This window comes from Rhodnius prolixus, unplaced genomic scaffold (assembly GCF_049639745.1).
Source record: "Rhodnius prolixus isolate KJV_2025 unplaced genomic scaffold, Rpr scaffold_12, whole genome shotgun sequence".
NCBI classification, from domain to species: domain Eukaryota; kingdom Metazoa; phylum Arthropoda; class Insecta; order Hemiptera; family Reduviidae; genus Rhodnius; species Rhodnius prolixus.
In genome coordinates, this window is record NW_027411635.1 from 7018277 (window position 1) to 7162455 (window position 144179).

General features: G+C 33.7%; 4 protein-coding genes across 6 annotated transcripts; 2 read left to right on the plus strand and 2 right to left on the minus strand.

The window, feature by feature from the left end:
- Window positions 1-16911: 16911 nt before the first annotated feature.
- Window positions 16912-50730, minus strand: Myo81F (unconventional myosin 81F). Its single transcript, XM_074142738.1, has 35 exons — window positions 50503-50730; window positions 48202-48308; window positions 46414-46476; window positions 45443-45695; window positions 44468-44658; window positions 43714-43932; window positions 42422-42586; window positions 40878-41120; window positions 40660-40785; window positions 38747-38986; window positions 38515-38663; window positions 37622-37834; window positions 37214-37383; window positions 36084-36220; window positions 35726-35871; window positions 34515-34725; window positions 33070-33390; window positions 31517-31709; window positions 31277-31431; window positions 30100-30318; window positions 29874-30008; window positions 29468-29697; window positions 27651-27843; window positions 27404-27568; window positions 26481-26628; window positions 26299-26380; window positions 25575-25773; window positions 25275-25411; window positions 24945-25156; window positions 22269-22567; window positions 21982-22189; window positions 20879-21180; window positions 20079-20318; window positions 17341-17544; window positions 16912-17214 (listed from the first exon to the last, which is right to left on the minus strand). Exons 1-35 carry the CDS (start codon window positions 50513-50515, stop codon window positions 17050-17052), a joined length of 6453 nt encoding a protein of 2150 aa, XP_073998839.1. The 5' UTR covers window positions 50516-50730; the 3' UTR covers window positions 16912-17049.
- A 4095-nt stretch (window positions 50731-54825) lies between these two features.
- Window positions 54826-59688, plus strand: Ppa (F-box and leucine rich repeat protein partner of paired). Its single transcript, XM_074143680.1, has one exon. The coding sequence runs from the start codon at window positions 54945-54947 to the stop codon at window positions 56217-56219; it is 1275 nt and encodes a 424-aa protein (XP_073999781.1). The 5' UTR covers window positions 54826-54944; the 3' UTR covers window positions 56220-59688.
- Window positions 59689-66027: 6339 nt separating this feature from the next.
- Window positions 66028-85548, plus strand: LOC141462089 (uncharacterized). Of its 2 annotated transcripts, none has more exons than XM_074143687.1 (20): window positions 66028-66347; window positions 68529-68786; window positions 70390-70537; window positions 71690-71916; window positions 72935-73139; window positions 73241-73449; window positions 73561-73746; window positions 74411-74650; window positions 75357-75635; window positions 75802-76030; window positions 76888-77120; window positions 78403-78693; window positions 78783-79117; window positions 79447-79733; window positions 80276-80532; window positions 81113-81230; window positions 81642-81868; window positions 82122-82300; window positions 83150-83503; window positions 84452-85548. In XM_074143687.1, the coding sequence occupies exons 1-20, from the start codon at window positions 66240-66242 to the stop codon at window positions 84690-84692; spliced, it is 4611 nt and encodes a 1536-aa protein (XP_073999788.1). In that variant the 5' UTR covers window positions 66028-66239; the 3' UTR covers window positions 84693-85548. The 2 variants fall into 2 exon arrangements, with proteins under 2 accessions (XP_073999788.1, XP_073999789.1); XM_074143688.1 differs by having other exon boundaries at window positions 81645-81868.
- Window positions 85549-92336: 6788 nt separating this feature from the next.
- Window positions 92337-109545, minus strand: LOC141462090 (homeobox protein not2-like). 2 transcript variants are annotated; one of them, XM_074143690.1, is made up of 4 exons: window positions 109412-109545; window positions 109035-109278; window positions 93204-93370; window positions 92337-92647 (listed from the first exon to the last, which is right to left on the minus strand). In XM_074143690.1, the coding sequence occupies exons 2-4, from the start codon at window positions 109213-109215 to the stop codon at window positions 92483-92485; spliced, it is 513 nt and encodes a 170-aa protein (XP_073999791.1). In that variant the 5' UTR covers window positions 109216-109278; window positions 109412-109545; the 3' UTR covers window positions 92337-92482. The 2 variants fall into 2 exon arrangements, with proteins under 2 accessions (XP_073999791.1, XP_073999790.1); XM_074143689.1 differs by having other exon boundaries at window positions 92337-92650.
- Window positions 109546-144179: the final 34634 nt, after the last annotated feature.

The following is a 144179-nucleotide window of genomic DNA, read 5'->3' on the forward strand; positions in this document are numbered from 1 at the left end:
TATTTGATTAATTCATTCTATAAAGGCAATTTATTATAAATGAAAAAGAAAGCGCATTCAAATTTTGTTCTTACTAAAGCAGTAACTTCTTTTATAATGTGCAATATTTTTTTTTTTAGCTGGCTATGGAATTTCTGACCTCTCAGCAGTGTTCTTGGCACATTCACAATTGCGTGAAAACTAAAATTCAAAACATACGTTTTTCATTACTTTGTTAACACTATAAGGTACAGAACTATGTTTGTATTGCAAATTTTGAAGTATGTAAGTTTTTTTCAGGCGCATCGACGTCTATGATCATAGCGCCTAAGTACGTATGTTATTTATTTTTTTACTTTATTTAAAAAAACAAAAATCACTAGTGTGGATCACTCACACGCTTTTTTTTATTGCTATTAGAATTCCGAAGTTACAAATTTTCTTAAAACTATACGTTAAAGTGTATGCCATGTAAGGAGTGGCGATTGGAGATGAGGGTTTTTAAAAATTCATAATCGCTTGAGAACTTGCGAGTTCGCAGGCAATATTAATGTCCTAACTTCTCCCTCCATCAACCAAACTCAGTTTTCAAATTCCTCCAATTAAAAAAAAAAAAAAAGAAAAAGTTTTTCATAAAAGTGTTCCCAATAAAAGATATACATACGTTCTTTGTGAAACAATATCATTCCAATTTAAAAAAATCAATGCAGTCCTCGAGTAAAAATCTCATAAATTAAAGATCGTACACTTGGCATAAATACAATTGACAATCATATATTTTTCCTTTTCAAAATGGAATACATTTTTCTAAGACGATTGACGGTAAAAAAAAAAGATCGCCCAAAAATTCAAAAATTGATTCAGGTAAGTGGCACTCCAGCTGATTTGATTTTTTACCAAAACCTAATTACAGCCCTACTGGCAGCAGTTAAATAAATTGCTAAACTTCATGTTTAGTGTAATTAACTAGAGCTCACCTTTCAGCTCCTATTTCCCTAGGAAATTCAAGGATCTGGTGAAGGTTTTGGAGCGTTTTCTGCTCCAACACTGATAAAGTAGCCAGACTTTAAAAAATCCGAATTATAGAGTTCTTCAAAAGACACACCAGAGTCTTCAATTTCTTTGCTTAGAACCTGCACGACCCAATTATCTTATCAATCCAGTAGCACATACCCCCTTCTTCCCAAATTAGCTTAACTCAGTATGGGTTGGAGCTCAGAGACCAGAGACTTATTTTAGAAGCTGTCTGAAATAGAGCTGGACAAAAAAAAACTGATTTCTGAAGTAAAGCTTAGATATCTGGCAGTAGAAAAGATAAAAGTTGTGTAGCCTAGACCAGGGGTCGGCAACCCGCGGCTCGCGAGCCGCATGCGGCTCTTTTATCCAAATTTTGTGGCTCTTCAGCCTGTCCAAAATAAATTGTATATTTCAATTTTATTGAAACAAATGAAAATTCCAGTTATTAAAGGTATTTTTTCGAAAATAATTTTAAATGTGATAGGTTCGAAATTGAATAGAATTTATACAATATCAAAATAAAGTACTTGATTTATATTGTAAGACTGCCACCTTTTCATTCGTTAAGTTATTATTTATTTGTTTATTTACTTTGCAATATGTGAAAATAAATATATAAAACAATTAAATGTTATTGAATATCATAAAATAATAATTTGCGAATACAAATGATCTACAGAGTTCTTTGCAATATCATCCTTGCGGTTCTTGGTAAGATTTATTAAAATTATTTAAGGAGATATGGTTCTCTACTTAAAATAGGTTGCCGACTCCTGGCCTAGACGGATATAAATGACTGCATATTTATACTGATGGCAAAAGTGCAAGTGGCTCTGGATAAATTTTAACAGAGTTTAAAAGTTATAAAGCAATCTGTCAAAAAATAGTCATTCATTCACTTTAAATAAAAAAAATTTGGTCTGAACAGTCACACGACTTTGCCTTACTACAATTTTCTAACTTAAACATTTTCTTGAACATGGAATTAAAACATTTGTTATAATATACCGTTCAGCAAAAAATCTAGCAGACTAGCTGGTAACTCTAGTCTGGGTTCCTCAACCTGAAACATGCAAAATGACCATGCCGAGTTAACTTACCCTCTTGCGTATTCATATAAAGCACGGAAGGTCGGCAGACGGGAGAATGTTCTGCTGTAGGAGAGTTTACATTCTGTGGAGATACTACGATAGGAAGAGAGACACTTTTCTTATACCTTATCAGACTGGGCTGTAATTAAAGGTTAACGTTATGAGACTTCTGGCACTTGGAGACTGGAAGGCGATATGCTAAAACGGCTTTAGGGAAAACCTGATCCTTGTAAAAAGAAAAGGCGAAATTTCCCTTACTAAAAGTACAAGGGATTGTCACAGTGAACCACTTTTCTTTAAAGTACAGGAATGATTAACCTAGAACTCTAATTCAGACTGTGTCAGTAACAGGAAGAAACGGCCTAGTTTCACGGCGTAGTAATCACTAAGAAGTGGTATAAGGATATGATATATACAAAAAAAAAAAAAAAAGTTTATATTGACTCAAATTATAGATTGGAGTAAAATATAGATTGGAAATTCAGTGAACTAAATTTCTGCTTAATTTGGAAGAAGACTACAAACAAGTTCTTCTTTAAATATTTTTTATCCGTTTTATGCAAATGCATGATGCAAACAACCTTATTTTCACGCTTGACAAAACCCTTATCAGAAAGCGGACTACTTGAAATAATTCAACGTAATGCAATGAAGGAATTCAGGACTCTCCTTCCTCTGATCCTTAAACACAATTAGGGAACTGGAAATCATTCTTTGCAAATTAGAAAAAAGATAATGTCATCAAGAAATGAGGAACCTCCGTAGAAGCATAGAAGCCAGACGTAGCATATAGTTAATTTCATTATAAGTTGGGTATGCCTTCAGATGGGGCATATTCGGAGTATATATCCCAATCTCAACAACTCCTTGTTCTGATAGTGGCAAAAAAAAAAAAAAAAAAGGAATAAACAACGTACTTCGAGTAATCATCAATCGGGAAACGACGAATCCGGTTGAGTTTAGATGGACCAAACTCGAGCCGGCCTAGATTGTCCAGATCACCTTCAGAATGAGGAGTTCGAATTGATATTACAGATATTCTGGAGTGGTAATGTTTGATAAATATGCTAGTCTGAAAACTTTTTTGGGCATGATGGACGAAGTGTAGATTGAAGACTTTACAAAATAAGTGCAGCTTTTTCAAATGCTTAAAATGTTTAAAATAATTAAAGTAACGTTCTGCTAAATTTGTACACATACATCAACTAATGAAGTATCTAAAGAGTGGTATTCTTTTATTGGATTTTTATCAACCTACATACATCATTCTGAAGACTATTGTAAATTTTAGTTTTCTTATTACGAAAAACAAGGAAGTGGAGCATTTAATAGAGACTGGCGATAGTAATCCTCTGAAACAAATATGTTATCCTGTTTTCCCAGCGATTCAAGCAATCATCATTGAAGAGTTGGACAAAATGCTGCAAGATGGAATAATTGAACCATTCACCAATTCTTGGTCTTCACGAATCGTGATTGTCAAGATGCCTGAGGTGGCCATCGATTCTGCATGGACTTCCGGAAACTAAATGCAGTAACTAAAAAATACGCCTATCCCCTATTAAGGGACGCGAAATGTCATTTATCTCTTGATCTTAAATCCGCATATTGGCAGGTAAAACTGGCAGAGGAAGATATTTTGACAGTAATTACACAACCACCTATATTAGATGGCTTCTTTTTTTTCTGCGCATCGTTTGCAATGGTCATTAGCGCTATTGTTATTATCATTATTATTAAATATAATTTTAAGCACTTATAAATACTTCATATCACAAAATAAAAAAATGTAAAAAAAGAAATAATAATTTAACAACAACAGAAAAAATTGATTTTTTTTTTTAAATAGTTGAAACTTTTTTTTTCTGATATAATAATTTGACTAGTTCACAATATTAACATTATGTCGAGGTGAGTAAAAAGTTGGTTCAATAACTTTGTACTCTGAAACAAAAAAAAAAAATTAGAGAAAGTAAAAATTATGTACAAACTTGAAATACAAAATGTCGATCATTCTAAAAAGACATTATGCAAATTGAGATTATCAGCTACAATTAATAAACCTTATATTTAATTTTTCCTTACAAAAAGCTTCAATATTTTTTTAATTTTGTTGGGGGCTCCAATAATAAATTTGTTTAATAAGATTGGCACTTCGTACAATTTTTTTTTTGTTACTTTTTAGTTATTTACGAATAGCATTTATAAGTTATAAATTGTAATATAGTGCAATCATGCATACAATATTTATTGATTATAAAACATGAAAAAGAAAAATAATAGCAATAATAAACGGTACCTACAGGTTATTTTGGATTTTATTATTTGGATACTAATAATTTTTAATTTTATCTGTGGGCAGCAAAGGCTTTGATTTCTTTGATTCTGACTGTTTTTAAATCCATCTTCAGGAATTGGTTTCATTCACTTTATAAAGTATTTATCACACACACAAACAGTACTCATTTTAATACTCATTCCTTTTCCTTACTACTGGCAAAACATCTTTGAAGTAAAAAAACGGCTTACAATTAGAAGATGCTGTTACTTTTTTTAAATTGACGCTTGAGAAGGGGTGCGTGATGCCAGGATTTAAACAGATGGCACAATATTTAACTTAACGTACGACTAGTACTAGTAATATTGTAGTGTCTCAGTGCAGATCTCAGAGGGTCTTTAAGAAGCATTTTTGGAATTAACGACTGCTGCTAAAACAACAGGACTGAAAATAAATCCGTGTAAGACCAAAAACATAGGAGCCCGTTCCACAGAGATTTCCTTGGGGGCTAACTGAAGCAAGGTTTGCTCAAAGCTTTCATAATTTAGTTCATAATCAAGCAGTGTAATAAGTGTTAGACTCTACTCTTTATCAATCTGATAAAGCAAAAATTTAAAAACGAAGTCAGAATGAAAGAAAATAAGTAACGCTACATGAGGGATACAATTTTATTGAATAGAATTCTACTCATTTAATTTGAATGAGATAATATAGCTCTATAATTCTGGTAAAGTCCTCTCTCAGAGATTGCCATATGGAAAGTTGATGTAGCAAAAGAAAGATTCCATTAACCCTGCTTAGTAAATTAAGCTTCATGAAGTGGCTTTAAATTAGAATGATAGGTGTTTTTGTAAGAGGATATTATTACAGAGATATTAATTGTCTGTAAAGTGTATGTATAATCTGGAAGTATAGCGCCTTTGTTTTAGGTTTATTGCTGAGAAAGATAATTATGTATACATTTCAAAAATAATTAATTTGTAAACATTTTTTATATTTTCTTTAAAAGAAAAGATAGTTTTATGGTTTTTATATACTTGAAAATTGAAATTTCGTCAAAACTGAGTAAAATATATTTTACACAATAGAAATGAATTGAGGCATTTTTTGTTATAGTAAACGAATGCGCTCTCGGTAAACTCTCAAGAGCTTGAAACCTACGTTTGTTAAGGCAAACAATAATACGATATTGTATATATCATCAATTTTCATTAAGGCTGGTTAATAGATGTGTATCAGATTGCAAACGAAGCTTAAACACCTCATGAATTTTTCGCAATATATTTATGTAAGAGGCGTTTCGTCTCTAGAGATTTATATTCAATGTAATTTATTTCCCTAAGAGGAGAAGCATAGAAAAAAAAGAAGTCAAAGAACGAGAACCAGACACAATTTATCAAATAAGACTCGAGTAGACTAAGTTCGTATCGTAACGGGTGAGTTCTGTGTTGGTGGCAGAACTACTGATCTCGCTCTCTCACACTCTCTCTCTCTGCGTTCGTCTTAAATTCTGTGGACATTTAAAAACTAAAAACTATTCTGAATTTTGTGGTTGTAATTAATAAGTGTAAATAAATTTTGTACGTAACCCTAGTTTGTAAGTTTAGCTATAGAGTCTGTATGTATGTGCGTATGTATGGAAGTGTGTCTGTCAGTCGTAAATTTAAGTAAGTAGTTTATTGAAAGGTTGTATTTTTTTAGCGTTTTATCAGAACAAAATATTATGTTATTTTCAGTTCCTAAATCAGTTGTATTTCAGTTCATAGAAAAGATATCAAGTATGTGTGTGAATTTATTCACTACCTCCGAGCAAGAATCTCAGTGGGCAAAGGGGCATTTTGACAGGGTCATTATGTCGGCTTTTGTTCGAGGTCTGCAAATTGAAATTAGATTGCAATTAAAATTTGATCCTCCCCAAACTTTTCAAGAAGCTATAAGGAAGGCTTCAAGTATCGGCCAGGCTTGGGCTGACGATCCACTCGTTCAAGAAGTATGCACAGTTAACCAAGCAAAAGGGGCTCCAATAATCCACCGACAAGCACAACAGAGGTGAGTGTGCTACCGTTGCCAAAAGAGTGGACATCTTATACGAGAGTGTCCGCAAACTCGGAACTCCCAAAGGCGTGAAGAGGGTGGAATTAGGAGACAATCCAATAAAGGGTATTGTTTCGTCTGCGGTTCAAAGGAACATTTTGCTCGAATGTGTCCCAAACGTGCAACTAGAGCTGTGAATGAATGCCATCAGGACCAGCTCGTAGACCCAAAAGGGAAGGTCTCGGCGGGGGCCCCACCGTCGTAGGCTCGAAAACAGGGGCTTCGGTTTGTATTCCCTGTGTAGCAACTAGCAACATCCACGGACTGCTGCAAGCAGTGGAAATTGAGGGGAGACTAGCTGGACAAGGCTAGACTTACTGATTGACAGTGGATCCGAAATTTCAATACTGAAGAAACCCATTCCAGGATTTCCCTTACAACCACCTCGGGTTCTTGCATCTGGAGTTATTGGGGCGGCGCTTCGGATACTAGGGGAACGGGATCTTCAGGGTCGAATCCAATCAAGACCTTTCCGCCATCGTTTTGTTGTTATCGAAGTATCCTCTCGCGCGGATGGGATCATGGATTAGGATCTCATGCGCAAACTGGGATTGGTAATCGATGCGGCAAAGGGACAAGCCGAAATCAAAACTGAGAATGTAAGGGTAAGCACTCAAGTTGCCCCGGATTCAAGCGACGTCCAATCAATAGTTCGGGTGCAATCAGTAACAAAGTTGAGGATCCCTCCATATTGTGAATTTATGGTTCAAGGAAAAATTAAAGAGCACTGGGGATGTGCTGGTGGAACTGGTAGAGTAAGTTCAACAGGGACTGAGAGTAGCGCGGAGTACTAACCGATTGGAGGGGCGCAAACTGTGGATTAAGGTTGCTAATTTGACGGGAAAAGAGGTCCGTAGCCAAAGGACAATGCCTCGCATTAGCAGAACCAATAGTACCTTCCGACATATACCTTCCAAGATATTCGACAATATAGATCCTAAGTTCATAGAAACTCAAGTTCGGGTTTGAGTTTCTACTCACAATTAGTATGTGAGAAACCACCTGCCAGATAAGATCCGTAAACGCGAGCAAAATAGCTAAAAGTGGGATCGTAAAAGAATTCCGGGATAAGTTAACCCACCTGTCCATCTCGGACAGGGACAAAATTTTTAGGGTGCTGGAACAGTATCTTGGAGTTTTTGAACCACTAGGAAAGGAGGGCGGCCGCCTACAAGTATTTCACCGAATCCGAAAAACGGAGGACGGTCCTATTACGAAGCGGCCGTATCGTGTCCCTTATCACCAACGACCAGTCGTCGCAGAACATATTAAAGATATGCTGGAAAAGGACATCATTAATAAATCAAGCAGGTATTATAGGAATTAAATGGAATTTATATATAAAAAAAAATATATTTAATATACTGGAATAGGAAAGATTGGTTATTTAGAACAGTAGTTCATAGTATTTGTTTATTAGGTATTGTCTGAAAAGAGGTGGGGTCTAGGCGTAGACGGCTGAGAGTAGCAGAGAGCGCGAGAGACAGAAGGGCGGAAACGGCCTGATGTGTAAGAGCTCGAAGCTGTGTGACGTGTAGCTGTGTTACTGTGTGCAGACTGGGACTCGAGTAGACTGAGTTTGTATCGTAACGGGTGAGTTCTGTGTTGGTGGCAGAACTACTGATCTCGCTCTCTCACACACTCACTCTCTCTCTGCCGTTCGTCTTAAATTCTGTGGACATTTAGAAACTAAAAACTATTCTGAATTCTGTGGTTGTAATTAATAAGTGAAAATAAATTTTGTACGTAACCCTAGTCTGTAAGTTTAGCTATAGAGTCTGAATGTATGTGCGTATGTATGGAAGTGTGTCTGTCAGTCGTAAATTTAAGTAAGTAGTTTATTGAAAAGTTGTATTTTTTTAGCGTTTTATCAGAACAAAATATTATGTTATTTTCAGTTCCTAAATCAGTTGTATTTCAGTTCATAGAAAAGATATCAAGTATGTTTGTGATTTTTTTGGTTTACTTTTAACAATCGAGAAATAAATGTATAAATTTAATTTGGTGAATTCCTATTGAAAACCCGCTTCTCTCCCCTATCCCCGTTCTATTACAACGTTATAGATCATATATACAAAGTTTAAACAAATAGGGGTGGGATTAACTATGCGGATTGGATTTCCTCGCGGATGACCCGGGTTCGAATCCAGCTGCTGACCCTTAGATTTTCTCTTCCTAGGAGCTTCTTATAGCTCACTGTCCTGTGATGGACAGTGTTGTCTGTAACGAGAGAACACTGTCCGGAGGCCAGCAGTGTACTGAAAAAAGCTCCGGGCGCCAATAACCTCAGATGTTGATGCGCCTTAAATCATTAAATATATATATAAGGTAGGGTATATATATATATACGAATATTGAATAGTGGTCATTTTTTTCAGGCGTAGCTTAGCGTCCAACTACCAAATTAGTGTCGTGGAGGGGGCGGAAGCTCATACTTTAGGATAAACTATTTTTTGTAACAAATAAAAATATATATATAACTATATACCCTTTATATATAACTATATACCTATATACCCTTTGGATATTGTATATCCATATACACACCCCTTAAACATATATACATAATAAAAAAAATCGCTGTTGTGTTTTGTTTAATTTGCAATCTGATATACAATAACACGATATTTTGTGACCCACGTTAGATAATTTTCGTCTCATACTTATTAATTGCGAAGAAAGCTCGGTTCCTAGCTTTGTACATACAGAACATCAGTTCCGCGTTAACGACAGTTATGGCTGTATATTATAGGGCTGTGCGTTATTAAATTGCTCAAATACCCTCAGTGATGTAGAAAAAATAATATAATAAACAATTAACTAACAGATAAAGTTCAACCATCCAATGCCTTAAGTAATATTAATTGTTGCTGACAGGCTGTCGCTGAGAGAAGCTTTACTTTCCCCCTTCTTTAAGAGAAAAATAAAAGTTTCATCTTTAAGTGGAAGCCTAATATCCTGTAGGAACCTTCGCCAATATTAGATCAACTCTGTTCAATCCTTCAGCGGCAAGCTCACACAATAATTTAAGTTATACCACATTCAAGAAATATGGGGACTTTATTCATTATTGTAATTATTATTCCATAAAAATGTCAAATAAAAATTTGACGATTAAAAAAATGAAAATATACATTCTTTAAAAGAAATTCTTCACGTCTGATTTGTTTTTGTACACATTTCACCTAACATTTACAATTCCAAGTTATTTCAGCTTGTCTATAAACATTAATAATTTTGCCTTGTATACCTACCTACTCAAAATAGACATCTGAGGCACGATTTATTTTTTAGTTAAATAAAGTGATTAAAGTATTGTGCGAGTTAAATTAATGCATTAAAATTTTATTATAAATAAGTAAATATTTAGCTCATTGCGGTTATAATTGAAAATAATAATATGATAAGGAATATGAAAATATAAAATGGCTCTCAGAGGGGTTCTGTTGAGTGGATAGTGGATATCACAATAGTATGAATTTCCTTTAATTTAAACATAATAACTATGTCGTTAATGGAAAATTACTGATTGATCTTGCATTTATTAAAAATAAATAAATTTTGGTGTGAAATCTCATAAAACATGATCTCACTAGATACCAAAAGTTAAAACTTTAATAAAAACTTGTTTACTTCTTCTTTTAGTGAACTGCAACAAACAGGTCTATTAGGCCTTCTCATTGGTGCCAGTGAGACCACATAACCAGGTTTTCTAGTATTCTATCAAGCGCAAGAAAGCTGATTGTCAGGGATAACCTTACCCGTTGCCAACACCCCTCCTCATCAATGCTTTCTTAAGAAATTCCAAAAGTTGCTCTCCAGAACTATCAGGATTCTAAGGGGGCATATCCTAGCCCAACACATAGGGACCATACAGGGGAGCCCTAAGACCGAGGAGACGGAATCAAAGATAATTATACCTTCGTGCCCTTTCACTTTCTCGTCAACATATCTACCTAAGAAGTCAACGCTCTCCTTCATCTTCTGGGAACTACCCTCGCTATCTAGGGCTGGGGAGCTTTATATTGCTTGAATGAATTTAATGCTATGTGGGCTCCCTATAGTAGAACATATTTTAAATATATTTTTAACGCGGCTACCCATCTCATCCAGAAGCACCCAAAAATTTAATTACTTTGGAAAAAGTTACAGACCAAAATTGTAGGCCAACACACTTATAGTCACAATACCAACTTCAAAGGATACTATTGTCTAACAAACCAAACGAAACCGGTCCAGTGAATTCACTTTCAGTCAACCATTTTCATTGATTTCAGAATTTCATATACAAATTTTTTCCTCATTACACTATAGGGTGGCCAGAAAACTAACGAAGTGCTAAAATGGTACTTTTTTGGAAAATGTAACATCGCTGCTTGATTTTTTTTTTTTTTAATGTTTCAATCAAAGCAATGTTTGTTATTTATGCACACATTGAAAGAATATCATTGGAATTATTTTCGAGAAAATCGCTTTTAAAAAAAATTGCAAAAATGTTTAGTAATTTGCACTTCTGGTGCACTGGTATTCTTAAAGTTGGAAATTTTGGTTACCTATTTAATTGTCAACAATGTACAGCTGTTTGAACCGAATCATGATCATAAAAGTACAATTCGTATTACATGACAGTTTGAAAGACCTCCTAATAGAAGTTGCATATCTAACTAGATATACAGGGTGTCCCAAGCTATATGGATAACGACTTTTTCTCGGAAACTAAGATAGCTAGAAAAAAACTAAAAAATACGTGTTCCCTTAGTTTTTTGTTAGAAATCCAAATTTACTTTGTAAATTTTTTTCGGTGCTTCCGGAAGCGAGATACAGGCACCAACTTCATTTTTTCAAATGGGAAGGTGCGGTTTTTAGTTCAGAAATAGATTCCTCTATTTTTTTAAAGAAAAATTTACTTGAACGGTTTTTTTCTGTGAGCGATATTTTACATGTTATGAATGAAAACATGATTCTTATAAGAAATTTCAAAATAATAATATTATAACGGTTTTTTTGATTGAATATTAAGAAAAGTATTGTAACGAAGTTGACCTGGGCGAGAAGAAAGGCCTAGATTGTTCTAGGGGTTGAGCGACCAAAGTCGGTAACAGGCCACCACTGTGTAAACAAAAAGGGCCGGTCTCACCTGAGCTGGAAAAACAGAGCCTAGATTGTTCTAGGGGTTAAGCGACCAAAGTCGGTAACAGGCCAACACTGTGTAAACCAAAGGCCGGTCTCTACCTGAGCCAGAGGAGAAAGGGCTAGATTGTTGTAGGAGTTTAGTGATCGTAGCCTGTAACGGACCTGTGTAAAAGCCAGCTAAGAGAAAGGCTCCAGTTGGGGTGGTGGCAGTATGTGTTTTCCAGCCAATGAGCGGCAGGTGGGAGCAAGACAGACGGAGTTGGAGTGTGATAGAAGGTTAGAGGAGGGCGGCCCCAGTTGGGGTGGTGGCAGCATGTGTTTTCCTCAGCCAATGAGCGGCCGGTGGGCGTTAGACAGACGGAGTGGGGCAGTCGCAGTTAAAAAGAGGCAGACACAGCTGGAGAAGTCAGTTTTTAGTCAAGTTTTTGAGTGAGTCTTGAGTTAGTTTTGGGAGACACTTTGGAAGTGACAGTTTTGAGAGAGTCAGTGTTGCGGAGTGCTTCAAAGTTAGCCAGTTAGTGAGAAGAGCTTTGTTTGTGTAGCAGAGACTAGTGCAATTCGGTGCAGTGCGGACCAGTGGTCAGTCGTGGAACAGTTTTGTGGCGTTACGTAGTGAGTAACAGTAAACTATTGACTGTTGTAAATGGTAACTGTAATGAATAGCTTTAGTTGTTAGTAAATGTTAATGTGAGTAATGTTAATGTGTTAATAAATCAGGTTATTACTTACAAATTTAGCGAGTTTTATTATTTAATCAAACCCACATATTAAAATAACTAGTGGCAGGCATTAGTTGTGTTGTTAAAGTTTTTAGTAAAAGGACAAAAACTTTACAGTATTATAAATTTTACTCCTCATTAATATTACAGATCATGCTTGAAATGGCCTCCACCATTAGAGATGCATAGACATGCTCTTTCCTGCCTATTGTCCCTTACTGCCAAAGAAATAGATTCGAATTTAACCGAGTTACAGGCATCTATTATTGTTTGCTTTAGTTCATCTACAGATGCAATTCCGGCTTGATTCTGATCGCCCCCTGTGTCGATATAACACGCCCATCAAATTTCCTATCGAGGTAATACATTAACATCGAGGTATCTCTATGGTGGAGGCCATTTCGAGCATGATCTGTAATATTAATGAGGAGTAAAATTTGTAATACTTTTCTTCATATTCAATCAAAAAAACCGTTATAAAATTATTATTTTGAAATTTCTTATAAGAATCATGTTTTCATTCATAACTTGTAAAATATCGCTCACAGAAAAAAACCGTTCAAGTAAATTTTTCTTTAAAAAAATAGAGGAATCTATATCTGAAATAAAATCCACACCTTCCTATTTGAAAAAATGAAGTTGGTGCCTGTATCTCGCTTCTGGAAGCACCGAAAAAAAAATACAAATTAAATTTGGATTTCTAACAAAAAACTAAGGGAACACGTATTTTTTAGTTTTTTTCTAGCTATCTTAGTTTCCGAGAAAAAGTCGTTATCCATATAGCTTGGGACACCCTGTAGTTTATTAATTTTCTGTTGTTATGAAACATATTTAGTGTAGAGAGTATTCGAAGTTGAAAATCATTGGAGCCGATTTAGCACAAAAAATAAACATCTAATCTGATCAAAAAATTAGATGGAAAGTCCCATCTGAATGAAAACTACTCGTATATTTTAAAGTTCAGTAATTTTCCGTTATTATGAAACATAGATAAAATTATAAACCGCTAATTTTGACGATTTCCTTTAAAAAGTTTTCCTTAAAACGCATATTATAAATCTGTACAAACGCAATAATTCCTTTTTCGAAGGATAGGAAAAAATAACAAGTCAAACGATCAATCAGTTATTGATTCGGGATTTCGTGATTTATTTCAACAGGACATAATATATTTGATAATTTCACGAAATTAACAGTTAGTATGTTACTGTAGGTGGATGTTGGATGGGAAGTACTAAAATTAACGAAGCCAAAAAATGGTTGTTTAAGATATAAACGTAAAAAAATGTAATATCAATTGTTTCAATACTAAGGGGTGGATCTTTCCAGAGACTAGACTCGACCTACAACCACCCAACTTCCGAGCTATAGTAACATATTTTACTAAGTTTAATCACAATTTTATTATAAACTTACAATAAATTACTAAGTACAAAATCAATGAAAAACTTATTTGTCATGACATTATTATCTTTTATTACTCTAGCGTTTATGAAATGTTACAACTATAAAATAGTCATAACCTTTAAGAAAATCAGTTGTTTCAAGTGCAGTGCTTCAGGCAAAGAGTTCTTTGAGTCATAAGAAAGACCTTGATACGTGCGAATTCATAGAAATGGAAATGCATTTTTTTTTAGAAAGTTATACATTACTTCTCAAAGTTAATTTTTACAAACTTCATCCAGGCTGTCCAACTTTTACTGAAAATTAGTTTTATTATTATTTACTGTAGGGAAACGACACTTAAAAAAAATATACGTATAGTCAAGACGTACTTCCAGTCTCATGATATTCTCTAAACTCGCATTTTTGGAACAAATTAAATTCTTGTTTCTGAATTAACTATTTAGGATTTAGAGGTAGTCTATCCCCTGTAATCTTCTAAATAAAATGAATTTTTAAAAACAAAACAAAAAAATTCAAATATGGCATAACCAGGAATGTGATTAAACTGTGAAATTTCAAGGAAAAAATATTTTCTCAACATTATCATTTACAAAGTTATAGTTTCGACAGAAACATTCTTTAAATTTTCCAAACGAACTTTATTCATATTAATATACTTTTCGACCTATTATACAGGAGTTCTGGCAGACGGCTAGTGGGCCAATGACGACTATGTATGCTTAAGTTTTGGTCATACAAATTTTATTTTGTAAGAATTATTTGTATAAATAAAACAATATTCTATACAGGTATTAAAACCGGTCAATGTACTATACAGCACTTTTAAAAAACGTTTTATCATTCTAAATCCTGCAAAAATTAATTTCACAAAAATGTGTTCAAATAAATGTGATGGACCTACACAAATTTACTAACTTTACAAATTTTAAGAACATTTTAGGGAGTCATTAACGGAAAATTATCAAAAAACATAACGATTAAACTTTATCATAATTGATAAATTAAAACGATTATAAATAAATTAAAATTATTACAACAATAAAAGGATACTTGCCTGTTGAACTGATTTTTTGCCTAAACCTAGTCAGTCTAATTGGCATCTAAACTAAAAGTCAAGCTTTTTTGTGATTTTACGCTTTAAAGGTTGCTAGTGACCCTCACATTTTCTGAAGACACAGTTGCAATTAAATTTATGATTCAAATTACAAAATGGAAATGGAATACTACTTAAAAATGGATAAACAACTGACAGACTGGGTGAGTAAACGTTACTTTATTTACTCACTAATAGAAATAAATAACTATATTTTGCAGCGAAACAAATAAAATTTGCTCTGAAATGTCTGTTCCTCAAATGACCCAAGCTAAGCTCTTGCTGAAGTTCTGCCAACCTACATGCTGCGTTTTAAAGAAGCAAAAAGGCTTCATAGATTATCTAGTTAAATATGCTTCGCAGCAAACTAGAACTATTTTCAAGCAAACGAAAATCTAAAAATCTAACAAAATACTGTTTTTTAAATGTCTGATAAAATGAAATAAAAAACTGTGCACCAATAAAGAAATTTAAAAACATAAAAAAAGCTGTTAATTATTAGTTTTTAATTTTCACGAAGGTTTGTAGAGGAGGTATTTAAAAAACTTTTTTTTTATTTTTTTTTATTAGACTATTAGACAATAGGAATACACCCACATACAAAATATAAAAAAAAACATTGTGTGGCTTTCCCTTACAGCAATTTACGAACTGTTACATAATGAGAACGTTGAACTTGCATTTTCACTAAATGTTGGTACATAGTTTCAGTCAAGTAACTGTATGTACTACTAATACGGAAAGCGTGACTTTTAAGTTTAGCTAGCTCTAAAAATAATGTTTAGATTTTTTCAGAGGGGAGTCTTGTATTTATTAGAATGAAAGTGATTTTTAATTTCACCAATAGGTATACTGTGACTAGAAACTGTTGGAAAGCTTAAGATGGACATTAAAATAATATTGCTGATAAGATCAAAATTAATTTAGTGGCTGTGACCTTAGATGCTGTCAAAAAAAAAAAAAAAAAAAAAAATACTATAATTTCCGCAATCAAGATCTCAAATTCCTTTTAGGCAGATCTAATATTTTAGACGGCTACAAAACGCTGCATATTTAAAAAAAAAAAGGAAGTTAATAATCCGTAAATCTCATGAAAGTATATTCCTTTAAAAATTCTATCAAAAATTAATCAAAATCACGTACTTTTACAGCCATCCTTTTGAAAAACGATATCCTCATGTTTTTTTCAAAAGGGATCTAATGTCATGTTAAATTGGAAATTATAAAATTGCTAAAGTCATACAACGCCTAATTGAGAAGAGTAATGCATTAAAAATAAATATATAAACAGTTCAATATAATAATATTGAACAGATGAGTATTCGCAATGTCATAATATCATTGGCACAATCCATTCACATAGCACTTTATAGTTCTTCATTCTGCCCAGTTTCTGATTTTCACCCAAATTGTGTTCATAAGGCTTGTTAGAATGTCTTCCATTTAACAAAGCTACTGGCAGACACACACACACACTCCTTCCCTCAGTTTGAATTCTCAGGTTTTTGCAGAGTAATTTTCCTTAACAAAGCTTCTACAATACATTTGAATAAGATATCAAAACTAGACGAGAATTTGAAGAATATACACTTGCTCTATGATGGTAACTATAATAAAATCGTGATTTATAACCCAAAATTATTTAATCATACGTACAAATGTACACAGTTTTTTATTTCAATTCTCGCGTTTAATGAAACTTAAATTATTAATTATAATTTTTGATCAATTCTCTAAACAAATCGAGCACCAGAAAGGTCAATTATTAGCATTTCCGATTTTTGAAAACTCATTGACAATAAATCCCAAAGAACCTAACTCAGTTTATTTTCATTTTATACATTGCTTATATACATGGTTATAATACACAAATGGATGCATCGTTCACTGGTGTCCTCAAGCTAGGGACAAATTACCTGAGACTTGAAATAAATTTTTAAAAAAATAATAAAATAGGTTAAAATTATGTATAATTTTTAGTTTAAAACTTATAAAATAAATATATACTTAAAGTGTATTAATATATGAGAGATATAAATTGTAATCTCTAATTTTTGGTATCTCTAAATCCTTTGGGAGTCCAATAGAGAAAAACTCGTCTCTGTTTAAATAAAAAAAAAAAAGCTTGCAGCGTAACAAGCTATTATATAAAATTATATATAATAAGAAATTATATGCTACTTATCAGTTATATAAATAATGTATAATATATAATACAAAATACTCCCTGCAAAACAATTAACTCGGCTGTGGTTCGATGACTGGTGCAGGTTTGTGCAATATACTGATTGGACGATTCAAATGCCCTGCCCTACGTTTACCGTTAATTTCGTACTTTCTTAGTTCATTGGAAGACTGGAGTACTTCTGTGTATTCTTTAATAAGGTTGGCTACTTGGAATGCCTGAAAATATTTAATTTTTTTGTGTTATATTGTATTTGTTGTTGTCGTTGTCAAAAATGATATTTACACTGACCTCACTCAATTAATGATATTAAGTGTGCACTACATGCAATGAAAAGATTTTACCTGAGAAGTGGTTAGTATAACTTTGCTCTGTTTCTTATCGCTGCCAGTGATTATCATTAGACAGTTCACAGCCGGGCTGTAGGTGAGAATGCTGTCGTATTCATAAGTGACAAGAGCATTGCGAGATCTATGCTCCAACAAGTGCAAGCCAACCTGATCTACAGCCAACCACAGTACTCGAGGCCAGTTGGATGTAAAGGATTGCTGCGAAAGAAAGGAATACATTGTAATAAATAAATTTCTCTGCCTAAACGACTCTGCCTTCTTTTAGCAGATTTCAGATTGCCCATAGATCCAAATATTGGGTACAAGAGGTACTTCGGATATCATTTATTTAATATAGGGCCAATTTGCGCAGCTTGTGTGTCTAATGAAATAGCCCACCTTGTAATAAATAGATGAATATTGCACTTGTAGTAGAACTAAATCTACTGTTATCAGCGAGGTGAGGGTTTCCCTTCGTGAATTTATAGTGCCTGACAAGTTAAACGACTTTTTAAGTTCATAAAATACTGGGAGTCCTCTTTCCTAATCTGCTACTACTAGTTCGACTATTCAGCGTTTTGGTTGGAATATCTCTGTGTAACGCTCTGAAATCCCCACTGTGGTTGCAATTCGAACGGGGAACAATGAGCATTCTTTTTTTCTGCTTGCGTTCCTTTCTTAGATGGAACCTTCCGTCGAACAATCATAGTCATTATACAGGGTGTTCAGCATAAGACTACGGTAACTTCAGGAGGCGATTTTGGGCATCATTCGCAACAAAAAATTCCATATAAACTATGGCTCGATTCGGCTCCGTTTTATAGATATTTTTAATTTTATATTTTTTCAAGGTGTTACTACTTTTTAGCAAACAGTTGTCTATATTTCTCAAACTATTATAGCTGCAACAATTTCAATAAGCTCATTAGAAAGAAGGTTAAATTTTCTTTTAAATAAACTAATTTGTATTCCAAAATAATAATATTAAGTATTTTACTTTGTGGCCCAAACATAAGAAATAGCAAGTTTCTAATTTTTTCCAAAAACGTTTGACTTCATTTTTTTCAAAAACATTTTATATGAAAAAACCGTGCACTATTCAGGAAAAACATCTACATACGATCACCTTTCGAACGGTATACAATAATTAGGGTTATGTTAAAAATTGATGCAGAAATCTGCGATTAATTGCAAAAAAGTAGGCCTCAAAACAGCGTCGGCATTATGAAAGGAATTCACCTACCATAAGAATATAACTGATCAGAATCATCAAATCCAGTACGATTTTTTGCAAACGTGTAATTTAATAATTAATTAATTTAAGAACTATTTTCAAAAATATAAAATTTACATTATAAATAATAAAATAAAATAAAAAGAAGAAAAATGAGTATGATGTTAAATGAGTGTTAGGTACCAATTTCAAAAGAAAGGATTTTCGTTTAACGAGTTTAAATCTGTGTGTTATTCTTTAGTTAATTAAAGAAATATGCCAAATAATGTGAATAAATCACAGATTTTCTTGAACTACTCAATAAACTTTTGGAATTAACAGGTTGTGAAGAGCTAACGAATAAGCCGAGAACTTACTTATCGCTCTAATCTCCAAGTTAAAAACTGACATGTTTTATCCTAATACGGCTTAATAAAAACAAATTAATACAACAAGCAGAAAAGATAATTTAAAGTCTACATTTTCATTAGATATTTAGTTGTCATTTTGCTATCATTATGCCAACGTATTCGAATATTGATTATCGCTATATGTTATACATCTACGGTTTCGTAGATTGGAATAGTGGAGAAGCTAGGCGGGAATATTCTAGATGTTTTTCTGATAGGGTCTTCCGAACGCTTATTAAATTACACGTTTGCAAAAAATCGTACTGAATTTGATAATTCTGATCAATTATATTCTTATGGTAGGTGAATTGCTTTCTTAATGCCGACGCTGTTTTGAGGCCTACTTTTTTGCAATTAATAACAGATTTCTGCGTCAATTTTTAACATAACCCCAATTATTGTATACCGTTCGAAAGGTGATCGTATGTAGATGCTTTTCCTGAATAGTGCACAGTTTTTTCATATAAAATGTTTTTGAGAAAAATGAAGTCAAAGTTTTTGGAAAAAATTAGAAACTTGCTATTTCTTATGTTTGGGCCACAAAGTAAAATACTTAATATTATTATTTTGAAATACAAATTAGCTTATTTAAAAGGAAATTTAACCTTCTTTCTAATGAGCCTATTAAAATAGCTGTAGCTTTAATAGTTTGAGAAATATAGACAACTTTTTGCTAAAAAGTAGTAACACCTTGAAAAAATATAAAATTAAAAATATCTATAAAACGGAGCCGAATCGAGCCATAGTTTATATGGAATTTTTTGTTGCAAATGATGCCCAGAATCGCCTCCCATAGTTACCGTAGTCTTATGCTGAACACCCTGTATAGATTAAGCGAGTTCCTACAACCTGGAAATTTTAACGTCACTTTTAATTTCCACTCTTAAAAAAAAAAAGTAGCGGAAAAGCAGAACGAAACTAAGACACTGAGTAAATATAAACGTCATTCCATCCTAATTAGCTTCCATCATTTTTGTTTTCATTTGCCAAAAAATGTTTATTTGAAAGTAATATACATACTTACCTGTACCTGCAAACGAAGTGTAAAGAAAATGGTACGAGATAAAATTTGCAACTTTATTTTTTAAATTGACCAGTTTACTTCTAAAGAGATGACGTTTAAATCTTACCATAACATCAAATATTGTTGCCCTATGGAATGGCCAACTGCGAATCAGATTTAAGAAAGCTTTTTTAGCTTCTGGCGAAGTCATGCCTCGTAGACTCTGATAGTGAAGCATTATGCCCTCTTGTGGTAAATTTGGCACCAGTCTGGATGGTAGGCAATGGGAGGCGATTGTACGGTAGTCAACATCAAAAGAACCACAGTCGCCAAGCTCTAATTGGGCTTGTAAAGCTGTCAGCATTACCTGCAAGACAAATAAGTCTAGAGAAAACACTCATACAACTTTCTCTAATTGCAATTATTACAATTCTAACAAACAAATTTTCTTAAAAATATACATCACAATAACCCAAAAATTATTTTGAAAAAAAAAATTGTTTAAAATTAAAATAACCGGTTCATACCCAGTTCAACTAAGAATCACATTTTATAGAATCGCGGTAGAACGATTTTACAGAAAATTATTATTTTATTTATATGTTTATTTTTTTAAAAAAAATGCACAGCTGGTTAAATGTTTTTCTTATTAACCCCCAGAAATTGATTTCAATTATATAAATCATTACAACAGTATTCTTCTAATACTTTTAATGTTCTTGAAATTATATAAGGAGAAGGAGCACTTCGATGAGAAGCTCAACGTAATAGTTCCCCCCAAAATCAATTTTCCTATAAAAATGTTCCAAATCAAAATAATAGCTTTAATGAGTTACACATAGTTTCAGAGAAGATCTCGACAAATTTGCATTTCTGATGAAAATGTAATTACTATAAACTAACACAAATGGAAAAATGACAACTTACAGCTTCTTTTTCAGTGACCGGAAAACGGTCAGCTCTAAGTGAATGGAGTAATTGATGGTATAACAATTCCTTTTCTACTGAGTCATCCAAGTCCATGAAATGATCCAAAAATAGGTGTTTTTTAAACAGGAACAGATGATGTGATTTTCTTGTACATTTGGGTGGATTTTGATTGTTAGCCTGTGCATTAGATTGGGCTTGTGAGTTCCTGTACCTTTCCCATTTGGACATGACATCAGCTACTTTCTCATCAGCAACTAGACTTCGTTCAGAACTGCCAAGTACTTCGTATATCGCGTAACCTGAAATATATATATATATATATATATATATATATATATATATATATATATATATACATATATATATATATATATATATATATATATATATATATATAATTATAGAATGATAGAATTAATTGAAAATGTTCAGTTATGTTTAAATTTGCACGCGCATAAAGGTGTATTAGGCAGTGTTGATATTAGGACGCTATGTCACTATTATTTTAGATTTAATACATGTTTCTGCTAACAGGAGAAGTCTTTCTGTAAATCATAATCAGAGCTTTTACGATGTGGGTACTTTGGATTAGCAAATTGTTGGAAGTATATCTACGTTTATGGTAACAGCGAATTAAACTGTAAGAATATTTTAAGACCTAGCTCGAAGCTAGTAACGGAGGACTGCAGGTAAAAATTAAGGAACGTCCCAAGATGATGCTTCTGGATGCATTTTATGGCAATATGGTAGGTAAATTAACCTGCTATTTGGCGTATTCTTTACTTGGCTTATTCCATCGGATCAAGCCAACTGCTGTAACTTGTTTGTAATCCTACCGCTCTTTGATATGAAAAACCAGAAAATGAAAGCCTGTCGTATACAAAAATAAACAGTTTTTTGTTTCGTTTTGAATACGTCAGGAATATCCTGACTGATGACTGTTTCAACAGTTTGACTGATGATTCGAGAACACAGCTAGTAGTTCTGGAAGTGCGGAGCAATGTTGCTGTGAACGATAGGTGATTTAGGTAAACGTCTGAATCGTTAGCCAAGAATCGGATTGTTCTTTTCAAAAACAATAATTTTAGGAACAAGCTTACCCATGGCTGATTTCCTTAAGCCTATTTTTTCTTTGATAATATCAACGACATCTCTTGCGGTAGCAGACGGATGAAATTCGACTGCATGATACTGCCCATCCATGAAGTGAAACCTAGCGTATATCGGTCGTCGATTAATTGTACACATAATTTCTTCTCTTGACGGAGGCCACTGCCTACGACGGGTACCCTGTGTTTTGTAAAGACACTAGAAACCCGAACATAATTATATTAAAACTGAAAAAACATATTACCTGAGACATTGGATGGAATAAACCAATACCTACCTTTTCGGCAAATCTAGCGTACTTCCCTTCTTCTGAGATACAGTCACCTGAACATTTTTTCAAATGTGCAATGAGATATTTACGAATCAACCTTTGAGGTGGAAGTACAACTGAACATGCTAAAGATAGTAGAGCCCAATGTCTTAGATTAACCCTTGAATTCGGATCTGGATGGTCGGTGGTTTGTTTTATAAGTTGGAGATAAAGTTCACCGAGTAGTGAATCTTTCAGCATGGCTCGCTCCGTGATAGTTTGCAGCAGATGAATGTGTTCATCCTCCGCACGACACACAGTGTCACCTATGATGAAATAAATTTGGTGTGAAACACTCAAACGATTTACTGTTACAAAAATTTTCAAGGATGAACGAAATAAATTATCACATATAAAATCGATTGGTCCTAATCTCCTTTATAGAAAACACCACTTCGTCAGCCTCCAAGCAATTTTTTTTTCTTCAAATTTTATTACTTCAAATACATTTGCTCAAGACGTTTCGAACGACCATTCTCAATCAATAAATCATAAATTCCATAGAGATTTATACCCAAATAAAATCTAAAAATGTTTACATATATTTCATTTTTTCTTTATTTAGTTCCCTAAGCATACAACATAAGCGTACAACTTTGAAAAAATCATAAAAATAATTTGTAATTATTTACTACATATACGAGGGTCGTTTGAAAAGTCCGTGCAAAAATAAAAACTACTTAATTTTTTGGGGTAAACCTTTTTTATTTTTCAACATAGTCTCCTTTTAGGCTTATACACTTCGTCCAACGCTGCTCTAGTTTGTTGATCCCTTCCGAATAATAGGATTTGTCCAAGTCTGAAAAATAGCCATTCGTTTCTGCAATCACCTCCTCGTTTGAATAAAATCTTTTTCCCGCCAGCCATTTCTTCATATTGGGGAACAAATAGTAGTCCGAGGGAGCCAAGTCTGGAGAATAGGGGGGTTGTGAAACGAGTTGGAACCCTATTTCCATTAATTTTGCGACCACAACTGCTGAGGTGTGAGCTGGTGCGTTGTCGTGATGGAAAAGGACTTTTTTGTGGGCCAATCGTGGGCGTTTTTCTTGCAGCTCGGTTTTCAAACGGTCCAATAACGATGAATAATATGCACCTGTAATAGTTTTACCCTTTTCCAGATAGTCGATGAGGATTATTCCTTGCGAATCCCAAAAGACAGTCGCCATAATCTTTCCGGCCGAAGGAACGGTCTTCGCCTTTTTTGGCGCAGATTCCCCCTTGGTAACCCATTGTTTAGATTGTTCTTTGGTCTCAGGAGTGTAGTGGTGTATCCATGTTTCATCCACAGTGACGAAACGACGCTTAAAGTCCTGCGGATTCTTCTGGAACAGCTGCAAACCGTCCTTGCAACACTTCACACGATTTCGTTTTTGGTCAAGCGTGAGCAATCGCGGCACCCATCTTGCGGATAGCTTTGTCATGTCCAAATGTTGTTGCAAAATATTACGTACCCGTTCATTCGAGATGCCCACAGCACTAGCAATCTCACGCACCTTCACTCTTCTGTCATCCATCACCATATCATGGATTTTATCAATGATTTCTGGAGTAGTAACCTCAACAGGGCGTCCAGAACGTTCAGCGTCACTTGTGCCCATATGGCCACTCCGAAAATTTTGAAACCACTTATAAACTGTTATAATCGAAGGTGCAGAGTCACCATAATGTTTATCAAGCTTCTCTTTAGTCTCCTGAGGCGTTTTGCCTTTCATAAAGTAGTGTTTAATCAACACACAAAATTCTTTTTCGTCCATTTTTTGAAAATCACTCGACTTCCTCGATTCAAACGAATGCCAAACACAAAGAAATAGACCGATCTGGCTGAAACTTGGTGTGTGTTCTTCCAAGAGATGCTACTAACTAAACATAACCTCGATACGCGCCAGTGGTGCTATCTCTCTGACTTTGCACGGACTTTTCAAACGACCCTCGTAATACAGCCATATATACATATATATATAACTATAACATTTATAATGAGCAATACTTTCAATATCATTTAATATTGCAGGCGGCAGAACTTTAAAAACCTCTGGAGAAATATTTTAAAAGAATGCTGTCTCCAAAGAACTCAAAAACTGTCTCCAAAGAACTCAAAAACAATTTGCTTAAGAAACACATTTCGAATAACAGTGGAAAGTTTTTTGTAGGTAAATAAATTTTTTAGATTGATAACTATTAGGTATGATACAACTGTCAAAAGCTAAAATGGTACCATGATTATAGGAAGAAGCTGCCTAGTGTGAGAAAAGTTCTTAAAGTTATGGGAGAGTAGTTTTAGAATTGGGAGTTAGAATGTTGCTGAAAGAAAAATTTAATATTACGCTCATTGCCGGGAATGATTTTAATAAATGGAAAGAAGTAAAAAGCATTCTGTCTGAAGTTAACGTGAGTGGAACTGAGCTACCCGCGAGCCAATTGCGGTCATGTTTCGCATTACGACTGTAATTTTATCAATGATTGCCTTTGTTTTTGTTTTTAAAAAACTCAAGTTAAAAATTACCCTGGAAAGAAGCGCGATTTTGACCAAAAATTTATTGCAGGGTTCCTATCTGGCCCGAACGAAAATTTGAAAGTAGTTCGAAATTTGCTCCTTACCAGAAAGTAATGTTTAAAGAATTCAAAATTAAAGTGACTACTCACCATTCTGGCCAAGTCCGGCATAATTAAGAATTATGTGAAATATCTGAACAGCAACGTGTTCATCTTGTTCGGGAAGTTTGGTAAGACTCTGGACTAGCGGTTGTCTGGTGAACGCCCAGTAAGTGCCAGAGAAACCCTTGTATGTCTCACCTGTGTCACAGCTAGCTGTATTGTGATCTAAGCGAAATTTTTCTAAACGGTGTTTACTCAACCTAGAAAAAATAGACAGAACTTTAAATATCTGTAAAACATCTTAAAGATTTTTTTAAAAATGTCATTTAAAGCGACAAATCTTACTAGAATAACAAAAAATTTAATGTTAAAACCAACCTCCGGAGAGTATTTCTGATAAAGCCACCACCGGAATCGTGTGGCTTTCGAAGTATCTCACAGTCTACCAGTAATCGCCGACATGTCAGCACGTTCTGATATAGTCTTAATCTATCTTCATTTGTAATCGCTTTTACCTGCACATTAAAAATATCAATTTAATTGAAACACTTGTCCTACAAATTCTCATTTTTGATATGATCTAACCTAATTTCTTAAACTTGAACGAATACAATATACTTCCTGCTAAGAGAAAGTAAAAATCGGGTTTTAACTCCCAGCACTTGCAATGATACTCACAGGTACTTCGTCCACAGTAATCCACGTTGACAAGGCAGGGTAGTAGCTGACAATAAGCGATGCAACCTCAGTCTTCTGTTGAGTTTCGAATACAAAACATCTATGCTGTTGAGCATGATCGTGATTTTCATGTCTCATCAATGTTAAAGTAATAAATGAATCACTCGGGTCCAAAAAGATTGATTCAATTTCAGAAAATCTGCAAAAGTTTAATTAATATCAGTCTTTGGCACGATTTTCGGCATGCATTGTTGGCTTGCAGCATAATTTCCAAGCTCCTATCCTAGGGAATTCTAGAAGATGCTAGGGTACATCTTCCACTAACATCTGGTATAATCTAGGCTTCTAGATCTATTCCGAATAAAGGCAGTACATCAGCACATGTCCCAGACTCCCTCCATATCTCCCTAACAGTCTGCAAAGCCCACACATTCTGTGTCAACTGCTTCAATTGCATGTACATTCTACTTTTCCAAATCAGTAACTGCCATTTAGACAAAATAATTGACTGTTCTGTTGGAGTACCCTAGAACAGTACTTTCTTAACTCCCTCACGAGGTTGATTAGATGACCTCGCTAGGGGATCCATTATTAAGGTCGTTAACATGCCCCGAGCTCCAGAATTGGCTAACTTTATCATTCTTGATCAAAAAATTCACCTTCTCAGTTGCGGCGAAGCTGTTTATAAAATAATTTAATGCTATAAAATGTACTTAACAGGTACCTGAATTCAAAGAGAATGAATTTATCATCAGTCTTGATCAGCATAATACCATTGCAGTTCACGCCAAGAATAACGCTGTTACCTTATAATAAACAAACAACGAATCATTAAAAACAGTGATTATTAAAAAATAATAATAATACATACCACAAAGAAAAAAAAAATAGGTTAAAGAAATTTACCATAAGACCAATATCCACGATAGGTGACAGTAAACATAGTGGTTCCGTAAAGCGGATACTGCATTACACATGACAGATACAGAACTTTGGCCATCATATCTGTCTTACCCGCACCATATTGGCGATGTGCTTGTGCCAAGATAGGAACCTAGGAAATTATACTTCTTACAATTCTAGTATAACTTTCTTCTAGCACAGCATTCAGAATTAAAATAAATTGTTAAAGCTTTTGCCACAAGTTATTTCAGAAACTCAATTAAAAAAAAATATATATCATTACTAGTCAACCAATTTGCTTCGGATTTTTGGAAGCAATGATGTTCTTACTAAGACTATATAAGTGTAAACCCGTAAAATTTAGCAAAGGTACTTTTGAGAAAAGACCACTCCCCCCTTTCATAATACTCGTAAAATATATTTTCACAGAAAAATATTACATAAAGAAATTAAGCTTACTCGTTAGTATTTTTTTTAGACAAGGCTTAACGTCTAACTAACCAATTAAGTTTCAAGAATGGGGGACGGAAGCACTACTTCAACATTTTGCGAAAGCTTTAAAAATTGCTTTACGCGGATCACGAACTGGTTCTCCCACTTGAAGTCCACGATCGTATTCCCTACCATTGTATTGATAAGTCCATAATGACGTATGTGGTACATGAATACATGGATGTAATTTAACAGCACTTACAATAATTTTGCTAATAATTAAATATCAAATGCTAAAAGTTAAATATTGTGAATTTTGTTTCACAAATTTGGAACATACATAGGTTATATTAAGTTATAGTAGATGCAATTTAATAACTAATTTCTTTCATACCAGCTAATTAATGAAAATTAAGAAAGTTGCAGAGTACAACTTAAAATATAGTATAAATTCTATACCCCTAATTTAATTACAACAATAGCGCTAAACTCACCCACACATCATCGCCACGTATCCTGGAAATACGGTAAGGAAGATAAGTTTCAACGTCTGTATAGTACTCAAGGTGACCATGTTCTTTAGGGTTTCCCAAGGCCACTTGAGCTTGCAGACCAGCTAGCTGGACTGCCACCTTCTCACTCACTGGGAAATCATCACTCTACGAAGAATATTTAATTATTTCTATCAGCAAGCATGGACTTGCAGTTAAAAAAATTGAGTATTCCAAACCAGACACGTACCTTGACAACTGAATAAACAGCTTGAGCATACAACATGTTTACTTCCACTGGATCTTGTGAAATTTCCCTCGTGTTGCGGAACAGCCTTTTCTTGAAGATGAATCTATTTTCACCACAACCAAGCGTAGTGCTGTTATTCCTTTTGTTCACTATCATGAACGATGAATTACTAGATCCTTGGTAGTTTTGTTTGCTAGAAAATGAAAATAATTGCAAATGAATACTGCAAATTTTATCCAATTTTTTTTTAAAAAAGGTATTTTACTCTGCATCATTAAATACAATATAATTGGTAGCTATTAAAGTAGGTCTAATGACTAGCCTAGGTGGATCTATATTGTAGCAGCATCTTCTACTTTCTTCAACACACGCAGTAGTAACAATTAAAAGATTAACTAAAATTTTACATACAAAACCATTATTAGGTATGTGGATGCGATAATTAATATAATACCACGTTTTGTTTTTTGTTTTTGTTTTTTTTGAGATATTTTACGAACACGCAACATTTATTTGCTTAAACATTTTTTTGATGCATGCCCAAAAGACCTTGGCAAGGTGTTCCCAAGTCTACTTTTTCTAGGATTAGGCCAACAGAGTCAGCTTAGAATTCGTTCCACTCCGGCTTTGAAATATACCTTAAATGTTATACCTCTTTATCTAATGGTTGTGAGTTGAGCAAAAGGAGCTAACTTATGAACATCTCTAAGAAGGCATTGGAAAAGTGGGATGGGAGTGGCACTAGAAGTGGTTATTGTGACTAGTGGCTCCCAGCTTTGGAACTTCCTTATAGAGTCTGAGTAAATACCAGATGTTGGAATAGGATTTACTCGATCTTGAACCTTATTAGCTTCAGAGATACGAAATTTCTCAGAAATCTAAATTCGTTGGAATCGCTGCAGAGTGATTGGTCTCATCTAGCATCTGTAGGTAGACCTAAGAAGGACGCAATGCATGATGCCCCGTGTCTTGACAAAAAATCTTGACATTCAAATCTTTAACACGAGAGAAAGCTGCATTGATATACCTTCCACTTAAGGGACTTTATATTATTCAATTCTACTATCTATGGAATTACATAAAAAATAAAATACTTATAAAATAACAATTTTTTTGAACATTTGAAATGAACTGTTTTCTTCTTATGCCGTTACAATAGGAAACAAGAATAGTGGAGCAATCAGCAGCCTCGCAATTTAGAAATCATAAGTCAATTGATCAAAAAACAACTTACGCTCCGTAAAACTTAGAAGGAACTTTGATATTCTGTGATAACACACGGGTTTTCATCGTATGTTTTCAGGGCAATAACCTTGACGACTTAACTAGGAAAAACGACGGAACTTCTTCCACACATTCAAACTATAGTTTTCTAAAATATTTTTGTGGCAACAGTACGATCTAGCCCGGTCCTTAGCTCTATGATTTCTAAATAGCAAAGTAGTTTAGAGTTCCGCAGTTTTTCTACATGTTGCACATGGAGGCTACAACATAGTTCTAAAATTCTCGTTTTATGTGTGACAGCCTATATTTAAGGGATATTAAGTGTTTTGAAAATTCCAAGTTTGTAGAAAATCTATCAGCCAGAAGTGCATTTTATAGCTTTCTCAGCTTTTGGAATTTTCTCGAAAACAGCTACGAAAAACTACCATTAAACTAGGCTATTATATAATAAGGTATCACTTTTATTTGAAACATTTTCCCGGAAAATTTATGTGAATATAGTAGTGAAAAGAAAACAATTAAATTATAGAAACAGTTAATAGAAATAATATTAACAGTTAATAAAAATGAAACAATGATACATTTTTACTAACATCTCCCATTGTGCTATCACATCGTAGAGAAAGTGATGTGCTCTAACATGTTCTTCACCATCCGGCCGACTCTGGTAAACTGCCCAACCATCAGTCTTACTTAATCCCAACTTGTCGGCCAATTTAGCTGTAGCATCGCCTCCAGTATCGGTTGGGTGTACGTCGATCGCTTTAGTCCTTCCATCAAGGAAAAAGAAGCGACACACTATAGTTCCCAAACGACGCATTGCCTGAAATAGTTACCGTTATTAACATTAATAAATCTACAAGTAACAAAAGTGGTCATTTCTGATTGAGCAACATTGGCTCAAAAAGTTACGTGAGAAAATAAAAACGTTCAGTACGAGCAAACCTATCTTATTCTGACTATCACGAAAACAAGCCTTATTAGAAATATAACACCTACAGCGATTTCTACAGAAGAAGGTGGATACTGGCGACAAGATGCTTTAGCATTGTTGCAATTATCGATGCACCACTGCACGTATTGTCTCAGTTTTCCTTCACACTGCAAGTTCTTTCTCAAAAAGCAAATAAAATACTGAAAAAATAATTAAATTATAAACAAAACATTAAAACGGTAAACCATAACAAACTTTAGCATAAAGTTGTCTATCTTCTGAACAAAATACCTTAAATAACATTTTACTTGGTTGAAAGGCTACAATTGTCAGACACAGCAGTAACCACAGCCTCTCTGTAGCCTCGGCACTCGGATTGTTCGTCGACTGTCGCATGCACTGTACAAATATCTCATCTCGCAACTCTTCTCTTTCTAAACCAGCACCTATTATAGATTGTATAACTTGAACTTCATTTTTATGTTCACCTTTCATGTATTTACATAAATCCTGTTTTAAAAAAAAGTTAGTTTGTAACTGTTTTTGTTGAATCTAACAAGAGTCACTCAGAAAGTTTTTGAGATATGAAAAAATGATGTAATATAATGCAATAGTTAAACTTTTAAAACAAAAGATAACGTTATAGATCTTATACACAAAGTTCAAACAAACAGGGAAGGGATTAAATTAAGGTAAGCGTATTGGATTCGCACGCGGAAGTCCCGGGTTCGAATCCAACTGCTGGCCCTTAGATTTTCTCTTCCTAGGAGCTTCTTACAGCTCACTGCTGTCCCGGTGGTGGACAGTGTTGTTTTAACGAGAGAACACTCTCTGGAGACCGGCAGGGCACTGAAAAAAGCCAATATCTTCAGATGCTGACGCACCTTAAATCATTGGAAAAAAAAAATGCGACAGTTCTAAAGACTGAAAAAAGTATCAATAAATACGCACTAGCGGTCAACTAATTTTCAATTAGTTTAGAATTCAGAAGTTTCGCAACAAATTTGATTCTTGTCAATACTGTACAAATGTTATTACCTTATAAAATACTAAATTGTAATGCATGGTGAACACGTGATTTCACTCCTCCCGCAGAATCACCCTTTAAAACGAATTTTCTTGGGAAATTTAGTCGGAAAAAGAGGAACGTTTGAAAAGTAGAAAGAAAATTGGTGAAGTGTTTATTGAGAAAAAAAGACTCAGTAAAGTGACTCCTTTAAGTTTGCAAATAATTTTTGGGATTCTTCTTAATATAAACAGGGTTATATTCGTACCGTAAATATTGTGATGGCGCTTTAGTGGAACGCCTAACAACATCTCTTGGCTATATATAGGCATTGATACGACAACTGAAAACAAATTTTGCGAAAAAACATGCCAAGTACTTTCTCATATCTCAAATCTTTCTCGAGTTATCCTCGTTATTTTGAGATAATAAAAGCAATAAAAAAAGGTTACAATAGATTACCCTAAAAATTGAGCAAGCCATATTAACATTATCTGGATCATACATCTGTATATGTGAAGTGGGTATTGTAGAACCTTTATAATAGGTTACCATTTCATATTTCGGCATCATCTCTGTAACCTTATTTTTACGTGTAAGAGTTGCTATAATGGTCCCTGAAAAATATTTCTACTATTAATCTGGCAATATAAGTTACAAATACAATAAAACCAACACAACAACAAGGTGAAAAAAGACTACCTTCTGGAGTTCTCTCGTGAGAGTTAAAGTAAGTCTGGGCGAATTCTACAATATCATGGTAGGTGTCATTTAAGGGCGCTGAAAATAGAGTATTGTCCTGTTCCATTTCCTGTATCTTCTTTTCGACACGATACTTCCGTCGCAGTCCTCGTTCCGCTCCATCCTGAGTTCCATTACACCTCCAATTGGCTACCTAATAATGATGCAGAAAATTCATAAAAAAATTAATAAATAAAAAATAAAAAAAATGGTTGGAACATACATGTAACTTTTCTTTACTACGATTCTCCTACTTCATACTCACCATAAAAAAAAAATACGAATGTTTATTAAATACTGTTTTTTTTTTTAAATCCGTATTAATAAGTAATAATTAATATGTATTAATTATTAATACGTATGTCTTCTGTTAGTATTGTGCTAATTTTATTTTACTTTTTACTCATAATTGTTGAACTTTGGGTTTCGTTTTGGCGGCACTAGACGTATTATTTGTAATTTTGATGGTGGCATAATTAGGTGTAATATTTAGATGACTGAATTTATGTAAGTTTAGAAACAATTGTAAAAGAAATGAAAAAGTTTAGGTTAATAAGCTGAATTACTGAATACTTGGTTGGATTCGTAATACGGAATAATATTAAAGATTAAATCTGTTCTAGCTTGCCTTTTTCTATGCTGACACTATTTAGCGTTGCAGGTCCAAACATTGTTTAACAATCCTATTAATGGCTTTGAAAATCGCAGAAAAAAGAGAATAAAATTCAGTAAAAATGCATTGTAAACAATAGGTATTCCTTAAACATCCTTCCAAGGCAGATTAGGAGGTCGCGCTCATCAAAATGCCTTCGAGTGTTGAAGTGGTTACGACATATTAACGTGGCAAATTTTCACACAGGGCGGTAATAATATTTATACCAATGCGCTAGAATTGATTAATACTAATGTCAATTAGTATTGTTTTATACTAATAGCAATTAGTATTGTTTTATACTAATAGCAATTAGTATTGTTTTATACTAATAGCAATTAGTATTGTTTTATACTAATAGCAATTAGTATTGTTTAAAACAATGTGAATTCCGCATCTCAACACCGCTTAATTACAATATATATATTTATATATAAGACATTAGGATGGCCGAATATACATATTATGCAATATCTAAATGTAATAGGTTTGAAAACATAAGCCAGAATACAAGTAGTTTAACCCGAAATTTATATACTTATATAAATATATTGTACATTTATATATACACATAATTGGCACATTCTTATGGCTGACCGAATCTTATTGTTAGCCTAGTGGCACTTATAACTTTAATCAAATTTGAACTTTCAAGTTAGTCCACTTTCGAGTCATTCTGATCTTTTATTTCCGATTAAACTAATAATTGAAAATCTGCGTTCAATTTTTTCAATTTTACGCTTGAGGTTAAAATTGCTCCAATACAATTTGGCAACAGTAGAGTACTTGCTGCAAGAATAAGGAACGATTTTAATAAACCAGTAAGAAAAGCAAAGGCGCCTCTTTATAAAGTTACACTAACATTAGGAGGTGGAAGGACAGGAGAGACGCCAGCGGCCACTGGAGGCGGCGGACTAATGGGTGTGGGCAGAGGAGTGGGTGAACCGCCATCCTCTCGCGGACGCACGCACTCGTAGATGGGCTCCTGTCCGTCCGATTCGCCTCTGGCTGCTGGCTGCTCTGACGGCGCCAGTAGAGGTGGTGAGTTGTGTGCGGGGGGTGGAGGCGGCGGCTCCGTGGGCTCGGGCAGTGAAGGCGCCTTCAACACCTTGGTGTTCCTCGGCCCTCCTAGTAGCTCGTCCTCCCGTAGTCCTGCCAGCTCTTGCTGAATTACAGTTTCTAACTGAAATAATAATCACAAAACAAAAAAAAAATTAAAAATAAAATAAAATACAATTAAATTTTGAGTTTCTGGTGACATCGTTTTTAAGATTTCTTTGTTCACACATTCACACAGCAAGAGAGAGTGAGGCCAATTTCTTAGGCTCAGAGCCTCAAAACGTATATTTTCGGTAAAATATAAAAATCTAAAAGTTGCACAATCTTAATACCTTACTTTTCTTACTAGAATAGAAGAAGAAAGTAAAAATCTGGTATGAACACTCACACGACTTTCTCTTACTCAAGATTTTTAACCCACAAATTTTGTTCGAAACCTTGAACATTTGAGTCATATTATATTCTTACCTACACTCTTCTTTTTTACCATACATTACATTGAAATGTAACCTTACGGGGAAGCCTACCACCACTCTTATCGACAACTATTCTAAAACGAATTTTTATAGAAAAGTAATCAAATTAAAGTCATAAGTCTATGTATATTTTATGAAGTTTGACTTCCGCAACACATAAAACTACCTTCACAGTAGACACCAAGATATGATTACAGAAAAATGGCATTTTAGAGAGAATCAACCCCTTTACGCAGAAGTACCCAAAATCAAATTTACAGGGAAAAGTACAAGTTGTACATTAACATGTTTATAATCAATCACTGAAGTACCCAAAATCAAATTTACAGGGAAAAGTACAAGTTGTACATTAACATGTTTATAATCAATCACTACACGAAGTATAAAGAAAATCTCAAAACCAGTGTACTGATCAGTAGACTGTCAGTACATTCCACTGATTAGACTGTTACACTATACCAATATCACTGCTTTTTTGGTACTCAGGGAAACTCAAAATGGATATTTCCGGCGAAATCTCAAAATTTAAAATCTGTACGCATACAATATATCCGGCCAGCTGTTTTTTGTTTTTTACAATTCAATTACAATACTTTTATTTCCCAAAAACCTTCTAAAAAATTAATTCTGACAAAAAAAAAGAAAGATCTACATGTAGTTAGTAAGGTACACGAATCTACAAATTTATGTGGTTTGGAGCCATTTTCATATTATATAAGATATATAAGATATCTTTCTCTTTAGAAGGAGTACGTAAAATAAAAAAAAATACCTCAACATCCAGATCAGATACTAGTTCATTCATTTTATGTCCGATTTCATCTATTATATGATTTTTTGGAGAATTGCTGGTCTGTACATCAGACAAAAACGCAAATAGATTGTCTAAGTCCACAGATTCTCCTCCGCTCAACGGTTCGACCAGGCGGTGATTTAAATGGGTGGCCATCTGCGACAAAGCCACTGTGTCCGCTTCCGTCACACTGCATAAAATCACAAATCATAAGTGATGGTTTAAAGTCAAATCTTTGAATAGAGTTAACAGTTTTACCTGCAGGTAATAGTATGTAGTTAAAAATCCTAAATTGTTTTCTTATTATTATTGAAATACGTGGGTCCGAAGTGAACCTGTGCTTTGGTTGATTTTATGATCGTTTACAGGATTCTTATATTTACTTCATTATTGAAATACGGTCTCAAAATCCTACGACTACGAAACTACAATTCTTCGACATTGTTCTGACCGCGAGTAAGAGAATCAAACTCAGAGCGGAAGATCGCAAAAATTTAAATTACAACTTCAATTCGCAGAATTATATTCATACAGAGAGAGCGGAAACGGGCGGTAGCGCCCGAGCGCCGAAAGGTGAGGCTCGCGGTTCTAGCCAGCAGTCAGTACGGCCTAGAGCGTGGGCAAGTAATAGTCTTGGGATCGTTACTCTGCGTCTGAACTCAACCCGCGAGCGAGAGGTGGCTTCGGAGGACCCCGGAGGGAGAGAGAGACCTTTTTATTTCCTTTATTATTTCCGTATGTTTGTCAAGAGATTTCTTTTTTGTTCTTCTAAATAAATTTCTGTTTTTTCGTTGAATCTTTGTTTCCTTACTTACATTCCCCCTCACAATACTATATATTTTTTTTTTGCAATGTACTGCCCAAATCCCGAGTGTGAAAAATAACGATCGAGCAAAACTGCTTAATTACTAATTTTATTTTCATTTTTGCTTATTATTTTTTTAATAAAATCACAATTAGTGTTTAAAAGGCCTCACATTTTTAATGAAATGTCAATAAAACTTTATTCTGCAAAGTTGTGTAGGTCACACAAACTTAAAATTACAGTAATATTTGCATACGGGGTCGCAAAATTCCTCTAACAAAGTAAAAGTAGTATAGCAGTAAAAAAATAAAAGAAGTGTAGAAGTAAGAATAAGTAAGAGTAGAAGTTTTCTTCCATTTTTTTAAATTTATATACATTAGATTACCTTCGTTCGTTCTCCTCAGTACTGGCACGTTCTAACCATTGCTCTTTAGCGACTTGCTCTTCTCTTAATCTTTTTTCTTCTTCAAGTTTCTCCCGTTTTCTCATCTCTTCCTCTACTCTACGCATTTCTCGCAATGCTAAAGCAACCTACAATAAGAAAAATGCTATAATTTCATAATTTTTAAAGCTCAACGTAACAGCACTGGATAGCACGAAACAATGCGTTCAAGTCCCAGTGGAACTGTTGAAATAGGGTGATTTGTTAGCTAGCTCTTATGAATACTATTCGTTTTAATTTCAAGCTTTGACAAAAATAAGGTAAATGACCTTGAAATTATTGTAACAATCAAAGCTCATACCTCACGTGCAAAGACACCTCTCAGATGAGACTGTATCACAATAGCTGCCCTTCTCTTTTTCAAGAAACAAAGGCGAAGTTTCCAGCCACGAAATGCATGCTGTATTTTCACTACTGCATTTCTCGTAACCACGTATTCTAAAAAATTCAGAGGAGATAAATATTTTCATGAAAATATGCAGACTTCTTTCTCTTATTGCAATGATTTATACAATTATAATTAAATAATTTTTAATTTTATGCTGATTACTGAACATTAATATATCGTTATATTCTAGCTAGTAAAAAATTTAGAAAATAAAATTAATTAAATCAATAAAAAACACAGCATTCGCTTCCATAAAGAGGTGGCCCCAACATTTAGAAGAACTGAAATTGTAGCGAAACTTTTAATTCCTCTCCTATGCATATCGGAGTAATAATGGAGGGGGAGGTTATTAATGGAGCACACTTAAGACTCCTCAATAAATAGGTGTTAGCATAGGATTCTCTAGGCTAATCATAGTGCTCTCACTTTGGCTTTTACAGAGATGCTTAAGGTTGCAATCTTCCTAACAATTACATTAGTAGTCTGTCTGTATATTGCACTCTCTGTAACACTTTAGGTGGCAGTTATTATTATCATAGCTAATATTGTGAAGGTATTTGATCCGCAGATATTTGTGTCACAATCTAAGGAAAAACTTATATAATCTTCAAAAGTTGACTGAGGAAAATCTTTCAAATTAAAATAAAAAGTCAGGATACGCTTGGATAATACAGCAAGTTCAAAAATAACCCGTTGCTTTTTTTTTTTTTTTTTACTGTGAAAATCTTGAGACACTTAGAAACAAAGTCGAGCAAAAGGGTACTTCCGAATATTAGAGCTTGACTAAAATCTTACTGTCAAACTTAGATTTTCTGCTATTTTCCGTGTTTCAGTTCAGCTAATCAGTCTAAAGCCCACTTGTTTAAGCCCAATAATCTCAATGTAGCCAAGCGGTTAGTGGCGAGGATCGCTAAGCTAATATGTAATGTGGTAAACTAGGCATTACATAACTTTTTCTATTTCTTTTTTTTATACCAATGTGAAAAAAAAATCAGATAAAACAGCAACAGAAAGTTCAAAGTAATGAATTTTTAGATTCTAACCCTTGTAACAATAATAGCCCTTCCATATTTTCTGTATTAGCAGTGCGCTAGCTTGGAGAACACTATTCCTCATGTCTTCCAAAGGCTCGTGGGCACATCCACGAAGAAATACTTTTGACTTGCCCAACTGCCATTCTTTGTTATTAATGGAATAACGCTTCATTAGGTCACTAAGCAAAAATATACTATTTGAATAATTATTCAATTAAACTCTTAACCTAAAAACTCTAAACTTTAGAGTTTAATTCAATTAAACTCTAAACTCTAAACCAGACAGAAATGTTATGTATAAAGAGTTTGAATCAAACTGTTACTACTCACACAAACCACAAACTTTTTAATTATAGTAACAAGCCTGATATGTAAGAAATAATGTTTCAGAGTACTGTAAAGTGCAATGTCCCTTACCTGATAGCAATTCTCAAATCAGAAGCACGCTTAACTTTTGAGAGGCATTTGTACCTTAGCCAAAACTGATCTATAGGCATATGGATTGGGTACCCTTCTTTCCGAATTCGGATTATGTCCAACATTCCTAGATATTTTAATTGATCTAAGACTAGTTTTTCATCATATTCATTGGCGCATTTTTTCATGTTTGGTTTTATACAACGAACATACCTAAAAATGTAAAGAAATACACGACTTATTAGCAATTAGCTACACTTATAACTGGCAAACGTTTACAGCTCTATCATCAATCCTGGAAATTCTTACTTCAATTTCACGTTAAAGTATTGCTAAACGTATTTCCATCCAAAAAATAAAAATAAAATAAAATAATAATTATTATTATAAAAATAAAATATAATTAGATTTACTTCACAAATGAGTAAGGCAGTGATTTTTTTTATATTCGCGTTCGTATTATAAATGATTGCCTCTTGTGTCAAACAAGAATTAAAAAACTCTTCCATCAAGAGACAATATCAAATTGCATAAAAAGAAAAAACATAAATTGTAGTGCACTGTGCAACTATTCTAGCGACTGATGAGTCCGAGAAGAGCAGAGAAGTTATTGTATTCAAGAAATGTATGGGTTTTCAAGCAATTATTGAAATTATTAAAAATATTTCAAGCATTTAGTTAACTATTTTTTATTAAAATGTGAGAGGACTTAATGGTAAATTGACAATATCCGAAGTGTCCAAATACTATCTTAGACTTGATATTATTGTCTAACCTGACGCCTGGATGTTTGATATTATTATACTTGATATTATTGCCTAACCTGTCTGAAGTTTTATCGTTCAGAAATTGGACTTATACTGTATAAGAAGACTAAGAAATTGAAGAATTACCATGGATTTGTGGCTTGCAAAACATCTACAAGAGCTTGTAGTTGGTGTCTGAAGGTGTCACTGACAGTAGGTTTGCCTTTACTGGTACCTCTCGCAGCCAGTGTCATTCCAGCGGTACCCATTCTGGTGGACGTTGCTCCAAGTAGATCCTAAAATACAAAGTTAATGAAATATTTACAATAAAAATTAAAACATTGGCATACTTTATACATTCAAACGTTTGTATTCAAACCTGGTATATCGTTAACTCCTGTACAAACACATTAGTGGATCTACTCATGAAATCAAAGAACACATCCTGTTGAACATCTCGATTCTTGTCCACAAAACCTTCCACAGAATATGTTACAGTTCCAGCGTAGTGGTCAATACCAAATTCTTTTTCCCATTTTCGTCGATCGTCACCTTTCACATACTGAGGATGAGATTCAAATTCTGCGTGCAAATTGACCAGATAAGCACCATCAGATCCCTGAAAAAAAAAATCAGGTATGAAGGATAGAAAATATGTACTAGAGGAACGAATGTAATAATTCCTTTTACTTTAGAAATAGAAGTAAAAAAGCTGATGAGACAACATTTTGAATTTTTTTTAGCAAGTTGAAAAATTTTGGTTACACTCCTAATATTATTAATAAATCACCAAGTACAAACAAACGCTGCCCAAACTCAGACCTAAACAATAACCCTTTGTATAAAATACGAAATATAACTTCTAATTTGCAATTCTATTGTAAAACATCACCTATGCATAAATCGTACAGAAACCTTAAGACGGACTGTGCTTCATTAATTGTATTTCACTATTTTTGCCAATATTTTAATGTTCATTAACATTATAACAGACAAGCACACCATGTAACCTTTCTCACTCAATCAGCAAATATGGTACGGTCCGGAAACATAATTGAAGTCAAATTGTTTACAACAAACTGATTTTCTCTAAAAATAGATGAAAGTCCGAAAAACCGATCAGTCAATAAATAAGCTGCTATGCTGGAAATATCAGTGATAAAAACGCCAAGGACTCTAACGGAATAGAGGAATTACGCAATGTTTTCGACAACAGATTTGCCGTAGACTATCCGATCTCAATTGATCCCTTAAACATTACAGCTTACAATTTATTTATTTAAATATGTGTGTTTTTTTGTTATGTCATTATTAACTTCTGAAAAATAGCCATTTATGGAAATTTCTTTTTCAATGCATAATATGGAAACTAAATTTAAATGTTCTTCGCATAACATAAATTTAAAAATTTCTATGCAGTTAAAAAATTAAGGAAATTTATTATAAGATCTTAACTTTTATTTAAAATATATTTCAATATGTCAGTACTTTATCAAATTTAAAAAAATATATTTTCTGGATTTAGTATTCGTTTACATACATGTTCATTACAATATTTTTAAAAATGCACTGATGGTTTTCCAGTTCATTTTTTCTATTTCTTGTTCAAAATCATGATTAATTTGAAAAATAATATTGGGAATATTAATTAAATATTAACATTAAAATACTAATTTGAAAATTAATATAATGTAAAATGTATTATGTGAATCGCAAGTGAATGTTTTAGGTATATTTTTAAATCCTTTATATTTTTTTATCCATCAATTAAAACGTTGAAATGTGACATCTAAATTCCTTTGCCAGGTTCTGTGTTAATTTCGTTCGTTAGTTTCAGCACCGTCTCACTCTTATTATTACAATCAACTGACTTGTAATTATCAATTTGAGGATCACGCAGGTTTAGGAATTCCTGAATCGAATTAGGAAAACTGAACGCTTGTACAATCTAGCGAAAATCGCAAGAATTACTTGTGAAGCAGTTAGGTGGAGGGATGTAAAGTGATAATTACATCATTGTAAATGCTGTAATCAATCTAAAAATTAGATAAAATAAAAAACACATTTTTCAAATTAAATTGAACGTTTGAAAACATAATAATTATTACATAAAATATATTATTTTAATACAAGCGTTATATTCAAAGTCGTCTCGATCGTAGGGCCGGGTACATAACACCCACCGCACTACACCCTTCCTTCCAGTTGACCGGTGATTAAAATGTGTAGATTCAAACCATGATTGAGAATGTAATCTTAAAAATTAAACAAAACTTAAATGAACAAACTTACTTTAGGCATGTGACATTGTTCAGTGAGCAGTTTCAGAATGCACCTGGGAGGCTTCTCTATCAGTTCTAGGCAACACGTGTTGTCAGTGAATTCAATATGCGAAAACTGTATACCTTCTTGGTGATACTTAAGACAGAAAGAAAACCTGTTCAATATTAATTTTAAGACAAATTGCCACTTTAGGCTGATTAAGATAAAGTTAAAGCAATTAGTCTTACAATGTCCTGCTCCAAAGCGAAAACATAATGGTTAAAAAACTTGTGGAGTTTTTCATTTGTATAATTGATACAGAGTTGTTCAAAAGAGTTCACAGCAAAATTTTCAAAACCAAAAATATCTAGTACTCCAAGGAAACGGGATGAATCGAGGCCTGGATTGGTACACGTGTTGATGTGATTTACCAGCCAAGCAAAAGTACGCGAGTATAGCGCTTTTGCCATTGCGTGTCGGTTTTCTTTAGCCTGCAACCAAGAAATTGAGTTTTAGTACATCAATCTTCACTTTTTATAACTATTCGTTAGTGGATATGTTGTTTTCACGGAACGTTTTAAACTTCGACAATGGAGATTCAGTCAAACAGAAGTTTCATTTAGACTGAATACACGCTACACATTTAAGGACGATCACTTTTACCTGCACTATTTTCATCAGAGAAAAATCATTTTAGAACAGTTCAAGCGAAGGCGTGTGATTTTTGGCATCCCTCTAAAATGCCATCCTAATTATTATTTTTTCTAATTAAGGACGCATGAACATCTGAAGTCATTTGCGACAGGAACTTCCTTGAAGTGCACCGCCAGCATCCAGACAATGTTCTCTCGTTACCGACAACACTGTCCATCACCGAACTGTGGACTATAAGAAGTTCTTAGAAAGACAAAATCTAAGATCCACTAGCTGGATTCAAACCCCGGATCTCCACGTGGGAAATCAGTTCGCTAACCACAGCGCAAATCCCTTTCCTCCATCCTAGTATTGCAATCGATATTAAACAAATGTAATGTTAATATCAATTAAAATTATAGTAATAACTCCTAAGTTGAAAAAAGTAATTGTAGGATATTCGCGTTCACTCAACTATTTTCGTAATTTTGAAAACCTAAACCAACAATTTTTGCAACCAATTTTATTCTTATTAATCAGTGAAAACAAGTGAAAAGGTTTACAGATGCCGACGTTTCAAAATATTTAATGTCTTTTCAAGAAATATAGATGTAATGCATTTTAAATACATTGTTACTTAGAACGTCTGTAAATGTAAACTTATTAATTTTGTACATTGCTACTGCCAACTTTACATATTGCGTTATTGACAAAAAACAACTTGCATAATAAATAAACAAGATAAAATCACAAAAAAATAAAATAAAAAATGAAGTAAAATTAAATAAATAAATAAATAAATATAAATCTTAAGTTTTGACAATATTTTATTCTTATTTAAATTATACCTGAATAATTAAATGAATTTTCTAATATTTTCTATTATTACAGCACAATGGGATTCCTCTTGTAAAATAATTTTTACAAAAACTTTTCTCGAATCTATCTTGTCTAAACTAATACGAAATTTGAACTTTAAATTATTTGCGAGTTTCCTTTTTAAATTTATGCTGGCTACACAGCGAATAATTAAAAAAAATAATAAATATAAAAAAAAAATTTGGGACCTCAAAGCTTTTTTCAGAGAAAATTCTATTTCAAAAATTTCACGTCTACTTTAAACTAGTGTTTTGTAAATTAATATAAAACTTTGACACACTTCCTGAAATTTGAGGGGTATTTCTGTAATGTTGCCTCTGACGTTGATCTGTCTGACAAGAGAAACTTGGATCACATCTTCCACCTGAAGTCCAAGTAGTTTGGAAACAGTGGCCAGAATAGACTTGTCATCCTCCGTTAACTGGCATTTTTCACCATCTATATCCTGGATGAAATACAAAAAAAGGTATAATGTGTGCTTACATAACTACCACAAGAGACATCCCTTTAATTAGTCCGATTCGGTCAGATTAAAAACAAAATGAATTTTAATAAATGTTTCAATAATTTCTCGCCTGCTATACATCTCTAAAATAGAATAACTTTTGTAGGAAGCAGTTCAAGCTTTTCTACAGTTCATACTAATCGGCATGAACTTAATCTTCCTGCAACTCAAACAATGTTATGTTATGAAAAAATTATTTTAGAAATAAAACCAGAAAGAGTATGTTAACTCTTCTCTTAATAACTTCTTTTTATGGCTAAAATTCAGTGAAAAATTTAGACAATTCTTTTGGTTTTTGAAAACAAAGTAACGACATCAGCTCTGTCCGCGTCTTTAATCGCCATTCTACGAGGATTGGCTGAAAAGTAATGCACACATGCAAGGAGAGGGGGAAAGAAGTGTTATCAAGTTCGGACAAAAAGTATATCAAAGTACAATTCTTAAGCTTCACAATTATGTATTACTTTTCAATGTAGTCACCATTAACGCTAATACATTCCTCCCAACGTGAAACAAGTTTCTTCATTCCGTCACTGAAGAATTCTTTTGATTTTTCTTGAATCTCTTATTGAAGCTCTTCGTTCGCGCTCTGCAAGCATGTGTGCATTACTTTTCAGCCAACCCTCGTAGCTAACCACAAAATCCACAGAGCTCATACCCTATGAATGAATGTGAGCGCATCACATGCCTGGAAACTAGGTCACATTAAAGGGTTAAAAGAGCCTGATTTGACAAACCTATTTTACACCTCATTTCCCGATACCTCGAAATGGCTTGAGAATAAACCAGAATAACATTATTGGTAAAAGATTAATCATCTAAAGAATGGGTCACGTTCTACCTTCCCAAAGCCTCTTTAGGCCGCTTCGGCAGAAGATAGGCTTCTAGAATAATCCAATACCAATTGAATCCAAAAGAACTTAATGCATACAGCTAAAGTTAATTTTGTTTTCACTCTAGCCGATCCTCACTTCAAAAAAAAAGCTTACTGCTAATGGAAGAACTATTCAAGAAAAATTTCTTCGTTTAATTTTCAACTTACATTAGAATAAATAATAAATATTTACCTCAAAAGATAAATTTCCAAGCCATAATATTGCAGACAGTACGCTAAAAATCCCATCACACATATTCAATGGAATCCTAAGTACATTAAATGCTAAACGAAGTCCATCGAACTTTCTCGCATCGTTCACTCCTTCAATTTTAATACATCCCGAGCGGTTCAGATACTGAAAAGTATCTGCAGAGTTCAACATAAACTGCTCCGCAAGATCCTTGTTACACTGGAAAACACATATTTTTTAATTTCCAATATGGAAAGAGGTTCTTGATAATTTTTATTATTAATAACAGATAGGAAGGGATTAGCTGAGTGGTTAGCGAATACTGCATTCCAACACGGTTCGAATTCAGCTGCTGCTGGTCCTCAGATTTATCTCTTCCTAGGAGCTTCTTACAGCTCACTGTCCAGTAATAGAAAGTGTTGTCTGTAACAAGGGAACACTGTTCGGAAGCCTGCAGTGCACTGAAAGAAGCTCCGGGCACCAATAAATAAAATAATAAAAAGTTTTGTGTTAAGGAAGAAATACTGCGATCAAGTCCAATTTTCCAAATTGGGTTTAAAGGACCCCTGAGGATTACCTTTCTGGTTACCTTGACAAATTTGACCGAGATCTGATGAAATAGAAGCTAGCACCCACACGGAATCCCGAATTTGAGACGCAGAAATTCAAACAACGTAATTTTGGGGTAAATTCGATTTGCGAAAAAATTGGCTCGATCGCAATACTAAAATTCTCGAAAACTAAATAAAACTACCTTAGAACCTTCGACGAGTTGGTAAAAAACATGATAATTTCGTTCTCCGACACTTTGGAATGTTATCCGAGATTGTTCTAAAAGATAATCTTGTATGATGCAGCCTTTTATCATCCATTTATTATCAAAACATACTTGCATAAATTTTCCAAATCTACTAGAATTATCATTTCTAACAGTCTTTGCGTTACCTTAAGAGAACATAAATGAAAATAATTATTAGTTACACTTTTTTAACTCAATTTAATTTACAACCGCCTGTTGGCAACAAGTAAATATGATCAAGAAGAAGAAGAAGAAGAAGAAGAAGAAGAAATAAATTTATTATTTTGGGACTTTTGCCCCAAATACTAAGAATAAACACATAACACTAGGAGGCCGTATTAGTTCGGCCAAACTTTTAAATGTTTATAAATAAAAATAAGTATTTACGAAAATAATAAATTAAAATTAATAAAATAAAAGAATACAATTATAATTTTGGAGATAGCTGGTTAGAAAGGAGATAACTGAACAGAAGGGATTTAAAGATGGAAAGGGTAAGAGAATGACGGACAGATGAAGGTAAGGAGTTCCAGAAAGAGTTAAAGACCACAACGCAATGGTGCCCGAAACTTTAAGATTTTTTTTTTTACATTAAGACTTTCTCTAGCTATTCCGGTTAATTTTTATGTTTTTATCAGCTGTTAGAAAATCACGTCGACAAGAAACGGTTAAATGTAATTTGTAATCGAATCGAAAATTAGAAACAAAATATTAGATTCGTATAAGTCAACATGGAGAAAATGTACATTATATAAAAAACCGCAAGTTTACAGAAAATTAAGTCGCAAAGTTGCGCGGGTGCACTCACTAATACTAGAGAGTTTTCTCTAAATTCAAAAGTTTTTAAAACCACTTTTACATAAAACAATACACCAAAAATAAATCCTCCATAATTTCCTAAGTACATTCCCCTTAAAACTTAACACAAACCGAATGCTTCCAGAATTGTATTGGCCTCTAGAATTTGCTGTTCCACCCATGTACTGACGTTGCTTGTAACCAGACACAAGTATTGCAGTATGAATTTAGTGGCCTCAGTCTTGCCTGCTCCACTCTCTCCAGAAATCACACATGATTGGTTTTTGTCCTCAGTCTGAAGGTTTTTATAAGCCGCTTCAGCCAATGCAAAGACGTGAGGCTCCAACGCTCCCATTTTACGATTGTGATATTCAAATACTTGTTCCTAAATCAATGGAAATCATTTTTAGTAAAATATTTAGTATTCAAGTTTTTAAGGAAAGATGCAGAAAAAGTCAGTATTTTTGGAGTTTTATTACAATAAGTATAAAAAAAATGTTAAAGGTAGAGTGAGACATTTTTAACCTTCCTGCAGGTTTTCTACAGCTTCTCTTAAAATAGATGGAGGGATCATGAATGCCCGACTTTGCATTATTATTGTGAAGACTCATTTCCTTTCTGTAACTATTAAACAATCTATCCAGCACGAATCGATAATGCATTGGCCTCCTTTATGAATTTTCAAGTAGCTCACGAAAGAAAAATACGCAAAAACGTTTGTTACACCTTTATAATTCATAAATGTTTTTAATTTATCAATTAGACTAATCGCATTATTTCAGAGGATTTAAAATAAATGAATTATAATTAGCAATTGAATGAACACAATTTTTATTTTGTATTTATTTATTTATTTTTACCGTTCTGAATGAACCGCCGATAACTTAAACGTTTAAAGTCACAACTTTATTGCAAATTTATTGTTATTCAAACAAAATAAAAAATTGTGATAGATTTTTACTTTAATTTCGGTCCGCGCTCATACACTCTACCGCATATGTCGGCGACAACAACTCTAGAATTATTGATTTAAAAAAATACATAAAATTTAATAGAGTATTTAATAATTTAAATAAACTACAATTTTATCAATTAATACTTACGGTGCCATATATCTCGAGATCTTTGTAAGGGTTCACAGACACAAGAATGGTGCCAGCATATGTCTGCTCTCTTCATTAAGGAAAACAAACCTTGAAAGAAAAACTTATACACTATTTCTTTATTAAAACTTCAATTTTTCACAAATGAAAGTGCCGATTTCACATTAAAAGTTTAGGATGTTAAGTTTATTAAATTACTTAAATAAATTTACTAATAACGGAAACTGTGTTGATTCTATAGTATTTAGAGGATTCACGTTGTGCCTTTTACATTATTGAAATCAACTTCACAAATTCTCTAAAATAACGAAAATTGTTTTTAAGCTGTTATTGAGAAAACTTCCATGCCTGAATAGAACTCTAGAGAGCTACACTAAAAAGACTACTTTTCCTCTTTTTTTGTAAGTGATAAAATTCCCAAATTTTAGCTTAATTTTATTAAATTCGGCAGGATTGCAATGGCATCAAATGTTCGTTATCTTATTGTAAACAACTTCAGCCTAGACGAGTGTACCGTTTTTTAAAGAAAATGTTATTTCATTCAAATTTTATGTAAATTTGTTATGTACCCGTAAATATCTTTTGATTTTATTATAAATGTTTTCCCAAGAAATGTTTTTTTAGGAGTTCTTTGGGGACAGCAACTCAAAACATCTCTTAAGAGATAATTCCGTCGCCCAAACAAATCAAGTTGTATTGAAAGCATAGCTTATACCAAATATAAAAAAATCTGTAAACCGGAAGCGAAAAATTACAAATAGAGTTTAGGTTTTAGCATTTTCTGGAAAACGACTTTATCGATTATTTCTAAACTTAGAATGATAATTTCCATAATGATAATTATTGAAATATTTATCTATTACTTTTATTTATAACATAAAAAAATAAATAAATTGGGTTAGTATCCTAAGAAATCTATGACATTAATGTCAGATGTATGTGTGCATGGGTGCCTGAACTGTAAGACAATGTCATGATGGACATCTTTCTCACAGACATCAAAATATGTAGATACTACTAATGAAAACTCCAAATCTAATATCTAAACGACTACAATATCTTCTCTTACATAGCAGAGTAAGAGAAAGTGAAAATCTTAGAAGAGATAGCAATTTATTACTTACCGCCAACCTTATAAAGAAGGTAGAATCGTACGTTTCACCGAAATGGCATTAAAGCTAAGACGAATTAACCCTTCGTAGAAAACCTCTTCAATCAATTTTCAGATAAAAAAAAAAAGTAACCAACAAAAATGATAGGTCTTTTTTATCTGATTAGTTTCAGAATGCTATGTTTCAAAAAGTCTTCTAGTATAGTTTTTGAAAAACATGAGAAAAATAAAATAAAAAAAAATTAAGAAATTCACACCAAGTCGTTTTCTTCCATTTTAAGATTTTAGCATAATGTTTCCTTTTCAATAACAGATAAACCAAGATCGATGAGATAAGAGGGAATGAGTGGAGAAGCTACTGGCAGACCTAGGACCTAAGACTCTGTCTTGCTGAGCAAGATATCGTGTGTGGAAGCCAGAAAATTCAGCGTGCCGACCCAGCTCGAGTGACCACAAGAAGAGAGAAGCATAAAATAATTAAGATAAATCAGCATAAGGTACATCCGTCCATTGCATGATAAATAGAACTTTAAAGCAAACTTACTTGATACCATTACAAAATTACTATCAGCCTTTTCCTACGAAGGAACCCAGAAAAACTAGAAGCACCCTTAAGAGATCTATTTGACGTAAACTATCACTCTTGACTTTTTCCCGTAAGTTATATTAAAGGATACGTAGATGAGATCACGTGTGTACCTGACGCGCAAGTTATTATTTATTCTCACTTCATCAATATCAGAGATCATAGTCATATCTGGCACCCCGATGCCATCTCCATCCACTGCGAACAGAAAACAAATTAAATTGAATAATGAAATAACCATGATTATACTACTATTTTTCGCAATCCCCTGAAGGGATGTGAGGAATCTTCATCAGGGATCGGACGTTCCCAGTTATCCTTATTGCATGCGCCAACTGCACTCACACTCATATAAGTTTAGCGTATTCACACACACACACACCATTACAAGTCACTCTAAAATAATTTAATGGATCAGAAGGAGCTTTGGTTATTGTGGTCCCTCCCCACCAACCAATAACATTTTCTACAAATGTATAAAAATAAATTCCATTTAAAGTAATTTTTAAAAATGAATTACTAGAAAATAGAGAATTATAAATTTCTATTTAAATTATAAAACCTCTCAGGAGTTGGAGAGAGGTGTTTTGGTTCCATGAAATGGTTATTTCTAACACTGTTTCTCCTGAGGTTTCCCTAAATAGCCTGGGTAGTTAACAGGGGTATATAAAAACGAAAATTAAATTTTTCACAAATATAACCGAGTTATAGCATATAAATTATTTCATTTTTTAACCTGAATTATGTCAATTGTGGTACAAGTAAAACTAAAAACAAAATTTGGCGCATTGTAGATTAGCTCCAAATAGTGTCCCCCTGGATAACGATACGAATCACATTCCGCACGGCTAGATTATGTACATCTGCCTACTTTGCAGACCGATGTTATATATAAAATGGACTACCGCCCTCGGACATTCTATTCCCTAATAGAATAAAACAATGATCATACCCATTGTTTAGAAAGGCAAAAAATCCCCAGAAATGAGAAGTTTTCATCCCACATAGTTCACTAGTGTTTGCTGAAAGTTGGTAAGATGATTAAATTGCCAACAGACATTTTGCATTGCCTTAAAACAAAAGGCTTTATCTTAAGCAGCAACCAGGCTAGTTACACGGAGCGAAGAAATACCATGGAAAAGCAGCTTAGACTAGCACTGGAAATTCTAGACGGCAATAAAAAAAGGAAGAGTTTCTAAGCAGGCTTCACAACTTTAGACCTCTTTCGATCGCGACTGGAGAGCTAAACTGTGACAAAGATTTATCAAGCTTAAATTTAAGCACCTAGAATCCAACCTTAAGCACCACCTGAGGATCTGTGGCTTTACAGCGAGTATTTTGTGTGGGTACGTTAGGAAGAAGGTCGTGGTGGCTAAGGCTTTCAAATTCTACGCATTCAAATATTGCCTTGGAAGCTACTTTAAAAGGAAAGTTGCTAATTTATTTTTTAACCTTCTCCCAAACCTTTCGCACCCATTTGCTGACTGAAGGTAGAAATAAGGAGTAATCTTTTAAAATGAACACCTTGTAGCGCTGGAATAACCATTCTCGTGTAGGTCAACTTGAACTTCAAGAAAGTCATAAAGATAGGAATGGTCTGACAGTAGTTTGTAAGCGGATAAGAAGAAATCCCAGCACTGAAGAACCTTCTTCTTTGGCATACTGTTTTTCATCTCTTATCTCCAATCACACTTTAAGCCCACTCTAATGGTTATAAAATGGACATCTACATTTAGTTTTTTTATCCCAAACAATTAAAGAGCATGTTTTGCATGAACAACGTAAACACTTCTCTGAATATTATTATAACCTTTATTTGAAAAAATACAATAATACAAGAGTGACAAACGCAAAAGGTATACAGCACTTCTCTGTATACAATTAGTGCAAAAGTTCATACACTGGTTTCCTTAATTGGAATTAAAGAACAAAATTATAAGTTCACCTTAATAGTGTGACACTATGAAGTACTTTAATGAACCTGGTAATAACTTAATAATATTACTAAAAAAAAAAAAATACAAATAATTTGACAACTAAAAATGGGTTTATTTAAAATAATTAATTAGATCCAGTTTTTTACAAGACAGATTTCATTTTAATAGGAAGTGTAATTGGAATTCAGTACACACTTATTAGAAGAGGTATGTGGCCTTGACAGATGTTGCACTTCCGATTATAAAAACAACTTTTTGTATGATTTTAAGCCCACCATAATGGATTCGCAAAATATAATTTTCTTTCTAGGTGGTTTTTCGTTTTTATTTGTATTTAAAGGTAAGATGTATTGTTCCTGGCTTATAAATAATTTAATTTAAGCCCATACTAGTAAAAGAAAATAAATATCGCCGGATAGTAGCGGAAGGTTCTAAATACATTACACCTGACTTACCTCTATAGGACATCGTCAAGCTTGGTAGATGTTTACCCTTAGTGGCCAGATGAACTACACGGCATTGCCGTAAAGATAAGTGATGTAAAGTAAAAGGAAGTCTTCCATTGAATTAGGTTTTAATACTTTTAAAATATCACTGACATGTACGGCAGACTAGGGCTGGACACACCTGCCCAACACAACTTGTGCCCCTCACCATCAGATCGGTTACCATGGCAACAATGCGCCGATTGCCAGCAGTCAACCAACTGCGCCCTGCCGGCTTCTTTGCCTACTACATTCATCAGTATCACCACAAAAAAAAAAAGGAATACTGGGGCAAAATAATCAGGCCGGATCCTCATACTGCTACTGTTACAGTTTCATTATTATTATTTTCTAACAATGCTGTCAACACCATATTTAGATACTGGCAGAAGGTGCCGCAACTATAGTTGCAAGTTCAGGACAAAAAATTGTTTGTACACTCTAATGTCAAGACAAGGTTTAGAATCAGACAATTTCGAGCCCCGAGTAAATTCATTCTTCGGCGCCCTTTTTTTAAATTATACGAAATAGTGTATTACCGATACTGTTGAAAAAAGGTACTGTCCCTTCCTAAGAGCTTCTTACAGCTCACGGCCCGTAGATTGTTGTCTGTAACGAGAGAACACTGTCCGAAAGCCGGCAGTGCACTGGAAAAAGCTGCGAGCGCCTATAACTTCTGATGTTGACGCGCCTTAAATACCAAAATTTAAAAAAAAATCTTGACTGGGAAAATGAAACTGAATTATTGGAGCTCATGGTTCGTACTATGTGAAATGGAGGTGACGCTGGAGTCAGAGTTAAAGGCTGGTACATATATACATTAGTTTTGTCAGAAATCTCTTTGAAGTAATTTTATTTAAATGTTTTGCGCTTTCCATTAAATCATTTATTTCCATTATCTGCCCTATGCCAACGTTCGCCGTCTCATGAATACTGTTCTTCTTCTACTGAAGAAAAGTTTATTTTCCATTCGTTCTACAAAATATACTGCACCTGTTGTTGAACTTACATAATCCATCGTGTTTACTTTGCAGTTATGAAATATCTATATGATAGATGTACAAGAAGTGAATACATTTTTTACAACTATTAGACAAAGTTACAGTTTAAAATTTTTTTGGGTAAGGGTTGATTAAACCACAAAAAGTACCCACATCAGCGTACTTAACATTTTATTCATTCTTCAGCTCATAATTTCTGCCATTAAGAAACGTTCGAAAAATCTTATGTTATATTCAAATTTTGTAATAATCGATATAATTTAAGTAATTTTACTGCATTAAATTTTCAGTAATAATGTCTAGAATTTAGTAAATATTACAGACCTTTATGCTGGGCATTTCATTACAGTAAATATTTGGTTAAAATAATGATAAAATGTATATTACATCTTCATAAATAGTTATAAATAGGCACTTTATTTTAACTCCATTTTTTTATTTACGCTCTTCATTCCGAATCAAGACGTAGTTAAAGTTGGTCTTTTTTTTTTGTCGTAATTCAACTCACGGAGTTTGAACCAAATTTCAGAATCGTATTCTTCACTAAGAAGACAACACAATTTACATACAGTTAATAAACAAATTAATAATTTCTTAGAATAATAATACGTTTCTAATTTATAATTAAATATAGTCTCTTTGATGAAGTACTTGTAGTTTTGTAATCAAATAATTAGTGATGAACTTCAATAATAATTGCCTATCCAAAGAAAAACATATCTTTATCTATTTTATATAAATTTGTGGGGAGAAGATCTAGATTAAGAATGTAATTGAAGAAAACTATGTTAAAATTTAATGTAAATAAACTACATTAATTAATTACCTATTGCTTTTAACGCTTAATTTCTAGATAAAGTGAAGTATCAATCAATTTAATCAAACAATGAACCGACGATGTTTATCTTCCTACTGCAGTACTAAACTTGTTCTTAAATCTTAAGAAAAAAATAATATTAAGTGTTCTATACAAAAATAATATATGTTGGTACATACATTTTTTTTTGTGAAGTGTTTTGGATTTTTTAGCGACATTTTTTTGTTATTGTTTACTACCGTTTTTTAAAAATGTTTTATTTAAATTTTATTTATTTATTTTAACCTGTGAATTATTAGCTTGATTCTTTTTATGACATTAAATCTACAATAAGTTAAATTCTGCTACGATTTACTGAACAAATATTTTTTAGTTGAAAATAGATCTATGACATCTATCAAATTCTTGCCAATATTAATGAAAATTTAATGAAGTAAAATTACTTAAATTACATCGATTATTACAAATTTGAATAAAACACACAAGCTTTTTCGAACGTTTCTAAATGTCTGAAATTATGAGGTGAAGTATGAATAAAATCTTGATTAGGTACTTGCTGATATTTGAACCTTTTGTCGATTAATCAACCATTATCCTTAACATTTTAAACTGTAACTTTTCGTTAAGGAGATATACATATGTACTCAACAGACCATTCACTCAAACTTTTCTAACTAGTACATGCCTACAAACACGCATGATCATGCACCCTCAAACTTATGTACTTTACACTGGGATACTCACAATCTCACATCTAAATAAATTTTCTCAGGTAACTTAAAGAACTCGTCGTGGAGTTGAGGTAATGTCAGCTGGTCAAGACTGGCCGGCCAGACGAGTTTGGCCCGAGTCACCTTCCTGATCAGTGGCTCGAGAAAGTTTTAGATCAAATGCTCCATAGTTTACTCAGTTACATCATCACTTGGGCAGGGACTGTCCTGTAAAACATGAACCTTTGTTATTAAAACCTTATATGACCGTGTCCTGTCAGAATCAGAATCTGTTTATAGTTTTGCTTCAATTTAATCTGCAATTTTGCGCTAACTGACGGGAAAAATTTTATGGACTCGGAACCCTGTCTGAGATTCCTGCCATACCAAATTCCAATTGTTGAATTTCTCTCTCTCAAGTTTTTTTTTTCAGATACGACTGCAGTATTTGAAATTATGCTACGTCGATGTTTTTCATTTTATGAAACTTTTCCTCTTCTTCATTTCCGTTGATTTTTGGTTGCCCTTTTACTTAGAATAATAAAACGTTAATTTTATGATTTTGCTTTAACCCAAGCAATATTTTCCTGTCGGGCTGTAAAAGAGCACTTTCTACAACCAGTGTTTCGGTTTGGTTGTTAGAGCAAAGCATGCCCTGTCTGATCTATTTCCTAGAACTACTATGTCGCTCTGGAGGGCTGCATACAGTCTGGTTGTACCCATCTTCATTATCATTGCATTCTAAGCAAATATTAGCTTCTCGCCGGATAAAGTAAATAAGTAAGTGACAGGAAGAACTAGATTATTAGAACCTATAGAATGATATTCTATAATCATTTTTCCACATAGTAGAGTTGATATCTTCTTCAACTAGAAATATATTGGGGATTCCTGAGATGGCAGCATAAAAAGAAATTGTTCTGTAGCCCATAATCATTCTAAGAATCATCAAACGCTGATCTCACAGCAATTTATCTTTATCATTGTTAAAGCCTTTTGCAGCCGGGAACCACATAGCTCAACATAGGAAGAACAGCTCCATGGTAGATCTTATCTCCAAAGTTTTTCTCTCTACGCCTTAATGCACCTACGCACCTCCTCAATCACTTGCAAACGTTTGGTGGTTTTATTTTCAATATGTTTGTCCTAATTAAATTTATTAGCCAGAGTCTCAGAATGTCTCTGTCAAGATAAATTTTGATTTTTTCTTTTACTCGTTTTGGTTACAAAAAAAAAAAATCATTTTTATTAAATTTTATTTCATTTCGATTTCATAATTATAACTGTTTACTTCCACAGAAATTTTGATGTATATGCATAAGTTAGTAGTGTGTATGTTATGAGTTACACTTTGACTTGGGATCACTAAACTCATCATCACATCTACTACCCCATTAAGTCCTATGACGGTTGTATGAATGTTGGAGATGCCTTTGTGAGCATTGTTTGTATTGTTGGTTTGAGATACCTCCATAAACACCACGTTTCCTGAAGAATTTTCTTTGATCTGAAAGCTTTATTATTTTAAGTGTGTGACAACCTGTAAAATAGGACGTTCGACTACCATAGTTATCACCTCCTCAAAAAAACACATAGATGGGGGCCCATGAAAATAAATTTTTAATTACTTTTCATACTGCCAGAATGATGAAAGTAAACCAGTCAGTTTTTAATTTTAATTCATCTATATTCTCTGTTTTTTTTTCTAATTACAGATATCTACTGTTTGTACTTCTGGTCAAGGGAAATTTCTGATAAAATGGCTGACCTGTAAAAGGGGCAGCTGGCATTGGCCAAGCCAAGCTAAGCAACCAAAAACAAGCAGTACATTAATGTGTTGATGATATTGTTGTGTCTAATTAGTTTTGATGTTACAATGTCAGAATGGAGGATACGCAGTCAATGTTTTCGGATATTCCAAGACTGAATTATAGTCTTCATCAGCCCCACCTCAATCTTGGATATTCAGTCGACAATAGAACTCACGTTTCATATCTCTACCCGGAAATATTGGCACTGATTTTCAGCTATTTGGAAGTTAAGGACAAAGGTAGAGCCGCCCAGGTATGTAGTTCTTGGAAAGAAGCATCTTATCAAAAATCTGTTTGGAGAGGAGTAGAGGCTAAATTACATTTAAGGAAAACAAATCCGTCGTTATTTTCTTCATTAGTTAAAAGAGGCATTCGTAAAGTGCAGGTATTGTCTTTGAGGAGAACGCTCAGAGATGTTGTGCAAGGAATACCCAATTTGGAATCTTTGAATCTTAGTGGTTGTTACAATGTCACAGATTCGGCTATTGCTAGCGCGTTTATCACTGAACTACCTTACTTAACCAAACTTGACTTGTCTCTATGCAAGCAGGTGACAGATGCTAGTCTCGGTCGTATATCACAGTACCTGAAGAATCTGGAAGTGTTGGAGCTTGGTGGTTGTTGCAATATCACAAACACTGGATTGTTACTAATTGCATGGGGATTAAAAAATCTCAAAAGTTTGAATTTAAGATCATGTTGGCACATATCAGATCAGGGTATTTCACATCTTGCCGGATTGAATCGTGCAACAGCCGATGGGAATCTAGCATTGGAACATCTTGGTTTACAAGATTGTCAACGATTATCCGATGAAGCTTTGAAACATGTATCAACTGGATTTTTGGGCTTAAAACGAATCAATCTCAGTTTTTGCGTTAACATCAGTGATTCTGGGCTAAAATATCTAGCCAAAATGCCAACACTCAAGGAATTGAATCTTAGATCTTGCGATAATATATCAGACATTGGTGTAGCATATTTAGCAGAAGGTGGCTCTAGAATAACCTCGTTGGATGTATCTTTTTGTGACAAGATTGGCGATCAAGCATTGGTACACATTTCTCAAGGTCTGTTCAATTTACGTGCACTATCCATGAGTGCATGTCTGATTTCAGATGAAGGCATCTGTAGACTGGCCAGAACTTTACACGAATTAGAAACATTAAATATTGGCCAGTGTTCGAAAATAACTGATAAAGGGCTGATACCTATTGCTGAATCCCTCCGTAATCTACGCTGCATTGATCTGTATGGTTGTACAGGTATCACGACAACTGGCCTGGAAAGAATCATGAAGCTGCCCCAATTAAGCACATTAAATCTTGGACTTTGGCATATCAGATGACGAATCTTGTGATATAAATGTATTTTTTACTTGGTATATATTTTAATATTTTATTTTATTTTTAATGTAACTTCTTAATTCGCTCAATATTTCATGTGTTCCATCGTTGATTTCTTTGTTAATTTTAGGTAGAGAGACTATTTATATTTTGTAAGGAAGTACATGAACTAGTTTCAGATGAATATAAAACGTGCCTCTAGCAAGTTTCTTTTCATTTTATTTTTAGTTGGTTTTGTTATAAATTTAGTTGTAGTTCAACTTTTATTTTTAGTTTAGAGTTTTTTTTTTTTTGTTTACTTAGCCAGAGTAAGTAATAAGGCATAATTAAGTCTTAATTTTTAGAGAGGAAGTTTTCATTTTTTGAAGGGCATGTTACTCGAGTATTCACAGTTTTTTATTTGAGATTTCTGTTTTCGGAATAATTGACGTGATAGTGGGGTTTCATTAGACTTTCTCTTGCTGCGGAGAAAAGGAAGTATTAGCACTTTATTTTATTTTTTTTATATTTATTCAGCTTTCACTAGAAATAGTTTTAGTATTCCCTGAGTTTTGAATTTCTAAATTATTTAATTATTACATTAGTTCTCTCCCCTTTATTTGGTACATTTTCCTGAGAATATTCATTTTAAAGAGAGAAATCAAAACTTTTTATAAAAAAGATAAATTGTGTTTTCATTTGGTCTTAAAACCTGTTCAATGTCAAAAACTATTAACTCTCAACAAGGAAAGTTCGAATCTGCGATACCAGGCATTAACGATAATTTTACCTCTAACAGCGTACTTTTTTTCTTTCATTCCAATCGGTTTAGGATTCCATCTTTTGAGAATAGTTGTATTTTAAATTTGATTATTGCTTCAACAACCAGAGTAAAATAAATTGCTCTTCATAAAATAAATCATTGTTAATGAATGTACTTTCAAAATTCTGAGTTTGAACTAAATCAGTTTACCAAACTTGCTTTTTCTGACGTTTTCCCATACCTGTTTAACAAAATCATTTTTACGGTTGAAAATATAAATATTTCTTTTGAACTTTAGCTATTAACTATACACATTTGTGCGTATTTTAACTTTCTTATTGAGGAGAACATTGGGTTCTTTTAGCGAAGCCTGTTCATTGTAGTGAACCTGTATGATATTAAAACCAACTAACATTGACTAAGACTGGGAATTTCGGGATAAATTTTGTAAGCTAGAAAGTGGTACGGCAGCCAGAGGAAGTCATGAGACGGTTTCACATCAGATTTGTTTTTATTTTGAAATTTTGTTATATTAGTATGAAATTGAGGATATATAAATTATTTTTAGAAATAAGTGCTTGATTGATGCAAAATAAAATGTTATGACCATCAGAATATTAAGTTTTATAGAAAATTTCAGGATTATATATATATTATATATATATATTTCTTTTTTAGTTTAGCAGTGGACATAATCTGTAATTATCGTTAATTTTTATATTATTTTGTTTTTATTTTGAAACAAATGTGAATTAGTACAGAATTTTGCTTTAAGTTTTACATGTTTGTATGAATATTTTGTAAGTGTAGTAAATGAAATTGTTATGTGACAGATGTACGGGACATAAAGGGGTAATGACGGTGTGACTAAAGCAATTTTTGGTTATTAATTTCACTATGCAACAAAACAGGTATGTCTCTGTATCACTGATTTTGTTTTAGTGATGTTCGGTCGTAAATTATTGTTCTTATTTTCTTGCCAACTTTTCGATGAATTTTCCATCATGGAGGTTTTTTTACGGTTGATGTTTGAATTCGGGTCGTTTTCTTTCGTAGGTACGATAATCTATTTTGTGTCAGAAATGGACGCAGAATGAATCAGTTATGTATTCCCCATCGTTGTTTATTATGCTAGTGTAGTTACACAAATAGTTGTTTGGACACTCTAAATCGTCTTTCTTTTTTAAAAAAAGTGCAATTTCTGCTGAAAAAAAAATCTTAGTAAGGAAGTTCTAAAGGTTATTCTAATTGTTAAAAATCTCTGCAGAAGAGTGCGACATTTGGGTAGTAAGTAGGATGGGAAAGACCTATGCTTATGGCTAATTAATGAATATTTGCCTGTATAGACGGACAGTATTATGTTGGAGGATGAATCCTTGAAGACGTCTTGGGAGTTTCTGTTGAATTGCCTCTTCCAGTTCAGCAGAGTTGCTTGCAATACAAAGGAGCGTTAATTATCTGATTCCTCAGCAGAATTTCCTAACACTGCCTTCGCAGAAAATAGAAAAATTGTATATATTTAATTTTTCAATTATTTTCTTAGTTATAGTGTTCTTTTAGCTAATTTTCTTTTTGTGTTTATAACTTGATCCAGTTAGTTTACATCATCACGCTTTTTCCATTACTTATAAAAAGTTGGTTTCAAATTTACGGAAGCTTCTGATACGGGTATTCTGGAAAATTCCTTGAAAACCTGAGGTGGGCTTGAAAATAGTTATGCCAATACGGAAACAGGCAATGCCATCCAAACCTCTGCAAGTTAGCAGGAATCCGCACATCAGCGATGTGAAATTTTACTTTCGTGAAATGCAAAATTTTCGCCTCCTTGCATGGAAAATTATTCTCTTAATGGATAATGATCGTTCAAAATGATCCAAATCAGTTCCTTTCTTCGCCAGCCGATCAATCTCGTTATTTTCAAATAAGCCAGACTATCCGTTAAAGTACCAAAATCTCATTTCTTGTAACAGCCTCTGTCGCTGCTCTACCATTAATTTCAACGGATGACTCTACGCGAGAGTCAACAAATTTGTAATACCAAGATCGTCCTCCTTCACAGCGTCAAGTAAATTCTCTCAAGCTTTTCATATCAATTAGTAGTACCTTTAGAAACCGATCAATGAAAGGTAACTGATGAACGCATTCTGACGCCTGTATTCTGAACATTCTGAACCATTTGTGAAACTTGGAGCTATTCTGATGATGGTTACCAAGTAACTGTGGTTTCCAAAGTTAACTTTTAATTCTGTAGTTTATTTTTTTAACAACCTGAGTTAGCTGGAGTTTGCATTGAATCTGTGAAGACATTTCGACCTGAGGCGGCCACCTGAAGTTGGTAAGATTGTTGGAAAACACTTTTTTGTTCTACTACTTTGTCACAAGGTAAACTTGTAGTAGGGATAATTTTGTAAAAAAAAGTTTAATTTGACCGAAATATGTGAAGAATTTGAAAAATATTGCTTATAGTATTTACTTCTGTACTACCTCCATTTTGTTTGCTGTTATTTTTTTTGTCTTTAATTTTGCAGTACTCTGAGAAGTGTTAGTTGCAGAGGCTTAGCAGTACCTTCATGTGTAACCAATATTTTTTTATTTTAAGTTTAATGTTTCAAATGTAAATTATGTATAATTGAAAAAACAATATTTTCATTCTGAAAAAAGTTTTTGTTTTCTTTAATGTGTTGATAATGCTGCTGTTTAGGGTTCTAAATAAACTACTGTTTATTACATTTGGATGTTTGTAATTATTTTTTAAGGATCCTTTATTTTCAGCTTAATTCAGTCAGTCTTTTCCAAGCGTTCAATACTTTAATCTTTACCGGCACGGTTGCCCTGCGCTTCCAGGGGCCCATATCTAAACAATTATGTTTAAAAAGTATCTACTATTAAGCCTGCATTCATTCTGATCTTCCGACGTCAAAATTAATGAAGATTAGCTCAAAAACATGGTAAGGATTTGGATCCGGCACTGAAATTAGGCAAAGAACGGAAATGATTGGAATTGACTTGTGTGAAGAAATCATCACTATTAGAATGTCTCCATTGTTCAAATTAAAATTTATATAAACCTATCTATTTCATCGATGTGCCAAGAAACACCATGTGATATAAAAAATTGTCAAATGACTAGCATTATGTAGAAACTAGAATTTAATCTATTTCGTTTTTTTAGTGAAAAAATGGGTCATATCCATGAACTAGAAGATATATTGTCCTATTTATTTTTTTAAAATAATTTATTCAAGCATTATTCAGTGTTTAATATTTTTTTCAAGACTGTTTTATTTTTTATTTTCATTAAAACTAGATTAAAGTTCTAAGATAATTTCTTGTAGGTGCTCCGCTAACGGATAATTTATTGTAGGGCGACCCAAAATAATTTTTATTGTCAGCCCTTCTTTGGTGTAGAAGCACAAATAATTTAGACAAATCGTACACTGTGTTCTTTGAACAGTATTTTTTTCAATAATTTATTCAAGTGACTTTAGCTTTGTGATACTATAGTACATATATTGCCAATGTAAGTAGCCAACTGAGGTTCTCCTGAGATTTATGGTCTTCGATAGTTTTTGGTTAATTTTAATTTACTAAATGCTCGTACCAAAGCGACAGAAAGTGTTAAATAATTTTATGAAATAAGACAAATATTGATGGAAATTTCATGATGGTTATTTTGTAATAATAATAATAAAAAAAACTTCATTTTATTTTATTTCATAATATTAAAATTTGCATTCAACAAGTTGACATCCAGCGATTCTTCTCGAAATTTTTATAAGTCGTATTTTAACGATTTGATAATATTGTAGTTTTTTAAAAGTAAATAATGATTTAATTTATTGTTCACTGTAATTCAGTTCCGAGAAATACATTTTATATGCGATTTATATTGCCCACTCTGCAATTGAAATCGCCGAATATATACTAAAAGTGTGGTATTCGTGTTTTAAATGAGCTGCCCGGTGCAGTTTATCAATCTGGTTCTAGTGGTAAGTTGGAATCTAGTTTGATGTATACCAAGCGGATTACTACCTTAACTTCATTTTTCTTAATAATCTACAAATTTCATTGAAATTAGACACTATCGCTGCACGGCCTGAGGAAGCACTTACTACTCATTGTAACGGCTGTGACGCATGGATAGTATTCATATTTGATTAGAACTGCAAGTATCATTGAACCTTTTTTGAATTGCTTAACCTTGACATCAAGTTCCTTCAGCTTCCTATATTATTCGGTAATTTTCTTGATAGCATTTCGCTCTTCAAATGTATTATATGAAGCCGGGGAAAAAATCCCAATTTCTTTAAACATCTACGTTCTACAAACTAGAGGATTCAACTAAAATGTGTATTTTTTCAAAGTATTGGTCTTACCACATCGTTTAATGGATGTACAAAAAATATGTTTTAAAGGAGTTTTTTTTTTGTTTTTTTACTTATTCATTCTTAATTAACTTTTCCCAAATTATCTGATATTCGAAAATTTATCATCCATTTCTCATTTTCTTGTTGAAATTATTTAAGCATGTAGACAATTCATTTTTTTTTTTAAGAACAATGTTAGCTTTTTATGCTGAAATAAGGTCAAAATGAAGAGCAATATCGTCTAGGGTACCTACTTTCTTAGAAACCATATCAACCATAGATTGAGAAAACCCTCTCGTTTATTTGCTCCCTCCAAACACGCTTCCTAAAGTGGTTTCGTCTAATTCTTTCCCACATCCTAAACCCCTTTTTTTTACTCGTTTAATTTGTAGAAAACTGCTCGATAGTTTTTTTGCCAAATTTTGTAGACACTCTCATAAACCAACTACGAATGTAGATGCGAAAATTGAATGTTAAGCTTCAAAAAACACCAACAAAAAAATTGAAAATTAATACGGGCAAAGAAAGCCCGTATATTCGTAACTTTAAATACTTTTCAAGAACAGTCTCCAAAAATAAAAGGTACAAATTAGAAAGAAGAAAGAAAATTAATTTGTTATTCTGGGACTATTGTCCCCTAAGAATAAAAACATATACAATTGGAGGCCCTATTTATTTGGCCTTTATTTCAGATTCTTATAAACAAAAAATAGGCATATATTTACAAAAATAATAATACAAATTAAGGAAATAAATCCATTCAATTATTATTTTGGAGGAAGCTGGCTAGAAAGGAGATGATTAAACAAAATGGATTTAAAGATCGAAAGGGTAGAAGCATGAACAGAAGAAGGTAAGGAGTTCCAGAGAGAGGTAGCTTAAAACATTTTGTTCGAATATCCGATTAATGGTACTTCTAAGAGAGTGAGTGGGTAGGTTTCTTCTGATATAATAAGAATTAAATATAAATCATATCTCAGACGTTTTGGAGTTTGTAGAAAATTTGTGAGTTAGAATTTTGAGTATCGTATAACTGAAAATCGTATAATCGTGCGTGAGTTCACTCCAGAATTTTATTTGATTTAATTATTGAAGCAACCCCTTTCAAGGAAATCAATAACCATATTTCCGAATTTTATCTCGAATGTGTTAGAAAACTGCAGACAATACAGGTGATTTTATTATGCGACTAACGCTTCATAAAAAATTGAGTTCCATGCGAGAATCAGTCTCCCTTAAACGTAATGGCAAGTGCTGCGGGTAGTTTAGCATTATATGAGATAATAAAGATCGTTTAGAAAAGACTTTAAAATGATTGGATAAGACTTGGTTTCCAGTAAACTAAACCAAGTATCAATCCATAAAGCTGAATTATAAATGTATCCCGATAAAGCGTAAACTTCTACTTTGGAATGGCAGTTAAGCTAAACTCTTATAATTTTTTTCTTGTGCTTTTCTTCTCAGGAGCTCATCAGGTTTCCCACTTAGGACTACCTTTATTTATCTTATTTATCGAGGACATACAATTAATTTATGGGATTTTCCTTTTTTGTTCTTTGCGGTTAATTTAAAAATTTTGTTTGGTGATTTCGTCTTCCCTAGAATGAATACACTTGCAACAGACATTTCGTTCTTTTTCGCGCTGTGGCTTTGATAAGTGTTTGGAACGGAATTTCGCCTAGGGCAATGTAATGTTCTTCACTAGACAGCAACTCCTATATCTTACAAGTATAATTGTTTCACAGATTGGAGTGTAAGATTCGGGTATAACTTTTTAATGATTCTGTCTTCTGAAGCATGAATCGTTTCTCTGACAGTTGTTTTTATTTTACACTATATAATATCTTATTAATCATAAGAACTCATTTTGAAAATGGTTCAATTACTTAGAGTCCATTTTGCCAGAAACATAGGACTTTTATTAAAGCTGTTCCTAAAGATGATGTGTAATCAGATCTACATCTACATATCATTTAATAGTATTCCTCTGTCCCACAGGAGAGTTTATTATGATATTTCTTTCCTTAGCAAACTTGTTTATTCTCAAACAGATATATCTTTTTTCCCTTAATCACTTTAAATATCCCTTTTCATTCTATACGAAATTTTCCATTCCATGTGCCATACTATGAACATAATTATGTCTTTCATAATTAATCATTTGTTTGTTTATTGTTTTGTTATATATTGTAAAGCAAGAAAGAAACTTAATTATTCGCATAAAATTTCAAAGAAGAAATCATTGAATAGATGAGTTTAATACAAAAATTCGTGCGTATTCTGCAGTTTAACTTCTCTTGCATCTTTTAAGGGCTAGTGCTGTGATCTTCGAATAATTTTTCTTACTGTTTTCTTTCTCTTACCAGTTTTAAAGGAAAGTATTGTAAACTTAATTTCCCCCTCTATATGAGAAGTATTGTAATCTTTTCACACTCATTAAGAGCAAGTAATGTGATGGCAGTACAATCTCTCTTACCTTTCTTAAGGGAATTACAGTAATCGCAAGTTTGATTTCTTTCATACGACTTTGAACTGACTAGGTGTCCAATGAATAGTTGAGGAAGTATCTTGAATGAAAGAAGTGTCCTTTATTAGAAGGGCACTCAAGTACTTTCTTACACTTAAATTTGTCCCAATAAATTATTTTGGGGTCTCTGCATAATCTTCCAACCAACTTGGTACCACTCCTCCACAACTTTTAGCAATTTTCTTACACTAAAGTATATTACGTTTATCCATAAATACCTTATAAATTTTATTACAATAGTTTTCCTAAGAGAATGTTTCTTCAGGAGTTTTTTGGAGACAGCAACTCGTAAGCATCCTGTAAAAATAACTCTTGAGAGATAATTACAGTTATATTGAAAGCATTGCTTATTCCAAATGGAAAACCAAAAGTACAGACTAGACTTCTGGAAGTTTTGGAATTTTCAAGAAAAACGGCTTTATCGATGATTTTAAGAGTTAGAATGAAATTCTAATATTTCGAAAGTTAAAGAGAAAGTTATAAAAGTTATAATTACAGAAATATTTATTTAATTCTCAGTCTTTAAACATAAAAAAAAAACAAAATTGGTCCAGAATTCTGAGTTATTGTTAAATGTATTGTATGTGTGGGTATGTAAATGTAACGGAGGCTGGAACCGCTGACACAAACCTTTATGCTGGCCATAAAAACTAAAAACATTCTATCCCTTTATACCCGGCGTAAATCCGCCTAATTATTTCCGATATACGAATATTTATAAAATGTGTAAATATTGTAATTACAAATCAACCAAGTGACAAAAAAAAAAAAAAAAAAAAATCTATCCAAAAAGTACAAAAAATTCTCTGAACAAAAACTTAGTTTTTTAAAAAGTTAAGTAAGTAAAATAATCGTCAATTTTTTCAGGCAGGGCCTAAAGTTCAACTACCAATTTTAAAAAGTTAAGTAAAGGAATTGATTAAAAACAAAAAAAAAGGTACACAAATCAGCGAGTACCCAAAATAATTTGAGTTTCACAAAAACGTTTAATAAAACTAATGTATTTTATTTAAATTTTTTCAAATTTTTCCTTTTTTTTTGAACTGATTTTTGAAAATCCTATTTGGATTCTTCAAAATATAATTTAACATACGACTTTGAACTGATTTCATGAATACTTAAGATATTAAAAACCATAAAAATCCATCGTACTATTGAAGAGGTTTTCCCTTTTTTATGTTTATAGCCTTCTCAAAAATCGATGATATGGTTTTCTAATACTACATATTCATAGAATACAGCTTTTCTTTGAAGCCAGGGAAACTCTATTAAGAGCACTTCTTAGACAAGGACATTTGTATATTTAAAGGAATAAATGTCTAAGCAAATTCGTAATTAATAAATAAAGAAAATTCATTTACAGGTTTTTTTAGCCCTGGCGATTTTCGGTAAACATTGTATATGGATTACATCATCATACGCACAGAACTATTTTTCGTTTCAATCAGATTACTGCAATAAAAAAAAAGTTCCAAGACTATGCTTCCCCTTGAAGTACATAATTTCGCTACAGTTTTATGGACTATATGATATTAATAAGAAGTAAATATGTTAAATATGTTTCAACAATTAGGAGTTTAAAGAAAGTGAGAACTGTATTAGGAGAAAGTAGTTTGTGAGTTCACCCAGATCTTCTATTTTCCTTGTACTCCACGTAAACCTGTTCATTTGATCTTTGATCTTTTCAAACTTGACGCACCATCTACTTTCTCATAATAATAACCTTTTAGTTTAAAAAACTTTCGGGTAAAAAGTGATATTAGGAAGGTTGAAGTAGAGGGGCAGCTGCTAAATGGGCTTTCTTCTTAAGTGCTTTTTTGTAGTAAATGTGACGGTTTAAACTGGGAAATTAAATGGGTAAAATTTTCCGAATATTTAAATAAATCTGAAAAATATTAGACGCTTTCACAGCTATTTGTAATAGCAGTTAGAGAAAGGATCGTGTGCGCTTCATACCAGATATATCTCCGCACTGTACACCGAATTATGCCGAAGGTATAATTTCCGTTGGTTGTAGAAATATTTGAATATGGCGTCGAGATTGGAATGTGAGCCGAGAGTGGGGTATCCCATTCAGTGGCGAGTGTAACCTCAGAGACCTCAGAAATTTGTTGCATTCTCTAGTTTTTTTTTATTTTATTTTATTTAAGATTAATTTTAAATTAGAAATATTTTAATTGTTTTTAATACGATTTAATGGTGTAATATTATTGAAAAGTAAAGCAGTTATTGTAAATTCATTTTTAGAGAGGTGTTCAAACATTTATTTGATTATTTGCGAGTGGTTTACTTTTAACTTGTGCCTTAATAGTTAACGTTATAAGTTGACAAACTGTAAATAAAACTAATACAATGGAATCCAACATACAACACTTTAAATCTACTCATGGTGAACGTTCTAAATTCCAATAAATTTGACAATGTAAAAGAAACTCTATATTGGAACCGAAATGTCAACTTCCGATCAAGTATGTCTCAAAGGGACTTATCAGAGGTATGTTTTTAAGAATTAAATTAATAATTAATGATTTGTGTAATCACAAAGGTGTTGGGTGACTTTAATGCCATGATGTATGTGGAATGCTTGAACATTTTCTATTGATTTGATTTATGCTTAAACGTTTTGATTGTTTTTTTTTCTTTTTAACTTATTTTAAAACTATAATTTTACGTTAAAATCAAAAATTGTACACAGATGTAATTCGTTATATGGTGTAGGAGCAAGAATAATTACTAATTTTGTCTACAAGCTAAAGAAATCTTAGGAATTTATCAATTAATTTAAGACTAAAACAAGTAGTCTCATGAAATGTTTTCTTAACTTTTTGTTTCTTTGATTTAACACTGATCGGATTTACAGTAGAACCATTAAAGAGCAGTTTAACTTCTACGAACACTAAGTAGGAAGTCTTCAATATTCTGAGATTCTCTGAAATAAATTCCACTTTATTGCTAAAAATTTATTTCATGACCTTCTAGCTACATGTTTCTTAAGTTTGCAATAATGTAAACTGTAAAAAAAAAATCCTCAAACTTGGATGAACAAACTTACGGCAACATAAATTCTATATCTGGCCGTTATTCCATACAAATTTTATAATCGTTTATTTCAAGTTCAAGAATTGATTGACATCATTGGATTTAGCTTTAAAAAAATCTTTAAAAAAAGCTTGATTTAGAAATAATACAGTCAATCATCCACTCATGTTTTTTAGAGGAATTAAATCTTAAAATTGCCAGATTTATATTTACTAATTTGTAATTAAGTTATAAAACGAGCAACGTAAATATTGACATCAAATGCGGAAGAGAAAATACAAACATCGTCATCCTCAGTGAATGCAAAATATAAGTAAGGTTTTTTTTTTTTTTTTTTGCAGCTGAGGCAATTTTTGCTTTGTATCTGATTTCAAATCTCAAGAGAAAATGAAGTTGTGTTAACTGCTTTATATGAAGCAACAAAGTTATTTATTCACATTGTAATGTGTTTTATTTGGTTAAATTGTTGACCAATATTTACATGAATTTATAGTTTATTACTGGGATGTAAGAGAAGTGTTTGGGTTTCGGGTGTGTTTTACTTTAATTATTAGTAAAAAAGTGAGTATTCAGTGTAGAGAATTTTGGCCTTAATTTCGTTACTTTTCTGACTCAGTGTAGCGAATATTCAGCTAGTGTAATGCGAATGTGTAACGTGAGGTCAAAATCTTTACCCTAAACAGAATAATCCACCTCTGATAATGAATGAAAGTCCGATACCGGTCAGGGATACCATAAACATAAACCTGTTGCTAAGGACGAATAAAGTCAAAGATAGATTAATAAGTTTGGAGTAGAGATTTCGACTTCATTTACGTTACCATCTCACAATACACTTGCGCTGACTAACCTGGCGTTCTAAATACATTTTCAAACAGTTCTTCAGTTCGCTGCATAGAGTAGTCTATCCTATATGTGAAACTTTTTTTCCAGAAAAGTTCATTTTAGGGGAATTAACTGTGAATAGATACGTCAGGATGGTACGCTCATCTCTAAAGTGCCAAGTTACTTAATTCTAATCTGTTGCTAGCCATTTAATTTATTAAAAATCAAAAGTGATGCCCCTGTAGAAAGAGTGCAAGCACCATCCATATTGCTGTTTACTTTCATCGGCTTCCCTCGTAGGTCCAATCTCTCTCCTCCTGGCTACAGTTTCCAGTGGCAGAGACTCCTTAAGTAGAACCGAAAATAGTTTTAAAAAAATGGCACCCAGGGGTTTTTCTTCAGAAATTTTGGTACACTGCCCACTCATACTGTCTTAAGATTTTTTTTTCCTGTTAGATGAATTTTTAAGGGGTTTGCTGTTAAAAGTGGTAACGTTAAAAATCTCCTGCATAATGCTTTTTGTTTTTAGTAAAAATAGTAAAGCAGTTATTGTACATTTATTTTTAGAGAGGTGTTCAAACATTTACTTCATAATTTGCGAGTGGTTTCCTTTTAACTTGTGCTTTAATAGTTAACGTTATAAGTAGACAAACTATAAATAAAACTAATACAGTTAAATCTACTCATGGTGAACGTTCTAAATTCCAATAAATTTGACAATGTAAAAGAAACTCTATATTGGAACCGAAATGTACACTTTGAAAATTTTAGTAAGAAAAAATGTTTTGTTCATATCAGAATTATTCCATAGGCGGAGCCTGAAGGCACTTCGGAGCTACCTGCAGCGAGCAAGTCGATGTTTATTGAAAAAGTACGATTGTCAAATGAAGCTTGCCAAGCTGGGCATTATGCGAAAGCAGTTGGACTGTACACAGACGCTATTGCGCTTGATCCAAACAATCATATCCTGTATTCAAATAGATCTGCTGCTTACTTGAAGATGGGACAGTTTTCCCAAGCACTGGTTGACGCTACCAAAGCAAGGGATCTCAATCCAACTTGGCCTAAGGTAAGTGAACTTAGTTTATGTAATTTTTTTTTTTCACTTCTTACTTGTCCTTTGTGCTAATGCAAATTAGCCATTAGTTATTTATTATTTTTGGTGTTGAATACAAACAAATCACTGACATCTCCAGCTCATACCGTTATAATTTGCGTTCTTGTACATTTTCTTTGTTGCTTATGAATAAATCAATTCAAACCTTCCCGGCATTTTGCGGGCTACTCAACAAATCGTTGCAAATGAGAGTATAGAATACTGGCATATCAGAAACATTTAAAAAATTCTTGTATTTCAGGCGCGGATCCAGACGGGTGAAGAGGCAATTGCCCCCCCAATGGATATAATAAAGCTATTACATTTTTACTAAAATAAGGTGAAAAGTACATTTACATTACATATGTAAAGGTGATCTCATACAGATGACTCAATATTGATAATAAAACAATTATTATTATGACTGCCAAGATAGATGGTAGTAGATGTATGTTTACCGCTTATTAAACTTCTCAGATCAAAAGATATCTTTCGTATTAATAAACTGAGAGTTTGAAATCAGTAATACGGCCAGTTGTATGCCTGCGATACCTGGACACTAAACGGAAGCTACAGTAAGCAGCTCCGAATATGGGAAAGGCGTGTGTTGAGGGAAGACATTTTGGCTCAATCAGTGTAAACGGTATATGGAGAGTAAAAAAAAAACACGGAGCTTAAAAAGTTGTACGGAACGCCGGACTTAGTTGCTGAGGTTAAAGTAAGAAGACTGGAATGGCTGGGACATATCGAGAGAATGGAGGGCGATCGAAAAGTCAAAAAGCTGTATAAGGGCCGACTGGAGTAGATGAAAAATAGTAGGACCTAGAAAGAAATGGATTGAGGAAGTGGAGGAAGACCTAAGATAGCTGGGAATCAAGCAATGGAGGAAGAAGCTCAGGAAAGAAATGCTTGGAGAACTATATCTGTGTAGGTCAAGGCCCTACATGGGCTGTAGGTCAAAATTATTGCATCGACATCTAATTAGGATTCAATTCAGCAATATTTTGTATATTGTTGGGGTGTTCTAACTTTGTGGGGCTTCTGGCTGATGGGGCACTTATTCTCCAACCCCTCAAAAGGTGTAAGAGCTCTCCCTCAGGACTAACCTCCTAATCTGCCAGCCCACTGCACCGGTAGTGAAAAAGTAAGTACAACTAAATACACATCCGAAAGTTGGGGCAGCTAGTCGCGACACGGTAGTAGCAAACCCTAGAGAATATCGGGCCCGGTTTGATAGCAAAAGTGTTTATGGGGTGTAATTTTAAGGGCAACCTTTAAAAATATACGTTAAGTAAAATTTACAAATCTACCATCAATTAAACATAAGAGAAATTGAACGCGTTGCTAGGGTTCCAAATTTGAAGAGCATGGTTTAATGGAAGAAGTGCAGCTTTACAAAATATGTTCCTTAATTTTTTCACAATTTTCAAGATTACAATATTTTTGTTTGTTTGTCATTTAGTCTTGTTTCTCTACGTTGAAACTTTCGAAATGACACGTACATTAGTTTTAAGTGAGTTTGAAATAACATACAACAAAGTCACAAATAATTAATTCTTGAATGGTTTTTTTAAAGGCCTATTACCGCCAAGGGGTGGCCTTGCAGTGTCTGGGAAGACATGGTGACGCCCTGGCTGTGTTCAGCTCAGGACTGTCCCAGGATCCTAAATCTACTCACCTCTTGTCTGGGCTGGTTGAAGCGTCTCTCAAATCACCGCTGAAAGGTAACTAAGAGTGATAAAATATTCAGATATAGTAATCTTAACAGAGATTTTGGTTTTCAAATTTAGGTACTAATTTCATTCAGTTTTTTTGTTTCTTACTTTTATTTTTTCTTCTCCCTAATGTTTTTATGAACAGAAATTATCGAAAACTCAAAACTGAACATTTTGGGTTCACACACATCATCATTTGAAATGGACTCCTGAATTTGTTTCTTTATTCTTTCATGAAAATAAAAACTTATTTGGATATATTTGTATTCATAAAAATAATCAACTTGGAATAGTTTTAAAATAAATTCAACTTATTGATTGCTTAACATACTGTCTTGATTCAATGATGAAACTTCATATTTTGAATAATGACAGTCTCTTCGTTTGACTACGTTGATTTGAATGTGTACAACTGGAATTTCGGTACATCTTTTAACAGATGAACATTCCTCCAATTAATGAACTTACAAGTTCATTCTAAGTGCGCCTTTTAGAGTGCTGCTGTTAAAAACATGCCACAGGTCAAGTGTTCTGGCCTACAAACCAAGTTCATGGAGACAATTTCTGTTTGATTAAATCCTCTAACAGCGGATGCTTGTTGTAAATCACTCTCAGTATCATTGGAACAGATTTTCTCATTTTTCTCGGACGCACATATTTTTAAATAGAGATCCTGGGAGGCAAACTCGGCCATTCATGTGAGAGTATTCAGTACTCCCTGTTCTCTGATAATGCTTGAGAGTGGCCTTCGTGTGAAGGAGCTTAAAGTATTTGCATAGTCCGTAGCGGTAAGTCTATGTAAAGTAATAATGCGACAGACTGCTGCAGTAAACTGACAGCCTTCAATTATCCAAATCTGTTTCATGCTAAAGCAATTAATGAGTTAAACTTACTTGTAACATATTTTCATTCAAATTAATTACTTTTTATAATTGTACTAGATATATTCAAATAATATTAATTCCTCTACTATATACTGCATGATTTGTTATTTGTGGCCATAACTTGTAAAATAAGCCGTCGCAATTTAATGAATGAATGTCAGATATAGTTTAGCTATTAATAGCCCTTTTCAGAAATCTAGAATTTAAACTTCTAACTAGCTCTCATGCTGCTGATTTCTGTTGATGGTTTCAATTATTCCTTTTTCGTTACTTTCAGACACTTTGGAACCAACTTTGAAGCAACTGCGGGCTATGAGACTTGATACTTGCGCATTTGTAATCATCTCAGTAGTTGGACAGGAACTTCTTGGTGCTGGTCAGTATTCGCCTGCTGTAATTGTGCTAGAATCAGCGCTCAAAATTGGCACTTGCTCTCTTAAATTGCGAGGATCAGTATTTTCAGCACTCTCTTCAGCATACTGGGCGCTCAACTCTTTAGATAAGGTAAGAAATTGATTGTGTGTTTTAAAGTTCTGTGCAGCTTAAAGAATTAAGCTCTGTTTTCTTAAACAATACCAGATTTTTTGAAAAGTTAATTTGTAAGTGTGTGACTGGTTTAAAATTAAAAGACAGTTGTAGACAGCATTAGAACTAAATTTATGGCTGTATTTAGTACATTTCACAAACTCTCTATGATAGAAAGTATATATAATAACAGTTTTAGAAATCATATTTTATGAATATGACAACAGCATATGATTTGTTTCAATTCTATTAGGTAGGCGGCACCTGATTTCCTGAAAGATTCGATTTTGTCCAGTCTTTCTCTACTGAAATTTTACTTTCACAAAATCTGGCAATTTTCTCTAGCTATTATTCTACATTTTTATAGCTACCCGAAAAGTTTAAAAATATCTGCTAAGAAAAAGCTAGTAATTAAATAAGCTGGAATCATTATTCAATTTCTTTTAATGTTTCTTCAGTTTTATAGTAAATATTTAAAAAACTAGCTAAATCATCACTAACTGTAGCCTAATGCCACATTGCTTTTTTTTTTGACGGCCCTGTTCATTTGATAATATCTAATAATTTGTGCTTTAACACTTCTTTTGAAGTGGATTTGTAGGATATACTAATTCAAAAGTACTTAATGATTGAATTAGGTCAGCTTTTGCTTGCGCATCAGTCTCTACCAATGCCTCCCAGACTCGAAAAGTAGTAGGTTTTGGGTTCTTGCCTGTTACATAGCTCCCAACCTTTTGTTTAGTTAAATAAGCTTTGATCTGTATTCTCTATCTGTCGAAATTGACCCTTGACAGAGGCCCTATTTTGGCTGAGAAATTCAAGAACTTAAATAAATGAAATAATGTGTATACACACATTATAAAGGACAGTGTTCTCTCGGTCACAATTTAGTAAATTTCTTCCTTACAGACTCATTAACATTGTCAGATTTAAAATAAAAAAGCAGTTATAGGCAGTTATACTTCATTGTGATTTAGTAGACAATATTTGTTGATAGGCTATCAGCTACATGCAACAGGACCTTACGGTGGCCAAATCACTCGGAGACACTAGCGGTGAGTGCCGAGCTCACGGAAATCTAGGTTCTGCGTACTTCAGCAAAGGTAGCTACCGTGAAGCTCTCACTTCTCATCGATATCAACTAGTTCTTGCCATGAAGTGTAAGGACACTCAAGCGGCTGCTTCTGCTCTCACTTCCTTAGGTTTGTGACCTATTTTATAATTTTATTTACTCTCTTAGCATGTTTTTGGAACTATTTTTGATTTTAACTTTCCTCGATTTTTTTTAAATTTTTTATTCCAGGACACGTGTACACAGCCATCGGTGATTATCCGAATGCTTTAGCGTCACACAAACAGTGTGTACAGTTAGTAAAACAGATGGGAGATAGACTGCAAGAAGCACGAGAAATAGGAAATGTTGGAGCAGTGTACTTGGCCATGGGCGAATTCGAGAGTGCAGTCGATTGTCACACACAGCACCTTCGGTTGGCGAGAAGACTTGGCAACTTGGTTAGTTTTACATTATTCGGTCAAGTCACTTGTAGAAACTTGTTAAAGTTAGTAACAACAAAAAAAAAGCAATAATAATAATAAATAATAAATTCTTGTTGTTTTCTACAGGTGGAAGAAGCTCGTGCTTACAGTAATCTTGGCTCGTCTCATCATTACAGGCGCAATTTTGCTCAAGCAATAATTTACCATGAAAATGTGCTAAAAATTGCGCAAGAATTAGGTGATAAAGCTGTGGAGGCAAGAGCTTTTGCAGGACTTGGCCATGCGGCGCGATGTGCAGGCGATTATCATCAGGTGTTCTGAATTTTTACTCAGGGTCCGAAAAAGTGGATTTTTGTAATGGGTCTGTGTTTAGTGTAGGCTGCACAACTTAAAAAGGAAAATAGCTGGAAGTTTAAATTTGAAGAACCAACAACAAGAAATTGATCAATAGTGTTCAACCAGAACTGTCACTTCGCAGAATCTATTTAGATTTTTGCTATTTTATCTAAAGTTCTAACCATTTTCCTTAAATTTTGTATGAACACTAAGCAGATACAGTTCTATAATTTATGACGATCAACTCTTATACAACTTCCTACCGGACAGTTTTAATATGTGAAACAATTCCCATTTATAGGGAAATTCTTATCGTAGAGGAGTAAAGATAAACTCTTCTCTTTTCAGTATACTGTACGTTTCCACTCTTAACAATAATAAAAATCGATTTGGTTCAATAAATTCCGAAATTAATGAAAATCGGTGGGACATTACTTAACGTACAGTATTTTTTAGATTTTGCAATATCCTTTAAATAATTTACAAATAAGGTGTTTATGAGATCGCAGTTTTTATTGTGGTTTGTGGGAGTCGAAACTCACGCTTTTCACAGAAGCATTAGGCATTCTATGTCTCTTTGTATAATGAGGTCAAATTATTGATTATTACTAATTTTTAAATTATTTATTGTAATGTTAAGGCTAAAAAGTGGCATGAGAAACAGTTGGAAATGGCTCTGAGTATGAAAGATCGTGTGGGTGAAGGTAGGGCATGCTCCAACTTGGGCATTGTCTACCAGCTGCTGGGTGAACATGACGCAGCGCTGAAACTACATCAAGCTCATCTTAACATAGCCAGAGCACTGAACGATAAAGCTGGTATGGGCAGAGCGTATGGAAATATAGGAAATGCCCATTCTGCTATGGCTTTCTATGAACAGGTAATACTTGACTTTAAAAGAATATTTAAGTATTTAAGTAAGTCCTTAAGTAAGACAAATTTAGCTTTCCTAGTTCATGGACCAGAAACAGTTATCTGCAATAATATTAAATATTATGTAATATTTACTATATAATATTTAATATTACAGAATAATATAAAAAATAAGATAGAAAACAAACTCCAAAACATAAAATTAAAAAAACTATTAAGAAAAAAGTTATAACGTAAATGGGTCAAAATGGGTAAATGGGTCGGGTCAAATTTGACCCAAAACCTATTTTATTTTCTTGCACTGCTCAAGAACGACTGATTTGTATAGTCGATTGTTGGTGAGGATGAAAGAAGAGAATTCAGAGAAGGGGAGATGTTTATAGTTAATTCCTACAAAATGCCACAAAACAGAAAAACGCGCGGGTCAAATTTGACCCGACGATACCAGTTAAGGGTTAATAAGCATAATCTTATATAATAAGAATAATCTGGTCTTTAAAACTTTGTCAGTTTAAAATCAGGCTGGTAGAGGCAGTTTTATCACAATGATTATTACAATTACAATAACCTATTGCAAAGGAGGTGAAATGTGGATTTATTCCAAACCACACACGCAATCATAATCCGAGCAATTTCCATGACAATGTTTATGCACACTTGGAATATCATATAAATGTTGTCTATAATAACTAAATAATAACGGTGTCTTACAGGCGATTAAGTATCACAAGCAAGAATTGATGATCTCCAAAGAGGTAAAAGATCGCAGTTCTGAAGCTTCAACGCATGGTAATCTAGCTGTAGCCTATCAGGCGTTAGGTGCTCATGAAATGGCACTTTTCCATTATCGAGCCCATCTTAATATTGCTCGCGAATTGAAAGATACTGCCGGCGAAGCTTGTGCATTACTAAATCTAGGAAACTGTCATAGTTCCAGAGCAGAATTTTCTCAAGCTGTACCATATTATGAGAACTATCTAATGATTTCGCAGGTAATTTTTTTTTTTGTAAAAATATGTTTTCACAATGTGGAAATAGATCATGTTTCCCAATCTATGTTGTAATAATACGAGTATTTTCATAAACCATCTAATTAATAAAGTATTATATCCTAAATGACAAATCTTTAAATACAATCACGATGCATTGCTATTTCAGGAACTGCACGATGTGGAAGGTGAGGGCAAGGCGTGCCACCTCTTAGGGTATGCCCACTACTGCCTGAGTAATTACCGAGAGGCTGTACGCTACTATGACCAAGATCTGGCTCTTGCGAAAGATCTTCGTGACAAGATGAACATGGGACGTGCATATTGTAATCTAGGATTGGCCCATTTTGCGCTTGGAAACTATGATACAGCGTTACACTGCCAGAAATATTTTCTTGGTAAGAACAGTTGTATAAAAGGTTGATCAAGTCAACAACTGCACTAACCGATTTTCATGAATGAGGTGTCATTCGATTCGAAATTTCATTTAGATATGCCTTTTGGTGTCTCTACACTGTACTTTCCTTAGAATGAAAAAGGCCAGCATAAGGATCTGTGGCGTCTAATAAATTCTAAAAAATAATAATGGTAATTTAATGTCGTAAAATTACCTAAATGATATAAATTGTTACAAAATTTCCAAAGGGTTAATATTTTTTTTTAATATCTTCTGTAAGGATTCATGAAAATTCATGAATGATTCATCGTTCATAGACGAAGTTAAAGTTCTAAAAGAAAAAAGTTCTAATAATAATAAGAGAAATCAGTTTAGAAAAATAGGGAAAATTAGGGACAAGTTGAAATAAAACTCATAAATGGTAGATAAAACTCATAAATTCTAGATGGCTGAAATTACGAGCTGAAATATGAATAAAATGTTTGGTACTTGCATTTGTGTCTGTTTTTTCGTTTAATCAACCCTAATAATTTAGTTTTTGAACTGTAAGTTTTTGTTAAGGAGATTAATAGTAGCACTGGTTGTATTTCGCCGAATAATGTAATTTAAAGCCATATCATGAACCAATTCATACTGTTCTATAGAAAATAACATTATAAGAAAAAATGGTTAACAATAAAGATAAAAGGTATATTTCATTATAAAGATCTTGAATCTAAGAATAAAAAGATTTTTAAGATGGCCAAAATTAGTATATCTAGAATCTGTAAAGTTCTTCCACACAGGAACCATTAGTACATTTAAATGGAAAGAATATGTAAAGAACATTATTTACTTATATAAACCTACTTTTTACAGCAATAGCTCATATGACGAAGAATCTCTCAGGAAAGTTTCGAGCTATTGGAAATATTGGAGATATTCTCATGAAAACTGGGGATATTGAGGAGGCGATCAAGATGTATCAGAGACAGCTTACATTTGCTAGAGAGGCCAGGGAGAAGTCTTTAGAAGCTTCAGCTTATGGGAATCTTGGCCTGGCCAATAGGCAGCTCAAATGTTTTGATAAAGCGCTCGCATTCCATACTCAGGTTAGCATTGTTTTATAGTAAACCTTAAACTCTAGCTCACCATCATATACACCTATTCCAACTCACATATTTAGAGTATTACATTTTGCTTTCACACAAAGACTATCAAGCGAACCCAATAATCCTCTTTGAGGCCACAGTGATTTTAGCTTTATTGTCACTACCTTTACGTTCATATCAAACGACCGTGAACACCAATATAATCAGAGATACTTCATTTTTTCCCTTAATTTTGAAGTGAATTAATTTAATTTTCTTGAATTTTAGATTTTGTGCTCATTATTCCCTAAAAAAAGTTTGAAACCATTGTGAAGGGCCTGACATACATTATAATGTCCAACTTATTTCCTTTCCTGTAAGCAAATTTAAAGTAAAAATTAGATTAATTTTCAAAAAATTGCTAAAAGTAAACTATCCTGTAAAGTGGCCCTTCCAGCGACTTTTTTTCAAATCTGGAATTATATTTGTGTATTTATTTCTGTTCATCAAAAATTAACGAATACAGTAAGTACCCCTTCAGCCAAAAGTGCCTGATGAATTTTTCTGGGAAGAAGTTTAAAATAAAATTTATAGATCTACATATAAGTAATTAGTACACCAATTTTAAAAAAATCGATTAAGTCGTTTTATAGAAAACTATAAATGGGAAATTCGATTCAGTAAGATGGTACTTTCTATTGGCTAATTTTATCCAAAGTTTAAACACCCATTCCTAATATAAAATTTGAGATTTCTGCGATTTTTCGTTTTTGAGTTTTGCCGGCCATACACCACAGAGATCAATTTGTAAAACCACTTTTCCGTACTCAGGGGATCTTAAAAGGGATATTCATTGAAATCTCAAAGTTATACGAATGCAATTCTTCGTTTTTCGAGGCGTAACAGAAAGTAAAATTTCAACAGCCCATTAAATTCTATGAACAAGCCAGGAATTCTCTATGATACCTAAGTATTTTTTCTTATAGGCCACCAATGGTCTCGGTTTAACATCTACTCCCAGAAATCTATATACCTAATTTATAATTTACAATTCAGGCCCACGATTGAAACGATGTGGACGAAATGTTCTTCGAGAAAGCTCCAAGGTAGCAAGACTTTATCAAGGCCTTGATCATCTTATTATGACATGTTATTGCAACTAAACTTGCTCAAAATAAATAAATAATTTTTTTTTTAGCCCTGCAAATGATAACCTAAACTTGTGATTTCTAACGTGTTCACACACACACACACCTTAATTTATAATTTTTGATTATGGCAATAATTTATGATTTCTCGATAGGAATTGACCGTGCGACAGGAGATGAGCGATATTAAGGGCGAATGTCGTGCACATGGCAATTTAGGTGCAATACACATGTCACTTGGCAACTACACCCATGCAATCAAATGCTATGAAGAACAGCTGGACAGAGCTAAAGAACTGAGAGAATCAGTTGTTGAGGCTCAAGCTTTTGGAAATTTGGGCATCGCTAGACTTAATATGGGACACTATGAAGACGCCATCGGTTTCTTTGAACAACAACTGGCTACTCTTGAACAGCTTACAGTACCCACTGCACTCATAGATAAGGTAAATGGTTTTAGATTTCAACTATAAAACTAATAATCCAGCGGACGAAATAATTATGGACAGTGTGTAAAAAGTAATGCATGTTGTAGGGTCGGGCTTTTGGAAACTTAGGCGACTGCTATGATGCTTTAGGCGATACAGAAGAAGCAATCAAATGCCATTCAGAACATGTATCTGTGGCTCTGAAAACTAAATCAGCCCGAGATCTAGAAAGAGCTTATCGTGGGCTTGGCAATGCTTATAAGCGACAAGGCAACCTAGTGGAAGCTGCGGCTTCTTTTGAAAAACGACTCACAGCTGCTGAAGAACTTGATTCTAATGAAGCCAAAGCATCATGCCTAGCTGAACTTGGGAATCTGTATCTGTTATTGGGTGAAGTTGACCGAGCCGTATCATATCTGGAAAGTTTAATGTCGCTAGCAAGGTAATTTAGAAGTAATTTAAATTGTAATAGTTTGAAACATTTCAATATGGACGCAGCCTACGTATTCTAATCGCATTGCACAAGTTTTCTATTTCTTAGCTATAAGAATATGAAGCATAGAACTCTCGGTCTGTTTGCAAATGGTGCAACAAGAGTAGGCTGATGTTGCACACTGACTTCCAGCGTTATTACAGCTGGTTTTTAAAGACTTCAGTAAACTGTATTCAGCTGTTGAAACATGACTTACCATTATTACTGAAATGAATGAATTATTACCGAAAGTGCCTTACTACCACATTTTCATGGGGGAATACCTTTTTTGGTTGCAGAGAAACTGAGGACAGATGGTGTGAATGTGAAGCCGCCAGTGGATTAGGACAAGTTTATTCAGCGCTAGGCGATCACGCACGTGCGCTGACATTCTTCCGCCGTGAAGCAGATCTTGTGGATGAAATAGGACCGCCAGCAGTACAGGCCAGAGCTCACTTAGACATGGCGACTGCGCATGAAGGATTGGGTGACTTAGCATCTGCTGGCCAGGAATTGCTTTCGAGCCTTGGCGCGGCCGCGCAGGCTGGAGATCAAAGAGCGAGAGCAATCGCTCATGCAGCTTTAGGTATTTTATTTTTTTGTTGTCAATCTGTTAGTCACTTCTTTGGACAAAGTTCGCAATTATCCGGTTTTTGGCCGGTTTGTAATTTTATTTCATCATCAAAGTTTGAATAATCTTTTGTTTATGCATTTGGATTATCAAGTCCTCCTCATGGAATATTCTCTTGCAACGTCTTCATTTCGCTTACTAAACCATAACATTCTAGCCTTACTTCTATTTTTCTTAACCCTACAATTGGGCATAAGTTATTTAACATTATATCTCCACCTTAACTACAAAGTACTATATGTCTAGTTTAACTATACGAACTAGTTTAAATCATAATCATATTCTTAATTTCCTAACTTTAAAAGTGGCCCTTCAGGAAGGTGGTCACACAGAAAATTCTGCAGATTGCGATATAAAAATTTTGCGTTCCACCCCTCTGAAAATGGATGAAAATCCGAGCCCGCTCAAGCGGGTATTGTCATCACTATCATTGTGGATCCAATGTGGATCAAAAACATTTATTTTTTTGGTTCAAACTTTTCTTATTTAAATTAAAGGTCGAGTTGAACATGCAATGGGCAACACGAATAAATCAGTGACTCATCTGAAAAAAGCACTTACCTTGGCAGAAGGAGCTGACTCTATGAAGTATCGGAATGTGAGCAGCAATATTGCAGCCGATTCCTTTTCAGCCCAGCTTGACCAAGCACAATTGCTTCTTGATTCAATTCGCAGCGAAGGGCGACATACAAAGCAGCTACATTATGAAATTGTGCCATCTTCTCAAGCTTCTTCACAATATGAACTTTGTCAGGTAAGTAAGAAACCACATGAGCAAGTTTATTTAAATTTGGTTAATTACATTTGTTTTCGAAACTCCGATTTTGATAGGACTTTGATCCATTTAAAGACATTTTAAAAACATGCTAAGTGAACCATTTATTATATCTGTAGTACTAATTTTCATGATAATTTAGGTTACTTTACTCCTACTCACTTTTAGTGCCCATATGTATTATAAATTCCACATCTAATGAAAACTTTTTTTTGTGCACGAATAAAATAGATCTATTGTGCCACATCACTCACCCAGTTAGTAGAGAAGTTCCAGCAAGAGTGGTTGAGTCCAGTATAATCCCTCAATGTCCTCCCAATAATCTGAAAAAAGACTGATCCAAATTAAAAGAGGATTCTAGTAAAGTATATTCCCTTCCGGTATCTAGTAACAGCTACCATTAGGTATTGACCCAGGCACTGAACGTAGATAAGAAACCTAAAAACATTGTCACAACTATAAACATAACTTTAAGTAAAAGTAGAGTGTTTCTGGTACTAAATTTTGTATTTACCCAGCCTCCAGGGCTCACTTAAACTATTTAACTTTTGTTTTCCAGAACTCTGTGAAATGTGATGTGAGCAGTAAGGGTATCAATAACAATGAACCTAAAGATCAGTCCCAAAATTTACACACTTCAGGATCAGAAGACAGTTCAAATAATTTGAAAACATTTGGTGAGTGGTTTGTTTATTTACAGGTATGATTCCTCACTATGAGAAGAGAAAGCGTTCTGTTTGGAAAATTATAAGTTTCGTTTTCTAAAACGGTATGTTCTAGTCTAAGGCCGTCTTTAACATTATAAATTATTATATTTCGTGTTAATAATTATATTTCTTTAACTCTCTTTTTTTTTCGTTTTAATTCATTCCAAAAAACCGTTGCGTGTATTAACTTCAAACAAGGTCATCATTAACTCCAAAATGCTGTTTTTTAAGTAACAGTTTTATGAAATTAAACAAATATTCGCCTATGCTAAGTGATAAATGAGAACGATGGTCGCAAAGCAGTTACTAATTTTTCTTATCATCTAATTTTCAAAGTTACCGTTCATTATTTAATTGAATTGAAATTTAAATTTGTTTCAGAAGGTGATTGTGCTGAACAGAACAATGGTAATGAGAGTTTGAGTGTAGTTTCTACAAGTTCTGCAGAGAGTCTACCATCACTTGAGACCACCACAGGTGTTAGTCCAGAGCAGGCACCACTGCTGACGCTACGGCAACATCGGGCACAAGGAGCATTCACTTCGTACATTCGTCGGAGAGGCGAACCTGATGGCCGTACAGGTCCTCCAGCCGATCACACTTTACTGGTTAGTAACAACAGCTAATGCGGGCGCCAATAACCTTAGATGTTGACACGCCTTAAATCATAAAAACAAAAAAAAAAAAAACAACAGCTAATGAATAGCAGCTTAATAAATTGATAAAAAATAAATATTGGAAAAGTGTTTGGCCAAGTAATTTCTTTGTCCACCTGATATCTATCCAGAACTTACGATTCCATATATGTAAAGAAATTATCCATAAATGTACATAGTATCATGCATCTTTGCTTGTTTCCAGACACGTAGACCAGGTGGTGGTGAAAGTGACGCAGCGTTCACGCCCAGTCCCCCTGTGGTCACTCAGCAAATCTCTTCGGATCCAAGTCGTTGCAATCAGAACGGCGTGAGACTACGTAGTATCTGCTCTGCTATGGCTGATACCAAATTAGACACAAATCAACAGACTAATGAGGAAAGGTTGGGCCTTTATATATTTACGTATTATTACATTTAATGTAAACACTGAAATGTTTGAGTTTTGGCTTTGAATTTGGATATTTCGGGCCTTAAGGGATAGGATTAGATTAGTGATTAGTTATTAGATTCCTTCGCGAGGATTTCGGGTACCCTTAGATTTTTCTTTCTAGAAGCTTCTTACAGCTCACTGTGTGGTGATTGGAAATATTCATTGAGCGTCATTCTTTCAAGTGTGCCGAAATTAAGGTCTTCTCTGTAATGTCGTTTTAGTGTATTATAAGTTCCCTGTATGTTTGTGAGAAATATGTTGTCAAAAGTATGCGTTGCAGGAATAGCTGTCAGCTGGAAGTGCGACTGTTGATTGCGGCTTTTTTTGTAGAATTTGTATAATTTTTTTTAATATAGAGAATTGACCAACATGTTCAACATATCAGTTTTATTAAACCTTTGATTTTAGCTTATGTAAGAATATTACTTTGGTTTGAAATTTTCTCCGAGATTACTGATGCTATTTTGGGTTCTGGAGTAACTGTAATGTCACACTCTCTTATATTACATGTGGAATCTTTTTAGTTCTAATTCTTAGTTTGAAGAAAATGTGTTTATGTAAAAAAGCAGTGTTTCTTCACATTTTATGAAAGGAAAGATTTAGTAAAAGTTCTAGTTTAAAAATGAATATCGCGTGAGTTTTTCTTATAATATTTCCACCTGTTTTTTGAAATCTTAATGTTTTGATTTAATTAGACTAGAAGTTGTTGACTTTGTTTTATAATTTGAACATTTGCAGTAGTTGCAAAAATTAATAATAAAATGAAAAACAAATAATAATTTCAGTATTTTTTTTTTCAGATCACCAGATTCTTCATCTTCATCCTCAGCAACAGAGTGGGAAAGTGGCCACGCCACTGTGCTGCGTCGTTTACCACCTCTACCACCTGTCGCATCCAGAAAGCAACAGCCACCTTCAATTTATCATCAGGTGTCGCAGAGTAAAAGGGTCACATCATTGTCAACTTCATCTACCGGTGGTGATAGAGTTACGGAGGAAGAATCCAATTGTCATAACAAAAAAGGAATATCAAAATTCTATCTGGGTGATCCAAAACTTTTATACTTCCCATCGGAACATGAACGACGCTCATCTTCAGACAGTCCTCCATCGGTACCACTACACGACCAGATACCTCCAGCTCATCTACCAAGGTTTTTATTCTTAATATTTTTGGAATGTGCTGGGATATGCTCGTCAGTAATTCCAGCTTTACAGAAAATAGTTGAAGCTACATTTGAAAAATCAATAGAAAATAGGAATCTGTTCTGTAAAGTCGTACGGTTAACACTTGTAACAAACGCGCAAAATTAGAGAGCAAACCCAATCTCTCAAAACCTTATCTGGACTGGTTGTAATGGTTGTTAACGAAGAGAACTGCTCAAAAGCAAAGTTTTCTAATACAATTTGCAGAAAATAATCCCATTCTTTAAATTTAATTTTACCAAGTATACCTACAAAGCCATTTTGCTAAATATCGTTATAATAACAATTGTAATTTTTAGTTCAACAATCATCACATTAAAATAATTAATTTTATTATTATTTTTTTATCTTTTTGGCATCGGCTTTCACCGATCCAATCAGTGACATTTACTTACTATCTATGTAAACTTGTAAACTCACTAATATAAATAGTATTATCAAAAAAAGTAAGTAATCGCCTATTTTTTCCGGCGGGACAAACGTCTAACTACCAATTACATATCGTGGACGGCTGCGGAAGCATATACTTAATTATTAACATTTTTTTCTAACAAATAAAAAGTAGCTATCCGCGGGATTCGAACTGGTGGGGGGGTTTCTCACTTACGAATACACGCTTCATTACCACTTCACCTAACAAATGCCCTCATTTATATAAAAATTAAAAAAAAAAAAATTAGATTTATTTGTATAGAAATATTCATCAAATTTATGATATTTCGTTTTTGAGTTCTGCCCACCACACAATCCCTTCACACGGCAATTAAAAAAACACAACAGATCTTTCTGGAGAAAATTTAAAACCGAAAAATCTGACCGAATGCAATACTTTCTAAGAAAAAGAGAAAATAAAAATGTATCTGTATTTTTTACTGACCTGTGAAATATACTTACAGATTGAATAGAGAGTTGAGCCCCACTATTTCTGAAGTATACCATGAACGAGTAACAGTATTGGGTTTAGCGCCTCCGCTCACAAAACTGCTTCTACCTTCACTAGACACCGGATCTCCACCTCTTGACCTTCAAGCCTTCTACAACGATGGTCATGAGACCAGAGACGAAGGAGACGGCAGATCCGTGGCCGACTCACATTCCAGTCATGGTGAATACAATAACAGAGCAGCTGCTTTGTAAAACTACCCAATATTTGATTCTTATCAGTTTATTACTTTCTTATTTTGGTTTATGCTTTTTTTTTTGTTTTTTTGTTAATCTGATGTTTAAGTAATCTTAAAAGAGATTCAGCCTTCAGAGATTCAGCAACTATTTGTTCAAGTGAATAGGGGTAGTATTACCAGGCGATCACAAGGTTTAGAAAATTTTCATATTAAAGGAAAAAGTAGGCTCTAAATTTCAAGAGGAAAGAATTCAAAAAGTCATAACGACTTTTCAAATACAGTTAACGGCTTTAGGAATTTTGTTCCGCATTGAATTATGTACTGATTGGTTTTAGATTTTTCTCAAAACATGAGAATGTATTCCCCATCAACATACGATTTTAACAGAGTGAAGTATTTTAGTCTGTTCTTTGATAGAATATGCGTAAAGCTTCTGGAAATACTTTAAAGAACTAGAGGCGATAGTGGAAACCTATGCGTTGTTGAGATCATAAGGGGAGATATTTAATTTCAAAATGGCCATCTTCTCGAACGTCTTCAGGCAGCGTATGACCATTGGTTCCTAAAACAATTCGTGAATGAAAACACTGGGACAGCTTGGATATTTTGACAAGAAATAAAAACCAAAATAGGGTTTTCCTTATCTGGGTTCCTGAATAGGAAAATCCTCATTGAAAATGAATGCTTTTGAGGATAAGGTGCCTTATAAGTAGCTTGGGTGGTGCACAGTAAAGGGCTCTGCAAGGATGATTTGGAAATCCCAGTTAAGTCTGAAACGGATGCTTCTTCAGCCTAGTTCATCTAGGTATGGATCTCTAAAATTCCATTTCTTACTGTTCAGTTCAGCATTACATCAAAATTAAACATTATACTATTCTCTCCTGCTAAAATATTGCTACATTATTGCCATAACTGCATTAAAATCAAATAATGACTTAGCAGAGGTCCTAAACTATTTATGTCAGTTTCTCTACATAAAACTGATACACCGAAGTATGTGCACACAACTTTGAGTGACATTCGAGCACTTCTTACTATAATGGGAAAATCTAAAATGGTCAAAATAAAAAAAAAACATGATTTGATGAAAATAATGGCGTGTAGTTAACAACGAAATTTAAATATGATAGCTTGAGTTAGTATAAATTGCTAAATAAGGTATCCTACTTTGTTACATTCCAAATTTGTAAAGTTAGAACCACATGTGTATAAAAATATTGTAAGATATATTATTATGAATTCTCTATAAAAATATTATACAAAATTATATCAGTAATTTTTTAATTGATTATTATACTATTATACAGTTCATCTGTCCTTTATGTTCTATATTTATTGTAAATATAAAAATATTTTGTATGAGTTTTAACTGTTAAGGTGTTTTTATTATTCATTCTTGCATAGTTTTTACCATGAATCTAGGATTATTATGAATATCTCATAGTCTCATGAGTGAGGGCATATTGTCCTCGCAATTTTGAGTGAAAGAAACTCCATTGCATTATTTATGAGGCGAGGCATAAGGCTGGAAGTTCTATTACTGCCTTCATTTTTGCATCAAGATGTAATGAATGAGTAGATGTGCACAGTTGAAGGTTAATATCAAATAGCAGAGTGATGCTATTTAATATTTATTTCACATAACTGTAGTTGCGGTGGCTGAATATGGAAAAGCAATGCAAAAAAAAATCTACCTCCGATAACTTAGAAATAACTTGATATCTAAAGACTTTGAGACGGTTCAGATAAGTCGTTTTCATCTATGAAGTTGTGAATTTAAAGTATAAAATGTAATTTAAATAAGCATTATAAATGAATTATTTTTTAAAAATAAAAATTATTTCAAATCAGTTTAAATATTATTTAAAGTACTACTAATTTTAGCTCATCTTTTGGAACGGTAGTGATCTTAAGTTTATAGAAGATTCGCAACACAACGCTGTAAAATAAGAAATTAGAAAAAGAAGAAAGAAATATCTAAAACGTGAAAATAAAGTTTTATTAAGATATGTCATACAATCTTTTAAATACTTTATTATTCTAAAAACTCATTTAATATATCAGTTCTGGTCAGTATTTGCAAGAAATGACTTCTTGTTTATTACTCTTGTCACATCAATAAGCACTGAACGTACACACATCAAAACAATATTTTAAAATGTAAAAACCCAGTTAATATCAGGAAATAAACCTCTTATTGGCCTTCAGTTATTTCAAACTCCTTCTGATGTTTTAGAAGGTCAAATAATGAACTAATAACAGCTTCTGCTGTTTCCTATTGAGTAAAACTTACACCACATTAGGTTATGGTTGACAGAGTCAAAAAACTAAGAGAAATAAAGATAAAAATTTCGACGCATCCGCTTCTGCGTCAAAAATCCAAAATGAAGTCCGAAATATCGCCTTTATGGTTGTTTGGAAGTACTTTTTTTCTACATATTTTTAGTTTGTTATAACACTTCTTTACAACAATTGAAGGGCTACATTAAATTAAAGTAGGAATATGAATTAATTATAATTACAAGTATTATTTATTTGTTATTAACTATGTAATGTTTGCTCACGTAAGACGAATTCAAGTCTGAAATTTGGTTTTAACTCCAAAATTCAAATTACAACAGTAAAAGACCAACTCCAACTTTTCCCTTTTTTTTTTAATGTGCGAGTGAATGTGAGGATTATTCAGAATTACGACAAATCAAAAGAATAATTTGATATAGCGTTAATTGAGGGATTTGGAATGTATGAAGTGCCTTTTTAATACTAACTATGATGATGAGATACCTCTTTTATTAATCTAACAGAAAAATATTTATGGGTGATAAATGGCCAGCGCAAGGGTCTGTGACATCTAATACATCCTAAAAAAAATATGATTCTAGGGGTATGAATGAAATGTTGGGCACTTGCTAATTTTTTTACCTTTTGGCGTTTAATTAACCATTATACTTAACTTTTAAAACTGTAAGTTTTTGTTAAGGTGTAATGGAATTTGAGATGGCTAGATGTGCACAGTTGAAGGTTAAAAGTTCGGAGCGATGATGTTATTCAGTATTTATTTTACATAGATATAGTTGAGGTGCCTGAATATTGAAAAGCAATGCATAAAAAATTTACCATAAAAAGTAGAAAATAAACTACCCTCTAGTCTTTGAGACCAAAGGAGATTGTAGCGCAAAAAGACCTTGTAGGGAAAGTCCTCAATTTTTTTAGAAGGGGAGATTTCAACTATTAGACTCAAAAGGGGAAGGCACAATAAGCTCTAGTGGCTGCGGCGCCGTGGGGAGTAAGTCCCGTCCCGTTTTCTAATCTTAATCTTAACCTCTGGTCTTTGGATATGTTGTTATAAGGATAGAACTTATTGATAATTGTTCAAAAGTGGGAGGATTATTTCCGCATAGTAAATACCGTTTTTACTTTATTTTAGTGATATTAAGAGGATAGCTTTACATATTATAAGGAGAATGTTTCTGAGTACACATTCGCAAAGGAATTATTCCCGATTAACTTTTGTTTGGGAAAAGAACTTTGCTGCTAAGCTATTTAATTGAGTAGGTGTGATGTTCACTAATGTGAATTTATTTTAATTAATGCATGAATGAACTTCATTTTTTAATTAAACTTTTTTTTGTTCAATCCGTAATATTTTTTTTTTTAAATTTGAACAGCAAATAAATATAATAAATGAAATAAATTAGTATGTGACTATTGATTTTTTACTGTGCAACGGAGTTATTCTCCTTATGCTCAAAGGTTTTACCGAGCTTTCAAATTCGTAAATGAGTTAATAAATAAAGAGTTGACAGGCTCTAGACACATACGAAGACTGAAGCAGGGGTAATGACCTCAGATGTTGGTGCCTTTCATTAACAAAAATATAAACAGATGAATAAAGCAAGTAAAACTATTACATTTAGTTTCAAGCAAATGTTTACAAATTGAACCAGTAGAAGTAAAGCTTTATAAAATACTGCCTTTGAATATTGAGATAATATGAAGTATACAGAAGCTTTGTGAACAGATGACTTATTTATACCTTTTCATGAAACAAAAATGTAGACTGTACATAGCTACAAATTATGACTGCATGATCTCTGATTTATTTTGATGTGTGCACTTGCGTACAAAGCATATTGCTGTAGTTTTGAAGGAGTTCTGCTAAGCAAGCAAACTGCTACACAGAAAATGAGATTAAAAGTAATGACGGATTAAAGCCAAACCTGGCCCATAACTTTTCTTTATTTCAGGCCTGTTACTTAAGAGTATTTAATTAGATTAGATAATAAGACTTAAAACAAATAATACTGATAACAATGATTTATTACATAAATAGTAATCAATAAACAAACAAGTAATATTAGTTCACAAACAAAGAAGCACCTTATTTGACTAGAGGAAATGGGGCTCTTTTTGATGCAAGTGCGTGTATTTTGTGAAGTGAATTTCACGAAACAATGATTACCAAGCCCAGTGGCGAACATAATAAATCTCGTAGTATTTATTTATTTTTATGAGTAGATTCAGATTTAAATGAGTAGATTGGAAATAAATAAACTTAAAATATTTAAGCATGAATCAGTTATTTTGGACACTGCAACGGGCCCGACACTATAGACTCGTTGTCTCTTCTGTAATCCGTCACCAAAATCGAAAATTCAATATTTATTGATATAAATTATTTTGCACTTCACCATCAGCCTTTTACATTCGGACAGACCTTATTATTTAAAATGTACTAAATAACACTAGTTCAACTAGTTTCTACATTGTCTGGATCAAACATATGCGTATGTACATGTTTCAGCGGAACAAACATGATTTTAATTAATTAAGTTTTAACAAAAGTCTATAGTTTTCTTTCATTCTTAATGCTCAAGCGTACTGTGTACTATTCACCAAATTACAATTATCCATTCTTTGAATTCCAGTTTAGCTTGAATCAATGATCGATGCAGTTTAAAATGGCCGAGTTGTATCTAAAAATTTGGGTAATACTACTTTAAAAAAGTTAATACGCCATAAACGTCGCTTTTACAAATAATAAAGTAAAGGAGGAAGGCTTTGTATCTACACAGCCAGCTCAGGTCTGGTTCCAGCATTACAAAACTTTCAAGTGAATTAGGAAGTCTCACTTGTCCATAATCTGTAATTTGCGAGTGAAACCCCGCACAGGAGAATTTAGTTGGCCGTATAAACTCTTTCATCGAAGTACAAAGTGTAACAAAGAAACTTTGATGGATTAAAAAATTCCGAATTTTTGGGTTTTAAAAAATTAATAAATAATACACATAAAAGAGGATTCAAATTAGATTCGAACATAAGTGAGCTGTAAACTACCGCCAAAATATGCTTATTGTGCCGACCTTTGCAGGTCTAGTATTGGAAACCTGCCCTTTTTCGTACATTCTGGCTTTTCTTTTTCGCTTTGTCGTTCTTGCAATGTAAGCTCCTCTAGCATTTTGATACTTTGGTACCGAATCATATTTTAAACTAACGATTACACAGTAATTAAACAGTGGACCGTTTCTTTTTTCTCTGTCAAGTCTAAACAGAGGCTCTGAGTTGATTATTTCAAACTCGAAAAGATGTATTCTGGTCCTTGTTAGTACTGTAAAAATGTTCAAGATCAGTTTGGTTCAGCATGGGTACACAGCCTTTACCAGCAGAGGTTATTAATGTGAACCTGTATGTCACATGCTGATCTTAATAAATGCCATAAAGTTGCATGTGCACTTAGTGCCGTAAAAAGTACAGTAACCGGTAGAGAGACACTGAATTTTCTCTGGAACCTGATCTCACCTAACGACCTCTGAAGAGATCCCACCTTTACATTATTTAACTAGCTAGCAAGCACCGAGTCTATAAACGCAGATCTTATCCTGGTTTCTGCTAACTCTGCCATGGAAATGAAGAGCAAAGTCTGAAGTACAGTAGAGTAAAAAAGGTATTTTACTGTAAAAATAATAAAATGTCAAACTTAAACTATATCCATGCTATTACAACTTTTAAGGACGGTTTTGCCGAAAAAAAGTAATAATTTGAAAACACTACACAATGCTGTAACTGTCTAGAATGATTATAATTTAATGAACTAACTACCGAAATTGAATCAATGTGCCGTAAGCCTTTGTTTTAAATGTAGCCAAAGTTATATTAATATTCATCTCTTACTTTATTGTACTATTGCCACTTGATTTAGCTATCAGTAAGTAAAATAAAGTAAAGTAATGCCTACTTTTTCAGGCGGGCTTTACGTCCAAGTACTAATTAGGTGTTGTGGACGGAGGCGACTAGCAAACATACTTTACTGTAAATTTCTTTCATTAACCATTAAATAAAATCCAAAGCCTAGGACTGGGGAATCGAACCCAGTACCACAATACATATTTAGCTTTACAGGTGTCGCCTCTAACCGCTCGGCAACCGTGGCGCCTCATATCAATAAGTTCCCTCCCACTTTTGATAGAGACTTTTAATAAATATTAGAACCTTCTAAGCTTTTCAAAATCGGTAAGGCTCTATTGATGAGGATATTTGGAGCTTTTTGCTTGGAAAGATAAATTACAGCGTTGATATGGGAAGGATATGGAATTGCTGGCTCACAGATGGATAAAAAATTATGGCCAATATATCCAGCGCTAAGCTTATTAAACTAAGTAAAGTAAGTAGTGAAAAACTATTTTATAATATAAGATTAAAAAACCTTAGACTTTTGTCACATTATAGAATCTGATTGCTTTTTTTAAATAAATAATTTATTCTGTCTCATTCACACTCCCTGTTTTAGCAGTTCTAATCTAAACTTATTGGAATCAGAGTTAGCAAAAAATCAAAATTTTTGTCAAAAATCCACAGTCGGCAAGTCGAATTAAATCAGCTGATTAATGGCTTAACTCTGAGTTCAGTCATAATATTTTGTCCTGATTTAATGGTCAATCTCACTTTGTGACTTATCACTTACTAGTCAAGCAGGTGACTGACTGCCTAGTTTGAATTAAATTCTAGACCTTAGTTCAGATTATATCAATTTTTCTTATTGTTTTTTTTTTGTATTCATTTCATGTCTTTGACGTATCACGAAGTGGTAGCAGGGACAAGAATGGTTTCTATACTGGATGTTTACTACTAAAATTTGGGCCGATGATACCAAGTCGACTTTGCCTACGTTTAGGCATGATAGGCTCAGAAAACTTCTCCAAAGAGTAACCCTCTGTTAGCGGGTCAAGCCCCTTGTGGAGATAGTGACAAGAGAAGAAGAAATGCCTCGAATGACTGTCAGATTGCGCTGCAATCGCTAGTTCGTGATATGAGTTCTCTGGCATTAGAAGTCCAGAGGAGATAATACGCAATATTAAAGGCAATTAAACGTGTAGTAAAAATTATAATTTTAAAAAGAATTTTGTTAAAATGGAACATTAAGAATTGAAGTAAGAGAAAATAATCAATTTTTTTTTTTTTAAATAACAAAATGGATAAGGAGTCCACACACAGCTGAAATTGTTGCTTTACAGCATGTTTTCTCTCATTCTGCATGCTTTATTTGTTCCTTGGTTGTCAGGGTACGTGATTTTTTAAAATCCTTCCCGGATATAAATACCATCCACTCAGAGTGTGGACGATATTCTCAAAAAAGAATTTAAGATAAAAAGAAGCTCACTGAAATTACTCTCAGATTACAATAGTGCTTAAGTTGTTCCGTGCATTTAATGTTTAAAAAAAAATAAAAATTGAGATTTAGTGAAGGAAGGGCGACAGAGACAAATGTATACATGTATGTACAGGTAGATAACATGGCCGAACAAACTATCATGTATTGTTATACTTAGGTGTTGGCCTAGCTTGTGCTTCTTCGTCTGAATCGTCGCTGGTCTCCGATGCGGATCGTTTCTTCAACGCTGCAAGCCTCTGCTGTTGTAATTCTAAATGTTGTTTTCTCCATTTGATACGACGGTTTTGAAACCACACTTTCACCTGCTTGACAGAAAATTGAATTTCCTTAACAATAGTGCTCGATTGTAAAACAAAAACAAATAGTAAATAGTTTACTTAGATGAAGTGGATCATTTGAAAATTCTCTAAATTAATACCTAACTATTTATTTAAACAGAACAAGAACAAATTATTTCTAAAAAGATTCATTCTTCATAGAGCTGCAGAACAAAACTCAAACGTGAACTAAAGAATCCGTAGTGAAAGACAAAATAAATCCGCCATTTTAAAAATGTTTTAAAAAGTGGGTTGATCCCATTGCATTGACTACGTAGAATTAGATTGACTATGCCGGCCTCAGGACAGGGTTCCCTCCTAACAGACAACACTGTCCATCACCGGACAGTGAACTGTAAGAAGCTCCTAGAAAGAGAAAACCTAAGGGTCGGCAGCTGGATTTGAACCCAGGTCCTCCGCATGGGACCGCATAGCTAATCTCTTCCCTTTGTAGACCGTCCTTTACAAGAAGTAGGTTCTGTTTTTGTTTTGCATCCAAGTGTGCTAGAATGTAAGTGTGTTTCACACAGAAGCGAGATACCTGTGCCTCGGTGAGGTGCAGCGAGTGGGCCAGATATAACCGCTCGGGTCCGACCATGTACTGCTGTCGCTCAAATTCTGCCTCCAGTCGTTCCAACTGTTCCGGCGTGAAGATTGTCCTCACCCTCTTGCATTTCCCTTTTCGACTGCTGTCTCGTTCCCGGTCACCTGTATACACAATTGTTTTCTTAAGTAGTTAGCATTTTACACAATAAACATCTTAGTAAACGCTTTCCCTGACTAGAATTGCAAGATAGATAGACGGGTGCAGTGTAGATAGAAATTCTACTGGCACACTCTAAATTACCCATAGTATGCAATTTACAATCGTAAATTTTCATATAACTTTTGCTTCTAAGTTTCAATTCCAACAATTTTTAAATAATTATAACAAATATATACTCAATACTATTTAATGCACTGATAGATTTTATAATTCGTTCTCTTAATGACATAGAAACTATATTTTGACGATGTTCGAAACTACATACAACAACTGGAAGACTCAAAACAGTATTTACAAAGATACCAAACCGCAGTTTCTTCCTAACTTTAGCACACTCGTGCGTACACAAACAGTAGAGAATTGAGATCATTGTGATCATTTTTAGTTATTTTAAACTCAAATTTGACTGAATAAGTTAGCAGTTAGGATCTAAGTTATTTAATGTTTGAACGAAAAATAAAACAGCAAATAATGGGATATTGGAATCGAAAATTGTATTATTGCGTAGTAAATCCAAGTATGTATAATCTTTCATGATTCTTTGCTCTTAAAAATCCGTACCCTGAGACTTAAGCCTTCTCATACAAGGCTCGAGTGTGAAAGCAGACAATTTGATTGGACGGTTGTCAAGGAAAGAATGGAAACCTCTTCGACCGTAATTATCATTTAATAGCACTTATTGACTTAAAAATATTATAGTTTGGTTATATAATTTGACTAGTTCAATTCTATTCTAGTGATACCTGTCTTATTTTTATAAAATATGAACGGACTTTTCAATAAAGTACTACGAATTGCACAGAACGCCACCATGGTTTACCAGGAACACCCAAATATACAGAGAACTGGACAGTCAAGCCATACGCATATCAGATGACCAAACTAACAGACAACTTATTCCTCACATTTCACACAATGCCATCTACATCTCATTATAAACTTGGCGAGCCTACAGCTTCAAGAAGACTGAAATCAACACTCTATCAAAATCTTTGAAGAACTAAACTCCATTTGGAATGTGTATCAATATGTGCAAAACAGAGAGCTGGCCTGTATTAAATTTGTAAATATAATTTACTATAAAGTCTGGTAACAATCACGTGGATTACTACACGTAGTGAAGGTAATTAGTTACCAAAACAAGAAACGAAATTAAAATTAAATTTAAAAATCTGCTATGGACATAGTCGGCTTTGGCATACTGTCGTTTCTACGTCAAATGGTCTTCAAATATTTTGTTTTCCTTAAATAAATGTGGACGCCGTGGTGGGATTAGTAGAAATCTGTTAAATTATATACATGTATGATAGCTAGTTTTCTTTTTTTTCCGAAGCCCAAATTCTGATAATGCTTTTAGTTTTCTTAATATATGAAGCTGATAAAACCATACATTGTTTTCAGGTGACCTTTTAAAGGAGAGCCTTCTTCAAGAAACCATGGGTACAAGGTTTGAATGAAAACTGATAGACCTTGAGGAAAATCGCAAACAATAGAGGAAGTGGTGGTAATATGGAACCCTTCTCTGTTTTTGACTTACCAATGCTAGACATTTCAAAAAAATTGTATTGCTTTCTCTGGTAATTATTAGCTTTATATATTACTCTTGCAACTATTGTTTTTCAAATTCACTCTCCTCCAACCACCAGATGAGCAACCTTCAATTTTATGGAAAAAAGTGAAAGTGGTGCCTCTGACTTGAGGTGCGGAACACCTCAGTATTTTTATTGCAAGTCGCCGTAGAGTGGGTTTAGGTACAATGAATATTTTTGCAGCTTTTTGTTTAGACCCATTTTAGATTCTTCTTCTTGTTTCTCCCAGAAATATAAGTGATTTGCTTGTAATGCTTGCAATATGGAACCCCATGAAATTTTTCTACTGCGAGTGTAGAACAGGGTTCCATCTTACAAATATCGCTATCTTTGATTTGATATGTCATCAACAAAAAAAGTGGGAGACATAAGAACTGATTCACAAATGAAAATCGCTGCAATACATCCCTTTGAAGCAATATGTAGTGCGGATAACTACCACTATTTTGTTTGATAGCAAAACAAAAATAACAGTTTGAACTTGCTTTCCTTAAAGTTTTCAAGAATCGATAAAAACTAAATTGGAAATTTCAAAATGAACATACAGTAGCAACTGAACCAACCACCCTGCTTTGCACACTACCGCTATCTAGCTACAGTTTGAGCCAGACACTGTTAACACAAGATCACTTGCTGCCAAAATATTATAGGGTTCCATAATACCAGCTGGGTTCTATATTACCACCATTTTCTCTACTTAAAATACAATATTTAAACAGATACAAAGGTCTTGCGTATGGCCTACGCCATCACACACATTTTGTTTAGCGTTCACCTTAACTGTGTCAAATACTGTATCATTGGGGCCGATTTACTTAAAGAAGCACAATCTACTTATCGTCTTCTAACGCCAAAGCGACCAATAGCCTAACATTCCACAGCATCAATTATACCGTCATTAACCAGTTCAAAGCCATGTTGAAAGAGTTTTAAGAGAGAATTCCAAGCCATGATGGAGAACCTGGAAATCTGCCAGCTATCTAAACCACCGTCGTCCAATGGCTACAAAGAAAGATGGAGAATGGTGACGCTGCTGCGATTACCGTTCTTCTAAACGCCTCCTTTCAACAATTCCCACACATACTGGACAACGGTTCCAACATATCCACGAAGTTAACGTGGGCTGATCCCAGTTCTTTTTCCATGTACTGAGGTGATACCCATAGCCGATATAACCGCCGAAACAGGATTCAGAGGAACAGGTTTCACAACTTCAATTAACAGCAAGTGATAAAGCAGTTCCAAATTGTGGTGTTTCAACCCCATACAAAAGAAAAAGTAGAAAAATTTTATCGCTGCCTCAAGGCGGACATACGGTGATATGAAACAAACTATTGGGCCATCAAAATTAACACGGTTCTCCAAGGCTTCAGAAACATTATATCTGTAGACGGCTTTGCAGTTTTAGTGCTGGTATTCTGCGAAAGACTGCCAATGCTCCATTAAGAATCTAAAAGCGGAGCCAGCATTCTAAGAATGCTAGCTACCCACTTTTCGGCACCACCTAAGATTTAAATTCAAAAGGCTTTCGATTTCATTTACGAAGAATGATTGACGCATATTCTTCGTACACCATAACCTAGCAGAAAGTCGAAGATTGATGGTGTGAACGTATTACGTATAAATATTATCATGTACTTTAAAGATGAAATATGGACGAGCTATCTTGCAGAAATGAATTCTACTGCCATAACGATATTTCACTATAATCTAGAGAAGCATGTGCTATAGTTGAGCCGTCCACTGCACAAATCGAGTAACTCCACTTTTTGAAATATCGTATCTTAAATTTAAGTGTCAAAGCACTTGGTTCAGTTATAGCTTTTTATATTTATAATGAATTTCCCAAATAATAAAGACTCAACACCATTAAACGGCAAAACTTTTTTGGTCATTGAATAATAAATAATTCATTTCAGAAGCCATTTTGATTAACTCCGTGCTCTATTGTAAATCTTTGCAATAATTCTACTCAAATACAGTAACAGCCGCTAAATGATAACGGTAAATTTATAAAGGGATGCACATTATTTCATCGCATTTCTGCTTTTTTTGTCTTATGGAATTAATCAAGTTGTGCAGCGAGTGGCTCATTTGGCAACTGGTGATTTTAGAATTGTCATGACGGCTAAAAATCTGATCTGGAATTAGTTTCTATTTTAAGTTTAAGATAAATAAATTGAATTTTAGTGGAAAATTTGGCTCTTAAAACTATGATAGTTACAGTAAGAAAAAGATCTGCGAATGTTGAATAACTTTCTGTACAATTTAAATTAATTTTACCATTATAAATTATAGGCCTAAAAGTCGAATGCAATTTTTCCTATAATTTTTGATGAAATCATTGTTATTAAAGTACAGAGACTGTGCTAAGTTTTATATTGCAGCTCTATTAATAGTCACATAGTAAAAAAAGTAAAGTAAGTTAGGTAAGTAATGCTTACTTTTTTCAGGCAGGCTTTACGTCCAACTACCAAATCAGGTGTCGTGGACGGAGGCGACTAACAAACATACTTTACTGTAAATTTCTCTTAAACATTAAATAAAATCCAAGGCTTAGACCGGGAATCGAATCCAGTAACAACAATAAATCTTAGCTTTGCATGTCTCGCCTCTAACCGCTCGGCTACCTTGGCGCCTTATTATGTATAATGGCCACCTAGTTTCAATGATATAGTTAATATTTTAGTAAAATTTGGGAAATAATTCCAAATCTTCAAGCCAATTCTCGTTTTAAAACACACCACGAATTTTTCTCATTGAAATTTCAACACCAATAAAAATTTTGCTCCAAAATTGCTTCGATATTATTCATAGATGCATTAAAACAGAAACGATTCAACGAAATTTTCAGTATCGTGAAAATACGCCCTGAAGTAAGGCATATTTTAATCGTAATTCAAAAAATAAACTGAATAAATAATCTAATTTTGTTAAAGAAATAAGAAAATCACTTTAACTACATTAAGGCCTAAATCACATTGCATCATTTCATTTATGTAGTTAGTGGAATGTGCAATGCATGGATCCGCACATCCATTTCTCACAAAACTATTGTAGTTTTCAAGAGAATAAATGCTGCTTCGCAATAATGTTCTCTCTCTAATTGTTCAATGGCTGCCGAAGAGTGAAGTTGAATTTTTCAAGAACTGATTTTTTTTTTGGAACTAAAGTTTTGAGTTTGTAATTTATTGTAATTTGGTGATTATTTTATTCTTTTTCAGCATCAATTTTTTCATAATTATTTTTAAGTATTTTTAATACTTGTTGGATGAATTATTAAAGTATTTTGTGAAATTTCTGAGCTACCAGTTAATTGAGGGAATATTGCGACAAATAGTGAGATAACGACTTCAGGAGACGGTGATAATGTTTTTTTTTTTTCAGTTTAAAGGCATAAAACAAAGAAACAATATCAGAATAAATCGCCATTGCTAAGCTCTGAGGTAAATAAGAAATGAATGAAGCTCGCATAATTTTACTTCTAAACATGTAAGGAAAATAAACAATAAAACTAGCTATTCATGTTGCTAAATATGGTACGCGACGAGTGGGCAGACCGAGGTCGCGATGGAGTTTCGAAGGATGCGAGAACTCCTCCTTGGTGTCCGAAACTGGATGGTGGCAGGCATTGGACCGGGATAACTGGCTTAAGAAACAGTCTATGCTCATCCAATATCATCCTATTTCTACCAAAGATCATGAACCTACGTTCTTTACACGTTAAACCATTCGTAATGAATGAGTGTCTCCTCGCAAACACACTAATAATGCGGTAGTACCGCTCTCGATTTAGGCAGCCTGTTCACTTCCTCGTCATTCTAAATCACCATACAATCCTGTTCAAGAACATCTTGAAAAAGAAGCTAGCAACGTCCAATATCCTAGAACATTCCAATATCAATCTAAATGTGGATAGCACAAGTGTTCAGAGCATTCAACTTAGCCAGCCGATGTGATTAGATGTAAAACCCTTTTCACCGAGGTTTTACGAGTCTGCTCATGCAGACTCTGGAAACATCCGTTTTAAGCAATCTTCAGGTAAGGAGCGGGTGTTGTCTAGTGGTCAAGAGCCGTGGCTTTGTAAGATCCATCCACAGGTTTTAATCGCAAGAACCTCGGCCTAGAAGACGGTGGCATATCTCCCAAGAGATCTCGGGTTTAACCCCATACACTCCAGCCCCAGTCCCACAGTCCATCTTGGAGCCATCGGTAAACCAAATGTCTCACTTCCGGCACTGTTCCATCCAGTTCACCCTCCAATCAGTTCTCGATCTGAGAAACACCTGAAATAAAGTCTCGGAGCTGTATTAAAACTGTTCGGTAGGACAGTTGTAAAAGGGTTGATCGTCAAAAACTGCACGAAAAAGCGTAACGTTGAAAAACACCCAACTTTGACAATTTTTTGCTCTTTTTCTATAAAAGATAAAATTCCCAAATTTTCTTTAAAACATAGGGCAAACCCTTCTTAATGGCTGTAATTTTTTTGCAACAACCCAGATCTAATAGATTTTGAGAAAAAAGTTGCTGAAAATGATCAAAAACGGCATTTTCAAAAATTGTTCTTGTTGTTGTTGTTACCTTTTTTGTAAACAATGTAGCGCCGAAACGCGTGAACCGATTTTCATGAATGAGATGTCATTCGATTCGGAATTTTATGTAGATGTGCCTTTCGGGGGTCTCGACGCTGTACATTAAGTGGGAGAGGAGTTAGCCCCCTTTATGTAAGGCCCCCTACAAAATTATTATTGCTAATTACTCTGTAAATCTTGGCCCGATTTTGATGAAATTTGGTAGGATGATAGGGTTAGGGCTCCCCTACGTAACATTATTTATTTATTTAAACGTTTATTGTACAACAGAACAAAAATACTTTAAAAAATCTAAAAAACGTAAATGCCTTGGTCAAAGACCGTCAGGCGAGCTCCGTACAATAACAATACAATAGACAAAATATTTTAACCAAAGTTCTTTTTACAAATTGAACAATAATATTTTTTACACTAAATTTAAAATATATGATAAATGGATTTTAAGTTATTGTATTGTAAATATATTATATTGTGATTGGAGAGAGAGTTGCAATTAAATTATTCATTTCTCAAAATATAGTTTTATTTATTTATTTATTTTTCTTATTTTATTTTATTTTATTTTTTAAATTTCTATAGCCATAAGCGTAATGCACAAATTTACTAAGTGCAACCCAGTTGCAACCGTTTAACAGTTCTAAACATTTAACGGAAGTTAAATATGCGGAACCAAAAAAACGCATTCTGAACTCCGCCAAAGTAGGGCACTCCGCCATGAAATGATGAAGGTCCTCAGCTATAAGCAGATTACAAAGCGGACAGAAGAGCGTGCTATCGTTTAACCACGGTTTATGTGTCAAGTTGTGCATATCTGATCTTACTTTTATAATTAATTTGCAATCTTGAAATGTTTGTGTACACAGATAATGGTTAGCCAGTGAAAAGTTTAAAAAGGGGTAAACTGAATGAGTGGAACTATCTTTTGCTGCTTCTAGCAATTTACACTTTTCATGATCAACAATAGCTTTCAGTAATGTACTAGATAGCTCGCTCCACTGTTCTGCCAAAGGCCTATTAGCTTCCATACATAGATTATGCTTATTTAACAATGAGTGCCACTGCTCAACCCAACACACCCGCCTATTAATTGCCATCATAGCCAGCTTTTTCGGCAACCTATCATCACTCATTACGCGCAACACTTTATTCACATATCCCCTACGTAACATTAAAGCGACGATCTGCTCTTTTTGTACCTTTTGGCGTTTAATCAACACTTATACTTAACATTTTAAACTGTAAATTTTTGTTAAGGAGATCTACAGATACTGTCCCCAGCAATGTTTTGTTAGACTAGGATAGTAATCTTCCTTAGTTCATATACGTTCTAACAAAGAAGTATGTTAAGCGGATGTAGTCATATCTTTTTAGAAAGATGTTGTGAGCTAGCTGCCTCATTCCCGTCTCGGCTCTTCAGCAAGCAGTGAATAAACTTCTGGTTAGCCATTATTCAGTGACCTCTGGGGCCTTTTGGTTTTGAAAGGCTTCAAAAAAAAAAAAAGGATAGAAGCCTGAGGGTTTCAGACAGGTCCCCTTCTTCGCTTTTAAGTATTTACCTAAATCTGCTATTTGGTTTCTAATTCGAGTATTTTGTTGGCTCTTATAACGTTCGTAAAATCAGCACATACAAATAGATGTTGCACTTCCATCACACAACGTCTCGATACAGGCTACAGAGGTTCTCCATTCCTATATCCTGCACAAGTGGATAGCCTTCTAAAATTGGCCATAGCATCTTTCCTTCAGCAATTGTACAATTAACTAGGTGCGGGTGTTGGTCCAGTGGTCAAGAACGTGGCTTCGTAAGAGGGAGATACCCAGTTCGAATCTCGCGTGTGACTCTTATTTGGTAGAAAAAAATTGCTTATAGTAAAGTATGAGCTTCCACCCCCGTCCACGATAACTAATTGGTATTTGTACTTTGAGCTCCGCCTGAAAAAAAAATAGGCGATTACTTAACTTTACTTAATCTTCAGATAACACTAATCCTGCCTAAAAAGGCCATCCTAAACATTTTATGAATTTCTAAAAAGGAACGTTTTTTTACTTCTCACCAGACGATAAATGTTCAGTACCGCCTTCCTTGCCAAAAAAAGAAACCTGCCAACCTGTAACAGGCTCGCATTGCCAATCACAAAATCCACAAAAAAAGAGCCAGAAATCCTAGCAAAGTTTCTGTAGTAGTTGATCATAAATACAAAATAGAATATAAGAAATTCCTAAAAATATCAGTTATTGAAAACATCCAATGCATTAAGTACAACAGAGACAACATCAGCAAACATTATAGACAGGAAGATACGTAAGTTCATTTCTGGATTTTCGTTTATCGTTTATACTACCTAAACTATCTCAAAAATCGTGACTGCGTATCATAATCCCACTTATCATTAACTTAGTGCCTTCAAGAGAGGCACTTCAAATTTTGCCTATCAACTGTTCTTTAAACTGTTTCCTACCGAATAGCAAGTCTATCTGACACCAATCTGATTTTTGTATTTTTCACGCTAAAGAAGTTACAAAACTTTTAATTCTTTTGAACAATCTTTACTCAACCCATAAATCTGTAACAAAAATAAACTTCCGCGTTTTTGCAAACTGATTAAGTGAGATCCCATTTTTTTGGGGGGACCGATAGATGTATGTTTTTTCCCCCCATTTCCCCCAGAAATTTTGCCCCAAAATAGCTGGGATGTTTTTGCTCTAAATTGGGAACAGTCATTTGTAAATGTAGATCTGTTTTCTGTTAACATTTATCCAGTAAATGAGGTTACTTATGCGGGAAGAAGATTGTTAGGCTTTCAAATAAAGTGTAAGTAAATATGTGTAGCTTGTTGGAGTATTGGGTGGTAACTGGTTAATGAGCACACATTGAAATGTACAAAATATTTATTATATGGTTCTTACAGTATAACATAAAAAAAAAACATGTAACTAAACTAAGTGCGAACACTAAAATAATATAGAACAATACAGGTTGCAACCTTCTATGATTAACAAGATCAGAAAACAAGAACCTCTTCTTACGCCGCCACCAGAGCACCATCTGAAAACTCTCTCTGGTTATATCCTAAGCCCCGCAAAAAGGAAGGTGGTCAACATCGATAGCCTTGACTATCGATGTGCCCTAGTCCCTATTCCCAGATTCTTCTGGGGGGCTAGACGGCATCATTGTTAGCGCCCTCTACATCACTCCCCCCAATGATGCCGTCGAGGAATCGCACGCTACGTTTGACCTGACGACCACTCCTAGTGTGATAGTTGTTCTCTTTGGTTGGAGCGGGTTCTTCTGTTGAGGCTGCCAACAAGAAGGCGGGTTTGATACGATCCAGTGACACAGTCAGTTCTTTGTCAGCCAGCTGGATAACGCATGTCTTCTCTCCCCGTTTGAGAACTTTGTAGAGGCCTGAGTATGGAGGCTGCAGCGGCTTCCTAACCTTATCTTCACGCAAGAAGACATGTTCGCATGATTTTAATTCCTGAGGTTGGAATACTGCTCTGTTGCTCGAGCGAAAGGCCGCAGGAGTAAGCTTGCGCATCGCTTCCTTTAGCTCCTATATCAATACGTTGGGGTCCTCTGTTGTCGAAGGAGCCAGGAACTCTCCCGGGAGTCGTAATGACTGTCCATATACTGCTTCGGCAACACTTGCCTGCACGTCTTCGCGAATGGTCGTCCTGAGTCCTAGTAAGACAGTGGGCAACAACCTACTCCAATTAGCAGAATCTAAATGGGCTATTAGTGCGCTCTTCAAGGACCTATGCCATCTTTCCATGCAGCCGTTGGCCTGAGGGTGATATGCCGTTGTTCTCACCCGCTGAGTGCCCAAGAAAACTGTCAGGCGGTGGAACAGATCAGACTCGAACTGGCGTCCTTGGTCGGTAGTCACTTTCGCAGGCACTCCAAACCTGCTTACCCATCCTTCGTAGAAGGCAACAGCGACAGTCTCCGCCGTGATGTCCTCTACGGGTATTGCTTCTGGCCAACGTGTAAACCGGTCGATGAACGTCACACAGTACCTTTTGCCATTTGATGGAGGCAGAGGACCAATTATGTCCAAATGGACATGTTGAAAGCGTCCCACTTGACCAATCCTTCGAGCGGGGTAACAGTATGCCTTGTAACTTTGGCCCTCTGGCAAGCTATACATGACTTAGCCCACATGGCTACGTCGCTATTCAAGCGCGGCCAAAAATATCGTTGCGCCATCAACCTTTGAGAGGCGCGGATGCCAGGATGACTATCGATGTGCCCTAGTCCCTATTCTCAGATTCTTCTGGGGGGCTAGACGGCATCATTGTTAGCGCCCTCTACAAGCTTAAATTCTGAGTTCGATTAAAATTTCTCAACCGTTCAACCACTTTTCTAAATAGATCTGGAAATTAAGAGTTTTTCTTGAAAGTTGCAATACTATCTCTAAACCTCTCATTGCAAAGACATATTTATTTATTTTATTTATTCACTTTATTTATAAAGTATCAATGATACAGAATTGTCTCAATTTTACTCAATGATTTAAGATATTCGTCAATTGAGTAATAGTTTTGCACTATTAATTTCCTTTTAAGTTCAGATTTGAACTTTAGTTTGTGGAAGTGAAGTAAAGATTCCTGCGAACGATTGTAGATTTTTGTGGCCATATATTAAAAGAGGCTTCTTTAAAATTCGTTTGTATACGATGAGTGCAAACATTGTACAGATTTCTTTGCAGTATCACTTTTATCTTGATCTTTCCTTTTACGTTCAAAACAAATGAGGATTTTTTTGTTTACAATTGATCACATTGATTGAAAAATATAACACCAATATTATTCTAATTACCCTCTTTTGTTGTCCTAAATACTTTCATTGGTGCACTTTCTCACAATATCAGACCTCGTAGGCCATCACTTGAATGGAACAGTGCACATAATAGGGCGTCTTCGATTGTCAGTACTACGGTTATAGTCGCCTCCTCAACTAACACAGTCTACTTAACTTCTTATATTTTTCTTCAATTAATACACTGTAATTCAATTCATTATCTAGCATTTATGACAAGTTCTTGTATTTTTGATTTTTTCATGACTAGTCGATTGTTCTTGCTACAATCAACCAGATGTTTTTTTTTGACCAACTAAGTGTACTTACTTATTGCATTGTAAAAGTGGCTAGACCCGTTTTCATCCGCGTATTGTAGAATCTCTACATACAGTACAACCTCGATTAACCGGGCTATACCCACCCCGGAAAACTGAAATCCCGGTTAAACCGAATACACAGTATTACTATAGTAATACATTACTGTTACGATGTGGATTTTATCTTCGATAGATAAACAAATACGTTTACGTTTAGCACCAGTTTTCTTAACGGATTCCATTGCGTAAGTCAAATAAAAATTCGACCGAAAGGAGGCAAACGAAAGATGTTTTCTGTAGGACGAACTGATTCAACACTGAAGACTAGCTTGAGATTAGGCTGCTCTCTGGGAAGATTAAAATAATGCCCGTAATTATCCATAAAAATATTACATATAACCGTGAAGTTGAAAATCAACTATTTACGACACGTAAATCCCAAGAAATTCAGTACTAATTGCACTATATTTTAGGTTCTTACATACATAATGATCCTTCAAGAAAATCAGGTATAAAAGAGTTGCTGCCACGCCTACAATTATGTTAGATCGGAAGACAAAAAATTTTCCTGTCGGCACCGAAAATTAACTTTTGTTTCAGCGCCGATCCAGGTGTTCTTATGATGACTCAACATGATCCCCGGTAAATCCGAATCCCGGTTAACTGAGAGCCGGTTAATCGAGGGCCGGATTAACCACATAAAAACAAAAAAAAATTGGAAAAATGCGATGAAATAATGTACGAGTCGTCATACATCATTTGTATGTCGTACATACATGGAATGAGCTGTTAACGAATTTATGTTCAAGCGACTTCCTTGATCTTGTCCGCATTACTTTTAATAAAGTTTTCAGGTCTGACATTTATACAAATTACTGGCATAAAATTAAAATGGTACCATTGTTTTTAAAGTTCCCTCTAATCGTTTATAACCAAGAGTATTATCTTTATGTTGATATTATTATTTTATTTTTAATGATATAAGACGCGTCAACATCTGAGGTTAATGGCTCCCGAAGCTTTTTTCAGTGTACTGCCGGCCTTCGGATAGTGTTCTCTCGTTACAGACAAAACTGTGAGCTGTAAAGAAGCTCCTAGGAAGAAAAAAAAAAAAATTTAAGGGCCAGCAGCCGGATTCGAATCCAGGGATCTCCGCGTGGGAATCTAATATGCTAACCGCATAGCTAAAATCCCCTTCCTAAAGATATTTATTATTGTGGTTAAAAAATTCTGGTTTGTATTCTCGCATGACTTTCTCTGACTAATTCTCAAAGTAGTATCTCCGAAATAGTTTTCAAACTTCTAATAATTGAGTAATTATGGTTTTTATCAACACTATACAATTGTAACCGTAGAAAACGCTACAGGGAAGATTAAACGAATCACTAGCTTCGAGAACTTCTCTTTATTTTATTTCTGTATTATACAAAGTAGCGTGTTACTGAAAGAGTTAGCCTTTTACTATGTTATAAGAATTAAGGTACAAAAATAATTGAAATTAACAAACTTTTACTGAAATTAAACTTAATAAAACTGTAGGTGAATTTAAATAGAAAAGGAAAATGACACTCAATAGTACATAAACTGATTTTTTCTTTTGCTCATATTCAAAAGGAAACAAAATCAGAGGTAGCTCAAGGAAATAACATCAACTTTATGATAATAAACGGGAATCTAGGCAGTACAAAATCACAAATTATTCGTTCTAGTGAGCACAAACTGGACATTACTCTTGTAGCAAAGCACTACGTAGTCTCAATGCATTTGTAAAAAAGTTATACACATTAAATAGTTGAGTTTTATTTTCACATACAAGTATGTTTATTAAAGAGAACTTCTCTAAAATGAATTTTAATAGAAAATAAGTGATAAAAGTAAACATTTTACAAATCCAGGTACTATGTATGGAATATACGAGTTTACAGAAAATTCTCGGAGCTAATTTTGAGAAAGTGAATACCTAATACTTTGACTAAAAAGTTATTTCTAGTCAAGGCATTTTCTCAAAACTTTGTATATATTTCTGTATCAATATTTAGTTTTCGTGACCGCAAATTGTTAAACTTAGGATGGAAGATTTGCGAGGAATCGGTCAAATAAAACAACTCGTCTTTTTTCCAACGTTTCGACAAATATATTGTTCTCTACAGGGCCTGGATATTACAAATACAAAACAATTTACAAAGTCAGTAACATAGAAAAATCAGTAATACAAAAATAAACAGTAAAATACAAACACAATTTTGACTTTCAGAATGTGACAGTACTCGATAGGGAAAAAAAACAGTATAAGCGAAATTTTCTTGAAACATAGTAAAACAGAACAACACAGTTAACTTTAGGACAGACACGTCGAATTTAGCCAACTGCTACAATTTTATCATTAAAAAATAAATAGATATCCAAATTTTGTACATAATTATTGCTGGGTTTTTTAAATTTACTTCAAATCTTTTGGTTATTTGTTATTTAGTGCATAAGGGTTATTTGGTTTCTCCTGTGTTTTGTGTTTAACGGTTTGTGTTGTTTAAAGAAATTTCCCAATATTTATTGTATTTACTCTTTTGTTGTAATTAGTCTATTGTATCTGTTCAATTGTAATTACCAAAATTCCCGTGTAACTTCTCCATTTCTGGCTCTTAGTTTCTGTAACTCAACCAACCCGCAGAGCCACATAAGTTTCAATAATTATAAAGAATTTAGTGTATTTTACTGTTTATTTTGGTATTACTGATTTTTACTGTTTTTTCTATGTTACTGACTCTGTCAATTGTTTTGTATTTGTAATATCCAGGCCCTGAAGAGGACAATATATTTGTCGAAACGTTGGCAAAAAGACGAGTTGTTTTATTTGACCGATTCCTCGCAAATCTTCCATCCTAAGTCTATAATTATAATTAGTAAATAAAATTATTTAAAGATAGAAGTTCAAAGATTTTTCTGATGGTTTGTATGTATAATTTCTTTATTATTGCTATTATTAGTATTAGATACAAGTAATTATTTACAAATGTCAAAACAAGAGTACTTTTTTATTTATAAATGGTTTGTATGAGTCTTTAGGTTTTTACGATTTTAGTTATTTACATTTATTATTAATATAGTTAATGTTGTTATGGTGGAAGATTTGTAATTATTATTTATTATATATTATGTAATAATTTTTCCTTTTTGCTGTTAATTAATCTTTTGTATTATTATTTATTATTATTATTATTATTTTGTTTTTTGTCCGTCAGATTATGCACATTTATCTGTATTGTATATATTCAATAGAACAAAACTCCATTTATTATTATTATGGGTCTTCCCAAATACGAAATAAATAAATAATTTATAATAAATGCCTAAAAAAAGTCTTAAATTGTTTGCAAATAAAAATAAATGATTTATTCAGACATTTTGTAATTCGGAATCAGTTTAAAAAAAGTTTGTCTTTTGACTTATGAAAAATTAATGTCCGTCAAATTTAGATCAATTAAATAAATTTTATTTGTAAAGATTGTGTCTTCTATTCACATTCTTGTTTAACTGTAAACTATTCAATTATATTATTTATTATTTTAAACTATTAAATTATTTTATTTATTATTTTTAACTATTCAATTATATTATTTATTTTTTTTAACTATTCAATTATATTATTTATTATTTTAAACTATTCAATTATTTTATTTATTATTTTAAACTATTCAATTATATTATTTATTATTTTTAACTATTCAATTATATTATTTATTATTTTTAACTATTCAATTATTTAAAAAACAATAATTAACATACTTTGTACAGAATTAAAGGTACCTACACTGAATGTCTGCAGTAACTAACTGAGGCACACACTGATTTTTATTGCGTTTCTACAAGAAAAAATCTTGCTAAATGTAACCAAGATCAATAATATATGCCTCAATATTTAAAATTCCTACAGAACTAAGTACTTTTAATATTTGGCCTCACTTTAACCTGCCAACTACTTATCTGGCCCGCGGTAGAAAGGAATTCTTTTGTACGAAAATCCTTGAATTCAAAGCCATTGTTCACAATTACTGTTCGGATGTTTCAGCAAAATCAAATCAACTGGCTACAAGGTGAGATCCGCGAAAGGGTTGGCTGAAAGGGGATTTATCATTGGTCCAGATTGACCCTCACAAGATATGCAGAGTATGGGTATATTTGAAGATGGCTGCCAAAGTTTAGATTTATTACAAAGCTTTCAAAGTTTCAGTAATATTTATTACTCTCATTACTAGGTACAGTGATTGATTGTCTAAACTAATTAGCAATTTGGTAAAGTGTAGTCTTACCTGTTGCTGTAGCTGAGTAATCCAAAGCAGTGGTAGCGGCAGCCGATCTTCCTAGGCCCAGGATAGCCTCGATGGTGAAGGACTTTGCCGGCCTGAAGGGGTGATAGAGCCCACCTCCGGACTCTAGCATCATCTCGCCCGGCTGCCAGTCGCGCAGCCTACACTGACTTACAGCGCCCATGGACAGCGGGGCGTGACATTGCGGAGCAGGCAGGACAAAACGACTGAGAGAGAGCCAACTAGTCTGCCCGTAGCACAATATTTGATCATTACACGAACATTACCGAAAAATACCGAACAAAAACCAAAGATTAAAAAAAAATATATATATAGATATATTTGAAAAAGCAATATTATCTATTCAAATGAATACATACCTCAATATACTCAATGTGTTATACAACTTTTGATGAACTTAACGAGAAAACACTAAGAACTGTGCACTTAAATTAGCTTACTGATTAACATTTTACGAGGTAATCGACCATCCGAGACACGGGGCAACATCGACTCCCATTGATGCAATGAAACACTCGCCGAGCCGACAGCATTAAGCCAACCTCTATTATCCCCACTCTGGAGTCTTCTTCACTCACCCCCTATCAACCGATTAGTATAGTATGTCTCAACAGCGGCTAATATCATCTCTCGTGTAACAGAAACACGCAGCAGCTTCGGTATTATTCCTAGATATCCTAAATTATGGTATTTGAAACTGTATATAATAATAATAATCATTATAATTTTCACCCCATGTTCAGTACCTTATGTTCCGTACAAAATACGAGTTTGAAATTACAATATTTTCAATTATAAACTAAAAACAATAAAATAGAATATTCAAACATGTAAAACCAAAAGTATACGTGCAGCAATATTCTACAATGACCAAGAAAGTGAAATACATCTTCATTGACGCCCATATTGCACTAACTGCACCTTGTAGTTTCTTCCTTGAATATATGGCTTATAGTTTAGGTCAAGTAGCTCTCCTCTAATCTTCATAATTAGACCCTACGCTGTAGGCATCCAAACCAATATAAGTAGAATTTACTTTGAAAGACAACTTACTACAAATCTTATGGTACGTATTATTAAGAGCTTTGGAAATGTTAAAGTTAATGTAGTACTGATTCAAAGCATTAATAATCTTGTTAATTTCTGCACCAAACCTGTCAGGAGACTGGAAATCTAAACTAACCTCACAATCCAACTTTTGAAGCCAATTGGCCAAATCTTTAGAACACAAAATTTGTTTACTAATTATTTCCAGTGCCAATTGTTTAATTAAACGATTATCATCTAAATCCAAAATCTTTTTAATTTAACTCAAAAATATTGAGTTAAATATTGAGTTGGGCTTGCATCTGTTTCTAAGTAGAGAACATAATTGGGTGTATTTTTCGGCAAACGATACGGTCTCTTAATGTATGCCTCTGTACATTCTCTAATCTTTCCGAGTACTGGGCACCCCAAATTTGACAACCGTACGTAAGGACAGCTCTTGAAACCGAGTTAACTACCCCACTTTTTTTTTGCAGGAATCGGTACATACTCATTCGTAATTAGGCCAGCCCAAACACTGTTCAATTCCAACACAGCCTGCCTCGCCCTGTTATCCCAATGTGACTTCAATTGCAAAGAAGGTGTTACATTTACGAGGGTCGTTTGAAAAGTCCGTGCAAAAATAAAAACTACTTAATTTTTTGGGGTAAACCTTTTTTATTTTTCAACATAGTCTCCTTTTAGGCTTATACACTTCGTCCAACGCTGCTCTAGTTTGTTGATCCCTTCCGAATAATAGGATTTGTCCAAGTCTGAAAAATAGCCATTCGTTTCTGCAATCACCTCCTCGTTTGAATAAAATCTTTTTCCCGCCATTTCTTCATATTGGGGAACAAATAGTATCCGAGGGAGCCAAGTCTGGAGAATAGGGGGGATGTGAAACGAGTTGGAACCCTATTTCCATTAATTTTGCGACCACAACTGCTGAGGTGTGAGCTGGTGCGTTGTCGTGATGGAAAAGGACTGTTTTGTGGGCCAATCGTGGACGTTTTTCTTGCAGCTCGGTTTTCAAACGGTCCAATAACGATGAATAATATGCACCTGTAATAGTTTTACCCTTTTCCAGATAGTCGATGAGGATTATTCCTTGCGAATCCCAAAAGACAGTCGCCATAATCTTTCCGGCCGAAGGAACGGTCTTCGCCTTTTTTGGCGCAGATTCCCCCTTGGTAACCCATTGTTTAGATTGTTCTTTGGTCTCAGGAGTGTAGTGATGTATCCATGTTTCATCCACAGTGACGAAACGACGCTTAAAGTCCTGCGGATTCTTTTGGAACAGCTGCAAACCGTCCTTGCAACACTTCACACGATTTCGTTTTTGGTCAAGCGTGAGCAATCGCGGCACCCATCTTGCGGATTGCTTTGTCATGTCCAAATGTTGATGCAAAATATTATGTACCCGTTCATTCGAGATGCCCACAGCACTAGCAATCTCACGCACCTTCACTCTTCTGTCATCCATCACCATATCATGGATTTTATCAATGATTTCTGGAGTAGTAACCTCAACAGGGCGTACAGAACGTTCAGCGTCACTTGTGCCCATATGGCCACTCCGAAAATTTTGAAACCACTTATAAACTGTTCTAATCGAAGGTGCAGAGTCACCATAATGTTTATCAAACTTCTCTTTAGTCTCCTGAGGCGTTTTGCCTTTCATAAAGTAGTGTTTAATTAACACACGAAATTCTTTTTCGTCCATTTTTTGAAAATCACTCGACTTCCTCGATTCAAACGAATGCCAAACACAAAGAAATAGACCGATCTGGCTGAAACTTGGTGTGTGTTCTTCCAAGAGATGCTACTAACTAAACATAACCTCGATATGCGCCAGTGGTGCTATCTCTCTGACTTTGCACGGACTTTTCAAACGACCCTCGTATACCAAGATATTTGTATTCCTTGAAAATCTCAATAGGTTCTCCCTTGAATTTCCAATTTTCTAGTCTTCCTAACTTCCCACCACCAGCTCTGAAGACTAAAATCTTGGATTTGGCCAAATTAAGAACCAGGTTCCAGTTTTCCAGGTAAACTACCAACTGGTTTATCATTTGCTGAAGTACTCTTGGATCGTCGGCTATTAGCACTATGTCGTCCGCGTAGAGAAGCAGCTTTAAATTGTAATCTTTTAACCATATCCCTCCTCTAAGAGTTTTTTTTAAATCATTTATAAATAAGGAGAAAAGTAATGGACTTAAGTTACATCCCTGTTTAACTCCACATTTAACTCCACCTTAACCGTGAATCCACCAATATGTTGGTTTTTTCCAACCCTCCAGAAAACAATATTGGTTAAGGTACAAAATAAGAACAACAGCACAATAAATAAAATAAAATAAATAAATTAATTTATAAAAAATTTATAAACAAGAATCTTGATAATTGTAGCAAAGATAAAGCCGTGTGAGAAGTATTCATGCTAGATTTTTTTAGAAAAAAAAATTTTGATATGAATTCAAAAACAGAAATGACACGTGTTACTAGAAAACAAAATAATAGTCTTAACACTAAGGTTGAAATCAAATCGGCTAACTGACAATTTTTCTTTATCAAATAGTTTTCGAAAATAGAATGGATTTAACCGTGAAACTGAAAATAAATCCAATAAAACAGCATCTCTGGTAAACCTTTTCTTTTCAAAATACAGTATTTTAGTTAGATATTTAAATTTTAATAATGGTAAGACAGAATACAACCTGTAATAAACGTTTTAGAGGTACGCTTAATAATAATAATGTGTTTATTATATTAAATAACGATACAAAATAATATAAAAGAATAAAGAACAGTAAGTAAGTAAGTAAAGTGATCGCCTATTTTTTCAGGCGGGGCTTAACGTCTAACTACCAATTAGGTGTCGTGGACGGAGGCGACTAGCAAACATACTTTACTATAAATTTCTTTTTATTAACCATTAAATAAAATCCAAGGCCTAAAGACCGGGAATCGAACCCAGTACCAAATACATATTAACTTTACTGGTATCGCCTCTAATCGCTCGGCTACAGTGGCGCCTAGAATGAAGAACAGAAAACTAAGAAAAACCACACAATGCATGGACATTATGTCCGTCTGCTGAGGTTGGCCTCACTTACAAAAATACATACATTAATACAGATATTTTTCATCTTTGAAAACATAGTTTTTCCATTTACTACATGAACAAAAAGATTCTTTGCAACAGAAAATTAAAATAACAATCGCAAAAATAATATAAACAAATTTAAGTTAATTACTGAAATCCGCAAAATTTTATTAAAAACCTCATAAATAAAGTAAATTTAAAAATTATAATTAGAGATCAAAAACAGTCTGTAATTAGCCGCCTCCAAGTGGTACCAATAAAGGCGCTTAAAACTATTATTCTGCCCATTCAGGTAACTTATTATTTTAGTTTTTGTCAGCGTTTTCTTATTAAACCACCGGATTCTAAATTCTTTAAGAATTTGGACATTCAGCTACATAATGAAATAAATCTTCACCTACATTGAGATTACACATTGAACAGAGGCGACTCTCGCTTGTACGATCCCCACTCTATAGTTTAAATTTATTAGCTGCCCTCTCAATTTCATTATAGTTTGCATAAAGTGTAACTTGTTTGTATCTTTAATGTAATGATTATGACCCAAATCTATAATTAAATCTTTATACAAACAATGAAAAGTTGAATTCGCAGCTTCTGCCAACAAATTTCTTTTAAATGACTGTTTTATTTTCTCAACTAAAAGCTCAAATTGATGCTCTCCTCGACTGTCATAATTTATGAGTTCCATATCCTGCCTTTCACAAATATCATTAAATTCTTTAAACCAAAATATTTTTTCTCTTATAATTTGTTCAGCTAAAATCTTTGGTAATCGTGTATTTGGTAAAGTAAGCACTTTCCGAATGTAGCGATAATGTAAGCTCAGTGTAAAAACGAATATAGGTGTCAAACCCGGCTCCAAATAAATAACATAACTGGGCGTGTTTTTTGGCAACAGAAACAATCTTTTAATGAAAAAAAGTATTTAAACTTTCTATTATATCACTCCACAGGAACCCCCAAGTCTGCGCGGCCATTTTTTTTTTCTTTATCAAATAGTTTGCGAAAATAGAGTGGATTTAACCGTGAAACTGAAAATAAATCCAATAAAACAGCATCTCTGGTAAACCTTTTCTTTTCAAAATACAGTATTTTAGTTAGATATTTAAATTTTAATAATGGTAAGACAGAATACTACCTGTAATAAACGTTTTAGAGGTTCGCTTTCTTAACACTGCATTGCCAATGCTCAGAATTAAGTCAGTTATTGCCAATGTGGAGTCATATTGAATTCATAATTTATTTTTATCTTTTTTTTTATGCTGATTTCAACTTTAATAATAAAATTTGCATTAAAGGATGAGAAAAAATAGGAATTAAGAACGGAAAAACAAATTTTGGCGCTGTCCACAAATCGGCTTTAACATTTCACTAACTTCAACTTCAACTTAGGATCGCAGTAATTTCAGTATTTTCTAGAACCCTGGACTGGACTGCCTTCTGATCAGGGACTTTTTCATTTTTTTTAATATTACATTCACTATTTTTTCTCAATTACTGTGCGCTGTTGACACGAATCAGCAATTACCCAATTCGCTGTAAGTTTTTGCTGCAATTCGGACAGAAAATCAATTCTATAAAGAGGCTTTTTTTTTGTGCCTTGATACTTTCTACGAAAATTATGTAAATTTATCAAATAAGCATTTAGGCAATAATCTGGAGTCGAGTTAATAACAAAAAATCTACTTATATTACCAATCAATAACTACGATATATTTTACGTGTAATGTCAATCTAGAGTCAAAATGACTCTTATGATTCAAGGAAAACTAATCTGCAAAAAGGAAACTAAGAATTGCACCGTCTTCAGCTCGTGACTATCGAATGGTGAGAGAGTGGGGATAGCGTATCTAAGAGCATTTCGGGATAGCTATGAGATGTGGGGAAACAGAGACCATTCCTATTTTTTTGGAGTCAAATTGACTTCGGATTGGCAATGCAGTGTTAACTACCATCTTACAAAGAGTAGCCCATTTTATCGAAAAATATTTTCTAATAAAAGTTTCAGAATGAAAAAGATGTTCATGATTACAGTAATCAAACTTTTTCAACTCTCCTGCAACTTCTAGCATTAACTAAGGGCATATTTTTCTCGATACTCAATGTTTAGCTGAATCGTTTCTTTTTAATGAAGAAGCCATTTTGAAGCAAAATTTTATTGGTGATGAAGGATAGATGAGAGAAATCTTTTAAAAAGAGAATTGGTTTGAAGATTCGGTATTATTTCCCAAATTTTCACTAAAATATTATATCATTGAAACTATGTGACTATTATATAGGCGCCACGGTAGCCGAACGGTTAGAGGCGACACCTGTAAAGCTAATATGTATTGTGAGGTACTGGGTTCGATTCCCGGTCTAGTAGGCCTTGGATTTTATTTAATGGTTAATAAAAGAAATTTATAGTAAAGTATGTTTGCTACTCGCCTCCGTCCACGGTACCAAATCGGTAGTTGGACGTGAAGGCCGCCTGAAAAAATAGGCAATTACTTTACTTTACTTTTTAACTTTGAGCTGACCTTGCCAGTGTTTAGTGGTTTTCAGAGTACGCTAACAGATTCGCGAGATTTGGTGAGTACCGACCAAAATACGGCAAAGAATAACCGTAAAGCTCGGCCTGGAAGATACTTTTCTATAAACCAAATGACACTGCCATAGAGATCTATGGTCGCAAAATAGACCACTGTTCCTAAGTGACCTTCTTCCCATGCTGGAACCAGGTATCACAATAGGCGAGCCCATCGTTAAACCAGTTTGATCGTACTAGCCTTGCTTTTGATTTGATAACAGGTAGATAAATAAAGATTCGTGGAGGAGACACGTTTGTTGAATGTTGTTTGATTAAAATGGTGGCAGAGTATGCAGGGTTTTCAGCGCAGTATTAGTGCAATTCTATCAGTAGCTGTTACAAGTGTTATTTATATCTTCTGTCTCGCTTTCAAGTTTTAAGCAATTGAATGTGGAACGTTGTACGGGGGTTTAAATTAAAAAATTGCCCCGTCTGCTTTGGGGGGGGGGGGTGTGTGTGGAGTGAGGCCAGTTGAGTCTGGACTAGCGTGCTGTAATGATTGGTAGGCATGCAGGCCACGCCTCTTTACCCCACCACTGTCAAAAGGCCCGCCCGTGCTCCATTGCATTCGTTTCAACCCCTGTAATGAAAGTAACGTTACTAAGCACGCTCTAAAGCCGCCAGAACGCTTTCCCCTTATTATTTCCCGCTCAACAATTTCCACTTATATTTTCACTAATTTAGTAACCAATCATTCAAAACACTCGCACGACATTTTAGCAATTTTATTAGCACATCCATCCCATTGGACTTTAAACGCAAAAAGTCCCCTACGATTAAAATAAAACATTTGATAAGAATCACATTCTTCACCGCAATTATATTTGTTTATAATTTAAAATTTAACAATTTTACTCTAATATTATACATGATCAATCTGCAATAATGTTATTGTTAAAGGAAGTGTGGCGTAACAGTTCCATCACAAAACTCTCTCTCAAAGTATGAAACCGAAATGACGCTCCAACATTATGTCCATTATGTAGAATAGAATATAATTTATTTGTTTTTAGAGTTAAACATTTTAAGACATTGGGTTGTCCGGAAAATAATGCAGGATTATAGTTTTAAAAGAAGAAAATAAAAATTAATGATTTATAACTATTTTTATTAATCAAAATAGTCTCCATTACTTTCTATACATTTCTGCCAACGTGTGGGTAACATTTCCATACCCTCTGTATTGAATTTGGGATCCTTAGAATTTATAAATTCAGAAAACGCATTTTCTAATGTTCTTTAGTCAATAATTTTTTTATTTTGTAAATAACGGTCCAGGTGTCTGAAAAAAATGGTAATCAGTAGGCGAGAGGTCCGGTGAGTAGGGCGGGTCTGGCAGAGTCATTCATAGCCCAAGCTCCAACAATTCACGGGAAATCAAACGTGAGATATGTGGCCAAGCGTTGACAATTTCTGATGCATTACGTCAATTTGGTTACAATACGATTCGGCATTGATGGTTTCTGCCAGGATTCAAGAAGCTGTAATGAATCAGACCAAATGAAGCCCACCAAACAGTAACCATCACCTTTTATTTATGATTTGGGTGCTTTGGAAAATGTCGTCCTGCTTCTCCTTTGTCAAGCCACTGTCCAGAGCTGTCTGCTGTTGTCGTAGAGTATCCACTTTTTCATCGCAAGTCACAATTCTGGGCAGAAAAAGGATCGCTGTTGTTTCGGCAAAGAAGTGCAGCACAAATTTACATACCGCTGATCTTTTTTTGGCGGCCGTTTAACGTGTGAGGAACCCAACTTTCAAGCCTTTTTCACCTTCCCCAATCGCCTTGAGATAGTCATCGACGGTTGATTTGCTGACTTCCGAGTTTCCCTGCCAGTTCTCGGAACAGTTGTTCTGGGATTTTCTTCCACCAAACCTCGGAAAACAACAATCATCAAGGGCAGAACTTCTTCCACGGCCTTCTTTGTCTTTAAGGCTCCAAGGCTCCCTCTCGAAATCTCTGGAACCACCGTTGAACACAGTGCACTCACTTATACTTGCCTTCGTCCCAGACATCGTTGATATTTCTGGCCCGTTTGGGCCCCGTTCCGGCCGAGTTTGAACTCGTAAAACAAAATTATGCGAAAATCACGCTTTGACATCTTAGTAAAGACTGAATTATTTCCATGTAGCAAAATGTTACAGAGGTAGGCAAACATTTTTGTTTGAAAGTGGATTAATAAGTGTTTACATTTTTAAAAATCAAAAGTCCAACAAACATAAACAGTTTACTATTTGGAGGGGTATTTTAAAGAAAACATAAAATCCTGCATTATTTTCCGAACAACCCAATATATTGTGATAGTCGATAAGTAAATGGTAAATAAGTGATAGTAAATAATTCTTTAATTATCAATTATATTCTCCAGAAAATTCCAAACATTTAAAGGTTAAGTTGTATATCTGGTTTACAGATTTTCTTAACGTTTGGAATAAGCAATACTTTTTATTATAACATGATATTTTGTACCAGCGGAACTTTATCTTCAAAATAATGGTTAGAGCTGCTGTTGCCAACGAACTCCACAAGAACAATTTAAAAAAATACCTATTCTGCTAAATTTTGACCACTTTTTTCTCGAAACCTATTAGATCTGGGTTGTTGCAAAAAAATTACAGTTTAAAAGAAGGATTTGCCCTATATTTTAAAGAAAATTTGGGAATTTTATCTTTTATAGAAAAAAAGAAAAAAATTGTCAAAGTTAGGTGTTTTTCAACGTTACGCTTTTTCGTGCAGTTTTTGACGATCAACCTTTATACAACCGTCTACCGGACAGTTTTAATAAGGTTGATTCTCATGCATATATTTATAATATAATTCTACTAACAGATAAGAAAATGAATTACCCTAAAATCTGTTACAATTTAAACTTTCAAGTGTGGACATTAGGGTGAGAGATTAATGGTACTTGGGATGCCTGACTGGATGCAGCAGGCTAGTTTTGTCTAATTAAGACATAGTGGTACCGAGAGTGTTCTGTACTGGGGTGTTCAGCGTATAGGAATGTGTGATCACATGCCAGACACGTAACCCTTTAGGCAGGGACTTTTTAGCACATTTGACAGCAAATCTCGGACAGAATTAATGGTGTTATTTTCAGCATTAAATTAACAAATTAGAAATAGCCATTAAAATGTCAATCTGGTGTGGAATTTTTTTGAACGTCTTTCTGTTGAAACGCTTGAAAAATTTTCTTTTAGTTTGCTGCTGTTTCTGTATTTGGTAGTTAATATTAAGGCCAATGCTAGATTGTACATGTACGAGGGTCGTTTGAAAAGTCCGTGCAAAGTCAGAGAGATAGCACCACTGGCGCGTATCGAGGTTATGTTTAGTTAGTAGCAACTCTTGGAAGAACACACACCAAGTTTCAGCCAGATCGGTCTATTTCTTTGTGTTTGGCATTCGTTTGAATCGAGGAAATCGAGTGATTTTCAAAAAATGGACGAAAAAGAATTTCGTGTGTTGATTAAACACTACTTTATGAAAGGCAAAACGCCTCAGGAGACTAAAGAGAAGCTTGATAAACATTATGGTGACTCTGCACCTTCGATTAAAACAGTTTATAAGTGGTTTCAAAATTTTCGGAGTGGCCATATGGGCACAAGTGACGCTGAACGTTCTGGACGCCCTGTTGAGGTTACTTCTCTAGAAATCATTGATAAAATCCATGATATGGTGATGGATGACAGAAGAGTGAAGGTGCGTGAGATTGCTAGTGCTGTGGGCATCTCGAATGAACGGGTACATAATATTTTGCATCAACATTTGGACATGACAAAGCTATCCGCAAGATGGGTGCCGCGATTGCTCACGCTTGACCTAAAACGAAATCGTGTGAAGTGTTGCAAGGACGGTTTGCAGCTGTTCCAGAAGAATCCGCAGGACTTTAAGCGTCGTTTCGTCACTGTGGATGAAACATGGATACATCACTACACTCCTGAGACCAAAGAACAATCTAAACAATGGGTTACCAAGGGGGAATCTGCGCCAAAAAAGGCGAAGACCGTTCCTTCGGCCGGAAAGATTATGGCGACTGTCTTTTGGGATTCCCAAGGAATAATCCTCATCGACTATCTGGAAAAGGGTAAAACTATTACAGGTGCATATTATTCATCGTTATTGGACCGATTGAAAACCGAGCTGCAAGAAAAACGCCACGCCCACGATTGGCCCACAAAAAAGTCCTTTTCCATCACGACAACGCACCAGCTCACACCTCAGCAGTTGTGGTCGCAAAATTAATGGAAATAGGGTTCCAACTCGTTTCACATCCCCCCTATTCTCCAGACTTGGCTCCCTCGGACTACTATTTGTTCCCCAATATGAAGAAATGGCTGGCGGGAAAAAGATTTTATTCAAACGAGGAGGTGATTGCAGAAACGAATGGCTATTTTTCAGACTTGGACAAATCCTATTATTCGGAAGGGATCAACAAACTAGAGCAGCGTTGGACGAAGTGTATAAGCCTAAAAGGAGACTATGTTGAAAAATAAAAAAGGTTTACCCCAAAAAATTAAGTAGTTTTTATTTTTGCACGAACTTTTCAAACGACCCTCGTAGCGTTGATCTAATTTGAACAATAAGAAGTAAAAACCAACGGAAAAAGAGCGAATTGTCTTCTGATTTGATTAGTTTGCTGCTGTTTCTGTATTTGGTAGTTAACATTAAGGCCAATGCTAGATTCTACATGTAGCGTTGATCTAATTTGAACAATAAGACGTAAAAACCAACGGAAAAAGAGCGAATTGTCTTCTGATTTGACTAGTTTGCTGCTATTTCTGTATTTGATAGTCAATATTAAGGCGAATGCTAGATTCTACATGTAGCGTTGATCTAATTTGAACAATAAGAAGTAAAAACCATCGGAAAAAGAGCGAATTGTCTTCTGATTTGACTAGTTTGCTGCTATTTCTGTATTTGATAGTTAATATTAGGTCCAATCCTAGATTTTAAACAATGTTATTTTCATAACACTTTTAAGTTCGATTAGGACTAATACTGCCGAACTGTAGAGTTCCGCGAAACTATCGAACATTCACAGAATCCAATCCTTTCAAGTCTTTTCAACTTCCATAAACCAATGTCTGCAATTTAATTTGTTCAAAACACTGAAGCCTAAATGTATTACAAATTGATTAACCTTCGGTCTTGTAATTTTATGACGATGATTACAGAAGATTACATTTGGCAATTTTCACTTAACACAATTAACTTGCGAATTTCTTGAGTTAAACATAGAATTTACTCTGAAAAATCGCAAGAACCTTATCAATTTTACGATTAAGAAACGCTTCTGTTCATCTGTATTTTATCATATTAGGAATTTAACTTAAATATATTATCTATATTAACATCATAAAGAAACTCGCAGAATATCGCTACGATTGTCACGTTTTTCTTTCTGTGTGTTTAATTGGCTTGATTCTTTTGTCACCCGCTTTATTTTATTTTAAAGAAAACATTTTTGGAAATTTGTTGAATTTTAAGAAGTAATTATGCATTAGATAAAATTACAAAATTTTATACACTGCTGGTAAACATACATAAATAACAATTTAAATTAAGATGGATAAATGAAAAGTAAATTAGGTAGGCAATGAAGTAAGCCACAACTTAAGAGTATTAGGCACTCGTGCAACTTCGGATAGGCTCGCTGGCGGATCACATCAAATACTGTCGCTAGACGAAGGATGGAGGCGTTCAGCCAACGTTATTGACTCAGCCAATCTCCTGTGCACTGTATTTCACACAAATTATTGCTGGTAGTAACAATCTCTGCTGTTTGCCACTTATTTCAACAAAAATCATCTTCAAATTTTGGTGTAATGTAGTCTACGCAATACATTTTCTTCAAATTTATTTCTTCATTTCATATTCAGCATTTTTTTTTTGGTTTTTGATATAAAACTAGTATATATCTTTAATATGCTAGAATTTAGCACCCAAAAACGATAATGTTATTGGATGTTGAACGTAGATATTGAGATACGCTCTGTTGTGAAAACGTAACCTCACCAAAAATGGAACAAAACCAAAAATGCTCCCCAAAATATTATTAACTAATGGGACTTCTCCAAAAAAAATAAAAATAAAAACATCTATGATCCAGAAATTATTGAATTGTCCTTAACCAGTTAACTGTTTATGACTAAGATATTCGTCATGAAAAAAGTGTAAAATTTTGTGTTATGACGAGTATACGAGGGTCGTTTGAAAAGTCCGTGCAAAAATAAAAACTACTTAATTTTTTGGGGTAAACCTTTTTTATTTTTCAACATAGTCTCCTTTTAGGCTTATACACTTCGTCCAACGCTGCTCTAGTTTGTTGATCCCTTCCGAATAATAGGATTTGTCCAAGTCGGAAAAATAGCCATTCGTTTCTGCAATCACCTCCTCGTTTGAATAAAATCTTTTTCCCGCCAGCCATTTCTTCATATTGGGGAACAAATAGTAGTCCGAGGGAGCCAAGTCTGGAGAATAGGGGGGATGTGAAACGAGTTGGAACCCTATTTCCATTAATTTTGCGACCACAACTGCTGAGGTGTGAGCTGGTGCGTTGTCGTGATGGAAAAGGACTTTTTTGTGGGCCAATCGTGGGCGTTTTTCTTGCAGCTCGGTTTTCAAACGGTCCAATAACGATGAATAATATGCACCTGTAATAGTTTTACCCTTTTCCAGATAGTCGATGAGGATTATTCCTTGCGAATCCCAAAAGACAGTTGCCATAATCTTTCCGGCCGAAGGAACGGTCTTCGCCTTTTTTGGCGCAGATTCCCCCTTGGTAACCCATTGTTTAGATTGTTCTTTGGTCTCAGGAGTGTAGTGATGTATCCATGTTTCATCCACAGTGACGAAACGACGCTTAAAGTCCTGCGGATTCTTCTGGAACAGCTGCAAACCGTCCTTGCAACACTTCACACGATTTCATTTTTGGTCAAGCGTGAGCAATCGCGGCACCCATCTTGCGGATAGCTTTGTCATGTCCAAATGTTGATGCAAAATATTATGTACCCGTTCATTCGAGATGCCCACAGCACTAGCAATCTCACGCACCTTCACTCTTCTGTCATCCATCACCATATCATGGATTTTATCAATGATTTCTGGAGTAGTAACCTCAACAGGGCGTCTAGAACGTTCAGCGTCACTTGTGCCCATATGGCCACTCCGAAAATTTTGAAACCACTTATAAACTGTTCTAATCGAAGGTGCAGAGTTACCATAATGTTTATCAAGCTTCTCTTTAGTCTCCTGAGGCGTTTTGCCTTTCATAAAGTAGTGTTTAATTAACACACGAAATTCTTTTTCGTCCATTTTTTGAAAATCACTCGACTTTCTCGATTCAAACGAATGCCAAACACAAAGAAATAGACCGATCTGGCTGAAACTTGGTGTGTGTTCTTCCAAGAGATGCTACTAACTAAACATAACCTCGATACGCGCCAGTGGTGCTATCTCTCTGACTTTGCACGGACTTTTCAAACGACCCTCGTATTCTTCATGCGTTTTTAGTAGTGACTATCGGCAGTTAGTTTGCAATTTTAGTTAAAACTAAAATATTTTAGTAAATTTATTTTTGATGTTTTTGGTTCCTATTTTATGTTAATATAAATAAATGAATAAATGTACATGAAATAATTAACGAAAAAAATAAAAAAGTCATTTCATTGCAACCCAATTTCATATCAAAACATACTCTGGGTTTGACTAATATATTCGTCATCGCTTATTTTTGTACGACGCACATAGGGGTCACATTTTCCGACAAGGTCGAAACAGTTAACTGGTTAAGCGTGGAATTTAGTTTAAAAAAAAAACACAGAGTGCGGAATTAAAATCAGACAATGACGTGTATACACGTCGGGACGCAGGGCAAAAGTTTACAACGTTGTACTAGTCACTGCAAGCACTTTTTCTGCAATTTCTAGGGCTTGAGATTACAGAGCATTCTGTGCTCATTCAAAAATCTTGCACCGCTTCACGTATGCATTGCTTTAATTAACTAGGGACGCAAGAGCTTTTTACAAGGAAAGAAAGAGCTTTGAATTCTGTGCAAAATGAAATCAATACTCGTACTGAGGTCCTGAACCTCTATCTAAGGGTAAAAACGGGCATTGCACAAGAGTTGAAAGCTTCTATTTGTGTGCTTAATTTTCCAATCTCTAATGCGGAGACCAAACATGTACCAACCACTTATCATTTGGCTGACTCCCACCTCCGTGTAAAATACTTGGCAGTTCTATTGGTAAGATAAAGGAAACATCCCAACAAATAATATTCTTATTGTATTTTATTAAAATTTCGAGTTTTTATAGTTAATGGCAATTTTATATTTTTCACAACTTGTATACACGTCGAACACGCTTAACTGGTTAAGTAAATAAGAAGCAAATCGTTATGGTTATTATTTTGTTTGATCTTTCTGAATGAAAGACCCAAAATAAAAAAAATATATATATAAAGAGAGACCTGATTGGTCTTTAATTCTATCATTGAGCAAACCAGCTAACTTGTAGAACTTAGGGCTGTAAAGAGTGCATGCCACTTTGTAATAACTTTAATCTGAAACAGTCGTATGGCACTGTGTATTGTAGATTTAGCGTGTTCAATCACGCCAGTGATGGGTGGGCTACAACCTCCCCCTCAGCTTCAGAAAGAAAGCGATCAAATTGCATTCTTGGCATACCAGCGCTGCTTAGTCATTGGATTGTATCCAGCCTTTAGCAAGCTCGACAGAGACCCTTTTCTACTCTGCTAAGTAACCGATGTGGGGACTGCTTCCAACCGGCAAGCATGGCTCGACACCCATTACAAACTAGGTTTAAATTCCACAACAACAGCCAACATCCAGAAATCCATAAAGTTACACAACAAAGGTTGCACGCTGTTAATGGCGGTGACAAGCTTAAAATGAACATGCCTCTTTAAACTTCTTACACTTAATGAACAAATTTGATTTATATCCCTCTAAATACTGGAATTATTTTTAAAAAAATTTTAAAGAAAAAGGTTGTAAAATGGTGCGCCACATAAATGTATAGGTGAAGACTGCAGTTACAAATTTCTGGTCCGGTAAGACAGTATTAGATTTGATCGTCAAAAACTGCACTAAACAGCGTATCGTTGAAAAACACCCAACTTTGACAATTTTTTCTCTTTTACTTTTTTCCCCTTCTAGTAACCCTAAAAGAGAACCGTTTATTCTGTAGGTCCACAGAAGTATACATACAATTCTTTAACATAAGATATACAAGTACAAAAGAAATATAAAATGAAATATACATTATTTACAATAAAATGTACAATAAAATGTAAGACAATATAAAATAAAATACATACGATATATACAATAAAATAGATACAAGTAGTTACAGAAAATAGATACAATAAAATATATAGTAATATAATACAATATATACACTAAATATACAAAAAATATACATTACTTATATACAGGGTGTTTCAGGGTTAAGTGTCCTAACTGAAAATATGAACTTAGGACCTCAAAACAATAAAAAGGTTTCCTAAGAAGGTATGCCTGTAAACGCTTTGTTTATGAGATATTCACGTCTAAAGATTTCCATTTTATGAATTATTATTAGGTAGGTTATAATAAAAAAAATTAAAAGTGTCTTCCAGCTACTTTATTAATAGAAAATAATGACAATTAAAAGTAAATAAATAATAAAGAAAATGAGGAATCGGTATCTTACTTCCTCAGCAGCAATAGCCGAACGGCACTGGATTGCTGTTAATGATTCAATTACTCTTCTTCTTAAAAAAATGAAGATCATTGACCGGCATTTTCCTTTATTGGCACCCTAAGCAAAAACAATCCATTGGTGACAGTTCTGGAGAGCGTGCAGGCCAAGCCGTCGGTCGTGCTCGGCCAATCCATCGATTGGGATAATGTTGATTTAACCATTTTCGTGGACCTCTGCCGCAATGTGCTGGACAACCATCTAATTGAAATCATGAGTTCCTTCTGAGTTTAGGCGGAACAACTTCAATCAAAATGTAATAATCATGACTAAGAAACTGCAGAAATGTGTTCGCATTAAGCCTAGGTGGTAAGAAATGCGGACCAATGAAAATATTGTCTAATATCACTGAAACTCACGCTGAAAATGGTGCTCACGAATTGCATGTGGATTTTCGAGCCTCCAGAGATGATAAGTTTTTTTGGTTGAACATTTCTTGTGAGTGTAGCTTCATCCGTCCAGAGAATATGACGCGAAAATTCTGGCTCAAGATCAACTTGATTTAAATACCAATCGTAAAAATTTCTTTGACAAAATTCTTGAGGTAATAAATGTCGAACCTTTGATTATGCTATGGGTTACGTCCATCTGCAAAGAGAGTTTTCCTTATTCTCCTTAAAGAGTTGTCGTAATATGTAATTCAGCTGCAGCTCTTCGTACACTGGCGGACGGATTATCATCAAAATATTGTAATATTGTCGCACTCCTTTCATTTCATTAAGGGGCAAGAGCTCCATCAGCACGTGGCGTTAAAGCAAATGTGCCAGTTACTCTAAGACGTTGAAGTGTAGACCTAAAGATAGTCTTGTATGGTAATCTTTTATTCGAAAATCGCACGGAATATTCACGACGGGCAGCATTGCAAAAACCAAACACAAACACTATATCGGCATATTCACTGTTAGATGCGATGCATAATGATGCAAATTCTGTAAAAGCGTCAAACTGATAAATGTTATTGAGAAGGAGTTATTACTCGTATTTAGAAAGTCAACAGTGCGAATTCCAGATGGTATTATTCCGTAAAATGTCAATCTTGGTATTTGCAGTTAGAGACATAAGGTGATTTTAGCAGTTATACAATCAATTTATCATTCGTTCTAAAATCTTTAGACGTGAATATCTCATAAACAAAGCGTTAACGGGCATACCTTCATAGGAAACTTTTTTATTGTTTTGAGGTCATAAGTTCATATTTTAAGTTAGGACACTTAACCCTGAAAACCCCTGTATATACAGGGTGTTCAGCATAAGACTACGGTAACTTCGGGAGGCGATTCTGGGCATCATTTGCAACAAAAAATTACCTTTAAACTATGGCTCGATTCGGCTCCGTTTTATAGATATTTTTAATTTTATGTTTTTTTCAAGGTGTTATTACTTTTTAGCAAAACGTTGTCTATATTTCTCAAACTATTAAAGCTACAGCTATTTTAATAAGCTAATTAGAAAGAAGGTTAAATTTTCTTTTAAATAAGCTAATTTGTATTTCAAAATAATAATATTAAGTATTTCAAATTGTGGCCCAAACATAAGAAATAGCAAGTTTCTAATTTTTTCCAAAAACTTTGACTTCATTTTTCTCAAAAACATTTTATATGAAAAAACCGTGCACGATTCAGGAAAAACATCTACATACGATCACCTTTCGAACGGTATACAATAATTGGGGTTATGTTAAAAACTGATGCAGAAATCGGTGATTAATTGCAAAAAAGTAGGCCTCAAAACAGCGTCGGCATTATGAAAGGAATTCTCCTACCATAAGAAAACTTTTGGAATTAACAGGTTGTGAAGAGCTAATGAATAAGCCGAGAACTTACTTACCGCTCTAATCTCCAAGTTAAAAACTGACATGTTTTATCCTAATACGGCTTATAAAAACAAATAAATACAACAAGAAGAAAAGATAGTTTAAAGTCTATATTTTCATTAGATATTTAGTTGTCATTCCTGCTATCATTATGCCAACGAATTCGAATATTGAATATCGCGATATGTTAAACATCTACGGTTTCGTAGGTTGGAATAGTGGAGAAGCTAGGCGGGAGTATTCTAGATGTTTTCCTGATAGGGTGTTCCGAACGCTAAGACTATCGTGGAGGTGTACTGGTGGTCCGGTGAAGTATTCCATCCACTATTATTTAATTTGGGGATCAGAGCGAGTGATAAGTTCTTGGCTTATTCGTTAGCTCTCCACAATCTCCTGTGTGCGGCTTATTCATTAGCTCTTCACAACCTGTTAATTCCAAACGTTTATTGAGTAGTTCAAAATGATGATTTATTCACATTATTTGGCATATTTCTTTAATTAACTAAAGAATAACACACAGATCTAAACTCGTTAAACGAAAATCCTTTCTTTCGAAATTGGTACCTAACATTCATTTAACATCATATTCATTTTTCTTCTTTTTATTTTATTTTATTATTTTTTATGTAAGTTTTATATTTGTTACACGTTTGCAAAAAATCGTACTGAATTTGTTGATTCTGATCAGTTATATTCTTATGGTAGTTAAATTCCTTTCATAATGCCGACGCTGTTTTGAGGCCTACTTTTTTGCAATTAATCACAGATTTCTGCATCAATTTTCAACATAACCCCAATTATTGTATAACTTCCGAAAGGTGATTGTATGTAGATGTTTTTCCTGAATAGTGCTCGGTTTTTTCATATTAAATGTTTTTGAGAAAAATGAAGTCAAAGTTTTTGGAAAAAATTAGAAACTTGCTATTTCTTATGTTTGGGTTACAAAGTGAAATATTTAATATTATTATTTTGGAATATAAGTTAGCTTATTTAAAAGGAAATTTAACCTCCTCTCTAATGAGCTTATTAAAATAGCTGTAGCTTTAATAGTTTGAGAAATATAGACAACGGTTTGCTAAAAAGTAGTAACACCTTGAAAAAACATAAAATTAAAAATATCTATAAAACGGAGCCGAATCGAGCCATAGTTTAAAGGTAATTTTTTGTTGCAAATGATGCCCAGAATCACCTGCCGAAGTTACCGTAGTCTTATGCTGAACACCCTGTATATGTACATATAAATTTTCCCTCAAAAAGTTAACATATTTACACGGACAAAATATACAAAAGCGAAATTCCTAGGATTGATGGTTAATAATTTTGCGGTGAAATACTGTGAATGAATTTTTTAAAAACCTTGTAACAGTCTCTGCTTACTAAAGTGCTGTTCTCTTTTACTGTAAAAGATAAAAACTCCTAAATTTTCTTTTAAAGTAAAGGTTTAATGTTCTACATCACGTGTATTAAAAACTAAGAAGGGCCCAAAATTCAAATCAAATCAAATTTATTGCTTCCAAAAATTTAAATTTTTAAAAATTATATCTAGCGCATCTATCTCTAAACCCGGCAGCTTTTCAAAATACTTAATTCTAAGTGCGCTAAATGTACGACATTCCAACAGAAGATGCTCAATCGTATCCAATGAGCCGACTTTACAGAATGAGCAATTTTCAGTAGGGTTGAAATCATGTTTTTTTATCTTTAATTACAATTCTTGGGTATTTTTTTTATTTGCCAGTCGGATCTGTGCAATTAGTTTAAGAAAGTGCAACGGAACTTTTAAGGACAGGTAGAATTGTACTGACTCACAAATCTAAGGTAGCAGTTGTACGAGGGTCGTTTGAAAAGTCCGTGCAAAGTCAGAGAGATAGCACCTCTGGCGCGTATCGAGGTTATGTTTACTTAGTAGCATCTCTTGGAAGAACACACACCAAGTTTCAGCCAGATCGGTCTATTTATTTGTGTTTGGCATTCGTTTGAATAGAGGAAGTCGAGTGATTTTCAAAAAATGGACGAAAAAGAATTTCGTGTGTTGATTAAACACTACTTTATGAAAGGCAAAACGCCTCAGGAGACTAAAGAGAAGCTTGATAAACATTATGGTGACTCTGCACCTTCGATTAGAACAGTTTATAAGTGGTTTCAAAATTTCCTCATTTCCTCATTAAATATCGATTAACAAAATATCAATTCTACTTTGGAAGAACATTATTATTTTCTTTTTACCTTCAATTTAAATTCATAACTCAGTCCACAGATAAACAGATTTTACAACCAGCGATGGACAAAACGAGGCATGGCGGAGTTTTAACAATGGCACGCGAAGTCTTTATAATGTAATACAAATTATAATATTGTCGTCTTCAGGAACTTGGTGAAAAACCGTAAGATTAATTTGTATCGCCATCAAACAATTTTTCAAATTATACGATTTGGCTGTTAGATTAAAACTGTCCCGGTAGGACAGTTATATAAGGGTTTATTATGTTAGGATTGAATCAACATTATGTTTGTGAACCAATATTATGTAATGTGAACTAAATAAAATCAAAATATTGTTCAACAGTAACTGATATGCACCACAACTGATACACTGATATAGTGTATAATAAGCGGAACAAAATTTCATACTAATAATCTGTTGATAGGAGGAGATATAGCGGGTGCATATTAAGAACGAGTTATGACCCAAACAAATTTCAACTATCAATATCTTCTAAATTTATGGATCTGTACACAAAAAGAACTATAGCTTACAAATGAAAGAAATGAAGTGTATAATAGAACAAAATATCGTACAAATATGTTGTTCACAGTGGGAGTTATAGAGCGGGCGCAAATTCAACAGGATATCATGACCCAAAAAAATTTCAACCCGTAATATCTTCTAAATTTATAGATCTGTGCACAAAATAACTATAGCTTATAATTGAGAAAAACAAAGTGTATAAGAGAACAAAATTCCACACGAATACGTGGATTACAGTGGGAGATATTGAACGGCCACCATTTTACAGAATTTCATGACCCAAAAAATTTTCAACCCTTTATATCTTCTACATTTATAGATCTGTGCACAAAAACTATAGCTTATAATTGAGAAAAACAAAGTGTATAAGAGAACAAAATTCCATACGAATACGTGGTTCACAGTGGGAGATATTGAACGGCCACAATATTACAGAATTTCATGACCCAAAAAATTTTCAACCCTTTATATCATCTACATTTATAGATCTGTGCACAAAATAACTATAGCTTATAATTGAGAAAAACAAAGTGTATAAGAGAACAAAATTCCACACGAATACGTGGATTACAGTGGGAGATATTGAACGGCCACAATATTACAGAATTTCATGACCCAAAAAATTTTCAACCCTTTATATCTTCTACATTTATAGATCTGTGCACAAAATAACTATAGCTTATAATTGAGAAAAACAAAGTGTATAAGAGTAAAAAATTCCATACGAATACGTGGTTCACAGTGGGAGATATTGAACGGCCAATATTTTACAGAATTTCATGACCCAAAAAATTTTCAACCCTTTATATCTTCTACATTTATAGATCTGTGCACAAAAACTATAGCTTATAATTGAGAAAAACAAAGTGTATAAGAGTACAAAATTCCATGCAAATACGTGGTTCACAGTGGGAGATATTGAACGGCCACCATTTTACATAATTTCATGACCCAAAAAATTTTCAACCCTTTATATCTTCTACATTTATAGATCTGTGCACAAAATAACTATAGCTTATAATTGAGAAAAACAAAGTGTATAAGAGAACAAAATTCCACACGAATACGTGGATTACAGTGGGAGATATTGAACGGCCAATATTTTACAGAATTTCATGACCCAAAAAATTTTCAACCCTTTATATCTTCTACATTTATAGATCTGTGCACGAAAAAACTATAGCTTATAATTGAGAAAAACAAAGTGTATAAGAGTACAAAATTCCATACGAATACGTGGTTCACAGTGGGAGATATTGAACGGCCACCATTTTACAGAATTTCATGACCCAAAAAATTTTCAACCCTTTATATCTTCTACATTTATAGATCTGTGCACAAAAACTATAGCTTATAATTGAGAAAAACAAAGTGTATAAGAGAACAAAATTCCACACGAATACGTGGATTACAGAGGGAGATATTGAACGGCTAATATTTTACAGAATTTGATGACCCAAAAAATTTTCAACCCTTTATATCTTCTACATTTATAGATCTGTGCACAAAAACTATAGCTTATAATTGAGAAAAACAAAGTGTATAAGAGAACAAAATTCCATATGAATACGTAGTTCACAGTGGGAGATATTGAACGGCCACAATTTCACAGAATTTCATGACCCAAAAAATTTTCAACCCTTTATATCTTCTACATTTATAGATCTGTGCACAAAATAACTATAGCTTATAATTGAGAAAAACAAAGTGTATAAGAGAACAAAATTCCACACGAATAGGTGGATTACAGTGGGAGATATTGAACGGCCAATATTTTACAGAATTTCATGACCCAAAAAATTTTCAACCCTTTATATCTTCTACATTTATAGATCTGTGCACAAAAACTATAGCTTATAATTGAGAAAAACAAAGTGTATAAGAGAAAAAAATTCCATACGAATACGTGGTTCACAGTGGGAGATATTGAACGGCCACCATTTTACAGAATTTCATGACCCAAAAAATTTTCAACCCTTTATATCTTCTACATTTATAGATCTGTGCACAAAAAAACTATAGCTTATAATTGAGAAAAACAAAGTGTATATGAGTACAAAATTCCATACGAATACGTGGTTCACAGTGGGAGATATTGAACGGCCACAATTTTACAGAATTTCATGACCCAAAAAATTTTCAACCCTTTATTTAATTTTCTACATTTATAGATCTGTGCACAAAAACTATAGCTTATAATTGAGAAAAACAAAGTGTATAAGAGAAAAAAATTCCATACGAATACGTGGTTCACAGTGGGAGATATTGAACGGCCACCATTTTACAGAATTTCATGACCCAAAAAATTTTCAACCCTTTATATCTTCTACATTTATAGATCTGTGCACAAAAACTATAGCTTATAATTGAGAAAAACAAAGTGTATAAGAGAACAAAATTCCACACGAATACGTGGATTACAGAGGGAGATATTGAACGGCTAATATTTTACAGAATTTGATGACCCAAAAAATTTTCAACCCTTTATATCTTCTACATTTATAGATCTGTGCACAAAAACTATAGCTTATAATTGAGAAAAACAAAGTGTATAAGAGTACAAAATTCCATACGAATACGTGGTTCACAGTGGGAGATATTGAACGGCCACAATATTACAGAATTTCATGACCCAAAAAATTTTCAACCCTTTATATCTTCTACATTTATAGATCTGTGCACAAAATAACTATAGCTTATAATTGAGAAAAACAAAGTGTATAAGAGAACAAAATTCCACACGAATACGTGGATTACAGTGGGAGATATTGAACGGCCAATATTTTACAGAATTTCATGACCCAAAAATTTTTTAACCCTTTATATCTTCTAAATTTATAGATCTGTGCACAAAATAACTATAGCTTATAATTGAGAAAAACAAAGTGTATAAGAGAACAAAATTCCATACGAATACTTGGTTCACAGTGTGAGATATTGAACGGCCACAATATTACAGAATTTCATGACCCAAAAAATTTTCAACCCTTTATATCTTCTACATTTATAGATCTGTGCACAAAATAACTATAGCTTATAATTGAGAAAAACAAAGTGTATAAGAGTACAAAATTCCATACGAATACGTGGTTCACAGTGGGAGATATTGAACGGCCAATATTTTACAGAATTTCATGACCCACAAAATTTTCAACCCTTTATATCTTCCACATTTATAGATCTGTGCACAAAAACTATAGCTTATAATTGAGAAAAACAAAGTGTATAAGAGTACAAAATTCCATACGAATACGTGGTTCACAGTGGGAGATATTGAACGTCCACCATTTTACATAATTTCATGACCCAAAAAATTTTCAACCCTTTATATCTTCTACATTTATAGATCTGTGCACAAAATAACTATAGCTTATAATTGAGAAAAACAAAGTGTATAAGAGAACAAAATTCCACACGAATACGTGGATTACAGTGGGAGATATTGAACGGCCAATATTTTACAGAATTTCATGACCCAAAAAATTTTCAACCCTTTATATCTTCTACATTTATAGATCTGTGCACGAAAAAACTATAGCTTATAATTGAGAAAAACAAAGTGTATAAGAGTACAAAATTCCATACGAATACGTGGTTCACAGTGGGAGATATTGAACGGCCACCATTTTACAGAATTTCATGACCCAAAAAATTTTCAACCCTTTATATCTTCTACATTTATAGATCTGTGCACAAAAACTATAGCTTATAATTGAGAAAAACAAAGTGTATAAGAGAACAAAATTCCACACGAATACGTGGATTACAGAAAGAGATATTGAACGGCTAATATTTTACAGAATTTGATGACCCAAAAAATTTTCAACCCTTTATATCTTCTACATTTATAGATCTGTGCACAAAAACTATAGCTTATAATTGAGAAAAACAAAGTGTATAAGAGAACAAAATTCCATATGAATACGTGGTTCACAGTGGGAGATATTGAACGGCCACAATTTCACAGAATTTCATGACCCAAAAAATTTTCAACCCTTTATATCTTCTACATTTATAGATCTGTGCACAAAATAACTATAGCTTATAATTGAGAAAAACAAAGTGTATAAGAGAACAAAATTCCACACGAATAGGTGGATTACAGTGGGAGATATTGAACGGCCAATATTTTACAGAATTTCATGACCCAAAAAATTTTCTACCCTTTATATCTTCTACATTTATAGATCTGTGCACAAAAAAACTATAGCTTATAATTGAGAAAAACAAAGTGTATATGAGTACGAAATTCCATACGAATACGTGGTTCACAGTGGGAGATATTGAACGGCCACAATTTTACAGAATTTCATGACCCAAAAAATTTTCAACCCTTTATTTAATTTTCTACATTTATAGATCTGTGCACAAAAAAACTATAGCTTATAATTGAGAAAAACAAAGTGTATAAGAGTACAAAATTCCATACGAATACGTTTTTCACAGTGGGAGATATTGAACGGCCACCATTTTACATAATTTCATGACCCAAAAAATTTTCAACCCTTTATATCTTCTACATTTATAGATCTGTGCACAAAATAACTATAGCTTATAATTGAGAAAAACAAAGTGTATAAGAGAACAAAATTCCACACGAATACGTGGATTACAGTGGGAGATATTGAACGGCCACAATTTTACAGAATTTCATGACCCAAAAAATTTGCAACCCTTTATATCTTCTACATTTATAGATCTGTGCACAAAATAACTATAGCTTATAATTGAGAAAAACAAAGTGTATAGGAGTACAAAATTCCATACGAATACGTGGTTCACAGTGAGAGATATTGAACGGCCAATATTTTACAGAATTTCATGACCCAAAAAATTTTCAACCCTTTATATCTTCTAAATTTATAGATCTGTGCACAAAATAACTATAGCTTATAATTGAGAAAAAAAAGTGTATAAGAGAACAAAATTCCACACGAATAGGTGGATTACAGTGGGAGATATTGAACGGCCAATATTTTACAGAATTTCATGACCCAAAAAATTTTCAACCCTTAATATCTTCTACATTTATAGATCTGTGCACGAAAAAACTATAGCTTATAATTGAGAAAAACAAAGTGTATAAGAGTACAAAATTCCATACGAATACGTGGTTCACAGTGGGAGATATTGAACGGCAAATATTTTACAGAATTTCATGACCCAAAAAATTTTCAACCCTTTATATCTTCTACATTTATAGATCTGTGCACAAAAACTATAGCTTATAATTGAGAAAAAAAAAGTGTATAAGAGTACAAAATTCCATACGAATACGTGGTTCACAGTGGGAGATATTGAACGGCCACCATTTTACATAATTTCATGACCCAAAAATTTTTCAACCCTTTATATCTTCTACATTTATAGATCTGTGCACAAAATAACTATAGCTTATAATTGAGAAAAACAAAGTGTATAAGAGAACAAAATTCCACACGAATACGTGGATTACCGTGGGAGATATTGAACGGCCAATATTTTACAGAATTTCATGACCCAAAAAATTTTCAACCCTTTATATCTTCTACATTTATAGATCTGTGCACGAAAAAACTATAGCTTATAATTGAGAAAAACAAAGTGTATAAGAGTACAAAATTCCATACGAATACGTGGTTCACAGTGGGAGATATTGAACGGCCACCATTTTACAGAATTTCATGACCCAAAAAATTTTCAACCCTTTATATCTTCTACATTTATAGATCTGTGCACAAAAACTATAGCTTATAATTGAGAAAAACAAAGTGTATAAGAGAACAAAATTCCACACGAATACGTGGATTACAGAGGGAGATATTGAACGGCTAATATTTTACAGAATTTGATGACCCAAAAAATTTTCAACCCTTTATATCTTCTACATTTATAGATCTGTGCACAAAAACTATAGCTTATAATTGAGAAAAACAAAGTGTATAAGAGAACAAAATTCCATATGAATACGTGGTTCACAGTGGGAGATATTGAACGGCCACAATTTCACAGAATTTCATGACCCAAAAAATTTTCAACCCTTTATATCTTCTACATTTATAGATCTGTGCAAAAAATAACTATAGCTTATAATTGAGAAAAACAAAGTGTATAAGAGAACAAAATTCCACACGAATAGGTGGATTACAGTGGGAGATATTGAACGGCCAATATTTTACAGAATTTCATGACCCAAAAAATTTTCAACCCTTTATATCTTCTACATTTATAGATCTGTGCACAAAAACTATAGCTTATAATTGAGAAAAACAAAGTGTATAAGAGAAAAAAATTCCATACGAATACGTGGTTCACAGTGGGAGATATTGAACGGCCACCATTTTACAGAATTTCATGACCCAAAAAATTTTCAACCCTTTATATCTTCTACATTTATAGATCTGTGAACAAAAAAACTATAGCTTATAATTGAGAAAAACAAAGTGTATATGAGTACAAAATTCCATACGAATACGTGGTTCACAGTGGGAGATATTGAACGGCCACAATTTTACAGAATTTCATGACCCAAAAAATTTTCAACCCTTTATTTAATTTTCTACATTTATAGATCTGTGCACAAAAAAACTATAGCTTATAATTGAACAAAACAAAGTGTATAAGAGTACAAAATTCCATACGAATACGTGGTTCACAGTGGGAGATATTGAACGGCCACCATTTTACAGAATTTCATGACCCAAAAAATTTTCAACCCTTTATATCTTCTACATTTATAGATCTGTGCACAAAAACTATAGCTTATAATTGAGAAAAACAAAGTGTATAAGAGAACAAAATTCCACACGAATACGTGGATTACAGAGGGAGATATTGAACGGCTAATATTTTACAGAATTTGATGACCCAAAAAATTTTCAACCCTTTATATCTTCTACATTTATAGATCTGTGCACAAAAACTATAGCTTATAATTGAGAAAAACAAAGTGTATAAGAGTACAAAATTCCATACGAATACGTGTTTCACAGTGGGAGATATTGAACGGCCACAATATTACAGAATTTCATGACCCGAAAAATTTTCAACCCTTTATATCTTCTACATTTATAGATCTGTGCACAAAATAACTATAGCTTATAATTGAGAAAAACAAAGTGTATAAGAGAACAAAATTCCACACGAATACGTGGATTACAGTGGGAGATATTGAACGGCCAATATTTTACAGAATTTCATGACCCAAAAATTTTTTAACCCTTTATATCTTCTAAATTTATAGATCTGTGCACAAAATAACTATAGCTTATAATTGAGAAAAACAAAGTGTATAAGAGAACAAAATTCCATACGAATACTTGGTTCACAGTGTGAGATATTGAACGGCCACAATATTACAGAATTTCATGACCCAAAAAATTTTCAACCCTTTATATCTTCTACATTTATAGATCTGTGCACAAAATAACTATAGCTTATAATTGAGAAAAACAAAGTGTATAAGAGTACAAAATTCCATACGAATACGTGGTTCACAGTGGGAGATATTGAACGGCCAATATTTTACAGAATTTCATGACCCACAAAATTTGAACCCTTTATATCTTCCACATTTATAGATCTGTGCACAAAAACTATAGCTTATAATTGAGAAAAACAAAGTGTATAAGAGTACAAAATTCCATACGAATACGTGGTTCACAGTGGGAGATATTGAACGTCCACCATTTTACATAATTTCATGACCCAAAAAATTTTCAACCCTTTATATCTTCTACATTTATAGATCTGTGCACAAAATAACTATAGCTTATAATTGAGAAAAACAAAGTATATAAGAGAACAAAATTCCACACGAATACGTGGATTACAGAGGGAGATATTGAACGGCCAATATTTTACAGAATTTCATGACCCAAAAAATTTTCAACCCTTTATATCTTCTACATTTATAGATCTGTGCACGAAAAAACTATAGCTTATAATTGAGAAAAACAAAGTGTATAAGAGTACAAAATTCCATACGAATACGTGGTTCACAGTGGGAGATATTGAACGGCCACCATTTTACAGAATTTCATGACCCAAAAAATTTTCAACCCTTTATATCTTCTACATTTATAGATCTGTGCACAAAAACTATAGCTTATAATTGAGAAAAACAAAGTGTATAAGAGAACAAAATTCCACACGAATACGTGGATTACAGAAAGAGATATTGAACGGCTAATATTTTACAGAATTTGATGACCCAAAAAATTTTCAACCCTTTATATCTTCTACATTTATAGATCTGTGCACAAAAACTATAGCTTATAATTGAGAAAAACAAAGTGTATAAGAGAACAAAATTCCATATGAATACGTGGTTCACAGTGGGAGATATTGAACGGCCACAATTTCACAGAATTTCATGACCCAAAAAATTTTCAACCCTTTATATCTTCTACATTTATAGATCTGTGCACAAAATAACTATAGCTTATAATTGAGAAAAACAAAGTGTATAAGAGAACCAAATTCCACACGAATAGGTGGATTACAGTGGGAGATATTGAACGGCCAATATTTTACAGAATTTCATGAACCAAAAAATTTTCAACCCTTTATATCTTCTACAATTATAGATCTGTGCACAAAAAAACTATAGCTTATAATTGAGAAAAACAAAGTGTATATGAGTACGAAATTCCATACGAATACGTGGTTCACAGTGGGAGATATTGAACGGCCACAATTTTACAGAATTTCATGACCCAAAAAATTTTCAACCCTTTATTTAATTTTCTACATTTATAGATCTGTGCACAAAAAAACTATAGCTTATAATTGAGAAAAACAAAGTGTATAAGAGTACAAAATTCCATACGAATACGTTTTTCACAGTGGGAGATATTGAACGGCCACCATTTTACATAATTTCATGACCCAAAAAATTTTCAACCCTTTATATCTTCTACATTTATAGATCTGTGCACAAAATAACTATAGCTTATAATTGAGAAAAACAAAGTGTATAAGAGAACAAAATTCCACACGAATACGTGGATTACAGTGGGAGATATTGAACGGCAACAATTTTACAGAATTTCATGACCCAAAAAATTTGCAACCCTTTATATCTTCTACATTTATAGATCTGTGCACAAAATAACTATAGCTTATAATTGAGAAAAACAAAGTGTATAGGAGTACAAAATTCCATACGAATACGTGGTTCACAGTGAGAGATATTGAACGGCCAATATTTTACAGAATTTCATGACCCAAAAAATTTTCAACCCTTTATATCTTCTAAATTTATAGATCTGTGCACAAAATAACTATAGCTTATAATTGAGAAAAAAAAAGTGTATAAGAGAACAAAATTCCACACGAATAGGTGGATTACAGTGGGAGATATTGAACGGCCAATATTTTACAGAATTTCATGACCCAAAAAATTTTCAACCCTTAATATCTTCTACATTTATAGATCTGTGCACGAAAAAACTATAGCTTATAATTGAGAAAAACAAAGTGTATAAGAGTACAAAATTCCATACGAATACGTGGTTCACAGTGGGAGATATTGAACGGCAAATATTTTACAGAATTTCATGACCCAAAATATTTTCAACCCTTTATATCTTCTACATTTATAGATCTGTGCACAAAATAACTATAGCTTATAATTGAGAAAAACAAAGTGTATAAGAGAACAATATTCCATACGAATACGTGGTTCATAGTGGGAGATATTGAACGGCCACAATTTTACAGAATTTCATGACCCAAAACATTTTCTTCCCTTTATATCTTCTACATTTATAGATCTGTGTACAAAATAACTATAGCTTATAATTCAGAAAAACAAAGTGTATAAAAGATAACCAAATTCCATACGAATACGTGATCACAGTGGGAGATATTGAACGGCCACAATTTTACAGAATTTCATGACCCAAAAAATTTGCAACCCTTTATATCTTCTACATTTATAGATCTGTGCACAAAATAACTATAGCATATAATTGAGAAAAACAAAGTGTATAAAAGATAACCAAATTCCATACGAATACGTGATCACAGTGGGAGATATTGAACGGCCACAATTTTACAGAATTTCATGACCCAAAAAATTTGCAACCCTTTATATCTTCTACATTTATAGATCTGTGCACAAAATAACTATAGCTTATAATTGAGAAAAACAAAGTGTATAGGAGTACAAAATTCCATACGAATACGTGGTTCACAGTGAGAGATATTGAACGGCCAATATTTTACAGAATTTCATGACCCAAAAAATTTTCAACCCTTTATATCTTCTAAATTTATAGATCTGTGCAAAAAATAACTATAGCTTATAATTGAGAAAAAAAAAGTGTATAAGAGACCAAAATTCCATACGAATACTTGGTTAACAGTGGGAGATATTGAAGGGCCACAATATTACAGAATTTCATGACCAAAAAAATTTTCAATACCCTTTATATCTTCTACATTTATAGATCTGTGCACAAAATAACTATAGCTTATAATTGAGAAAAACAAAGTGTATAAGAGTACAAAATTCCATACGAATACGTGGTTCACAGTGGGAGATATTGAACGGCCAATATTTTACAGAATTTCATGACCCAAAAAATTTTCAACCCTTTATATCTTCTACATTTATAGATCTGTGCACAAAAACTATAGCTTATAATTGAGAAAAACAAAGTGTATAAGAGTACAAAATTCCATACGAATACGTGGTTCACAGTGGGAGATATTGAACGGCCACCATTTTGCAGAATTTCATGACCCAAAAAATTTTCAACCCTTTATATCTTCTATATTTATAGATCTGTGCACAAAAACTATAGCTTATAATTGAGAAAAACAAAGTGTATAAGAGAACAAAATTCCACACGAATACGTTGATTACAGAGGGAGATATTGAACGGCTAATATTTTACAGAATTTGATGACCCAAAAAATTTTAAACCCTTTATATCTTCTACATTTATAGATCTGTGCACAAAATAACTATAGCTTATAATTGAGAAAAACAAAGTGTATAAGAGAACAAAATTCCACACGAATAGGTGGATTACAGTGGGAGATATTGAACGGCCAATATTTTACAGAATTTTATGACCCAAAAAATTTTCAACCCTTTATATCTTCTACATTTATAGATCTGTGCACAAAAACTATAGCTTATAATTGAGAAAAACAAAGTGTATAAGAGAACAAAATTCCATATGAATACGTGGTTCACAGTGGGAGATATTGAACGGCCACAATTTCACAGAATTTCATGACCCAAAAAATTTTCAACCCTTTATATCTTCTACATTTATAGATCTGTGCACAAAATAACTATAGCTTATAATTGAGAAAAACAAAGTGTATAAGAGAACAAAATTCCACACGAATACGTGGATTACAGTGGGAGATATTGAACGGCCAATATTTTACAGAATTTCATGACCCAAAAAATTTTCAACCCTTAATATCTTCTACATTTATAGATCTGTGCACGAAAAAACTATAGCTTATAATTGAGAAAAACAAAGTGTATAAGAGTACAAAATTCCATACGAATACGTGGTTCACAGTGGGAGATATTGAACGGCAAATATTTTACAGAATTTCATGACCCAAAATATTTTCAACCCTTTATATCTTCTACATTTATAGATCTGTGCACAAAATAACTATAGCTTATAATTGAGAAAAACAAAGTGTATAAGAGAACAATATTCCATACGAATACGTGGTTCATAGTGGGAGATATTGAACGGCCACAATTTTACAGAATTTCATGACCCAAAACATTTTCTTCCCTTTATATCTTCTACATTTATAGATCTGTGTACAAAATAACTATAGCTTATAATTCAGAAAAACAAAGTGTATAAAAGATAACCAAATTCCATACGAATACGTGATCACAGTGGGAGATATTGAACGGCCACAATTTTACAGAATTTCATGACCCAAAAAATTTGCAACCCTTTATATCTTCTACATTTATAGATCTGTGCACAAAATAACTATAGCTTATAATTGAGAAAAACAAAGTGTATAAGAGAACAAAATTCCATACAAATACGTGGTTCACAGTGGGAGATATTGAACGGCCACAATTTCACAGAATTTCATGACCCAAAAAATTTTCAACCCTTTATATCTTCTACATTTATAGATCTGTGCACAAAATAACTATAGCTTATAATTGAGAAAAACAAAGTGTATAAGAGAACAAAATTCCACACGAATACGTGGATTACAGTGGGAGATATTGAACGGCCAATATTTTACAGAATTTCATGACCCAAAAAATTTTCAACCCTTAATATCTTCTACATTTATAGATCTGTGCACGAAAAAACTATAGCTTATAATTGAGAAAAACAAAGTGTATAAGAGTACAAAATTCCATACGAATACGTGGTTCACAGTGGGAGATATTGAACGGCAAATATTTTACAGAATTTCATGACCCAAAATATTTTCAACCCTTTATATCTTCTACATTTATAGATCTGTGCACAAAATAACTATAGCTTATAATTGAGAAAAACAAAGTGTATAAGAGAACAATATTCCATACGAATACGTGGTTCATAGTGGGAGATATTGAACGGCCACAATTTTACAGAATTTCATGACCCAAAACATTTTCTTCCCTTTATATCTTCTACATTTATAGATCTGTGTACAAAATAACTATAGCTTATAATTCAGAAAAACAAAGTGTATAAAAGATAACCAAATTCCATACGAATACGTGATCACAGTGGGAGATATTGAACGGCCACAATTTTACAGAATTTCATGACCCAAAAAATTTGCAACCCTTTATATCTTCTACATTTATAGATCTGTGCACAAAATAACTATAGCTTATAATTGAGAAAAACAAAGTGTATAAGAGAACAAAATTCCATACAAATACGTGGTTCACAGTGGGAGATATTGAACGGCCACAATTTTAAAGAAGTTCATGACCCAAAAAAGTTTCAACCCTTTATATCTTCTACATTTATAGATCTGTGCACAAAAACTATAGCTTATAATTGAGAAAAACAGAGTGTATAAGAGAACAAAATTCCATACGAATACGTGGTTCACAGTAGGAGATATTGAACAGCCACCATTTTACATAATTTCATGACCCAAAAAATTTTCAACCCTTTATATCTTCTACATTTATAGATCTGTGCACAAAAAAACTATAGCTTATAATTGAGAAAAACAAAGTGTATATGAGTACAAAATTCCATACGAATACGTGTTTCACAGTGGGAGATATTGAACGGCCACTATTTTACATAATTTCATGACCCAAAAAATTTTCAACCCTTTATATCTTCTACATTTATAGATCTGTGCACAAAAAAACTATAGCTTATAATTGAGAAAAACAAAGTGTATAAGAGTACAAAATTCCTTACGAATACGTGGTTCACAGTGGGAGATATTGAACGGCCACCATTTTACATAATTTCATGACCCAAAATATTTTCAACCCTTTATATCTTCTACATTTATAGATCTGTGCACAAAATAACTATAGCTTATAATTGAGAAAAACAAAGTGTATAAGAGAACAAAATTCCATACAAATACGTGGTTCACAGTGGGAGATATTGAACGGCCACAATTTTAAAGAAGTTCATGACCTAAAAAAGTTTCAACCCTTTATATCTTCTACATTTATAGATCTGTGCACAAAAACTATAGCTTATAATTGAGAAAAACAGAGTGTATAAGAGAACAAAATTCCATACGAATACGTGGTTCACAGTAGGAGATATTGAACAGCCACCATTTTACATAATTTCATGACCCAAAAAATTTTCAACCCTTTATATCTTCTACATTTATAGATCTGTGCACAAAAAAACTATAGCTTATAATTGAGAAAAACAAAGTGTATATGAGTACAAAATTCCATACGAATACGTGTTTCACAGTGGGAGATATTGAACGGCCACCATTTTACATAATTTCATGACCCAAAAAATTTTCAACCCTTTATATCTTCTACATTTATAGATCTGTGCACAAAAAAACTATAGCTTATAATTGAGAAAAACAAAGTGTATAAGAGTACAAAATTCCTTACGAATACGTGGTTCACAGTGGGAGATATTGAACGGCCACCATTTTACATAATTTCATGA

Bases quoted from the DNA above. Each gene is read 5' to 3' on its own strand.
- Myo81F (XM_074142738.1), bottom strand. The intron at 42,587-43,713 runs GTAAATATTTAT...TATTTCATCCAG, and splicing joins TTGGAAATTTATCTTTTGAG to GATATAGATGGTGAAAAATG. The intron at 27,569-27,650 runs GTACGTGTCTGG...TATTCTTCGTAG, and splicing joins CTGTTTATTCAGTTGTCAAG to AGTGATGATTTCCCAGTGAG.
- Ppa (XM_074143680.1), top strand. From the start codon at position 54,945: ATGGAGGATACGCAGTCAATGTTTTCGGATATTCCAAGACTGAATTAT.
- LOC141462089 (XM_074143687.1), top strand. From the start codon at position 66,240: ATGGTGAACGTTCTAAATTCCAATAAATTTGACAATGTAAAAGAAACT. The intron at 73,747-74,410 runs GTGTTCTGAATT...TGTAATGTTAAG, and splicing joins GTGCAGGCGATTATCATCAG to GCTAAAAAGTGGCATGAGAA. The intron at 75,636-75,801 runs GTAATTTTTTTT...TTGCTATTTCAG, and splicing joins ACTATCTAATGATTTCGCAG to GAACTGCACGATGTGGAAGG.
- LOC141462090 (XM_074143689.1), bottom strand. From the start codon at position 109,215: ATGGGCGCTGTAAGTCAGTGTAGGCTGCGCGACTGGCAGCCGGGCGAG. The intron at 93,371-109,034 runs GTAAGACTACAC...TTGTGTATACAG, and splicing joins TTACTCAGCTACAGCAACAG to GTGACCGGGAACGAGACAGC. The intron at 92,651-93,203 runs GTATCTCGCTTC...TTTTCTGTCAAG, and splicing joins TGCACCTCACCGAGGCACAG to CAGGTGAAAGTGTGGTTTCA.